The sequence below is a fragment of the Ylistrum balloti genome, unplaced genomic scaffold (genome assembly GCF_031769215.1).
Source record: "Ylistrum balloti isolate Yb309-2 unplaced genomic scaffold, AGI_CSIRO_Ybal_v1 Utg369966, whole genome shotgun sequence".
NCBI classification, from domain to species: domain Eukaryota; kingdom Metazoa; phylum Mollusca; class Bivalvia; order Pectinida; family Pectinidae; genus Ylistrum; species Ylistrum balloti.
The window spans coordinates 37,867-176,140 of NW_026782061.1; the positions used below are offsets into that span (position 1 = coordinate 37,867).

The window sequence follows — 138,274 nt, forward strand, 5'->3', positions numbered from 1 at the left end:
AAACATATGACGAAAGGTATAATGCTTTTTTCATAACAATAGTATATATTTCATTGACATGACCCACCCCTACCCATCCTACACCTCTTTTAACAGTGCGATTAAAGATTACTCCTAATGTTTATGATAATTTGGAATATTTCCATCAAGTTCTAATTCTAAAGTTTCTTCGAAGTAAACTTCTGTCGATCTGGATTACACCTAACTAACCATGTTTTAGCCCATGTATTTAATAGGTCGAAACCACTGCTTAAGATTTCATGGAACTCAAGACAAGAAGTCGATGCTTAAAAACGAAGTATCTTCAGACAAAAAAGGAAAAAAGAAAAAAGGAAAAAAATTCAGCTAGGGGAACTCAAAAGCAGACTGCTATATGTAAATATTACGATATTTTGAAATATTCCTTGGTCGATCATTTTAACTTCATTGGTTAGGTTGAAGTCAAAAGGGATAAGCAAATAAAGCATTGTACAAAAGACTCTAAAGTGAATACGTCATTTAATAGAAAAGAATTAGATAAAGTAGAGCCAAATAATGAATTGAACTGTATCATAAAGTTGTTCTGTATGTTGAATCAGTCAACAGTCCACTCAGTATTGTGACATTTCACATTTCTTTTTTTAGATCTGTGTGTACTGCAAGAAATGCTATAACGATACTCATGCTTAATTCTGTCAATATTCTTCAATGAGAGACACTAACGATATCTATAATGTATGATTGTATGTATGTATCATATAACACATAAAACATAGCAATAAAACCGTGTGAAATTATATGTAATTGGGAGTATATGTATTGTTAAACATTGTATTGTAAGTATTATCAAACATTGTATTGTAAATATGGTTAAACATTGTATAGAAATATTATTAAACACTGTATTGTAAGTATTATTAAACATTGTATTTCAACTATTATTAAACATTGTTTTAAAGGTGTTGTGAAACATTGTATATGAAGTATTGTTAAACATTGTATTTTATGTATTATTAAACATTATATTAAAAATATTGTTAAACATGGTATTTTAAGTATTATTAAACATTGTATTTCTACTATTATCAAACATTGTTTCAAAAGTGTTGTGAAACATTGTATATGAAGTATTGATAAACATTGTATTTTAAACATTATTAAACACTGTATTTTAAGTATTATTTAAATTGTATTTCAAGTATTATCAAACATTGTTTTAAAAGTATTGCTATTGTATTTAAATATTGTTAAACATAATGTTTTAAGTTTTCTATTTGATTTGATATAGATATTCCTTTGTATATTTCATTATTGGATGTATTCCTACCACTACGAAGATTACAATCATCAAATTCATATTTTGCTCTAGTTTAATTGAATTTGTGTTTGTATAATGATTTCGGTACCATGTCGTTACTTTCTGTTTAGGGTTTGACGGTGTGTTCTGTTTTAATCTATGTGGAATATGTCATACGAATGCTAAAAGAAACCACTTCCGTGAAAATATTAGGTTAGCATGATACATGTAATTAACATATCCCTTTTGATTTAAAGTTATTAACATATCCCTTTTGATTTAAAGTTGTTGTTACAATTGCTATTTACTTACAGGAAATGTTTAATAATACAGGCAATATGAATCGTGTGAATGTCATCTGATTCCTAAACTTTTAAACATATGAGAAAGTCCATGGATTGTTGTTATTCAATATATGTAGCTATTACCAAATATACGTTAATTAATTATACTAAAACAGATATTTCTACTGTACAATTATTTTTATTTCATAAGTTTATTCATAAACATTATCATTACAGGCTTTCCTCCCCGTCTAGCTTTTCACTTTTCTTTCGGTCACTTTGTATTTTCCACAGTCGCCTCCTACACTTCAAAGTTTAGGCCTTTGACTAGAAGGACAAATCAGTTGTATAATGCAGGTTAATTCATTGTTTGGCTTTACTGTATCTAACTCTAAATTTGCATCACCAAAAGGTGCTATTCACTTGTGTGTCTTATCTGTAATTGATCTTACATCATGATCTGGATGAAACAAATTCCTTGCACGAGACAAAATAAACAAACCGAGGAATAATCCTAGATAATCTTATTTTTACTTCTGGGATTCGCTAACACGTAATCTTATCAACGTAGAGGGTAAGCCTCTACGTCCGTCTCGAGCGGACTCGTACTCAATGTTACAATTTTTTTAATGAGGTATCTGTGAGGAAACTCTGAAATCTGTCTTCTTCCAATCATGTGTATTGAACATAAGTGCAAAAGACACCGCATAGATACCGAGCAAACTTTGTCGGCTATAACATAAAACTATCAGGCAAACTATGGTAAAAAAATGCCTCTGATAATTGGATAACATTTATTCGAGACGGAAACTATTTTACATGGTTAGCAAAATATAAATTTATGTAGATTTAATTGATATTTAAGGTTTTCCTAAAACAAACGTGGAAATATGATATAAACAACTGAGCACAGGAAATGAGCATAAAAACAAACTGCGAATGCTTTATGATCGATTAATACAATGCTGGGATGTTGATGACATTATTGGGAAATTTTATTTCTTATTTTTGTCATTCCTGTTAATACTCCGATGACGTAAGCAGAAATAAGAGGACAAAAAATAGAATAAAATTTGCTAATTCCTTTCAGAACTTGTTTTAGTCCAGTTCTCAAGACAATGTCAATTTGTACTGACTATAGACTTTCACGCAATGGAAATAATGCCTGTAGTAGCATTGGTCTTAACTATTTTCTAGTTTGTAACACATCTCAGCATATAGAATTGGTATGGACCTTGTCTTTCTCTCTGGTTGTCTGGCAGTTACTAATATTCAATTTTATGGCCTTTATTTCGATAATGTTTTCTTTGTCCTCAGTCGTCCCTATGGTCCCAAAATTAACATCAATGCTGAACCCTGGAAGCACGAAACAAACGTATGCTCGGTTTATTAATTTTTTTTTTATCTCTATAGTGTCCAATTCTAATTTTTAAAATTTAAATATGATATTGACTTGTATTTCTTTTAAACATGTAAAATAATGTAACTTTGATGGTCAATTATTTTAGGATTAGAAATAAGGATACATAGTAGTACAATATTTTTTATCAAAATTCAAAATGGTTGCTAGGTTGAATATAATCCAACCCAGTTGTTGCTAATGCGATGTCTTGTTCGATTTTCCATCACATAACTTCATATACATGTATAATTTCCTCTGACTGGTTAGTTAAGAACTAAATTATTTTCCTCTGACTGGTTGGTTAACGATTGAGTTGTTTTCCTCTGACTGGTTGGTTAACGATTGAGTTGTTTTCCTCTGACTGGTTGGTTAACGATTGAGTTGTTTTCCTCTGACTGGTTGGTTAACGATTGAGTTATTTTCCTCTGACTGGTTGGTTAACGATTGAGTTATTTTCCTCTGACTGGTTGGTTAAGAACTGAATAATTTTCCTCTGACTGGTTAGTTAACGATTGAATTGTTTTCCTCTGACTGGTTAGTTAACTATTGAGTTGTTTTCCTCTGACTGGTTGGTTAACGATTGAGTTATTTTCCTCTGACTGGTTGGTTAACGAGTGAATTGTTTTCCTCTGACTGGTTGGTTAACGATTGAATTATTTTCCTCTGACTGGTTGGTTAACGATTGAGTTGTTTTCCTCTGACTGGTTGGTTAACGATTGAATTATTTTCCTCTGACTGGTTGGTTAACGATTATGTTGTTTTCCTCTGACTGGTTGGTTAACGATTGAGTTGTTTTCCTCTGACTGGTTGGTTAACGAGTGAATTGTTTTCCTCTGACTGGTTGGTTAACGATTGAATTATTTTCCTCTGACTGGTTGGTCAACGATTGAGTTGTTTTCCTCTGACTGGTTGGTTAACGATTGAATTATTTTCCTCTGACTGGTTGGTTAACGATTGAGTTGTTTTCCTCTGACTGGTTGGTTAACGAGTGAATTGTTTTCCTCTGACTGGTTGGTTAACGATTGAATTATTTTCCTCTGACTGGTTGGTCAACGATTGAGTTGTTTTCCTCTGACTGGTTGGTTAAGAACTGAATAATTTTCCTCTGACTGGTTAGTTAACGATTGAATTGTTTTCCTCTGACTGGTTAGTTAACGATTGAGTTGTTTTCCTCTGACTGGTTGGTTAACGATTGAGTTATTTTCCTCTGACTGGTTGGTTAAGAACTGAATAATTTTCCTCTGACTGGTTAGTTAACGATTGAATTGTTTTCCTCTGACTGGTTGGTCAACGGTTGAGTTGTTTTCCTCTGACTGGTTGGTTAACGATTGAGTTGTTTTCCTCTGACTGGTTGGTTAACGGTTGAGTTGTTTTCCTCTGACTGGTTGGTTAACGATTGAGTTGTTTTCCTCTGACTGGTTGGTTAAGAACTGAATAATTTTCCTCTGACTGGTTAGTTAACGATTGAATTGTTTTCCTCTGACTGGTTAGTTAACGATTGAATTGTTTTCCTCTGACTGGTTAGTTAACGATTGAGTTGTTTTCCTCTGACTGGTTGGTTAACGATTGAGTTATTTTCCTCTGACTGGTTGGTTAAGAACTGAATAATTTTCCTCTGACTGGTTAGTTAACGATTGAATTGTTTTCCTCTGACTGGTTGGTCAACGGTTGAGTTGTTTTCCTCTGACTGGTTGGTTAACGATTGAGTTGTTTTCCTCTGACTGGTTGGTTAACGGTTGAGTTGTTTTCCTCTGACTGGTTGGTTAACGATTGAGTTGTTTTCCTCTGACTGGTTGGTCAACGGTTGAGTTGTTTTCCTCTGACTGGTTGGTTAACGATTGAGTTGTTTTCCTCTGACTGGTTGGTCAACGATTGAGTTGTTTTCCTCTGACTGGTTAGTTAACGATTGAGTTGTTTTCCTCTGACTGGTTGGTTAACGATTGAATTATTTTCCTCTGACTGGTTGGTCAACGATTGAGTTGTTTTCCTCTGACTGGTTGGTTAAGAACTGAATAATTTTCCTCTGACTGGTTAGTTAACGATTGAATTGTTTTCCTCTGACTGGTTAGTTAACGATTGAGTTGTTTTCCTCTGACTGGTTGGTTAACGATTGAGTTATTTTCCTCTGACTGGTTGGTTAAGAACTGAATAATTTTCCTCTGACTGGTTAGTTAACGATTGAATTGTTTTCCTCTGACTGGTTGGTCAACGGTTGAGTTGTTTTCCTCTGACTGGTTGGTTAACGATTGAGTTGTTTTCCTCTGACTGGTTGGTTAACGGTTGAGTTGTTTTCCTCTGACTGGTTGGTTAACGATTGAGTTGTTTTCCTCTGACTGGTTGGTTAAGAACTGAATAATTTTCCTCTGACTGGTTAGTTAACGATTGAATTGTTTTCCTCTGACTGGTTAGTTAACGATTGAATTGTTTTCCTCTGACTGGTTAGTTAACGATTGAGTTGTTTTCCTCTGACTGGTTGGTTAACGATTGAGTTATTTTCCTCTGACTGGTTGGTTAAGAACTGAATAATTTTCCTCTGACTGGTTAGTTAACGATTGAATTGTTTTCCTCTGACTGGTTGGTCAACGGTTGAGTTGTTTTCCTCTGACTGGTTGGTTAACGATTGAGTTGTTTTCCTCTGACTGGTTGGTTAACGGTTGAGTTGTTTTCCTCTGACTGGTTGGTTAACGATTGAGTTGTTTTCCTCTGACTGGTTGGTCAACGGTTGAGTTGTTTTCCTCTGACTGGTTGGTTAACGATTGAGTTGTTTTCCTCTGACTGGTTGGTCAACGATTGAGTTGTTTTCCTCTGACTGGTTAGTTAACGATTGAGTTGTTTTCCTCTGACTGGTTGGTTAAGAACTGAATTATTTTCCTCTGACTGGTTAGTTAACGATTGAATTGTTTTCCTCTGACTGGTTGGTTAACGATTGAGTTGTTTTCCTCTGACTGGTTGGTTAAGAACTGAATTATTTTCCTCTGACTGGTTGGTTAAGAACTGAATTATTTTCCTCTGACTGGTTAGTTAACGATTGAATTGTTTTCCTCTGACTGGTTGGTTAACGATTGAGTTGTTTTCCTCTGACTGGTTGGTTAAGAACTGAATTATTTTCCTCTGACTGGTTGGTTAAGAATTGAATTATTTTCCTCTGACTGGTTGGTTAACGATTGAGTTGTTTTCCTCTGACTGGTTGGTTAACGATTGAGTTGTTTTCCTCTGACTGGTTGGTTAACGGTTGAGTTGTTTTCCTCTGACTGGTTGGTTAACGATTGAGTTGTTTTCCTCTGACTGGTTGGTTAAGAACTGAATTATTTTCCTCTGACTGGTTGGTTAACGAGTGAATTATTTTCCTCTGACTGGTTGGTTAAGAATTGAATTATTTTCCTCTGACTGGTTAGTTAACGATTGAGTTGTTTTCCTCTGACTGGTTAGTTAACGATTGAGTTATTTTCCTCTGACTGGTTGGTTAACGATTGAGTTGTTTTCCTCTGACTGGTTGGTTAACGAGTGAATTATTTTCCTCTGACTGGTTGGTTAAGAATTGAATTATTTTCCTCTGACTGGTTAGTTAACGATTGAGTTGTTTTCCTCTGACTGGTTAGTTAACGATTGAGTTATTTTCCTCTGACTGGTTGGTTAACGATTGAATTATTTTCCTCTGACTGGTTAGTTAACGATTGAGTTGTTTTTCTCTGACTGGTTAGTTAACGATTGAGTTATTTTCCTCTGACTGGTTGGTTAACGATTGAGTTGTTTTCCTCTGACTGGTTGGTCAACGATTGAGTTGTTTTCCTCTGACTGGTTAGTTAACGATTGAGTTGTTATCCTCTGACTGGTTAGTTAACGATTGAGTTGTTTTCCTCTGACTGGTTGGTTAAGAATTGAATTATTATCCTCTGACTGGTTGGTTAAGAATTGAATTATTATCCTCTGACTGGTTGGTTAAGAACTGAATTATTTTCCTCGGACTGGTTAGTTAACGAGTGAATTATTTTCCTCTGACTGGTTGGTTAACGATTGAATTATTTTCCTCTGACTGGTTGGTTAACGATTGAGTTGTTTTCCTCTGACTGGTTGGTTAACGATTGAGTTGTTTTCCTCTGACTGGTTGGTTAACGATTGAATTGTTTTCCTCTGACTGGTTGGTTAACGAGTGAATTATTTTCCTCTGACTGGTTGGTTAACGATTGAGTTATTTTCCTCTGACTGGTTGGTTAACGAGTGAGTTATTTTCCTCTGACTGGTTGGTTAACGATTGAGGTATTTTCCTCTGTGGAAAGGTTAACGATCAAGTTATTTTCTTTTGACATGTTTATTTTCGTGATACTACTGATTGGCTGTGACAATTAAAACTTGCTAATTGCTTTGGAACTTTAAAAACATACCAACTGTAAACGTAATCATAATCCAAATTTAAATTCAATAAAACTAGGGGAAAATACGAACAAAAAAATTACACAGACTCCTGAAAAAGTACAAGGAGCATAAGACCAGGTGTTCCAAGGGTAGTAAGTATCTCTTGCTTCATCGACATCCACAATGCAAATCTTGATCAATCCAAATAAGTTATATATATGTTCTATACCATCTTATTCTTCATGTCAAAATAGGAATATTATTGTGGACTAAATGAAATGATAAAAAAACTGAAAGACAAGACCGCTTCAAATTAAAACATATCAAGCCTTGTAATATTAGTTTGATCGACCAATCATATAGATATCGACTATCATCAAGTTTATTTAACGACATGGTTATAAGACTACAATAGCACAAATGTTATACCTTTATTTCTTTAGAAGGCGAAAAACTTTGAATTAAAACTAAAATGCCAATAGTGTCAAATAGTTATATTTAATAAACAATATTGTTGACTAAAATGATAATATATATACCTGAATATAGCAATCAATGAATAAATCCGTTTGTACCTATCCCAGGGATATTGTATGGCAAGCCACCAATAACAGGATTGTCGTATACAAAGCGTGAAAATTATTATCATGAAATAGATATGTACTTCCTGGCCTTGTAACTAATCTATATTTCTTTTCAACTAACATATTCAAGAAGAAAACATAAAATAATAAAATCAATGATACCATTTTAATAAATGAATTCTCACTAATGTGATTTGTGTACGATTAGGAGGAAATTTAATACAAAGGATAACACGAGATGACACGTGGAGAAAGATCGATGAATAACGAATTGATCAGCGACCTTTGTAGTGCATTTCTCACGTGTATGGCTCCTTCAGCTTTCTCGTGTGAAAGACGGGAATCCGACTATTAAGCCGGCGCTCACATTTTGCCCACCTTTGGTAAAATTTGTGGTCACACGAACAGATTAATGGGTTACGACCACGTGCGCTCCTTTGTAACGTATTAGTCTCATTATAGCGTAATTAATCAGCAACTATTACGAATTATTCAATAACCTAAACTCTCTACCTCCTAGCTTTGATAGCTTCCCACAATGGGCTTTCTTTTTTTATTGAAACATGTCACATCGTTATAATTTGTTCCCTCGTAAATATTCACAGAAGAAGATAATGATAAGTAAATTTATATTATTTTGCAGATATTTTAAAACTTATTAATGATAATTTCATATGTTTTCAAAGCGGACGTGGTCATAGTAAGCTGTACTTGTAACACGCTTCAGCGGTGTTGTTGGCAATGATAGGAGAGTATTGAATATCCACACTATAAAAAGATACATCACATGGCTCTATTAAGTTTAACACAATGATAGTCAACCCACCAAAATACAATCTGCTTTGGCCTGTTACATCAAATATTATTATAACGGAATTCGCCAATCACTTAAACACGCAAATTTGCAGTTTTCCACCCTGAGAAAATGCTACGAAGCTACTTTCCCAAACATAAAAGCTGAATTAATCGATAATCTCACCAGTATGGCAAACCGTTCCCAGCGTTAGAAGGATGGATCGATGAAGGTCGAAGGGCTCCGGATTGACCTGTGTGTTTTATAGATTTGTAAATATCGCCCCCCTCGGAGGTATAGCTGACATGCGGGCGACAATGTGTGGAGAGGGCCCAAGGAGAGAGGGAGAGAGAGAGAATGGAAAGGGGGGGAGTGGTTCAGGGTAGCTAAGTATAATTAAGCAAATGACACTAAACTTAATTGGAATGGTTAAAAATGAGCTTTATATTATTGTTGCCTTTGTCCTTAATGCATTTTTATGTATATCATTATATGTACTTTTTTTATAATTGGATTCTGTGTTAGTTAACATTCAGAGATCGTTTTTACAAGTAGTCTGTTAACTACAGAGACGTGCGGAAATTTCCTTATCTTTTATCATCTCTTACATGTTGTATGTTTCTTACTAATTCTGACTAATTATTTCTTATCGTAAAAAGTAATAATCGCATCACATATTTTGGATTTATATGATTAAATTTTCCATTTGATATATATATATATATATATATATATATATATATATATATAAAACATTTCTATCATATAAATGATTAATTTGTATAGTAAAATATTGCATAGTTATTTCATTATTTTTATTACCATTGTATCCTGATTACATTTGTATTGCAAGTAATGAATATTACAGGGTACAAGAGTAATGAAAAGCGTACCAACATGTCAACCGAATCCTTATAAAAATTCAACAATATGAACAAAAGAAATATTTACACGGAGACTCCTGAAATAAGAACAAAGAAAATAAGACCAGGTGTTCCGGACGAGTAAGCGTCTTCTGCATCATCGGTGACACTTACCATGTAAACGTTGGTCAATCCAAGTAAGAAATGTCACATTCTCAAATGAAGGTTATGCAACCATGGAGGCATCAGGAAAAGTAACGAGCATCAAACACATCCAGCTTCATATAGCACAAAGAGGTAGAATTTCCTTATTATCACAGAATAGGACAGAACAGGACATTTTTACATTACAAGCTGATCAGATATTGAATAAAATGTGAAATATGGCACATGAAAGGAAAGGTTTTGAATGTGAATCCAAAACAAACTAAACATTACAAATTATTGTTTAGAACACAAATGACTTAATCATTTACTTTAAATGCGAAATAAAGACTATGAATAGAATATGATAAAAATACATTAACAATAGTGATAAAGTATCACATATATATTAAACAATATATAATATATATATATATTGTACAATACATAATATACTAACTATAATAATAAAACGGTAGAATTATGTTTTAACGAATGCAAATTTCGTGCCCTGGATATAAAAGAACATCTTATATACACGTGTCTCATTATATTTTGCGGTCACGTTAATGTACCACGAAATAGCGTGAATATCATTCACGCGGAAATAACCGACTATATGGTATGCCAATTGTATACCAATTGCTATCATCATCATTTTTGTCGGAAAGATAAAACCTCGCATCGCACATTTCCACAGTTTCCTTCAATCTGTGTTTATCAAAGACAATGGGAAGGTAAAAAGCACGGAACTGTCTACATAAGGTGTTTATGATTTTTATAACTGATACCATTTAGCAGGCAAACATACCCTATTGCGATATGGCAACAACAACATGCTTTAAACTAAAATTAACATGAATTATCGACAGCGTAAACAACCATTTCAGCGATGAGTCGGCGTAATTTCCATGCCAACAAAGATGCCGTTGTAATGGTCTCTCAATTAATGCTTATACAGTGACATTTATCATATGTTAAGTTAATGGACTATACATATTCGCATGTCTTTGAGTCTGAAGAAATGTACTGACCATTTTATGACATATACTTATAAATACAAGTTTACGTTAGCCTCGTATCTCGACCTTTGCCTACTACACAGCTGTGTAATGAACGTGATGATTGCGAATTTCTGGTAGTTACCTTCCTGCTTCCCCAGATTTCCGTAGAAGATGTCGAGAGCTGAGACAAATAAGCTTACAACACAGTGTTTCGACATTTAGCATAACTATGGAAAGATTATGGTTGTCGTTCCGGTTTCATTGTGAAATATTCCCTTTTGTTATATGTTGAAACAATAACGAAAATGCCGAAATGTTAACAGAACCTTAATCCAAACTCAAATTCAATGACAACAGGGGAAATATGAACAAAAGAAAAATCAACACTGAGACTTCCGAACAATAAAAGGAAAAAGGACCAGGTGTTCAGGAAGAGTATGCGTCCTCTGCTTTATCATTGCCATACTCCATGAATATCTTGGTCAATCAAAGTAAGTAATGTCGTTTACCCAAATTAAATGTGTTCAGTGCTAGTAAGTATGCCTGGAGGTTTCGTCTATGTGACTTACTTTGATTGATCGGGGTTTAAAAGGCGTTTGTAGTCGATAAATCATAAGTCGATCTCCCTTCCGGATTACTTGGTCTTATACTCCTTTCACCTTTTCAATGGATTGCAAGTAAACGTTTCTTCATACACGCGTGCTTGTTTGATTGAATTTGAATTAAGGTTTTGCTCACATGTTGGTATTTAAAACTATCACGCTAAAGTACATACATTGTTATATGATAATGCTATGATGTAAACTTATTGAAGTAAACATGAACAAAATTCTATGCTAATGTCAAGTTGCCTTTTTTATTGCCATTTCAATGATTTATTGGCCAAATATTTGTTTCGTCATAAAGGAATTATTACTATCGACCGTCAGTGCATAGCAAATTTTTTTTAGAAGTGTATGTTTTCAAGAGAAGATCAAGGGGCGCAGCCTCGGTGGGGATCTGGGTGCGAAGTAAAGTAAAAACGTAAGAATGAATAAGAAAAATATTGGAAATATAACTCATTATTTCACAACTATAAGTTTGTTGTGACAGGTCAGACTGATGTATACTTTAATTCTAATTTTGGATTCAACACATTTATACTAGCCATTGTTTAACTCTAACTAGCCTTTGAGTAGCAGGGGCCTTGTCGTTAGACGGCTGTAGAATAGTACTTATGACCTACCGTATGTACTTATACGTTTGTTCAGTTTGAGCCGAATTTTTTTAGCTTGGTTTTATTTGTTTTTATTGACTGTTTACCAGGAATAAGTCCATTTTTGATGCCGACCGGGATCAGTTCTAAGATAAAACTTTCCCATAAAGTGTTTCAGATTGTGCTCTGTCATTGGTACTGTATATATTGGTTCATGTCACAGAGACATCATCACGCTGTGAACAATAAAGGTTTATACATATATTTACATCAACATTGTTATCCTCTTCAGGAAAACCGACGAGGGAAGCAATATCGACTACAATGAAACTAATCCTCATCTTTCTATCTCTTTTAGAATAAACAATGCTAGGATCTACAGTAATAGGATAATAACAAAATGGGCCGAAACAAAATTTCGGATCAGAATTGTAATCGCGAAGTACAGTAGCTAGGAAGTGCTTGTCAATGTGTTTGTCCGAGCCTTGGATTTTTACAGCTTTGTCGTCACTAAAATAAATTATTCGATGACTTTTTATGTGCCTAGAACACCTAAAATAATCACGGAAACCGCTTAATCTAACAGCTTAATAAACAACATTTAAGTGTAATCAGATACCGGCAGTATCGGCCATGTTGATTATTCCATGCTTATTGTATTCATTGAACTGTGATATTTTTTGTTTGACGCAATAAATAGTATTATCATTTACACCTGTTAGATGACCTGTAATTATGGCTATTTGACACTGACCATTAGGAATCTACCAGCAGGACGTTTTACCGTCATTAAATGCCCGGGCGACGCTATCGACTGCAAACTGTGATAGTTGGTTGAATAAGTTATTTGTGTGGGAATGTCGGCGGGGATTACCTCTCAGAGCGAGCCAAGAGATTGAGATATAATGTAGGGACACGCGAACATTTAATGTACACGCTGACAGCATTGTATCTCGTTCAAAAACACCGTAACGTAGGTAGTGTAGATCTTGTCGTATTATTTAATGCTATATAAGTTGTTTAGGCAGTGTTTGATCACACAAACATACAACGTTACGTACGCAGATTAGAACATTTCTGATCACACAAACATACAACGTTACGTATGTAGAGTGTGTTTAATAATACAAACATTCAATGCGTGACGTGGAGAGCGTGTTTGATCACACAACATCAAACGTTACGTGTAAAGAGAGTATTATGTTAGAAACTGGATCCGCTTACATAGGTATTAGCCTCGTAAATAAGCTCACCACACACTGCAGACTTTACGTAAGTAGTGTAGCGTGCATCAGATCCCACACACTGCAGACTTTACGTAAATATTGTAGCGTGCATCAGATCCCACACACTGCAGACTTTACGTAAATATTGTAGCGTGAATCAGATCCCACACACTGCAGACTTTACGTAAATATTGTAGCGTGCATCAGATCCCACACACTGCAGACTTTACGTAAATATTGTAGCGTGCATCAGATCCCACACACTGCAGACTTTACGTAAGTAGTGTAGCGTGAATCAGATCACACACACTGCATGCTTTACGTAAGTAGTGTAGCGTGCATCAGATCACGCACACTGCAGACTTTACGTAAGTAGTGTATCGTGAATCACATCTCACACACTGCAGGCTTTACGTAAATATTGTAGCGTGAATCAGATACCATACACTGCAGACTTTACGTAAGTAGTGTAGAGTGCATCAGATCACACACACTGCAGGCTTTACGCAAGTAGTGTAGCGTGCATCAGATCACACACACTGCAGGCTTTACGTAAATATTGTAGCGTGAATCAGATCCCACACACTGCAGACTTTACGTAAATATTGTAGCGTGAATCAGATCACACACACTGCAGACTTTACGTAAATATTGTAGCGTGAATCAGATCCCACACACTGCAGACTTTACGTAAATATTGTAGCGTGAATCAGATCCCACACACTGCAGACTTTACGTAAATATTGTAGCGTGCATCAGATCCCACACACTGCAGACTTTACGCAAGTATTGTAGCGTGCATCAGATCCCACACACTGCAGACTTTACGCAAGTATTGTAGCGTGCATCAGATCCCACACACTGCAGACTTTACGCAAGTATTGTAGCGTGCATCAGATCCCACACACTGCAGACTTTACGTAAATATTGTAGCGTGCATCAGATCCCACACACTCCAGACTTTACGTAAATATTGTAGCGTGAATCAGATCCCACACACTGCAGACTTTACGTAAGTATTGTAGCGTGCATCAGATCCCACACACTGCAGACTTTACGTAAATATTGTAGCGTGCATCAGATCCCACACACACACTAGTGCAGACATCTTAGGCTTTAGTAAATATTGTAGCGTGAATCCCACACACTGCAGATCACACACACATGATCCCACACATGCTTTACGTAAGTAGTGTAGCGTGAATCACATCTCACACATCAGTAAATATCGTGAATCAGATCACACACACTGCAGACTTTACGTAAGTATTGTAGCGTTTGTCAGATCACACACACTGCAGACTTTACGTAAGTATTGTAGCGTGAATCAGATCACACACACTGCAGACTTTACGTAAATATTGTAGCGTTTGTCAGATCCCACACACTGCAGACTTTACGTAAGTATTGTAGCGTGAATCAGATCCCACACACTGCAGACTTTACCTTAGTAGTGTAGCGTGAATCAGATTCCACACACTGCAGACTGCAAGACTTGACTAAGGGAAATTACCAGCAAATAACTTAAAAATCACGGCCTCCAATCTTAAATGAGAGAAAGTACTGATCAAAACCCAAGTCATATCCTTCAAGTTTTAAATAAGCGAAAATACCATCCAACGGTCTAAATCATAGCCATCAAGTCTTAAATGAGAGAAAGTGACAACCAAAAGCTTATATGAAAGTCTTCAAGTTATAATTATGAGAAAATACAAATTAACGACCTCAATCAGGGAGATAAATTAATTGAGGCAAACCAGCCAGGGACCTTAATCATGGCCAGTATGTCTATAAGCACAAAAATACCAACTAACAGTCTACATATTGGACAATATGTTTTAAATCATGGAAAATACCAACCAGCGTTCTGAATCATAGCCTACAAGATGTTAAACATGGAAAACACCAATTAACGACATAAATCAAAACTAAAAGATTAATGTAAACAATACTATTATCCAAGGACCTAAGTTAATAGCCAGGAAGTTTTATTTCAAGAAAAACCCAACGGACATCCTATATCATAGCCAGTACGTCTTAGAAAATGGAAAATATAGCTAGCAGGTCTTATTTCAGGAAACTGTATCATAGCCACATAGTCTTGATTCACAGGAGATATATAACCCTTGGTTTGAAAAAGGAAGAATATATGAGATCTTTACGTCAAAGTATTTACTGGTCAATCTGGAAACCATTCCGTACTTGCTGGGTTGAGAATTGTTGTCCTGGTTTATCAATACAACTACTATTTTTTTGGATAATATACTGACACCTACGATCATAAAGATGTGAAGCAATCCTCTCATCAGGAGGAAATGTCAGCAATTTAAGATCTAGCAAGCAGTCAGATTAATACCGTATAGATTGTTATAATATCCCGGGGAATTTAATTTCAATATATCCGTGGTGAGGAAAGATAACGCGAAATTAATTGGCCAGCGATCATTCCTACAGAGAATCCAAATCTCAGCAAGTATTTTTTCCTGTATACATCGGCACAAATCGCTAGAGAAACGCGAAATTAAATACTCGTGAAGTTGCCTAAATCGGACAGCCTTGAAACATTAGCTCCGCGTAATTAAACAATTACACACACAGAACCAAAAATTGTAAGCAAACCATACCAGTCAGCTTACCAGCAATGATCGTAAATATAGCAAGCAAACCTTTCATCGCCTGAACACCACAGATCTGAAATAAACAATACAAGTTTTAAATCAGGTTTATAACAAGGATCTAAAACATAGCACATAAGTATTTGTTTCGGCTAAGGAAGCGTCACTTTATCACTTCCGCACTTGCGCACTCGATTATCAATGGCGGCACACTACATCTAGAAGGAATTTGACTTATTTTTTATTTCCAGCAAAGGAATCTACTAGATTTTTTTTTTCGTTTTCTCAAACATGTCTTAAGACATTATGTAGATGTACAAATCTAAGTTGGCTCAGCTTAAGTGAAAATTGTCCTTAAACCCCAAATGATGACTGTAGAAACAGACAACATATCTCCGAAAGGCTATATACTTTTTGTACCAGATATGTAAAAGATGCAAGCAATTCTAATGTCAGAAATGTGCAAATGTTCTTGAAGCTTTCTAACAGTGTAAAATCAAAAGTGAACTGACAAATAAGTCTTTAATAGCTGCACAAACACTTGAAATAAACGACACCATCCCCACAAAATCACATTTAACAAACCCAGCAGAACACAACTGATTGAAAATGAAATGGCGCACCTGCATATTAAGACATGAGTATTTATCGACTACATTGAAGCAGCCAAACTTTAAATCATACTACAACATTGAGTATAGTGAACAAGTAGATCGATACCCTAGAATGGGCGACAGAAAAAATTGAAACGTTCTTGTCTTATCTAAAGTTACTGAAAAAAACCCAAGACAAGAAGCAAAGCGGACAAAAGGACTGAGGAAATAGACATTAAAATATCAGACAACATCGGTGTGAAGAACATTGACAGCTCACAAGTTGCTGAAAGATACATACAGCTAAAGGAAGGATTGTCAAAAAACAAAACTTCTACAGGAGGTAACATATCAACATATAAAAATGTGTCATATTACAAAGTGAGCAATGTGGGGGGGGGGGGGGGGGGGGGGGGGGGGAGGAAATCCGTTTCCGTTTGGCGTAAATTTTGATAAAAAAAAAAAACAAAAAAAAATTGTTGTAGGATGTGTCTATATGAGCCGTAACAGCGAAACTCGCAACTGGAAATATGGCTTACCTCATTCAAGAAATAATGGAAAGGAAACCTTGGCACCTAATCGTCCGGGAATTCAAGATGTTAACTCGGATAATAAGTCAACTGATTTGGGGGTCTGAAACACGAATAGCAATGTTTTAGAAACTGTTTTTAATCCAATATGTGACAGAACCGATAAGATACTGTGAAGGAAATCAGCCAGCTGTCCGCTACCCTATGGCTTACATTCAACAATTCAAAATGCGTCTACGTCAAAAATACAAACAAAAATCACCGTTGTGTAACTGGACATCATAGTTGTTCATTGAACTGAAAATAGAAAAATGTGGACATCATTGACTTGGTAATTATGAACATCGTACCCAATATATTATCAATTCAACTCTAGTTATTGAAACAATGAAAGGACTTGTGTTTGTGATGACAATATTAATTTGACAAGTGTATAACAGCTATTTCGACAGAACATCTGATTATATGACTCGGGGAACTAAATCGTCACATATGTTATTACTTCGCATTTAAGCTAATGGCACAAATATTTGAATTTCAACTTAAGTAACAACTGTCTAGATTCATAGAAACATACCTGTTTAAGGCAATAAATGGCATAATTAAGTAGGTTGAATGGTATCTTGGACATCCAGAGTTTTCAGAAGTCAACAACCGGGAGTTTACAAGTGAAACTAACTACCCACTTAGAGAAAATCTCCGTCATTTTACACCTTTCTTAATCCACCCTAAATACATTGCAATGTGTTAAAGATAATTCTTGAAGCCAAATGAATGCAGATGTCTTCCATAAATTTAAACCCTGAGAGGACAAAAACCTCTTGCCAAATCTCAATTTAGGTAGGGACTGTAACAGGGCGAAAAAGAATCCCAGTCGCTCATTGGCTAATTTAATTTCGTGAGTCCTTATATCTAAATATAGCAATACGCACCTGAAAGACGTATATAGTACATATACAGTGTTAACTGTTATGAATTACTGTGTAAACGAAAAAACGCCTCTACAAGAATCAGTATAAGCTGAAATATTACGTAACCCTGGTAAAATACTGGCCGCAATATACCATTCGGCTAGAGAGCACTTCTCTTTCGCTCGATTGGTTGAGCGTCAGACTAGTAAGCCAGGGGTCCTGGGTTCGATTCCTAGCGGAGACATTGAAATAAATAATGACCTCCGTTACATATATGTTATCATACCAATGTACCATGTAGAGGTTTAACCATTACCTTTCAAGTTTCGTGATATAATGATAAAAGTACTACATATCCATTATCCTTCTAGAAGCAGTAAACAACACATTTACCATATAACATAACAATGTCTTCCGATATCATTAGAGTTTATGGATTTCTGTGTTTGCAACTGTTCACTTTTGAGGCAATGTCAAAAGGAGAGATAGGTGAGATGGTTAAGAAATTTAGTCATCTCATTTTAGTTCTTGGCATTCTTTCAATTTATTGCAGAACACAAATCCATAGCATGTAAAATATTAGTGTCAAATTAAATATAGGTTTGCATAGATTGAAAAAAATCTTGGACGAGAATAGAATTTCCATTTTTAAAAGCAAATATTATAGCGGAATTCGCTTGTTATTTGATGTTATATCCGACTTCGGTGGCTGTGTGGTGTTATATCCGACTTCGGTGGCTGTGTGATCTTATATACAACTTCGGTGACTGTGTGATGTTATATCCGACTTCGGTGGCTGTGTGGTGTTATATCCGACTTCGGTGGCTGTGTGATGTTATATCCGACTTCGGTGGCTGTGTGATGTTATATCCGACTTCGGTGGCTGTGTGATGTTATATCCGACTTCGGTGGCTGTGTGATGTTATATCCGACTTCGGTGGCTGTGTGATGTTATATCCGACTTCGGTGGCTGTGTGATGTTATATCCGACTTCGGTGGCTGTGTGGTGTTATATCCGACTTCGGTGGCTGTGTGATGTTATATCCGACTTCGGTGGCTGTGTGATGTTATATCCGACTTCGGTGGCTGTGTGATGTTATATCCGACTTCGGTGGCTGTGTGATGTTATATCCGACTTCGGTGGCTGTGTGATGTTATATCCGACTTCGGTGGCTGTGTGGTGTTATATCCGACTTCGGTGGCTGTGTGATCTTATATACAACTTCGGTGACAGACACTTTCTAGTCGATGACACAGCCTACATAAAACATATTGATTTTATCTATATGCGCGGTTCTATTTGTGTTTTAAGTCAGTAAGAATATATATTAAAGTGCAATTTATGTACTGAAAACTTTCAAACGAGTAAAATTAATGCATTACCATAGCTTTCTCTATCCAAGTTTAACTTAAAATGGCGTGTATATTTCCACGGGCCCCTGACGTTGAGTGTTCTCTAGGGACTATGCATGGGACAGCAATCATTATGATTTAGTGTGGGTAAAAATCACCTTCTTTTCTTATTAATTGTACGTCGCAGTAAATTGCTCGCCTCTATTTGCCCCTTATCCCACGTCGCTACAGGAAGTCTATCAACTAATCACATTATCGGGTACGGTTACCGGAATCAGGGAAAGTTTCCCACAAGTTGGAATACATGGCGGATTCCGGGCTAGCGAGACTTTGTGATTGAAAATCTTGCAAGCTTTAATACGTTTTCAGAGATTCTTCTGAAGATCCTTTTCAGAAATTGATTATTTTCTGTTTCAGATTTCAATTCTCGTCCAGATAACTTATCTTACATTTTTTGTGTATTTGACGTTGAGGAGAATTGGTTTTAAGACTATCAACCATCTACATCACGACATCTGGTTAAGTTTGCAATGCTTGAAGTTCGAGACTCTAAGCGACAGAGGTGAATGTAAACGAATCTGTATTGTACGATACACAGGCCGAACAGAGGTTTACAATCTACTGTAATTTGCTGGAATGTTGTGAGCACTAGACTCTCTATCACCTACGACTACTGGCGATTTATAGTATTTGTTTGTTTTATTGTAAATATATGTAACATACATCACCATATTGATTAATATCAATGTAATGCAGATAATACTTAAATAAATCGGTTGTTGGGTGCTGAAGATTTGAATTTAAAATAGAATAAACAAAACAAAAAAAATATATTGTTGAAACGTTATGATGATAGTGTTTTATGGTATGAGGAAATATTTGAATTAAAACAGAACCCAACGAAAACCAACTAAGAGCATATGTGACCAGCCTTGGACAGCTGGCTCGCTGGAATTTTCTGCGGAACGGGTTATGAACTCCCGACCTATCGATTGGTTAAAACAGAATCTTGAATAACCAATCATATCGAAATCATACTGAAGGATTCAATCACATTGACAATTTGAAAAAGTTGAAAAGATTGATTTCAGCCAATAAGGAACAAAATTATATATATATATATACATATGATCTGTTTTCCGGTTTAATGAGCGGAACATACTAAAATACGAAACAGAACAAATTGATGATAAATTACGGACCGAGAAAAGTGTTTTAATAGGCAGGCAATCCAGTCTATGTACGGAAAATATTATATGGTTTCTCGTTTAATATCATACATTCATGATTATGACAGAATATCTATATTTTTCATTGTCATACAAGTGAAATTTTTTTTTTTATAAAATTTTAAAGAAAAAAAATGCATAAAAAAGATAAACAAACTATCAGTGCGGGAAATGTTAGCGCATTCTATGACGTTTGATAGTTTGATGTTACCTTGACAACAACATGACTTCATTTTGAATATGCTACATTAAGTGGTATTCAACTATTATATACTGTTATCTGGTAAGAATCGCTTTCATATTCAAAATATGAAAAAAAAACAGTAATGTGAATGGTAATTATTTGATTGAAAACTTATTCAACCTTCGCTTCATTTGCATTCAAACAGGAAATCGTTGAATTTAAATGCAGTGAGTGGAAAGCATCGCTCTGGTTGGCCAAAACTATGAAACTTCAGTCGAAAAATTATATCATCAATACGTTTTTTATCAAAAAGGATCAATTCCTATATTTCACTAGCAAAATTTTAAGAAAAATAGCTACCATTATTAGCCCCTATGATCATTAAACGTTACATTTGTATTTCATATTATTAATTAACCATCGAATATATTACATGTGTATGTCGTTTCCGGTCCAGTTATATTACGCCCACCATCAACCAAGATTGATAAAACAACCACAACTCGGTCCGTTTCATATTGTGGCTTAATATTCCCGATATTGATCCACTCAATTTTCAACAAATCGAGGGTGCGCTTCATTCGGATTTTTCGTGATTGTTTTTGTTTCTGACGTTCCATCCCCTGTCAATACACACAACAACAAATGAAAGTGATGCCGGAGTCAGTGTTGAAGAAAACAGGTGATGTTTGTATATTCGTGAACCAGCATCTCTTGAAACCTGATTTCTGAAATGCAATCAGGAATGATAAAATTTTAATCACCGCAGGAAAAGCATCATATTGGGTAGTGCTCTCACGCGACATCGTTGTATAAGTTCAGCCTTTCATAGACTTTTTTTTTAAATTGACGGTTTTATGTCTTCATCTTACGCATGGTCGAGTGATGCCGGACAACTTCCGGAGTAATGTTGTAGTAAATACCCGAGGTGTTTCGAGGGTCTTCCTCCATAGCCCATGCTTTCGTCTCGCCTGCGAAAGAAAGTCGTGGAAGCGAGACTAACGTATTTAGCTTTTCCGGGCAGCATGCGACGGACCTCCCTAATGTTGTCCAGTAAGGTAGCCACCTGCCACTAAAAGGAGACCGCGCCTTATTAAAATGACCCTAGTTGTTAACGGTGAGATAAATCCAGCAAACAGACACACACCTAGTGGACACCTCAACACATCCATTATTTACAAAATAAGATTTTATGGTCCAACAACTCTGAAAATAAGAGACGCTGATACGTTTAAATTTTTGCGCTTGGCCCAGTTTCCCAGTTATTTCAAGTATCATTTCAGTTAAACCTGGAATTTTCTTACATTGTAATATGGAGATATGAACCCATCAAACAGACATATTTTTTATTATTTATTTTTGGGACGCATTTTTTTCTTTTTTTTTTCTTCTTTTTTTTTTTATAAATGACTTAAACGGGTTTTTTTCTTTTCTTTTTCTATTTAGTATACAGGAACTTGTATATGGAAATAGGTTTAGTAAAATATCAGACACCATATAACCTAAAATATGATATAAAGCACAATAATATCTATAAGGCATCCGATATTTCTTTATGTTTCATGTGTGATATATATGATTTGTCTGGGCAGTTCAGAACCATCTCGTTACTGAATTTTTGAGAGTAAAATCTTTCTGGCAGTCCTAGCATCGTATTTACAGACAAACTTGCTGAGGAACAAGAATATCGATATATCGGTCCTGAAAGGTGGCGTGCTAGGAGGATCTGGTTGTGGTGGGCATACATTCATGTTCACACAAGTCATTCGGGAAGACAAGAAGAGGAAGGGTGATCTTGCAGTTGTGTGACTTGATTTGGCAAATGGTGTACATTAAATTACAAGATCTGTGAGCTGGAATTAACTTTTCTTCAAATTGAAAATTTGAAGACATAATTCTAATATCAACTGAAAACAATTACATTCAAATGAAAATCCTTCTTTTCATTTTAAAGTAAAATATGTTGATTAATTGTAACTGTGCCCTTGGACACAAACCTATATCTAAGCCCCTGTTGTACCATAACAGAAAGCCTCCGAGAAAAGTCGTGTGCATTCTGCTAGTCTGTACGAGATATTCGTAATATTTCAATTGAACGTCTGTCAAACGAGATCTGCTGTACTTACGAATATGGGTAACCTTTTTTTTTTTCTTTTTTCGCAAACAATCGGGAAAAACACATTGTGAAATATGTTAACATAAAAAGGACATGTTGGCCATATCTATTTCGATAAATCAAGACTATCTTTTTAAAAAAAATTAGAAATAAATGTTACACATATTAATACTAGCTTCAGAGGTGGAGGCAGACAGCGTGTCGGTTTAGCTAGATTAAAATCAACATCACTGCTTAAAGAAAACCTCATCGATAAACGTTCGCATTTAACAGGCAACACACGCTAGGGAAATTTTCCGAACAGTTTGGTCAGATAGGACTATACAAAGCCTTACCTCCAACGGTACTTTCCATGATACACGCGCATATTTCATATCGGCATGGCGCGTGTCCGGCACGTGAGTACCACCTGCCCTTTATCAGCCTCGTTCTGAGTAAGTCCCTTTGTAAGTGTTCTGTCCCTAGGGAGCTGCAGTTTAGATAGTTTTCGCGAAATATGTAGGAATAATATCTACAGGCTATATAGTGAGAATCTTAAAAAGATTATATATTTGCTTTATATGACAAGATTTCATACGACCGAAGACAAAGGAATACGATTGGTTCCTTGTAACAAAGGTATTTCATTGCCTCGTCATCTATCCGGACTTACAAAGTCACATACACGTGTGTTAATTTTCAGTAAAACATTTGCATATTTGTGTTAATAACAACAAGAAAATATTAGAAGAACCTTGAACAACAATAAAATTCATCACGGCATTAGATGGTCAGACATGCTAGTTTAAAAATAATCACAGATTTAGAATTAAGAAGCTTCAATGAATAAAACAAGAACAAGGACAGACACCCAACCAGACAGACTGACAGTCTGACGGACAGACAGACCGACAGCTGGACTGTTTTATGTTATCGGTCATATCTTAATGGAAAAAGTACTGGAATCTACACTGTATGTAATGTATTACTACTAGACTCTATACTGTATTACTACTACACTGTATGTACTGTATTACTACTATACTCTATACTGTATGTACTGTATTACTACTAGACTCTATACTGTTTTACTACTAGACTCTATACTGTATGTACTGTATTACTACTAGACTCTATACTGTATGTAATGTATTACTACTAGACTCTATACTGTATTACTACTAGACTCTATACTGTATTACTACTAGACTCTATACTGTATTACTACTAGACTCTATACTGTATGTACAGTATTACTACTAGACTCTATACTGTATTACTACTAGACTCTATACTGTATTACTACTAGACTCTATACTGTATGTACTGTATTACTACTATACTCTATACTGTATGTACTGTATTACTACTAGACTCTATACTGTATTACTACTAGACTCTATACTGTATGTTCAGTATTACTACTAGACTCTATACTCTATACTGTATTACTACTAGACTCTATACTGTATGTTCAGTATTACTACTAGACTCTATACTGTATGTACTGTATTACTACTAGACTCTATACTATATGTACTGTATTACTACTAGACTCTATACTGTATGTACTGTATTACTACTAGACTCTATACTATATGTACTGTATTACTACTAGACTCTATACAATATGTACTGTATTACTACTAGACTCTATACTGTATTACTACTAGACTCTATACTGTATGCACAGTATTACTACTAGACTCTATACTGTATGTAATGTATTACTACTAGACTCTATACTGTATTACTACTAGACTCTAAACTGTATGTACAGTATTACTACTAGACTCTATACTGTATTACTACTAGACTCTATACTATATGTAATGTATTACTACTAGACTCTATACTGTATTACTACTAGACTCTATACTGTATTACTACTAGACTCTATACTGTATTACTACTAGACTCTATACTGTATTACTACTAGACTCTATACTGTATGTAATGTATGACTACTAGACTCTATACTGTATGTAATGTATGACTACTAGACTCTATACTGTATTACTACTAGACTCTATACTGTATGTAATGTATGACTACTAGACTCTATACTGTATTACTACTAGACTCTATACTGTATTACTACTAGACTCTATACTGTATGTAATGTATGACTACTAGACTCTATACTGTATTACTACTAGACTCTATACTGTATTACTACTAGACTCTATACTGTATGTACTGTATTACTACTAGACTCTATACTGTATTACTACTAGACTCTAAACTGTATTACTACTAGACACGTTACTGTATGTCAGTATTACTACTAAACTCTATACTGTATGTACTGTATTACTACTAGACTCTATACTATATGTAATGTATTACTACTAGACTCTATACTATATGTAATGTATTACTACTAGACTCTATACTGTATTACTACTAGACTCTATACTGTATTACTACTAGACACGTTACTGTATGTCAGTATTACTACTAGACTCTAAACTTTGTGTACAGTATTACTACTAGACTCTATACTGTATGTACAGTATTACTACTAGACTCTATACTGTATGTACTGTAAGTATGTGTTGTATTACTACTAGGCACGTTACAGTATATGTTGTATTACTATTAACACGTTACAGTATGTGTTGTATTACTACTAGACACGTTACAGTATGTGTTGTATTACTACTAGACACGTTACAGTATGTGTTGTATTACTACTAGACACGTTACAGTATGTGTTGTATTACTACTAGACACGTTACAGTATGTGTTGTATTACTACTAGACACGTTACAGTATGTGTTGTATTACTACTAGACACGTTACAGTATGTGTTGTATTAATACTAGACACGTTACAGCTTGAGTTGTATTACTACTAGGCACGTTTCAGTATGTGTTGTATTACTACTAGATACGTTACAGCTTGAGTTGTATTACTACTAGACACGTTACAGTATGTGTTGTATTACTACTAGACACGTTACAATATGTGTTGTGTTGTATTACTACTAGACACGTTACAGTATGTGTTGTATTACTACTAGACACGTTACAATATGTGTTGTATTACTACTAGACACGTTACAGTATGTGTTGTATTACTACTAGACACGTCACAGTATGTGCTGTATTACTACTAGACACGTTACAGTATGTGTTGTATTACTACTAGACACGTTACAATATGTGTTGTATTACTACTAGACACGTTACAGTATGTGTTGTATTACTACTAGACACGTCACAGCTTGTGCTGTATTACTACTAGACACGTTACAGTATGTGTTGTATTACTACTAGATTCGTTTCAATATGTGTTGTATTACTACTAGACACGTTACAGCATGTGTTGTATTACTACTAGACACGTTACAATATGTGTTGTATTACTACTAGACACGTTACAGTATGTGTTGTATTACTACTAGACACGTCACAGCTTGTGCTGTATTACTACTAGACACGTTACAGTATGTGTTGTATTACTACTAGACACGTTACAATATGTGTTGTATTACTACTAGACACGTTACAGTATGTGTCGTATTACCACTAGACACGTTACAATATGTGTTGTGTTGTATTACTACTAGACACGTTACAATATGTGTTGTATTACTACTAGACACGTTACAGTATGTGTTGTATTACTACTAGACACGTTACAGTATGTGTTGTGTTACTACTATATTATTTGACGTTTTGTAGCAGAAACATACGTAGTCACTGGCGTTTGCCCTTTGTGATGTAACTAAATTATGGCAATCATAACATCTGTGATTGCCATGACCCACGTGGTGATGTCATCGGTAATTCATCATTTCCAATGCATTAAATTCTGCTGATTTTTACTGATGCTTAGTGATGGGTACATTCATTAAAAAAATGAAATTTATTGAATTAATTAAACATTTGTTCATTTAATGATATATCTGCTTGTGGAATACTGTTTACAACACTTTTTTCATAGTAGAAAAATGATGGAATTCACGAAATTTTACCGATAATCATAGATTTGTTTGTTATCAATACATCCTCTCTTAAAATTTTAAACGTAACTAAAACATCATACTTCATTGTTCTGTAATCATTGTTCAAACAAATGTTTAATGATAAATTAATTGATTATTTAATTATTTCATTAATTAATAGTGAATTAATTAATACTTTATGTAAACAATGTACATTTTGAATTACTAAACGGTTATTTTTATAAAGAATTTCATTACATTCAGCAAGAAGAAATTGATAGTTACTCACATAAATATTTCTTTGATTAAAAAACAACAACAAAAAGTATTCGATTTTCCATCATTTTTTTCTGCAGCTACGTTTCTATGAAAATGACAACTTGTTTTATCTAATTGAAATAAACTGTATATTTGCTCTCAATTTACAAATAAAACAAAAAGGTGTAGTATGTAGGACCTTAGCACGATTTAAATTATTTCTCTTTGAAAATACAGGTTATTGGTTTGTTTTTGTTTGTTTTTAATTTTCATTCTTTAAAGAAAATTTGCCATGTAGAATTTTATTCCTATTTGCAAAGAGCTTCTGCTTTGAAAAAAAATATTTTCTTTCTAGATTATGAAAACGAATTCGGAGCTAGATTCCACACAATTGATAGTCTAAAATCCAATAGAGTTTGTGGTGAAAAGTTTGGGTTTTTCTCTTTGTGATCAAGCTCCCGTTTTGAACTGATTTGCGGTGTGACCGTCTGTAACAATCTGTAAATTCTCTCGTCGGTTTTTCAAAGTTGGTTAGATTCTCATCCCAAAACAAATAAATTCTGTTGTGTGGTAAAACAGTTACTGTCAAAAACTTAATTACTCTAAATAGCGTCTGTGCAACAAAAAAACTAAAATTGCTTAAAATTGTTTTTAAAACTGTGATAAAATATCATTGAAAGGATTTAACTTGTTGTTTTTATAGAAACAGTACACAGCAATTGACTTTTATTTAGAGTAGAGCTGAACAACACATATGTTAGTTTCTTATTTGGGGGGGGGAGGGGGGTAGGGGGGTAGGGGGGCGGGGGGGGGGGGGGGGGGGGGGGGGGGGGTGAATACAAAGCCGTTATGAATATAGCGAACACAAAATCGATCTTTGGTTATTTTAAAACATCTTCATATTTCAAAGCCATTTAACAGAGACAGTTGATATTTAAGAACAATACCTTTTCTGAAGAAATATTAATTCTTGATGAGTTAGATATTAGATGATTAGGATAATCAGTGTAATTGATTGACAGCAATTGTTTCGTTACCATTCCTGGTGGTCGTAGGTTATATTTTTTATGTCAAGTTACGCCATACTCTGAAGCTGAAATAACAAAATGGCTAACCTGTTCTATAGAAGCCTTTCACTTTAGAAATAGAACCGACGACAGTCAATAAAATACGGGTTTGTACGCAACCCAAAACGATCTGTCATTAAACGGGAAATATGCGGATACATACAAGTTTAACCATACGGATCGGTCATGTACATTTAAAGGATATCCCGGGTCATTACATATTCATCTTTGGGTTCTTTGTCTGGAGCTAAATTAATTTTCCATATGACCATGTTGGGTATTTGAATTAACAGATCTTTTCCTCCCAAACTGAGACAAGATAGAAAAAAATCAAGTTAACTATGTAATATCCAGGTGTCCCATAAAAAGCATTTGTTTGCGATAAATTTTGTGACACGAGTCCAGATTCATTCCCGATTCACAAGACGGGGAATATAATTGAGGAGTCGGAAAGCAATTCAAGTCCGGCATAACGCCGTACACGTGACCAACGTACGGAGAGAATTAGCCCGCTTCAGCGATTGTGATTTTCCTCTCCACAAGGGGAGTTTGATCTTTGTGATGTCAGAAAAAATCTAAATATAGAAAATACAGACAAAAGTTAATGGGAAGTGCATTTTATTTCTCCCTCTACCTGCCTGAAGACACACACGAATTATGATGACGCTAAGTCACGTGCACGTCTCGTCGAAACACGTGTCTCGCGCGATTTCATTCTCAGATCTGTCGAATGGGCATAGGGCGACTAATAACACACAAATATTAGTTAACATAATTGATATCTATCAATAGCTATCTAATTTCGAAAATTAAGACACGGCTTTGAAAGTGCGAGAACAAATTTCATTGTTGAGGAAATATTATATAGAAAAGCGGACGTACGCACGACCAATGGCCTTACATCTGCGCGAGCTCTACCAAGGGGGCATATCTAAGTCAGTTCGGCGTTTGAATTGATTATGCATTGTCAAGATCCTTAATGATTTGCAACGGGATTGAAGTGTCAGTGCATTATGACAAAAATGAACTCTTTGCCATTTTCTACAGCCATGCTTCCAATAGAACGGATGGAAATAATTTGTACAAACAGTGGCGTCACGAAGACATCTCATTATATACGAGGTTTTACGAGATTTGACATATGCATCTGAAACAATTATTAAACATGGACGGGTATATTTACATTTGTAATTTTTGTTAAAAAAAAAGAACAAAAAAGTACTAAATGCGTGTCAACAAGTCTCGTGTTTATAAAAAAAATACTTTGTGAACAATGACCATTAATGCACTGCCCATCGCGATGAAAACAGTCGTGTATAGAAAATGTTATCAAATGTAATCAAATCGACTGATAGTGTGTTTACGGTATTATTTTCCCGCAAACATTTGCTTTCCGAGGTGTGTTTACCAAATGTGCATTATCTTCAACTAACAGGTACATGCGAGACGAACTTAAACTAATGATGAGAAAAACTGGATATGTAAAGAACACCTCGAAGTCATTTCCATGTATAACTAGCGTATCAATACATGTTTGACTGCAGCACAAGTTAAGAGACCGGCTATATCAAGTAACCATTTCTTCTAAGTGACCACCTCCGTTAAACGACCACCTATCTTAAGTAACCATTTCTTTTAAGCGACCACCTCCGTTAAACGACCGCCTATATTAAGTAACCATTTCTTTTAAGTGACCACCTCCGTTAAACGACCGCCTATATTAAGTAACCATTTCTTTTAAGTGACCACCTCCGTTAAACGACCGCCTATATTAAGTAACCATTTCTTTTAAGTGACCACCTCTGTTATCGAGTTGACGTTAACCACCTTCGTAAAGTGACCACCGATATACGGTGACTATCTCTTTAAAGTGACCATTACCTAAAAATGACCTTCTCTTTCAGGTGTCCACCTCCGTCAAGTGACCACCAGTGTTAAGTCACCATCTCCACCTATATTAAGTAACTATCTCTTTAAAGTGACCACTTCATTTAATGCAATAATTGTTTACACGCCAGGTCTGTTACTACAATAACTGTACAAAGACAAATTTTGTTACTACAATACCTGTGTATACACCAACTTTGTTACTTACAATAGCTGTATCTACACCAACATTGTTACTACAATAGCTGTGTCCACACCAATATTGTTACTACCATAGCTGTGTCTACACCAACTTTGTTACTACAATAACTGTGTATACATCCAACATTGTTACTACAATAGCTGTGTATACACCAACTTTGTTACTACAATACCTGCGTATACACCAACATTGTTACTACAATACCTGTGTATACACCAACATTGTTACTACAATAGTTGTATCTACACCAACATTGTAACTACAATAACTGTGTCTACACAACATTGTTACTACAATATCTGTGTATACACCAACATTGTTACTACAATAACTGTGTCTACACCAACTTTGTTACTGCAACACCAACATTGTTACTACAATAACTGTGTCTACACCAACATTGTTACTACAATAACTGTGTCTACACCAACATTGTTACTACAATACCTGTGTATACACCAACTTTGTTACTACAATAGTTGTATCTACACCAACATTGTTATTACAATAGCTGTGTCTACACCAACTTTGTTACTACAATAACCTTGTATACACGAAATGCATTGTTACAATTACTGTAGACCACCCTTGTATAAGAGCCCACACAGTCACTCACCACTAATTTCCTCTATTAATTTCCATTAATATGATGGAACGAAAATATCGCTGACAAAGAGAACTATTTTATGTCCTTCATGTCTAATATATCAATTTATAATATACCTTATTGCCTCTCTTCCTGTATAATTTATATTTTCACCTTAAAGTCCTTAACTTGAGATTAAATTTTTATGGTGTGATATTTTCTGATCATGTCAAATGGTGTGCAGTAATAAAATTACAATAGACAATGAATCCTGGTATCTATACCAGCCGCTTATGTCCCGTGATTAATACATTACTCTACAAATTGTTTTAAGGTCGTAAAATGGAATCGTAGGTGGGTTTAACTGGTAAACCGCCTCCCCGGGGCCTGATGGGGCTAAGGGGGCGTGGTGAAATGACACACCGGATATCCGATACCGAGAAGGAAAGAGAAAATAGAAAATTGGAATGCGGGTAATTACAAACGAAACGAAACTAAATTGTCTCTCTCATTGAACCGAGTTCAAATGTACTATGCATTTCCAGTCCTTGATTGAGTACATTTCATTTTCAAAGAAATAATACTTTTCGATTTTTGAAACTTGAGATGTAATGAGGAGTAGTGAATTTCTTGAGCCTGTCATGGTTCATTGTTATTTTTTGCTTTTTTCTTTATGTTAATTGTGAAACCAAGATTTCAACCAAGATTCGTCGACTCATCAAATGAAGTTTCCCTCAAATAGAGAGGTATGTTGTGACGTAACAGGAAATCAATCTCTTCGACGCAGTGGACACATTATAAAGGTATAACCGTTCGATCCTGTATTGTATCATCATGGTCAGGGGGAAAATCGTGTTTATGCTTATGAGCCAAATAAAGCATTCACGCAGATTTCGTGAATTCTTTAAATGAATTATGTTAAATCTCAACCGTAGCCCGGTCAGTACTCTCAGAATACAGAATTCACCTACCGTGAACACGTGACAGGATACAGAATTCACCTACCGTGAACACGTGACAGGACACAGAATTCACCTACCGTGTGAACGCGACAGAATACAGAATTCACCTACCGTGTGAACGCGACAGAATACTGAATTCACCTACCGTGTGAACGTGACAGGATACAGAATTCACCTACCGTGTGAACGCGACAGGATACAGAATTCACCTACCGTGAACACGTGACAGGATACAGAATTCACCTACCGTAAACACGTGACAGGATACAGAATTCACCTACCGTGAACACGTGACAGGATACAGAATTCACCTACCGTGTGAACATGACAGGATACAGAATTCACCTACCGTGTGAACATGACAGGATACAGAATTCTCCTACCGTATGAACATGACAGGATACAGAATTCACCTACCGTGAACACGTGACATTATATAGAATTCACCTCTCGTGTGAACATGACAGGATACAGAATTCACCTACCGAACGAACATGACAGGATACAGAATTCACCTTACGTGCGAACATGACATTATACAGATTTCACCTACCGTGAACACGTGACTGAATGTAGAATTTAACTACCGTGAACACGTGACAGAATACAGAATTCACCTACCGTGAACACGTGACGAGATACAACACTCTCCTACCGTGCGAACGTGACAGGATACAGAATTCACATAGCGTGCGAACTTGACAGGATACAGAATTCACCTACCGTGCGAATGTGACAGGATACAGAATTCACAGAGCGTGCGAAGGCAATGATGCATTGGCTGTTAATCGAGCAACAAAAATAATGAAATGAGAGCTGCACTGTTTGTATGGCATTGGAGGGAAACCTATTGGTATGACATCTTTATTATCAAACTGCCACAGAGATATATGATACTTCCGGCCTCTCTTTATTCTTCTGAAACGTGAGGACAAATTACCTTCACGGGAAAAAAAGGAAAAATTGAATTTTCACAAAGATATTTTTATCAGTTATTTTATCATAATAATTGAGCTTTGGTCTATGAACAATATAAAGGAAAATACACACGTATATAAGTTTATAATTAATTATATCACGGGAGCTACACTTCATATATTTTCTAAATCAAGCTATCTTCAAATAAGAGTAACAGAAAAGAAGAACTGTCTTGATAAACATTGTACCTACACCAGATAGACCGGGAAATACAGATATCAGTTAGCTGTAATGATAAATATTGTACCTACACCAGATAAACCAGGAAATACGTCAACTGTTCTTGTACTTATTAACCAAAACTCGGTTAATATGAAGGGCATATGCGATCGATGTTTGTCAATATGTTTTAAATGTTTATTTCTGTCGTTTAGTAATGTCTTCTGTTGCTTTCGTTTTACAATGAAGTTTGTGTGTCCTTTTGCTTTCATTTTTTTTATAACTAGGATATGTGTTCTGTTGTTTACGTTATTTTCTCACGATGTGTGTTCTGTTGTTTTACGTTGTTTTCTCACGATGTGTGTTCTGTTGTTTTACGTTGTTTTCTCACGATGTGTGTTCTGTTGTTTTACGTTGTTTTCTCACGATGTGTGTTCTGTTGTTTTACGTTGTTTTCTGACGATGTGTGCTCTGTTGTTTTACGTTGTTTCAAGTAGGTTATAAAGGTTGTGCGTTCTTTTGAATTTTCGTAATTTTTTTAAAGTTGTTGTTTTTACGTTTTGTTTTAAGAACGTTTTGTGATTTGTTATTTTTATGTCATTTCAAGAAGGTTGTGTCTTCTGTCGTTCATGATATTCGAACGCTGGATTTTGACTTATACACACCGGAATTCCATGAAGAGAAATTTAATTGGTATTTTAAATGTCTTTGTATTGGTAGATTCTGCTGAATAATTAATTCAATAAACCATACTGTTTATTGAGTATTTAAAGTTTACATTTCGCGGGTAAACTGGGTTATATTTGATCACGTGGTCGACAGAACGTGTGCTTTAACTCGTTCACGTGTCGTGAGGTCACAGCATAGATTAGATAATGTCTGGAATTGGTACCGGACCGGGTTGTAAATTTTAGGCTGCTGATATCTCGCGGGGCCTAGCAGACAGTTAGCCGACCGATTGGGTTGGTAATTAATATAATTGGCTACCACATGCCTTGTTTCTATGAGGAAAAATTTTAACCCGCAATATCACTGTGATACAGGGCACAGCCGCGAACCATTTGTTGTTTTCACCAAATTTTTTTTTGTTTTTTGTTTTTTTTTCGTTTTTACAAGTTTCAATTTGCGTCATGCTATGTTTTAGTACGAATTTTTCACTATGAGTTTAAATTTTCATTATTACTTTTAGCGATAATGTAAGTAATGGTTTGCATTAATACCTATTTTTCGTGTAATTACGCGTTTTACTTCGTGTTATTATGAGTTTCCGTATGTATTTTCTAAGTACATTTACTAATGTGTTCCTTAATTTCAATTTTATTACAAGTATCTATATTTTTTCTCCCAGTGACACTAATTGGTATTCTTACATTTTGGTGTTTCTTGTTTTGTTTGTTTGTTTGTTTTTTGTAAGTTATGATAACGAAAGTGAAACTTAATGTCACTGAGGTTATTTATCTCTAATTTCATAACATTTTGTTCTTCTTTCTTTAAAGGGACATCATGGTAAAACATTAGTTTTGTTTTTGATTGTTAATGTTTCATACACTTCCAGTTACGTTTCTATGCTATCCCGATATTCACAGACGGACTAAGACCACAATTAATTCCACTGTATGTTTCATTGTAACATTAAAATTCATAACTAAGTCCCAAAGTTTCATCTGCAAATTTCCATTTCACCTGGCCAAGATCAACATCTGAGAAGCAAAATGTAAAAGTTTCAACCCATCATGTTGGGCATTTTCTGGAGATATACCTCCATGTGTGGCACCAACGTCAATTATATACATCCGGGTCAGGGGTAAAGGTGAAAACAGGACTTTTTACACCGGATCCTGCAGCACAAAATACATGTTCAATATGAATGATTTACACACAGACAGTTAGATTATCATCTCTATAACACATCTACATCAAATTTATAGGCAAAAATCCAATTCAAAGAGGCATATTATTTTTCCCTAATATACATACATATTTTAGGGACTTCATTCATGGGGCCTGAACCCGGAAGTTTTTAATTGTGGTCTTAGTCCAGACAATTTCCAACGTCCAGCTTGACCACTTCTTGGTTCGAGAAATCCCTCTCAAATTTAGCGGTGATAACGTCTCGAGATGTTTTTGACAACGAGGCAGTTCATTTTGGAAACACGTATACATTATGGCGGGAACAAATGACTGCGCCAGTAGTAACACAATCAGTCAAATACGATTTTTTAAGCACCGGCGTTTGTTTCAGTTGTGACATGTGTTAAGTTATATTCATAATTACGAAATCGGTTACATTAATCGCCATCCGGTGCAGGCGAGGAACCATTTTTGTTTACAGGCGGCGTTGATTTGTGCGCATGCGTTATCGTAGTATCACGCAAAAATTTACATATCCAGACTATTGATCAGTTTCCTTTTTGTAATTATTGATTTAACTCTTTAAGTGAAAACCAATTGTCATTGTTCATATGGTTGTACACTTGATAAATATTACAATGATAGAGATAATCAGCATGAAAAAATCGTTTTACCGTTATGTCACTTTAACGTGGACCTATGGCAAACAGGCGCCTTAAAAAGTCATGCTAAATTAGAGGTGCGAGATTTCGTTTGGTTTCCGTGTTCAAAAAGCGATGATTGGGAGAATTTGAATGACATATGTTTTCATATTTCATGTCAACTGCATCTTTTAGTGGGAGTTTTGGTAGTGTTGACTAAAGGTACCATACCGACTCTAGGTGACACACCGACTATAGGTGTCATACCTACTATAGGCACCTACTATAGGTACCATACCTACTATAGGTGTCATACCTGCTATAGGTACCATACCTACTATAGGTACCATACCTGCTATAGGTACCATACCGACTATAGGTACCATACCTACTATAGGTGTCATACCCACTATTGGTGCCATACCCACTATAGGTACCATACCGACTATAGGTAACATACCTTCTATAGGTAACATACCTACTATAGGTACCATACTCACTATAGGTACCATACCTACTATAGGTACCATACCGACTATAGTGTCATACCCAATATAGGTACCATACCTACTATAGGTACCATACCGACTATAGTGTCATACCCACTATAGGTGTCATACCTACTATAGGTACCATACCTACTATAGGTGTCATACCTACTATAGGTACCATACCTACTATAGGTGTCATACCTACTATAGGTACCATACCTACTATAGGTACCATACCTACTATAGGTACCATACCTACTATAGGTGTCATACCTACTATAGGTACCACACCTACTATAGGTACCATACCTACTATAGGTACCATACCCTATACTACTAGTACCATACCTACTATAGTTACCATACCTACTATAGGTACCATACCTACTATAGGTGTCATACCTACTATAGGTACCATACCTACTATAGGTAACATACCTACTATAGGTACCATACCTGCTATAGGTACTATCCCTACTATAGGTACCATACCTACTATAGGTGTCATACCCACTATAGGTACCATACCTACTATAGGTGTCATACCTACTATAGGTACCATACCTACTATAGGTACCTACTATAGGTACCATACCTACTATAGGTGTCATACCTACTATAGGTACCATACCTACTATAGGAGTCATACCCACTATAGGTGTCATACCTACTATAGGTACCATACCTACTATAGGTACCATACCTACTATAGGTACCATACCTACTATAGGTGTCGTACCTGTCATACCTACTATAGGTACCATACCTACTATAGGTGTCATACCTACTATAGGTACCATACCTACTATAGGTACCATACCTACTATAGGTACCATACCTACTATAGGTGTCATACCTACTATAGGTACCTGTTATAAGTACCATACCTACTATAGGTGTCATACTTACTATAGGTGTCATACCTACTATAGGTGTCAGACCTACTATAGGTACCATACCTACTATAGGTACCATACAGACTATAGGTACCATACCTACTTACTATAAGTACCATGCCTACTATAGGTACCCTACATACTATAGGTACCATACCTACTATAGGTACCATACCTACCTACTATATGTCATACCTATAGGTGTCATACTATAGGTACCATACCTACTATAGGTACCATACCTACTATAGGTGTCATACCTACTATAGGTACCATACCTACTATAGGTCATACCATATACATACCTACTATAGGTGTCATACCTATATAGGTCATACCATACCATACCTACTATAGGTGTCATACCTGCTATAGGTACCATACCTACTATAGGTGTCATACCTACTGTAGGTACCATACCTACTATAGGTAACTACTACAGGTACCATACCTACTATAGGTGTCGTACCTGTCATACCTACTATAGGTACCATACCTACTATAGGTACCATACCGACTATAGTGTCATACCCACTATAGGTGTCATCCCTACTATAGGTACCATACCTACTATAGGTGTCATACCTACTATAGGTACCACATCTACTATAGGTACCATACCTACTATAGGTACCTTCTATAGGTACCTGCTATAGGTACCATACCCACTATAGGTGTCATACCTACTATAGGTACCATACCTACTATAGGTGTCATACCTACTATAGGTGTCATACCCACTATAGGTACCATACCTAATATAGGTGTCATATCCACTATATGTACCATACCTACTATAGGTGTCATACCCACTATAGGTACCATACCTACTATAGGTACCATACCTACTATAGGTACCTACTATAGGTACCATACCTACTATAGGTGTCATACCCACTATAGGTACCATACCTACTATAGGTACCATACCTACTATAGGTACCATACTGACTATAGGTGTCATACCTACTATAGGTACCATACCTACTATAGGTGCCATACCTGTCATACCTGCTATAGGTACCATACCTACTATAGGTGTCATACCTGCTATAGGTACCATACCTACTATAGGTGTCATACCTACTATAGGTACCATACCTACTATAGGTGTCATACCCACTATAGGTACCATACCTACTATAGGTATCATATCTAATATAGGTGTCATACCTACTATAGGTACCATACCCACTATAGGTGCCATACTCACTATAGGTACCATACCTACTATAGGTACCATACCGACTATAGGTACCATACCTACTATAGGTGCCATACCCACTATAGCTGTCATACCGACAATAGACGTGCGAAAAGCTGTTTGTGATCAGTCTAATTTGAAAACAATAATAAAATCGTGCTTTAGAAAATACAACACAGTCCTGAATTAAAGGTCTTTTCACTGTTACTGTAAACTTGTTTCCCCCGTGAACGTGCAACTGGACACTTAGTCACAACACCTTATTGACGTTCTAAATATTGTGTAGAATTTTACAAAGAAAGCGAGAATACCACAATGATTTACTGACAAGGGATTTTAATACAGATATAACTATTGTACCGTATTGTACATTTCCAGCATGTGCATGAAATCCTGCGAATTATCATTTCAACACGTTATTTATCATATGGATCAGAATGAGTACAATTATGATAATACACAATATCATAACGAATTTTTATCACTAATGAAAAGTGATAATAAAAAGAATGGTGTTTAATTAAATATTGTGTACAGAAAAGCTACAAAACAATGTACTAGAAAATGTCTTCTTATAAATATTCTATTTTCTATGCAAATGAATTCGAGCTGTATTTATTTTTAAGTCTGTGGAGAAAACAGTCGAGTTCCCGCTAATGAAAAAATAAAAATGAATCGAGATGTTTAAAGAAGTAATATCTTTTTCATCAGGAAGAAGTGTAGTACATATCAGGCTTTGTTAGGTTATCAAAATGTGAAAAAAAGTTCAAGAAAATGATAAAAAAAGTATTAATTTTCAGAAATTCAAATTTTAAAAAAAATTCACGTGACCTTTGAGAAATATATTTCTTATAATTTTTATTCTGAATAATAAGAAAACTTTTAAAGTGTTTTCAAAGATAAAAGACTTTCAAATATTCGTTGTAAGTTGAGCATGCTTTAAAAACCAAGTTCTTCACTGAGCCTTTTTGTTTTGCTCTAAAAGACACTGTAATACACACTTCAAGCACTGTCAGATTAAGGTAAAAAAAAAACTGTTTTGTTTCGGTGTCAAAGGAATAAGTCAAATAAACTGTTGATATTATTGTTTATTTTGTAAAGTAAATAAGGAAGATAAATGAAACATAATATGTTTTACTAACCGTTATCAAACCAAGACAGTGTAAGTTAAAGTAAACACATCAAGCTGAACCGGGTTACAGTTCCATCTTGTTGAACTAACGGGTTTTGCCATGCACGTCTTGTCCCAAGAAGCGTCTCTTGGGTAAATAACAAGACAATGGTCACTATTTGACCTCTCTTGATCAAATATGTCAGATGTCAGCGATGACCATTTCATCAATTCTTGACACCTTTTGTTAGGTATCGATTTTGCTTGACCAATGATACTGACCAAACGAATCACCATTAAAAATCAAAGTGTCCTTTGAGTTAATAACGGGTTCATACTAGCCATGTCTAATCTGTTAACAATTAAATAAAAATGCATAGATTTACACTATGAAAAATTAGACCGAACTCGAAAATCACTAATTCTATATGACAATTATTATTATGGTGAGATTATGAGAAAATACTAAACCGACATGGTTTATTTTACCTTCCGATTCAATTTGACATCGATGTAAGGCCTTGTCTGCCGTATGGGAGGAATCAACGTGTTACTTAATGTTGACACGTGACTCCCTAACGCCCCTCATATTTATACGTGTATTAAACATGTAGGTACACGTCCTCTCATTTAAAAGATATGTTTTTGATCAGAAATAGTCCAAAATCTTGGATGAGATATTGGCGGAAACGTTCAATTCGAAACATATCTGCATGGATCTCCATCTTCTATCCCGGTGAATTTAGACTCGCTCGTTCTCCTTTTTCCACGCGACTCTCGAATACTCCTATTGACTGCAGAGATTTCGGAAACCCTCTTTTTTTCTTTTTTTTATCACAAACTACTACACTTCTATTTTCCTTGACAATAAAACTTTCTCAGATTTTTTTTATTTTGATATGTTGGAGGTCCAGATCAGGGGCGGAGTAAGGTAAAATCACTACTTTATGCCAATTTCATTATTTCTGCGGGTTCATTTGGTGCATGATCGTTTCATTTTGCTTTTGACGTCGATGAAAATTAATATGAAGAATTTTGTCGTATACAACATAGAGAAGTATCTCTTTGGTTATGTAATGAAACGTCAACTGAAACGAGAGAGAAAAAACTTAAAGACTTTTGGTTTGTAATGTATACGTTTTGGGAGTTTTCTTGTAAAATTTCCGTACTGATTTATCAATATACTAGAACAAAGCAATTAGAATAATTAAAAATTTTGAAAGGTTGAAAATAAACTTTTATAGTAAATACTACAATTACATATGTAAAACGTAACTTTTAAATATATAAAACGTTCAATCACAACTTTGATCTAATCATATATTAAATGTATATATCAAAATATCAGTAAACTAGCATTTGACGGTATTTAGATTCATTAGTAAGTTGTTGTCCTGTATTTTCAATAATTTTTTAAATGCCACCCACGTAATGTAAGTTACCAGCTTGTCAGTTTCATACTTCAACAGTTCACTGATGTACTTTAACAGGAATTTTGGTTTCAATGAACCATTCGCAATCTTTAGTTACATGTAAATATGCTATAGGCATCCCTCCATACTGACTAATTGTGTGTTGGATAATCCCGATACATTGCTAAGCACATTTTGTATTTAAAATGAAACAGAGTCTGTAAATTAGCAAAAAATAATAAGAAAAATAATAATTTGACCCATGACCTTTGATCTTTCACAATTTGCATAAGATCGTGAACTCCAAGTTTAAGTAGAACTCGTTGTAAAATGAATGTGTACAATAATTGTGTAAAGTTTAATGTCAATTAAATGTGAATCTATTTTAGACATTACAGTACGTGGTCTTTTTGATAAAAGTATAAGCCTTCATTTCTCTAAAACGACATTTTATTTCGTTATTTTGTCTTACTGTTTTAATTGATCTTTTTAAAATCTATTTTTACGAAGTTTTCATAAAAGGCTCTTTTTCAAAGTTTTATCATTGAATATAAGACAATATGTTGAGATGGACCAGATCCCGTTAATCTCCACACCAATCCCTTCATTCTCTCCCAAGTTAGAACATAGATCTGGTGTTACTTTTGACGCTGATCTGGTCCATACGGCGTTCGGACACGTACAGGTCAAGAATGACCACTACCAGAGATCAGAGTAGAGGTCGAAGTTTAATAAACGGCACCGTTATATTTCGGCCGGTATGGTCAACTTTAACATAACAAAGGTATATTGTACAATTGTATTGAAATGACACAACAATGAATTGAACATTTTTTTTAAATATTCCTCTAAGAAAAAAACATCCCCGAAGAAAATGACTGTTTTTATTGGATTTGAAGGATAAACGGACCGGTGCTTAACGTTAAGGGTAAGAAGTATCCTATTTCGAAAAACAAATACCCTGTGGACCTCCGGACATCGACCGATAGGTTCATCTTGTAAAGTTGACCAATCACAGAGACTTTACAAATGGTCAGAGCTGGACATTACCGTTGGATAGTTAAACATGTCTCCTGGATCAATTTTTCCATTTGTATAATTGTGTTAGAGATAGTGCCATCATTTTAACACTCGGAGCGATAATGGAAAGACGTGTCTGATTAACATGGCGGCCATATGTAAGCCCTCAGCATACGCGTTACGTCACAGACGTTATTTGACCCGCTAACCCGAAATTAAAATCTTATTTCGTGTGACATGACGTGGTAATTTATATACCGATATTGAATTAGTGTGTGCTATCACGGTGATAATTTGCAGGTACATCTGATGGCATTTTGAATCATATCTGTTAATATATAGATTTTATGTTAATTATTCATGAGTAAGGAGATATATTTATGTACCGGGTATACACGCCATATCGCTAATATTCCCAATGGTAATAGAGTTTGTGGAAAGTGAGGCACAGATGGTTTATAATATACAAACCATTCTACACCTTATCTCGAAATCGAAAGTTGGCTGCCGTCACTGCAGGAAATTGAGATATCACAGACAATAGCGCTTGTTATATAGACGTCAGAAACATCGTTTTATTATATTATTCCAGTGAAATATTGGAATTTATTTGTTTGATGAAAACTTGCATCTTACAAATTTCATGATTTTGACCACGGCGGGGCTCTCTAGTCATTGAAATTCGCACATTTTCCTGTGCGGATGCAATTGAAGTTGAAATAGATTTTTTGTCACACTGGTAAACATATATGATATTAAAGTGGAAACGGTAATTAAATATCCTCCATATATCGACGATATAATTAGCATCGATATGTCGACATCACAGAAACACTGTTTATGTCGATGTTACAGGTGTAGGTTGATACCGATATGATGAATAGAGCTATTGTTCCCAAATCTATTTCACGAGAAAGACATATTTCACGAGTGAGAATCATTAATGGTAAAATTTATTCCATCATAATCAATATATATCGTGGTTTTGAATCTAATATAATGTAACATCCATTGGTCAGAATTCAGCATTGTGTGACAATGGATTGAGACAAGGTGAAAATTTAGCACCAATTTTTTCCTCAGTAGCGAATGATACACATTGTAATTAACTGATTAGATAGAAATGTTACAAAGTTACCACTGACGTCATTTCTCTAGGTTTACAGGGAAAAGTCTAAAGGGATTCCGCAGTGACAGCCATTATAAAAATATGCTGGAAAGTTGTTGGGGAAAATTAAAGGAAAAACTTTACAACAGAAACATATTTAAATAAGAAACACGTATTTCACAATCGGCGATTTTTTAAAGTAAATTATATGAAACAGTGCCCGTACACGAGCCGCTGTAATTATATATTTCTGTATTAGGAGGAATAGTGACTACGGACCGAGACCATGTGAAATCGCGGATAGAAATTCTTACTATCACCCAGGAATCAACAGACAAGAAGGTCTTATAACACAACCAGTAGCAGATTTGAATATGACGTTCCGATGACTACACGGTCACCTTCGTCAGACAAATGATGTCTGGAGACATATCATCGTCTGATGGTGGTGGCCGTATAGTGACAGAAACGTCACACTCAAATCTTCTACCGGTTGTGCTGTAAAATCCATAATCTATTGACATTACCTGAAGAAAATGTTGTGGAACAAGTTTATCACAAAGAAATCCGCGACTTTATATGGATATTTAGCCATCGTCATCTCATCATCATCATCATCATCATCATCATTATCATCATCTCAACTCTGCTTACTGTCAGTTAATATTATCACATGTTTCTGTGTTATAATATTTATAACAAACCAGTATAACATCACCTGCCATGCTACAAATGAAACAACCCTCGTTTGATCGTACTTCGCCATTTTGTTTTTGTGACTACGCTGATAGAATCAGAACGAGAAATGACAAAAGGCTGCGTAAGAGCGGAGATGTTCTATACCCAGCCGATTTTTTTCAAAATCCTATTCCTGATATGTCACCGGAAACAACCAGCCGCTGCTATCAATGAAATTACGCTTTATAACGTGTCAAAGACAGCACGTGCCTGACGCGTGCGACTCGCGCGCAAACCGACGCGTCAATTCCATGAAAGGAAAATACTTAGTAAATGATTCATTTCCAATGTAAAGAATACAAGATTTTAAAAATATCATATCATGGAAAAGTATCAACCAAATATGTTGTTTTCTGTACACATAAAAAATTCAAAGGAAACAATCAAACATCGATCGAAAAGGTGTATTATTTCTCGGTATATAATGTATTTTCAAGCGACAGTTAAGATACGGACAATAAGAAAAATCAATATCGTCTTTCTGAAGTCACCATAATATTCATATGTTGATTATATTGAAAAATCTTATTAGGTACAGATGTTGATATTTCTTTTCTGATTTATCAACAATCCAATACTTGATAAATTCCCCACAATGATACACATTTAGAAGGTAAGATAATGAGATTTATCTCTGATTTATCAATTCTCCAATACTTGATAAATTCCCCACAATGATACACATTTAGAAGGTAAGATAATGAGATTTATCTCTGATTTATCAATTCTCTAATACTTGATAAATTCCCCACAATGATACACATTTAGAAGGTAAGATAATGAGATTTATCTCTGATTTATCAATTCTCCAATACTTGATAAATTCCCCACAATGATACACATTTAGAAGGTAAGATAATGAGATTTATCTCTGATTTATCAATTCTCTAATACTTGATAAATTCCCCACAATGATACACATTTAGAAGGTAAGATAATGAGATTTATCTCTGATTTATCAATTCTCTAATACTTAATAAATTCCCCACAATGATACACATTTAGAAGGCTAGATAATGATATTTATCTCTGATTTATCAATTCTCTAATACTTGATAAATTCCCCACAATGATACACATTTAGAAGGTAAGATAATGGGATTTATCTCTGATTTATCAATTCTCCAAGACTAGATAAATTCCCCACAATGATACACATTTAGAAGGTTAGATAATGATATTTATCTCTGATTTATCATCATTGCCTGACTTTATAAATTCCCCACAATGATAGACATCTAGAGGTACAGATGCTGATATCTGTTCTCTTGTTTACTCACAATGATACACGTCATCACTGACGTCATCACTTCCACTGTGATATTTGAAATCCCCTTATCAACACCTTGGTAGTGTTAGTACAATAAATCCCTGATGAGGAATTTAAGTCATTCATAGCGAGACGATGGATGGGCGTCTACTGTCTATCATCATCAAAAAGGTACTGATAATTACATATGAGCCACGAGATTGGTTGGTGTAGACTACGTCATGCTAGCATTTTATATACATGTACATATCATTATAGGTGTCCTGATTAACCATCATATAAACGTCGAAATAAACGATAGCATTTTAAATGTCAAATAAAGATCAATGTAGACTTCTATTGACTTTTTGAAAACATACATAGCAAATCTGTTAAATCGGTAATCAATCTTTTATGTCTGTTAAAAAGCGAGATTAAACTAAGGGTGTAGCAAAACACCCGCGCGCCTAACCATAAAGCCGATGACCAATTGAAGGGGAATAACTCTTGTTAAAATTTGACAACTCCGCTGGAGAGCATTCTCAGTCCGCAAAGCGCTGACAGAGAGACACAAAGAGCAGTAACTCTGGGAGATCAATGTGCCGGAGAATGACTCTTAATATGCGTGTGTGAGGGTGTGAGCATGTTGGCTTTAGCACAATTTTTTTTCAGCATTTCTCTAAAATAGTACAGATGCCTGTACTGACGGCAACACTAACAATCTAATTATTACGAAAGTTAATGGCGGTTTACAAAATTCGCCGGCGCAGGCTCACTAAAGCGACACTCTATTCTCCTTCTTCTTCTTCTTCTTCTTCTTCTTCTTCTTCAAAATAATGACACAAACTAAGTACATAGAGAGAATGATCTAGCATGGTACAGGAAAAATATGGTACAGAGAGGACAGCTTTGTAAGGTTCAGCTGTATACACTGCAGTGACTGATTGAGGGAAGAGACTCCATCTAATTAAATGCACGAGGATAGAAGGAAAACTTATAGGCGTCTTTGGATGTCGTCGCGTGTTTGAAAGCATGAATATTGTGGTGAGAAGATCTGGTTCCTTTATCTGTTGGAGTTAAGAGATCTTCTGAACATTACCTGTGAGAAATATACTCTGTGTGTCTGAAGGAAAGGCCAGTGTTATGTCTCGATCAGTTACAGAACTGGTGTTATATCTGTTCAAAACGAATCTTTCAGATCCTAGCACTGTAGCACTGTAGAACTAGGCCATGGCAAATTTGAGTAGAATGTACTTTTTGTTGCTGATAAGCTGAAAAACTCAAGGCTACTACAGAACTTGAACTTGAAGATGTGTAATGTTGGTGCATTTATTTCCGGACAACATTTTTGTTGGAATTATAAATAACTAGCTTTAGCATTGATTTAAACAAAAAAATATTTTATTGCATGAATTGTTAATTAGAGGATTTTTTAAAAATGTCACAACGACGACGACAGTGATGACGATGATAGCGGTGAAGAAGAAGAAGAAGAAGAAGAAGAAGAAGAAGAAGAAGAAGAAGAAGAAGAAGAAGAAGATGATGATGATGATGATGATGATGATGATGATGATGATGATGATGAAGAAGAAGAAGAGGAAGAAGAAGAAAAACAATGTAGATGTAGTTCATCGCTATGTTCACAGGCTATTTTGGAAAGAAAAATCACTGTAATGCCAGGTTGATTTAGAAAAAGAATGCACTCTTGATCTGTATCGCCACGGCGTCCACTGGAGATTATCTGCCGTTGCATAAATATATACTGAATAGCCAATTACATGACGCCATGATGGGAATGACAGAAGCCACTTATGACGTCACATTCTAGTTGCTAAGCTGCTTAGCAATCGGCGAAGGCGGAGGTGATGAGTCTCTCCCCTGAATTTCGCTTTATATTGGAAGATCTTGACTGACCATAATGGATATCTGGTCATTCCTGCCTATTTCGGTAATGCTGAGCGCAATACAAGAGGTTCCCGATGTATACTGGGGCCTTGTATGGTAAGTTTTCTTGGTGAAATCTACCATGGCTGTTTTGAAGGAATTTGCTATATTCGAAGTAAAAGCCCATACTATTGTGATGCTTAGAAAAATATTGCTACGCTTTCTTAAAGAAATCTTTCATTATCAAATTTCACTTTTCTTCTTCAGTGTTGAGCCCGCGCCGGGATATGTCCAAAGATTTTACCACTATTTCGCCGCATCGGAATTTGGAAAAGTCTGTCCAACACCTGCCGATATCGCTGTGGTAATAATCATATAGTATTTCATTCTAAATCGTCCTCCATTACTGACTTTTTCAGTCAATATGTAATCGGTATCATCTGTTTTGCTCATTCGAAATTGTTTTCTTGGTCAGAATGTAATTATTTTTTTCGTTTATTTCAGCGATTTGGAAATGAGATATGGTGTACCTTCTGCTGTACCCTTGCAAGCCTACTATTAACCTCAGGATGCCTCAGGATATTACACCGAAGACAGGTTTAGAAGACCTCTCTATTCGGCTCTTTCTTTTTTATTGTTCCGGGTGGAGCAGCTCTGTTGTCATAAATAAATCCTTCCCCCGCCTAAACTTGTCGAGTCTAGACTCAAATATTTTGAGATTTGGAGCATTAACAACATTTTCAGACAAACTATTCCAAGTGTTGATTATTCGAGATGCGAAAGAATATTTGCCAATGTCTTTCTTAGCTCTATGAACTGCTAGTTTATATTCGTGCCCTCTAGTAGTAGTAATGTTCCGCCGTAGAGTGATTGTAACATCCTGGTCGTAAATGTTAAATATTTTATATGTCTCAATCATATCTCCCCTTAGACGTTTATAAACTAGTGTTGGAAGTTGGAGTTTTCTCAGCCTGTCCTTGAAACACAATTCTCTCAATCCAGGAACTAGTTTTGTTGCACGACGCTGAACATTTTCCAATGATGTGATTTTGTCAATTCTGTGTGGGCTCCATACCACATTAGCATATTCCAAGTGGTGTCTAACAAAGACTTTGTATAGAAGAATAAATTTGTCAGTATCCAGATATGTGAATGTTCTTTCAACGAGTCCCATAACACTGTTAGCTTTATTAATTTTCTCCTGTATGTGATGTTCAAACGATAAGTTGGAGTGAACGGTTACTCCTAAGTCTGTTTCTCTATCAACTTGGCGTAGATAATGCGTCTCATCACCAGAACTCATGAAATACACAGGTGTATCATTAATTGTGTCTTTACCAACCGTTAACACAACACATTTATCTAGGTGGACTCGCAATAGCCATTTGTCCGACCAGTCTTGAAGTGATGTCAAGTCATGTTGTAGCTGGACTGTATCATGATTACAAGATATCTTCTTGAAAATTTTTGTGTCATCAGCAAATAAGTATGGTGTGGAGTTAGAAGTCACATCTGGGAGATCATTTATGTATACCACAAATAATATGGGTCCTTAAACACTGCCTTGAGGTAAACCGCTTACAACTTCTCCCCATTTAGAGCTGTTACCGTTGATACACACACGTTGTTACTACCGCTAAGGAAGGATAAAATCCAGCCTAACACATCCTTGCTTACACCGTAGCTGCGTAATTTGCCTTACAATCGCTGATGAGGAACTGTGTCGAAGGCTTTCATGAAGTCCATATAAATACAATCAATGGTCCCTCCGTCGTCCAGAACCTTCGACCAAGTCTCAATTACATGTAAGTGTTGCAGGGAAGTCGAACGACCTGAGATAAAGCCCAACTGCCGGGTACTGAAGAAACTATTCTCTCTGAAATAGTCTATTACATGCATACGTATTCAGGCTTCAAGAGTCTTGCACACTAGGCTAGTCAAACTAATAGGCCTATAATTGTTTGGTAATTTTCTTTTACCCTTTTTAAAAATAGGTGTAATGTAAGCCACTTTCCAGTCATGTGGTAATACACTAGTCCGTACTGAAGTGTTAGATATTGTTGCAATTGGGGACGTTATGGTGTGGGCATGCTCCTTTAGACTATATGGGTGAAATCCGTCCGGACCTGCAGATTTATTCACATCGATTTGTAAAAGTTTCTCCAATACTTGCTTCTCTGTAATCTGTATATCTGTAAGTGGACTGGTTTAGTATGTAGGGTGGGTATTTCTCCCTACGGTTCGTGTGTGAATACACTACCAAAGACGTCCAATAAGGCTTCCGCTTTCTCCTTGTCTGTAGATGTCAGCGTCTCTGTGGTATTACTGTCCACTAAAGGTTTAACTGGGCTACACTACAATGCGTTTTTGTTTTGGACTTAGCATATTTCCAGAACAGCTTGGGGTTTGATTTAGCTTCCTTAACGATGATTTTCTCGTATTCTCTATGTTGTTTTCTTGTTAATTTACAAACTTTGTTTCTTTGCCTGTTGTACTCTTTTTCAGCAGACTCAGATTGAGTAGTATAGGTACACTCCCACGCATGATGTTTTCGACGAATCTCTTCTCTGATTTTCGGGTCAAGCGGTATATGCCCTTTATCATTTGATGACGAGCAACCACTCACATACTTGTGTTCTACAAACTTTTCTTGGGCTTGCAGTAGAGTGGATTTGAATACTGACCACTGTTGAATAACATCGTCGGGTTCAAAAAGTTTGTCCCAGTCAAGATCCAGTGCCTTATTCATAGCAATATAGTCCCCCTTGCTAAAGTAGTACTTGCGGATTACTATCTTTCTTGATATAGTACATGTAATCAAAAATCAGAACCAAGTGGTCACTTCGACCCAAGGGACCACAGTATTTGATATCACTTGTCATATTTTCTTCATTGGTTATGATAAGGTCTATGGTGCTTGGCTGGGCGTCAGCTCTGTATCGCGTGGGTTTGCTGATATAGAAATAGATCCCTCATGCATTCAATAAATTTATACTCGTTGATGGTTTCCGATTTAGAGGTTGTCTAGTAGTCCCAGGAAATATGGTTATAGTTGAAGTCCCCCATCACCAAGTAATGGGTGTACGATAAAAAAAATGCAGTTCGGAGGACACTCGGGAGTTTATCATTACTTTCCTGTGAACCACTATCACTCCTATTGACACAGCCCAGTATCAAACAGTCACCCTTGGCTAGTTTCAAATCAACCCAGCATGCTTTTTCATAATCTTGTAGAATGTCCATATCATTCACTTTAAGCGAGTTATGAATATATATTATAATACCTCTGCCGACTCTTTTTGTTATGTTCACTGAGAGGATTTCGTATCCTTCTATAATAATGTCTGCTATTGTTATACCTCTATAGTTCTTTAACATGACTTCTGTGACAGCTATGATATGTGGTTTCTCAATGCTAACTAATATTTCCAGTTCAGACATTTTGTTGGATAAGGAGTCAGCATTAGTGTATACACATTTAAGTTAATCAATAAATAATTTATTAACTTTTGTATTTACACGCCTAGGTACATCACTTCCATCTTCACTTACTACTCTCGCTTTTTTATCTGTTTCATCACTCTTTTCCACGGAGGTCCTCTTACTCTGTAGATGAAAGGGGAATCATCTTTCTCTTTATCCTTCTCTTTAGCTTCTGCTGCCAACTTCTTGTACTCTTCCCTCTGTAGTTTTGTCTGATCTATATTTCTTCTTTTGTGCTCCTCTTTTGTTGACCCCGCTAGTTTGCTCAAATTTCTAAATAGGTTTTTCTTTGGCTCTGATGATTTGAATTTTATTCTCACTGGTCTGTTTTTTCCATCTTCATTCTGCTTCACGCCCAGCCTGTCAGCAGTTTCAATGTCCTCCAGCTTGATATTAGCTTTACAGACCGGGTTTGCTATATCGAGAAAAAAACTCAATATCCACCCTCTTCCTCTCAGTAATTATGATGGTATCCTGCTCTGGCATGTTGAAGACTATAATATTGTTTATACGTCTTTCCTGTTCACGAATTTCTTCACTATGCTCCTGGACTACCTGACCTGCTTGACTTGGCTTGTAATAGTTGCGGGAGTTGTCCCTGATGCTCCGGTACTGGCGTTACAAATATCGGCCAATTTGTCGCCAATCATAGCATCTACTTCCTGGTAGCTTGGTTTAGATTTTAGTGCCGCCTCGAACTTGACTGACATGTTATCAACACGAGTATTGATGGATGATATTTCTACACGCATTTTATCATGTTCATCTTTAACAGTTTTGATGAATATTAGGGTGCCCTCACTCTTGGGCTGCACGCTTGGCAAAACCAATGTGTTTGTTCTCCTGAGCCAGTAATTGCATTGTATTTCTCTTCATCGACGGATCGTAAAGAATCATGAAACGAAAAGTTTCACAAAACCGGCCATTGTCATTGTTTTCCACGGCTATTTTGCAGGTTCCGCACTTCCTGGACGTTTTTGGTCCACCTGATGCTAATGGCGTCGACATATTTATGTCCGTTGTCAAGGTGACGTAAGCAATGACAATGGCGTTTCAGCCGCCTATGCTAGTCCGACGTAAAAGTCATTTAGGAATGCGTGCGACTTAAAAGATCATAGACAAAGTCAGAGTTCCTTCTTATACCTCAATCATAGTAGATTACATGCTAACTACTGGAAAATATTATAAAAAAAAAACAAGAAAAATCATAGTTGCAATCGTCGACACGTCTCGCTCCATCGGAAGCCTCGTTCTCATCAAGGAACATTCCAGCCATCGGGAGGTTTGCCGGAAAGGAATGCTTAACCATGATGTCGATGATTCATGAATGGAGGACTCGTAAGTAATATTGTCTCACGAGTTGCATCATTCATTGTTAAACTTTAATAGTATTAAAGTACACAGTATCTACTGGACAGTGTTCAGCTCTTTCCCGATATCGTTACATACTCGTGTATGTACTTATGCAAGTCATTCACGCTGTCCTAATTATTCCGTGCCAAGTCAAAAGAAGATCCCTATGGAAGCCAACAGGATCTCGGAAGATGGAGAATGCCAACTTCGCCCAGCGGGCAAAAGCAATGGAATTGTTCAACTATGGACTCGAGTTATCCGTTTTGTTGACAAAGGAACTGACCCGGGATGACCTCTACTGGCGGAGGAAATTTTGCCACCAGTTTGAAGAGAAGCACATGGTGCTGATTCCACTTTGTATCCAGCGCCAGATCAACTATTGGTACCCAGTTCCTCGCTAGGTAGGTACACTGTGTTCACGCTTCTTTCCTCTTCATATAACCTTTTTATTTTGTTACTATATTGTATACTGATTCTGAATCGTCAGTGTCAACGTCCTACATGGAACAGTCAATAAATATGCCATGAATTGCGTTCATGTCCCTATAACTACAATTAATTCTGATAGTGTTCATATACTGGAAGAATCTTGCAGCGAAAACTTACCCACAAATATAAACACATTAAGTTCTAAATAAGTGAAAGTTGTCACTATACGGTCACCCCCCCCCCCTTTTCGCGTAATTACAATTTAACTGAGAATGACAAAATCATATAGCTCACAATGACTTAAGTATGTTGATGATTAATAGAAATGAGCTAGCACTAATGACACTGCAGAAAATACCTTCAGTAATTAAATGAAGTTTTGTTATATACTACAGGTCCATTTCCTGTCCTCTGAGAAGTTTGTTGAGGATAGTTGAACGATGGAAAAGGACGACGCTCGGTTGACGTCATCAGTATACCTGATGCTCCGTTCGGTGTGCCTTGGATGTTTTCCTTTGGTTTTTATTTTGTTGCGGTTAGATACACCCGGAATAATAATTGATATCACTTGTTTATTATGATATAAATCAGTTTAATGTTTGCGGTGTTTGGTGTACTCGGTTTGTACACATTGAATTTTCAGTCTGTCTCACGGCATGGTGGACTTTTAGAGATTTCACATCGATCCAGCTTGTTAAGTTCTTAATCGCCAAAAGATAGTTTACAATTATTTATACAATTAAAGTTTGTTTTAGTGGTCAGTTCGGACCTTTCAGGGGTCATCACTGCCTGAGGTTGCCACAGAATGGACCATGATTTTACATGTTTATCTCCATTTCATTGGCCGTTCCTGTTGATAAGATATAACTAAAAGTGATTTGTATAGACCGTATTTGGTCAATGTTTGGTTTGGATTTCTAAGGCATCATGCTTTCGACCAAGTTAATCCTATTTCAGTCCCAAAGTTTTCGTAAAAACTCTTTTATTACTCCACGATATAGAATAACACGGAGAAAAAAATCTATTTGAACATATCTTTTAGATAGTTGTATAAATCAAAGATCAGCCATGTACAAGGAAGAATAAAACCCCTCTGATATCACTGGTTTTTCTTACTGATATGTTTTGTCTTGTTTTGGCTGACATTGAAACTGATTGTTAATCACGTTATAACGACAGGTAGTAAAAACGTTGAGACTGATTGTGAATCACGTTATAACGACAGGTAGTTTAAACGTTGAGACTGATTGTGAATCACGTTATAACGACAGGTAGTTTAAACGTTGAGATTGATTGTGAATCACGTTATAACGACAGGTAGTATAAACGTTGAGACTGATCGTGAATCACGTTATACCGACAGGTAGTATAAACGTTGAGACTGATTGTGAATCACGTTATAACGACAGGTAGTATAAACCGTTGAGACTGATTGTGAATCACGTTATAACGACAGGTAGTATAAACGTTGAGACTGATTGTGAATCACGTTATAACGACAGGTAGTATAAACGTTGAGACTGATTGTGAATCACGTTATACCGACAGGTAGTAAAAACCATTGAAACTGATTGTGAATCACGTTATAACGACAGGTAGTATAAACGTTGAGACTGATTGTGAATCACGTTATAACGACAGGTAGTATAAACGTTGAGACTGATTGTAAATCACGTTATAACGACAGGTAGTATAAACGTTGATGTGAATCACGTTATAACGACAGGTAATATAAACCATTGAGACTGATTGTGAATCACGTTATAACGACAGGTAGTAAAAACCATTGAGACTGATTGTGAATCACGTTATAACGACAGGTAGTATAAACGTTGAGACCATTGAGACTGATTGTGATTGTGAATCATTGTGAATCACGTTATAACGTAAAAACATTGTAGTATAAACGTTATTGTGAATCACGTTATAACGACAGGTAGTAAAAACTTTGATACTGATTGTGAATCACGTTATAACGACAGGTAGTATAAACGTTGAGACTGATTGTGAATCACGTTATACCGACAGGTAGTATAAACCGTTGAGACTGATTGTAAATCACGTTATAACGACAGGTAGTATAAACGTTGATGTGAATCACGTTATAACGACAGGTAGTATAAACGTTGAGACTGATTGTGAATCACGTTATAACGACAGGTAGTATAAACGTTGAGACTGGTTGTGAATCACGTTATACCAACAGGTAGTATAAACGTTGAGACTGATTGTGAATCACGTTATAACGACAGGTAGTATGAACCGTTGAGACTGATTGTGAATCACGTTATAACGACAGGTAGTATGAACCGTTGAGACTGATTGTGAATCACGTTACACCGACAGGTTGTATAAACCATTGAGACTGATTGTGAATCAGGTTATAACGACAGGTAGTATAAACCGTTGAGATTGATTGTGAATCGCGTTATAACGACAGGTAGTATAAACGTTGAGACTGATTGTGAATCAGGTTATACCGACAGGTAGTATAAACCGTTGAGACTGATTGTGAATCGCGTTATAACGACAGGTTGTATAAACGTTGAGACTGATTGTGAATCAGGTTATAACGACAGGTAGTATAAACCGTTGAGATTGATTGTGAATCGCGTTATAACGACAGGTTGTATAAACGTTGAGACTGATTGTGAATCAGGTTATAACGACAGGTTGTATAAACGTTGAGATTGATTGTGAATCACGTTATAACGACAGGTAGTATAAACGTTGAGATTGATTGTGAATCACGTTATAACGACAGGTAGTATAAACGTTGAGACTGATTGTGAATCAGGTTATAACGACAGGTAGTATAAACGTTGAGACTGATTGTGAATCACGTTATAACGACAGGTAGTATAAACGTTGAGACTGATTGTGAAAAAGGCGTAATAAACATGCACTCAAACCAGAAATCAGAAAGTGGCGTTGGGCCAAAGATTGTGTCTGATTATTGTATTCAGTCTTCAATAAAAGTAAAAATATTACGTCAATACCAACAGGAACCACATATATTGTTGAATAAAATGATACTTAAAGGTTCAACGGTGATGTGTAAAATTCGTAGTGCGATCGGGGGAAGTTTAATTCGTTTCGTCTACATTTGTTCAATAGACAAATGCATGACGTCATGATGGGAAATAATGGGGCAATTGTGACGTCACATTCTAGTTGCTAAGCTGCTTAGCAATCGGCGAAGGCGGAGATGATGAGTCTCTCCCCTGAATTTTACTTTTTATTGTAAGATCTTGGCTGACCACAATGAATATCAGGTCATTCCTGCTATTTGTGGTGATGCTGAGCGCAATACAACAGGGTCCCGCTGTATACCGGGGCCTTGTATGGTAAGTTGTCTTGGTGAAGTTTACCATGGCTGTTTAGAAGGATTTTTGATATGCTAAGTAAAAGCTTACACTATTGACAGCTTGCAAAAATATGTTTACGTTTATTGAAAGACACATTTCATCCCTTAATTTCACTTTCCTTCTACAGTGTTGAGCCCGCGCCGGGATATGTCCAAAGATTTTACCACTATTTCGCCGCATCGGAATTCGAGAAAATTTGTCCAACATCTGCCGATATCGCACTGGTAATATTATTTATTTTTGAAGTATCCAGTCAGCTTAATCATATCAAATTTTCTTACGTCAGTTGTTTTCTTCATTTGAAGCTTTTTTCTCTGTTAAAATGCAATGCATTTTCTTCCATTTCAGCAAATTGGAAATGAGATCTTGTGTACTCTCCTCTGTACCCTTGTAAGCCTACTATTAAGGAACATTCCAGCCATTGGGAGGTTTACCAGAAAGGGATGCTCAACCATGATGTCGATGATCCATGAATGGAGGACTCGTAAGTATTACTGTCTGATGAGTTACGTCACTCTGTTTGTTTCATCGTAAACTTTAGTATTAAAGTACACAGTATCTACTGACAGTGTTCAACCCCGATATCGTAACATACTCGTACATGTACTTATACAGGTCCTTCACGCTGTCCTCACTGCGGAACTGTTCCATGTCAAGTCAAAAGAAGATCCCTGTGGAAGCCATCAGGATCTCGGAAGATTGACAAAGCCAACTTCACCCAGCGGGCAAAAGCAATGGAACTGTTCAACTATGGACTCGAGTTATCCGTTGTGGTTACAAAGGAAATTCCCCGGGATGATTTCTACTGGCAGAGGAAATTCTGTCATCAGTTTGAAGAGAAGCACATGGTGCTGTTTCCACTTTGTATTCAGCGCCAGATCAACTACTGGTACCCAGTTCCTCGTTAGGTAGGTGCTGTATTGCTTCAGTAGTTTTTAAATACCTCTAACAGTTAGTAGATATTTATCAAAGGGTAATTATTCTCCTTATGTTTATGAAGTATTACATTTCTGTCAATGTTTGTTTTACTTGAGTTTGATGAGTAAATAAGATGTTTCGCAGGTTTTCATTTAAACTAAAATTGAAAAAAAAAATTACTTAAACAGTTGTCGACAGACCGTTGAAAATAAGCTGATAAACAACAGGGAAAGTAATGTTTTAAAAAATGTTGTTTATGTTTCAGATTCGGTTTTTGAGAAGGATGTGGAGAATAGTCGAATGATGGAATGGGAATGTGTTGATTAGACTGACGTCATCAGTTTATGTGTGGTGTTCCTTTCGGTGTGTTTCTGTTTATGATAGTGTTGCTGTCGGATGCAGCCTGGACAATCCTGGATACTGATATATATAAAAATATATAGCATTTGGTTATAAATAAATTATTTATTATTCCAGTCGAAGGTAACTTGAAATTATCTTTTACACCTAAAATGAAGTTTGTTGTAGTGGCCAGTTTGGACCATTTAGTGCGACAGAATAGGTCTTTGCTTTTATTTTATTTTTTTTTAGATTTCGCTTAATAAGATAAATATTTACATCGGTCAATATTCGGTTTTGAAGATATTTCTATACTGCTTTTGTTAAATCGATTTTTTGTATTTGTTAATCATGTATCGGCATAATATGGCGCGCTTTAATTGTATGAAATACGTGTAAGGTCAGTCTGGCAAAAACAGCAATATTTGTACTTTTTTTTAAACCAAATAGCCAGTCATATAAGTAACAAGTACTAACTGTTATGAAGACCGTTACACATGTTCCCCAAACATCCCGGAGTCGTAATCGATGTGTTTGGATAAGAAAAAAAAAAGAAGTAAACAATGTTTGAAATTCACCACATTAGTCCTCTGTGTTGGGCAATCATTTTGTCGCATAGATAAAAAAAATCATCGTTGTGTTTGTCATGTCAGACAACACTTATGTTGTCACCTGTTTCGCTTACATGAAGAAGGAGCAGATGCATGATCTACATATATACAAAGTATTCTAGACACACAAAGTTCGTGTTATACACCTCTCTCTCTCTCTCTCTCTCTCTCTCCTCTTTCTCTCCCTCCCTCCCTCCCCCTCTCTCTCCCCCTCTTTCTCCCTCTCCCCTTTCTCTCCCCCTCTCTCTCCCCCCTCTCTCCCGCTCTCCGACCTCTCTCTCTAAACTTATTTTAAAGTGTTCCCTATTATATCATAATTCCACCTTGTAAACGTGTGTGTATTAATATGATAAAATGACTAAAGGCAAAACCGAAAGTGCAAGAAGTAGCAAGAAATCGGCTTCTCAACTGGGATCCAACTTGGAAGAGTCCTTCAACGACGCATTGATGGAGGAATAGTATAACTGCAAGATATGCTCGAAGGAAGCAAAGAAGTACATGAAGTGTGATGGATGCCAGGACCTTTTCTGCATCAGATATCTGGATTTTGATTCAAAGAAATATGACATCCTATCAAAATCAGATACAATGTGGTTTTGTCCACCATGCAGAATGACAGGCGAAAAGAATATTCTTACGGACAGAAAAATAGAAGAGAGGTGTAGGCAAATCACGCAAGAATTTGAAGATAGATTGCTGAACTTGAAAGAGAGGTAAAAGGGTTAATCGCTAAACTGGAAATGAACTTGAAATCTGAGAAATCTGCACCAAGCAAAGACGAAATAGTTGCTGAAATTAAAGAGCGAGCAGAGAGGAAAACAACATAATTCTATTTGGAGTTCCGGAACAATCCCATCACGACGGAAAGAAACGTATGGAAGAAGATGCTAAAGTTGTAGGAAATTTATTAGAAGTCTGTGGAGTGTCAAACAAAGATAGGCCTAGAAAAATCATACGATTGGGAAAGAGACCAGAGTCCAGTGACATAACCAATAACAGCCGGTCTATTCTAGTTTGTTTTGAGTCGCAACAACCAAAGAACGGAATCTTTAAAAATATCAGAAAAATAAGAAATCATAGCCAACTTTCCTCAATAGGAATAAGAAACGACATAACACATTGTGAAAGAGAAGCAGAGAAGGCATTATACGAGGAAGCGAAGCAGAAAGAAAACAATGAAACGGAGCATTCTGTATACCGTGTCCGTGGGCTGCCTTGGAGTAGAAAAATTGTGCGCCTTCCCAGACACAATATATAAAGAGGAAACTGTTAATGTCATTTCAACTTGAAAATAGTTAAATGTTTTTGCTATTTAGCATTTAATTGTCTATATATATGTAATAACTGAGAATATTAGACTTTTTATAGGAAACATCCCCTGATCATCATATAATTTTAGATATGGATACAGAGGCATTAGTTTTGCCTGCGTCCATTATTTACTTGTTACTAATTATGTTGGCCTACAGATCTTCAAAAAATCAACAGTATGTAAAATTTCAATAAATCAGAGAATCAGGAATTAGATGATCTAAGCACACTGGGACGTTGTGAAAGATTGACTTGCCGAATTATATGCTGAACTTCAATATATTGAATATTATAAATTATTGATGATGAATTAAATTTGACAAAATTTTTGTTAGTGTTTATTATTCTCCCTTAACATTCGAACATGCCAGTAAGTTCCTGTGGGAAAAACAGGATGTATCTTTTTACAATGGAAAACCTTAAATAGCTACCATATACATTTTTCATGTTTTCGGATGAGCGTCGGAGTTTCACCCCTAGAGTTGATAGTAACAACACGGATTTAGATAATCCGGTGTCCGCAGTAACTTTGAATAAGACAAAAATCAACGACTCTCTGACTAGTACAAGTGAAAAGAAACAAATATTATCGGTGCTATTCTTGAGATAGTCACCAGCCCCGCCCCACCCAAACAATTCCATTTACCAATTAGAGTTAACCCCCTTGCATGACAGAGGTGGCGTTCATGTGCTAGTTATTTTGCGCATGGATCTTGGAAGAAAACATTCAGAGACTGATTCGGGAAAAGGGAAATAGATATATATTGTCAGGGCCACATTGCAGCTCAAACATACATCCAAAATGGCCAGTGTTTCGTACCACATCGCAAATCTTCTGGAGAAGGTACGTGAGAGTCATTGTGTGATGGTGTGATTTCGTGCCGGTCAGCCGCCATCAAACTTTGTGGAAAGGGGGGGGGGTGTTGCTAATAATACATGTTGTTTATAAAGATGCTGTACCGGAAATCTCTAATACATTTTCTCGTGACCTTGTGGAGAGAATATAAATTCTGCTCCGATGTGGAGATATCATGATAAGTGGCTGAAGCATAGTGTCAGATATTTTGTTGTGAATAGTTTTAATACAAGGAACTCGGTTGCAATAAATGACCAGTCACCAGAGCAAGACAAGCTTTGTTGATTACTCATAATCTTCCAACAACAGTCACTGTGCTGAAGTTTATTTGTTTGCAACCAGTCAGTGACTGTGCATTGAACCTGCATGTTCTGGTTATTATGTTATAGTAAGGAGTCACACCTTGCCACAATGAGATTTTAACTAGGGACCGTTGGGTCCCTAGGCAGACACTGTCTCTTGACTAAAGGGGAAATCCCACTAGCTGAGGTTATTAAGGAGACATGTGCTCTCAACTTCTACACTACTTCCTTCACAAATTCTTCAATGATGAAGACATCAAGAAGTGATCATGAACAACCCAGATTCATCTCTTAGGAAACATCTCAATCTCATAACTTCCATCCTTGCAGTAGTCAGTGACACCAAAACTAGGGAGGAGTAAATATAATGAAAAAAAAATGCCCCTACTGGAGTGACCGTTTCCTCCCTAGCAACCCCTGCTCTCAACTTCTGTGTTGTACATCTGGGTAGCAAAAGCAATTACCAGATTTTTCTTACCATCAAAATATTAACACCCCATGAATAAACAAGATCTGCATACTAATATCACATATTTCAGATGTTTTGTCCACATATTCACTACAAATGCCATTAGCTCAGTTAGTAGCAATATCAGAGAATAATGCAATCTTGGGTTATTATAGATCCAAATTTTGGGGATCCCTTCTCAGGATGGTTTGTGTTTCTTAGGAAGTTGAGATAATAAACTACCCTGTGCTGTCTTGTCCGATTCCTCTCAGTTCCAAATCTCAAACTGATTTTGTGTCAGAAATTATTGAAATATAGTGAAATAGTGAAAATCACTTTTGAAAACTGGTCTTACCTGAATGATCAAGACCTGAGTTCAGACCAGGCCAGCAGACCCTAGAATCAATCCCTGTGGTAACAGTTTTAGTCTTTGCCTCCAGTATGTGCACCTGTCATGGGCAGGCTTTGTACACCATATCTAGGAGGATTGTAATAAACATATTGTATAGTTACCTTCTATGACAAATCAAAACCATATTGGAATGTCCATTTTTTCACTCTGGCTTGAAACGGATACAGGTAAAGTGAAAATAAGTACTGATAGCCACAGTTTCACATCTAAATCATGGATTGTTGAATAATTTTATTTTAAAACAGGCAGAATGGAAGTATTAAAATTGGAAAAAGAGAATGAATTTTTTATACTGATCAACAAAAACACATATACATCAAACATATTGGTTGGTAACACTTTGCACAAGCCAACAATCTGACCGGGGATAAGTTGGGCCACATGTAATGTTTGTTCCAAAATTACCGTGCATTGCACAGATTTCATTTTAACTAAAGCAACATACAGTATACAAGTATCACTTTTTTCTGTATTCAGTTGGACATGTGCAGTGTAAAGCTGAAAGTGAACAGAATGGTTAATGTAGTGTACAGAATGTACAGTTCAATTATACCCGAGTCAGACTGGTCAACTTGCTTCACTTTTACAACCGAACCCTCCCTAAATCAGCCAAATATTCATGTCCAATGAATGATCAGTTTGGAGAAGTTCCACTAAAAGTAACAATTTTGATACATGTATTGACTCTGGAAGTAGAGAGTTGGTTATTGGTATTGGGGGGCTGTGGTGGTCGAGCGGTTAAGTGTCAGACCGTCTTTATCACTAGCCCTCTATTTCTGGGAGACAGATTTGAGACCTATGTGGGGCAGTCACTATGTACTGGCCGTAATTCAGTGGTTTTTCTCCTGAAACTCTAGCTTTCCTCCACCCCACAAACCTGGCAAGTCCTTTAAATTACCCTGGCTGTTAATAGTACATAAAGCAATAATAAACTAAACTATTGGTATTAGTCTCCCAAGCCTGTGATGTTCAGTGAGGTTTGACATTGAAATCTGCAATGTAACATTTTATGAGTATAGGACTTTGTACTCGCATATAGATTGAACACTGCTACTGCACATATATGATGATCACCTACCCAGCAATCAAACAAAAATTGACTGAGATTATTATAGAACTTCTACTTATGATAATTCTATATTTGTGTTAAATTCTCAAGGTTTGTGTATCAGTGTATGTCTCTCATATCCCAAATAAAAGGGAAGTAATTTACTTTTGTAGGTACAATTAATCCCATCAGACAATTTGATGGATCAGAATATTCAGTGTGCAACACTTTATGAATGTATACAGTAAATATAATGTACATGATAAAAACATCGAATAGAATGGAGATAACAAATACTATGTCATTGTCCTGTGTATATGTTTGGGTTATTGCATGATAATATCAATATAACAAAGTAACTTTTAATTTCCCTATATGAAGATTGTCTATGTAAATATTTCTGTCCTTTTTTTTCCAACAGATGACCTCCAATGACAAAGATTTCCGATTCATGGCCACAAATGATTTGATGACAGAGCTGCAGAAAGATTCTATCAAATTAGATGATGACAGCGAGAGAAAAGTAAGTCAATATAAGCGCTCAATTGGGTCATGGATTTAATCTAAGAATAAGTCACAAAGATTCTAAAGACAAAACCTCTTGTATTTGAGTATGGTGTGGAAAGTTAATTCAACTTTATATTTGCAGGTTGTAAGAATGCTGTTGAAACTGTTGGAAGATAAAAATGGAGAAGTACAGAACTTGGCTGTAAAGTGGTAAAAATTTGATTGTGTGCAAATTCAAGGACATGACAGTAATTTTTGCAGGAATTTTATAGGAGAGTCCAGAATAGCAATTCCAAAATTTTCCCAGTCCCACAGGAAAATCATGAGACCAGGACTTAAATATATCTCAAATCAAACCTTAAGTAAAACATGATATGATAACTTTACAGAAAAAAATATAAACTTTAGAGAAAATATAACTTATATGAATAATTGACAGAAAAAGAATTTAACTCTAAAAAAAACATAACTAATCGAACACTTGCGAGAAAATAGCAATATTTATTGTGTTGTAGTATTTAAAGCAATTCCAATGTTTGTTCTGTAGCCTGGGCCCACTGGTGAACAAAGTGAAGGAGTTCCAGGTGGAGACTATCGTTGATACTCTGTGTAATAACATGATATCAACAAAGGAACAACTCCGTGACATCTCTAGTATAGGTAAGTCCATGTTACCATGTCAACAAAGGAACAACTCTGACATCTCTAGTATAGGTAAGTCCATGTTACCATGTCAACAAAGGAACAACTCCATGGCATCTCTAATATAGGTAAGTCCATGTTACCATGTCAACAAAGGAACAACTCTGACATCTCTAGTATAGGTAAGTCCATGTTACCATGTCAACAAAGGAACAACTCCATGGCATCTCTAATATAGGTAAGTCCATGTTACCATGTCAACAAAGGAACAACTATGACATCTCTAGTATAGTTAAGTCCATGTTACCATGTCAACAAAGGAACAACTCCATGGCATCTCTAATATAGGTAAGTCCATGTTACCATGTCGACAAAGGAACAACTCCATGAAATTTCTAGTATAGGTAAGTCCATGCACAATGTCAGTTTGAATTTGGCCTGATGTCACAGTGGTAACACATTTCACTTACCCTTGAAGGATTTGGAATATTTAGGAAAAACACATTGAGTCATGTGCTTGACCATATAAATTTCCAGCAGGTACTTAGATTTCTATCCATATGAAGATCTATTTTGCAATTCAGTCTTGTTTAGTTTAAACTGATTCAACTTTTTTTTTTCACTGTTTTTGAAATGAAGTTTATAGTTTTATTTAAGGTATGAAGCTATATGTTGGATTTAAGAGTCAGAAGACTCTACAAATTTGACGGGTTATGTTAGGTTTCTGCAGATCAGAAAGGATTGATGTGATTGTTTTTGATGTTTCAAGGTTTGAAGACAGTTATCAGTGAACTGCCTCCTTCGTCCACTGCCCTGGCTGCCAGTATATGTAAAAAGATTACTGGACGATTGACCAGTGCTATTGCTAAGGTGAGATTTCAAATTTAGGTCTGAGGGACTTGATGATTAGTGACAGTATGATGACTGTAAATTCCACACCAGGGATAAGTCAATTATAGTTGTATCAGATGAGGATTTTGGTGGACCAGTTTCCTATTTGTGGCTTTTTCTTGAGATTTTTTTTGGCTGTTTATAAGCCATACTCTCACATGAAATGTAACTTTTAATATTTGCATTCAAAACTTGGATTGTTTATAGCAGAAATGCATCAATTACTTTTTATAAAAATGAATGTTAGCTTTTTCTCATTGCAGCAAGAAGATATGTCTGTTCAGTTAGAAGCTTTAGATATACTGGGAGATTTGCTGAGCCGATTTGGAGGTAAGTACATTTAGAAGCTTTAGATATACTTGGAAACTTGCTGAGCTGGTTTGGAGATAAGTACAGTTAAAAGGTTCAGATATACTGGGAGATTTGCTGAGCTGGTTTGGAGTAAATACTTGTCTGTTTGGTAGTATTGTGTATACTGCTCTATAAATGTTATTGTACAGTGGTAATACTTTCCATGTGTAATATCATGTTACTGTTAATTTGTTCTTACAGGTCTCCTTATCAGTTTCCATCCCAGTATAATGCAGTCACTACTACCCCAGCTGTCTAGCCAACGTCTGGCTGTGAGGAAACGTGCGATCATTGCTATTGGTAGGTGATCAAAATCATTCTGATGCATCCTAATCATTGACCTTCTTTGAATGACTATTAGGTTTGAAGTTCAGAAGTCAAGAGATGATTTCAGGGTTAATGTAGCCTTGAGCACATGTAATTGTTCGATCAGTTCATATTTATAATGCATAACCAAATCAGGTATTTTACAGAATGGTTTTTCATATTGAAAACATGACTCACCTGAAGTATAAAGCATTATCGTATATGTCAAATTAAAAATGAATCAAAATGATGGTGAACGTTTTGAAAACTTGACTCACCAGAAATAAAATTATACTTTATATTTTAAAAAAATCGTTCAGATAATGATGGAATATATACTAAGACCATTAGCAGCTTAATGGAAAAAAAGTCAGAATATTGGTGAAATGTGTATTGTACCCAGTTAATTATGATGTTTATTAACAGGCTACCTGGTGATGAGCTGTAATAACCCTCTGTTCATGGAGCTGATTGAGTTCTTACTAACGGAACTCAACAAAAATGCCACCACGTCCACCACCAGGACTTACATACAGTGTATTGGTACCATCAGGTAACGTTGTGTGTAACAATACATCAGATACAGCTCACTGCATATATCACAGACTTTGTGTGTTTAATTCCATCTCTCACTGTATCTATTAAGAAATATTCTCTTTCCTTGTGCCATATGAAGTAGATATGTTTTTTGCTAATATGGTCACTTTCACAATAGTGATTGGAATGATTCAATTGGCAGAACCTGTAAGAGTAACAGCAGATACAGATTAGGACTGAGGCTGGACTGTGGTATATTTGGTACATGCAGTTTAAGAGGTCCAGCCCGTACCTGTTCAAAGCTAGCTCGCTGAATGTCATTAGTTTCAGACTTTTGACATAAAGCAGGTTCGGTGCATACACATTTCCATAAATATTATGCTAAAAAGTACGAGTTAAAGTTAAAATGGACGATGTTTTATGATTGGTTCATTGTTTTATGTTTGACGGGAAATTAGAACATCCACCAGGAATTATTCCATGATACACAAATGCACCTGTATCGTTTCAACTTCATTATGCAAAAGCATCCTTAGTATGCCTTGTGATCATTTGGAGATGCAATTTGAGTATTGACCAAGATTTACATGGCAGCTGGTGCCGATAAGGCAGAACACAATGGCTCTTCTGGAACACCCGATCTTGTTCTCCTTTTATTTTTTCAGGAGTCTCTGTATAAATCTTTCTTTTATTCAAATATTGCCCTAGTTTTATTGAATTTGAATTAAGATTCTGTTGACATATCCTTATTTCATTGTTCACATTTTCACTTGACAATAGAGAAAACGCTCTATTTGAAATACTTAATATAACATTAAATTCATATTAACTTAGATGGTTAGCCAGTCAGATCAATGCATATTAGAAGCAAGTTTTGCTATGAAGTCCTTGTTGATAATTTGAATTTTCACCAAACACAGGTTAATTCTAATCAAGCTTTGAGAGAAGTGACTGTATACAAACCATCATATTCATATACTGTACTTTACCAAATAGATACACTTATAAGAGCTGTTTAGACTGGAAACATTATAACAACACGCAATATTTAAATAAGGAAAATAGGGTCATTTTAGCCATATTACTTTTTAGCTTGATGTAAGTGAGACGGAGAGATGAAAGGGTAAATATTGTATTGGTAGGTCATTGAAGTAAAGGAACCTTCAGACTGTTTTTGGCGCTCCTATTCTCTATTCCAGAAAAGTGATAAAATGTGCTTATAAGAGTGTCTTCACTTTTATGGTCAAATATAGGATAGACAGTCCTGACCACAACCTTTGTTTTGTTTGTGTAAAGGCTGGTATGTTTTGTGTTAGCTCACAGACATGATGCAGATTTGTTTTAAGAAATATTGTCCTGGGTGATGGGCAGGACACAGATTTGTGTGTAGATGGTATGTTAAAGTCGACAGACAGGACACAGATTTGTGTATTGACGGTATGTTATAGTCGACAGACAGGACACAGATTTGTGTGTTGACAGGTATGTTTTAGTGGACAGACAGGACACAGATTTGTGTGTTGACAGGTATGCTTTAGTGGACAGACAGGACACAAATTTGTGTATTGACGGTATGTTAAAGTCGACAGACAGGACACAGATTTGTGTAATGACGGTATGTTATAGTCGACAGACAGGACACAGATTTGTGTGTTGACGGTATGTTATAGTCGACAGACAGGACACAGATTTGTGTGTTGACGGTATGTTATAGTCGACAGACAGGACACAGATTTGTGTGTTGACAGTATGTTATAGTCGACAGACAGGACACAGATTTGTGTATTGACAGTATGTTATAGTCGACAGACAGGACACAGATTTGTGTGTTGACAGGTATGTTTTGTTATAGTCGACAGGCAGGACACAGATTTGTGTGTTGACGGTATGTTATAGTCGACAGGCAGGACATAGCTTTGTGTATTGATGGTATGTTTTGTTATAGTCGACAGGCAGGACATAGATTCGGAGAACACCTTCAGAAGATGGTACCACCCATTGTCAGGTTCTGTAAGGAAGAAGATGATGAACTGCGAGAGTACTGTCTTCAGGCCTTTGAGTCATTTGTGAGGCGATGTCCGAAGGAGATCTCGCCATTTGTCACAGAGGTAGGTCACTGATACAAGTGATATTCCCGGTGATGAGGTATAGACAAGATGAATCAAATATCGGGAGATCATTGATAAGGTGATAATAGATGCAATTTCATTCCAACCTTGCAATAAGAAAAAATTTCATGAAAGCTTAACTTCAACTTTGATGATTACTTATTGTTGATTCATTCAGTAAGTAAAAGATAAACCTATGTAATTGTAGGTTATAAAGATCTGCCTACGGTACATTTGCCATGACCCTAATTATAACTATGACGATGATGAAGATGGTGACGCTATGGAAATGGAGGAGGAAGAGGAAGAAGAGTAAGTTGGAAAGATTTTACATTTCTGGTCTGGATTAATGGCTTCATCATCCAGGGAACACACATGCATTGAATGTTGGTTTTATCTAATTTAAGAGAAAAACATAAATACTGTAAAGATATTTGATTTGGCGCTATGTAATTTTAACAATATTTGTTTTGGCAGACTATTGTAATGATGAATTTATACATTACAATAATTGTTATGTAAACAACATTTGGAAACTGCAGTTAGTGCAATCTGATTTAAGTGCAATAATTCCATGGTGACAAGTGCTGAAATTGAATAGTCACTAAGAAATGTATGTTTACAGTATGTAATATATTACCGTGCAACAACAAATGTTTTCTTTGTGGATTGAATCTCTTTAAATTGTTTCTTGGGATACCTCATTAAATGTGATGAAGTTCTGTATGTCAGCAGCAATTCCATGCCTAGTAACAATCCCATGCCTGGTAATAAGCCCACCCATATCTGTCACAGTTTGCTCAGAAAAGTTTTATCGACTGTTGGCCAGTAATAAACTGTTCTCTTTCTGTTATATCCTCTGCTATTTGTTGACCCTCTGGGTTAATGTAGGATGATACGCAGTGTATACAATGAGTCTTTCTCATCGTTCAATGAACTTTGAAAACCAGGAATGTTTATACAGGATATCTGTTTTACAATGTTTATAAATATTTGTAAAACAAGAGTTTAAATGATATTTACACTGAAGGGTAATTTAGAAAATTTCAGGCTTTAATGACCTCAATTTAATGCTTCACGGTACATTTACAGTGATGATGAAGAGGAGTACAGCGATGATGATGACATGAGCTGGAAAGTGCGACGAGCTGCAGCCAAATGTCTTGATGCTATTATTGGTACACGACACGAGATGTTAGTTGAATTCTACAGAACAGTTTCACCAGCTCTCATAGCAAGATTCAAAGGTAAAGCCACGTCATTTACTATTATAACATTTAAACAGATATATATATCTCTACCAAAGATTATAACATTTAAACAGATATAGACATCTCCCCCTACCAAAGATATATGATTACATAAGGAATTTATTGCACCAAGGACCCATTTAAATATATATATAATACGTCCCATCACATTTCCTGGCATCCATGTAAAAATGGCCAAGACATTCGTCCAGTCGGACTACATCGTAATCTTCAAAATCTGGGTTTTGCTGCTTTTCCACCAAATAATCTTTGAACACTTTAGCGGCCAACTTATTAGCTTTTAACGTCTTATCAGCGTTAAGTGCCAGGCGTTTTTTTTCCTTGTCTGCAGCTGTCGTCTGCCCGAACCGCCCAGCCATTTTTGATCCGAGTCAAATAGGTGCTTCGTGTAGGGGAAACAACTCGTACTAGATAATAGCAACTTCTAGGATTCACTCTAGCCAATATTCCGACACGGAACAGAATGTGAATATCGCCAATCTGTGATTTGAAATTACGAAGTGACGCCTTTCAGAGATAATGGATGGCGGCCATTGCCCCCTATATATTCAGCTGCCCCCTATAGATTTATAGGGGGCAAGCAACGTCCAATCAGATCAATGCATTCTAGTCCGAGGTGCAATAAATATGATTTAAGGAACCTATTTGACTAATAAGTCTGAAGTAGAAAAAGTGCCGACTTTATAGATGAAAAAGAAGACATGGGTGTGTCAGTCACCAAAATTAATGTATACTGTAATTTATTTTCAAATGTTCTGTGAAGATTCTATGATCAGATGTCTATATAAGGATTGTTATTTATATTCTGTATGTGCTGTGCACCTATCAAATTAAGTAGTTACTTAAATATAGATATACTTTGATGTATGTAATGAAAATGAATCCTTAAATAATGACCAAATATCTATAAATATTCATCTCAGTGCTGTCGGTGCCAGGCCTAATTTGGAGTCAAACCCCGCTCCCGCCCCTCAAAAAATGACTTTTCAGGGGACTGCCCTACTGTACTGTGTAAGATAGGTAAATAGATATACACCATTGTACTGATGACCTACTTGTTGAATGTGGATTGTTCAGTTCTTAATGTAACAGTATTGTTTTTTGCAGAGAGAGAAGAAAATGTGAAGGCCGACATATTCCATGCCTATATCACACTGTTAAGACAGACGAGACCAAACATCACATCAGATCCAGACGCGATGGACCAGGACGGCGGGTATATCTTTTGTATTGTGTGCAAATGTTAATTTAAAATTGTTTCCTAAAAAAGAAAAGAAAGTTGGATTAGTATTCAATGTTTTCATTGATAAAAGTATATCTTACAAGGTATTCTAAATCACATGAATGTTTATTTTTTTGTGTTTGATCTTACAGTCCTTTGAGTCAGCTGCAGGGTCAGATTCCAGACATCGTCAAAGCCATACACAAACAGCTAAAAGAGAAGAGTGTAAAGACTAGGCAAGGCTGCTTCAGTCTGCTAACGGAATTAGTTCTTGTACTTCCTGGCGCTCTGACAGACCATCTCCAGGCCCTTGTACCAGGCATCCAGTACTCTCTTGGGTATGTAGGGTCTAAGTTGTTCAGACACAGAGTCAATGAAGTTGTTCAGACACAGAGTCAATGCACAGCACCCTGAAAAATGATTTCATTTTATTGGTCAAGGTAGATCCATAATATGATTTATAATTATTGGAATTGTTATAAAGTTTTTATGAGAACATCTGATAGGTATGTACACTGATTTGTTATGTTGATTGTTAATTAGTGGTGTAATGATAGGTTGTCTTATCAATGTATTGCGATAGCTTGGCTCTCGATAGCAATAGACTAGTAGCATATTTTCAAGTCAATAACTGTTGTTACCCCTGTTATTAATTGCAGAGAATGATTATTGTTTACAGTGACAAGAACTCCAGCTCTAACATGAAGATTGATACCCTGTCTTTCCTGAACTGTATTCTGTCACACCACAATCCTGTGGTCTTCCATGCCCATATCAAAGTCCTTGTGCCGGTAAGTTTGAAATGGTTAAAACCTTTCCTAAATTTCCTAAATGATAAATAACACAAAATAAATAGCTATATCTTGATTGATGGGAATTAAGATTCTGTTTGTTAAGGATATAAAATTGGAGAAGTTGGCTGAAGACAGAGCTTTGACTTACAAACCCCTGTGACTAACAAAGCTCTGTGTTATACTGTTTTCTTTTACAGCCGGTAGTCCATTCTGTGGCTGATCCCTTCTACAAAATTACCTCTGAAGCACTACTGGTCACACAGCAACTTGTCAAGGTTATTCGACCTTTAGGTAGGTCATACTCAAGTTCTCTCACCAATTAATCAGCAAATGTTGTTTCATCTTCAATTGAGACTATATATTGACCCTAGTGAAGCACTAAAGTGATCCATCATATTCTTATCAAGCACATTATTGACCCAGCATATTATTATCAAGCATCTTAATGACCCAACATAATTTACATGTATTAAAGCACCTAAGTGACTCAGCATACTGTACATTTAATGAAGCACCCAAATGACCCAGCATACTTGATGTTGTAGAAGTGCCAGTGAAATTTGAGTACAAGCCGTATGTAAAGGACCTCTACTCCTGTACTCTGGCAAGGTTAAAGGCAGCTGACATAGACCAGGAAGTGAAGGAGAGAGCTATATCATGCATGTATGTACTGTCAATAAGCTTCAATCATAATAGAGTTTGTAAATAATCCCTCTTTGAGAATTGGCTTGAAGGCTGGTGGGTTTGAAACGGGGCATTAGTGTCTTAGAAAGTGAATCTGGAAAACTGTTGTGAAAAGAATTAATTATAGCTGTTAGATGTTCTGGTCAATATATCTTTAAGAACATACCACAAATGTACTTTTTATATGGTTGGTTGGATGAAGTGTCAATGCCCAATATTTGAATATCTAAATGTCATTCATGGTTAGAATATATCTGCATTTTTGTTCTGCAAGTCAACTCAAAATAACTGATTGCTCTCGTTGATATCATTATTTTTTGTAGAGGAATAAATCGGGCTGTGAAGGGAAACCTATGATGAATTGATCCAGTTGTTGAGATAACATTCCCTGTATTCTATTTCAGGGGCCAGATAATCCGTAACCTCGGTGATAGTCTGTCTGCAGAATTGAAAGAGTGTTTACCTATTTTCTTGGAAAGATTAAAAAATGAAATCACCAGATTAACAGCAGTGAAGGCTCTCACTATGATTGCTGGGTAAGTTTTCCAAGGGTGGAAGATACTCGAAAGTATTGAATGAAGTTGCTTAATTGGTAAGGGATGTGTTTTAGATATGTAAAAGAATTTCTCGGAATTATTTTACAGTGAAAATGTAAGCTGGTTACAGTGATGTAATGTGATATCTGTGGTTTATTTCAGGTCTCCACTAAATATTGATCTACGCCCTATACTGGTAAGACCTCTTATTAGTTTTATTGCATTGTCCATCACGCATAACGTGATGTGTATTTTACACCACATTTCTTTATGGGCTCGCCTTTCTATTTTTCTTACAACAAATATAAGGTTGTTGCAAAAATTAGGGACCAGTTTTGATGTTACTGATGACCTGAACCACTAAATGGAGTTTAAATGCATTTACACTAAAACAAATTATGGTATCTGCATTCTATATAAAGGCTTTATTGTGTTTTGAATAAGTATAATGATTGGTCTGATTTTTTAGGATGAAGGCATACCAATTTTGGCTTCCTTTTTGAGAAAGAACCAGAGAGCTTTGAAATTGAGCACACTGACATGTTTGGATGTATTGGGGAAAAACTATGGTAGGTCTTGTTATATTGTTATGTAGGTTTTTATCTGATGTTACAGCGAATCATGGCCAAAAATAAAAGTTTTGTACCCACCATTTTACATAATGCTCTTTCTTGGTGTTAATCTATCTTTCATGGTGCAAGGATTAAAGTGTAGATGAATTCTGGCTGAATATTACAAAATATTCACAAAAGCATCAATTTTTCTTCCACATTTAGATAATTCATGTTAAGAATCAATGTAAAAAGAGAATATGATTGTTTTAGGCACTGCCTTAACAACAGGAATGATCTACGAAATGATGAAGGAAATGCCACCTTTAATCAGTGAAAATGATCTCCATGTGTCACAGGTAAATATTGATTTCCATGTGTCACAGGTAAACATTGATTTCCATGTGTCACAGGTAAACATTGATTTCCATGTGTCACAGGTAAATATTGATTTCCATGTGTCACAGGTAAACATTGATTTCCATGTGTCACAGGTAAATATTGATTTCCATGTGTCATGTAAATATTGATCACCATGTGTCACAGGTAAATATTGATCTCAATATGTCACAGGTAAATATTGATCTCAATGTGTCAGAGATAAACATTGATCTCAATGTGTCACAGGTAAATATTGATCTCAATGTGTCACAGGTAAATATTGATCTCAATGTGTCACAGGTAAATATTGATCTCAATGTGTCAGAGGTAAACATTGATCTCAATTTGTCACAGGTAATTATTGATCTCAATGTGTCACAGGTAAATATTGATCTCAATGTGTCAGAGGTAAACATTGATCTCAGTGTGTCACAGGTAAATATTGATCTCAATCAATATGTCACAGGTAAATATTGATCTCAATGTGTCACAGGTAAAGAGAAAATTGACAACCTTCCATTCTTGATGGTCTGTATGGTTTCTACTATCTGTCTGTTTGATGTTAGGTATACATCTATGTCTTTTGCAATGTAAACTTTTGTGTGGATATGAAATCACATGTTTACTTGTGTTGATGTCATTTATGCATTGAAGATATTTTATATGTTAACCTTTATTTTTTCTCCAGCTGACATTGCACCTGTTGACGTCGATATCTAAGATCCACAAGTCATGTATGGCGACCATTCCTAATGAAATTCTACCCCAGATACTTCTGTTGATTCAATCACCACTACTTCAGGGCGGGGCACTGGGCTCACTCCTTGAATTTTTCCAGGCTTTAGTGGCCACAGGACTCCCGAAACTTGGCTTTAGAGACTTGCTGCAGGTAGTTTTCTACTAAATGATTTAATCTTCAATATTTGTTTTATTTGAAAACTTATTTACTAACCTTATATGTTAAAAAATTAATAGTCGTTCATGGAGAATCGTCTAACCTAGTTCTTCTGTACTCACCTGCTAAATATGTGCCATTCTATCGTTTGGTTTTTCCATTTGAACATTATTCAGTCTTTCTACTTTGACCTATAATACAAATTTATAAAAAATATTCCAATGAAACAGTCATAAAGAAGTGCAGTTATATAGCTTTGGCAGCATTGATCCTGAAGTTATCAGCTGTCCTGTCAGACACTTTATGGACACATGAGAGTGATCAAATCTGGTACTCCTGAAGTTGGAAGCGCATGTGTGACACAGGAAAATTACAGGGAACATCTGTTAGAAGGAAAACATATTATAAACATGAATAGACAGGGATAAAAATAAGCTTGCAGAATGCAGGATATTCAAGGAATAATGGAGAAATTGGAAGTGAGATCACAAGGAATATATAGGGACACTGATAGGATTAAGTGCTCTGTTCAATGAACAGGTGGTTTCAGAGTATTAAAATGGAAATTCGTGAAATTGTGATTTTAATGTATATGTTTTCCTTTCTTTGCAGATGCTGATTCGCCCAGTATACAACCCTCCCTCTAGTGTTCAATCCTCCAGCAATGCATTCGCTGTCCACAAACAGGTACAGTGTTGTATATCCTGTCTACAAACAGGTACAGTGTTGTATATCCTGTCTACAAACAGGTACTGTGTTGTATATCCTGTCTACACACAGGTACTGTGTTGTATATCCTGTCTACAAACAGGTACTGTGTTGTATATCCTGTCTACAAACAGGTACCGTGTTGTATATCCTGTCTACACACAGGTACTGTGTTGTATATCATGTCTACAAACAGGTACTGTGTTGTATATCCTGTCTACAAACAGGTACTGTGTTGTATATCCTGTCTACAAACAGGTACTGTGTTGTATATCCTGTCTACAAACAGGTACTGTGTTGTATATCCTGTCTACAAACAGGTACTGTGTTGTATATCCTGTCTACAGTTGTATATCCTGTCTGTAAACTGGTACTGTGTTGTATATTCTGTCTACAAACAGGAACTGTGTTGTATATCCTGTCTACAAACAGGTACTGTGTTGTATATCCTGTCTACAAACAGGTACCGTGTTGTATATCCTGTCTACAGTTGTATATCCTGTCTACACTCAGGTACTGTGTTGTATATCCTGTCTACAAACAGGTACTGTGTTGTATATTCTGTCTACAAACAGGTACCGTGTTGTATATCCTGTCTACAAACAGGTACCGTGTTGTATATCCTGTCTACAGTTGTATATCCTGTCTACAAACAGGTACTGTGTTGTATATCCTGTCTACAGTTGTATATCCTGTCTACAAACAGGTACTGTGTTGTATATCCTGTCTACAAACAGGTACTGTGTTGTATATCCTGTCTATCCTGTCTACAAACAGGTACTGTGTTGTACTGTGTTGTATATCCTGTCTACAAACAGGTACTGTGTTGTATATCCTGTACTGTGTTGTGTTGTATATCCTGTCTACAAACAGGTACTGTGTTGTATATCCTGTCTACAAACAGGTATCCTGTCTACAAACAGGTACTGTGTTGTATATCCTGTCTACAAACAGGTACTGTGTTGTATATTCTGTCTACAATATCCTGTCTACAACAGGTACAGTGTTGTATATCCTGTCTACAAACAGGTCTACACACAGGTACTGTGTTGTATATCCTGTCTACAAACAGGTACTGTGTTGTATATACACACAGGTACTGTGTTGTATGTACCGTGTTGTATATCTACAAACAGGTACTGTGTTGTATATCTGTCTACAGTTGTATATCCTGTACAAACAGGTAACACTGTGTTGTATATCCTGTCTACAAACAGGTACTGTGTTGTATATCCTGTCTACAAACAGGTACAGTGTTGTATATCCTGTCTACAAACAGGTACCGTGTTGTATATCCTGTCTACAAACAGGTACAGTGTTGTATATCCTGTCTACAAACTGGTACTGTGTTGTATATCCTGTCCAAACACAGGTTATAACTTTGATTTATATAAATGGAAGGTACATGTTACTATCCTTTAGCCAGACTACCAATGTCGTTCATTGACATGCATGATTAATTCAGTTACTCTATAACTGTATTTCTGATTGGCCAATTCACTATATAGTAGTCTTTTTAGTCATAGTGATCAGTCCCGTGTACATTTATAAATGTTGATATTTTCACCTCTGCTGTTTCTGTGCGACAACTAAATGTTAATGGATTTCTATAAGATTTGGTTTGCAGTTGTATCTTGCTGTTCTTTAGCTTGAATTTAACTACCAACATCATTGTTTTACATTTCTGTATAATTATTTAAGTACTTTTTAATTTCTGATTGGTCTAATTAGTTTCTGTTGATAATTTCGAGGAACTAAATGCTAATAAATTTGAAGGGATTTCAGTTAACAGATGCATCATTCCATCCTTCAGTCTGACTTCTGTCGCTGTACGATTAAACCATTGAAAGCGAGATGTAAACTCTGTGTGATTGCTTACTTTTGTTCCAGTTCCAAGTGAACTAACCAACAGTGGGGAAAATTAGGTATTTACAATGGGAAAATTTTATATTTACAATGGGAATATTTGATATTTACAATGGGAATATTTGTGATTCCAGGCATTCCATTCCATAGCCAAATGTATGGCAGCCCTGACAGTGAAGAGTCCATCTCAGGCCAACAATGTTGTAAACCAATTTGTTAGTGATGTGTGTGTAAGTATCTCTTTTAAGCCCGTTGATTGACCATTATTTTATTTTATATTTTTATTTTATTTTATGTGACTGACTTACATTTATTGGCCTACTTGTTTCCTACCTACATTTTGTCATTGACCTACATTTTACTGATCTCCTTTTATTTGACCTACATTTTTACTGATCATTTTGTCATTGACCTACATTTTACTGTTCTTCCTTCATTTGACCTACATTTTTACTGATCATTTTGTCATTGACCTACATTTACTGATCTTCCTTTATTTGACCTACATTTTTACTGATCAATTTGTCATTGACCTACATTTACTGATCTTTCTTTATTTGACCTACATTTTACTTCCCTGCATTTTAACTGACCTATATTTGACTTTTGACTGACCACCTTTGTATTTACGATCTTGTTGAGTTTGTAATCAGAATTGGCAGAATTTAGTTCCTTTCTGTATTGTTTCGTTTAAAAACATCCATCTTTTTTCTCTCTTTTACAGAATGCGAAATCATCTGATTCTATCAAGTTATTTGCTTTATTAGCTTTAGGAGAAATAGGAAAACACATGTAAGTACATTCTATCACTGATACCAGGTTCTTTACCCCTCAGTGTTTTAATCTAGTTGATTATCAGAACTGAAGGGACTATATTTTCTCTTCAACACATCTTGTCATGATATTGTTGGTAATCCATTGTTTTGTGTTATTGTTATGTTTTTGTTAAGCAAGTCTTTTGAATCGTTACAATTCATACCTGACTATTAGATAATTGGACAGATGTTACATAATACCTTTGTGATTTCTGCTGTGACCTCAATTTCCACAGTGATGTCAGTAACCATGGTGAGCTCCAACTTGTTATATTAGAACTCTCCACAATTTATCCTGATAATTTATTGAATTTGATATATATTACATCACACTTATGTAATTTCTCTCTGTTTCCTCAGTGATGTCAGTAACCATGGAGAGATCCAACTTGTTATATTAGAACTCTCCACAATTTATCCTGATAATTTATTGAATGTGATATATGTTACTTCACACTTATGTAATTTCTCTCTATTTCCTCAGTGATGTCAGTAACCATGGAGAGATCCAACTTGTTATATTAGAACTCTCCACAATTTATCCTGATAATTTATTGAATTTGATATATGTTACTTCACACTTATGTAATTTCTCTCTGTTTCCTCAGTGATGTCAGTAACCATGGAGAGATCCAACTCGTTATATTAGAGTCATTCTCCTCATTAAACGAAGAAGTCAAAGCTGCAGCATCCTATGCCCTTGGTAAGTACTGTATCCATCAGTAAGCCTAGCAAATCATTGTCCTGGTATTAAATCCAGCTCATACCTTTAGATCAGATGTAGTGTTTTGGCACTCTGGGATTATTGCCTATAAAATACATGGAATATGTCATTTACTCTTCTTGAGGTAAAAATTCACAAAATTTTGCTCAGTATCATTAAAAAGCAACATGGAAGGTGTTAACTCCAGTGGGTAAGGTATGTTTGATGTGAAACAGAAGTTTCGAAAAGAGCTTTGCTAAGGTGAAAGGTTTATGAGAAGTTTCAAAGATCTCTAATTAAATGAAAAGGAATTTTATATTTTCTATCACTTGATGGAAACTTTGAAACCAAGGTCTGACAGGACTGATTTCCTAACCCTATCAAACAGGGTCGTTAGATTTTAAATGATTGCATAAATAAAGAAAAGTTTGGAATTCTTTTGGAAATTAGCATTGCTTCTCTACAGAATCAGGTTCACAGAATCATCTATAAAATGTATTTTATTTGTTTCTACAGGTAATGTCAGTGTTGGCAACTTGAACAAGTTCTTGCCATTTGTTCTTAAAGAGATAGAAAATCAGCCAAAGCGACAGTATCTCCTTCTACACTCTCTGAAAGAGGTAAAACCTTCACATAGCTCTTATAGGAGAATATGATACTTTGGGAGAACCAACACTCTTTAAGTCTTAGATTGTGGCAACGTTGTTGAACAGATACCATGTGCTATTTACTAGAGATCCTTCCTATGCAGTAAACTTGTAGATATGACAAAGGATTCTCAACAATGTAGAGCTGTCCAAACATGTCAACGATAGAGTCGTGGTAATAAACAAGAAAATCGCTCTCTGATGTCGAGAGTCCTTAATATATATAGTTGTTAAAGTGTAGAAATTCTGAAGTTATCAGAAATATTGATAACTCAGATATTGAATTCCTTAAATGAATTTATACTACAACAGATAAAGGCATGCATTCCAAAATATATTGACATGTTGTCTGTTGTCACAGGATATTTTTGGAATCACAGAATCATATTGACATGTTGTCTGTTGTCACAGGATAAACTGGGGAATCACAGAATCATATTGATGTGTTGTCAATTGTCACAGGATAAACTGGGGAATCACAGAATCATATTTACGTGTTGTGTGTTGTCACAGGATATTTTTGGAATCACAGAATCATATTGAATTGTTGTCAGTTGTCACAGGATAAACTGGGGAATCGCAGAATCATATTGACGTGTTGTGTGTTGTCGCAGGATATTTTTGGAATCACAGAATCATATTGAAGTGTTGTCTGTTGTCACAGGATAAACTGGTGAATCACAGAATCATATTGACGTGTTGTGTGTTGTCACAGGATATCTTTTGAATCACAGAATCATATTGACATGTGTATTTTTGACCATTTCAGATTATAAGCTGTGAGTCAGGATCCTCAACAGGAGTGGATAACCTCAAGCCCTATGTTCAAACTATCTGGTATGTACGTTTCTTTGTACTAACCCTAAGGTATAAATGCCTTTATGTACAAATCATAATGCTGAAAGTCTTCTCAATACTGTAATATTGGCTCACTGAAGTGTTAGGAGATTTCTGTATAATGTTTAACTTGGCTTTTAGGACAATGTTATTCCATCACTGTGAATGTCCTGAGGAAGGTACAAGGAATGTTGTGTCTGAATGCCTCGGCAAACTCACACTGATCGACCCAACAGCTCTCCTCTCCAGTCTCAAACAACACCTCAACAACCAATCAGCTCTCACCAGGAGTACTGTTGTCACGGCAATAAAATTTACTATTTCTGATCAAGTAAGTTGATGCTTTAACAGGAAATTTAGTTGTGAAGAACATTTTTAGCTCACTTTTCTTTTCTTTTTTATTTGAAAGACATTAAAAATTAAAATCTAACATTAAGTCAAAAGTTTTCATTTGAGCTCAAATTTGATCGTTCAAGGTGGGAAGGAATTAAGTACTATTTGTCCAAGGATAAATAGTACTTGTGAAACCCATTAATACTAAAACACCACGTTGTATCTTTAATAGTTGATTGAGTGTTTTATGTACAACTTTCCTGAATTAAAAATATCTATGAAATCATGACAGAAATAACAACCCCCCCCATAAATTAATGGTTTTTATTATATGAAGATCTACATGACTTTTCTGTAACTTTTGGCTCTGACAATACATTGCCAATTTCATAGATAGTAATTTATATGGTATCTTTCATCAAATGAAATTTGATTTATTTCATCTTGTTTTAGCCTCAAGGTATAGACCCATTACTTCGTAATTGTATTGGTGACTTCCTAAAGACTCTACAGGACCCTGACCTGAATGTGAGGCGAGTGGCCTTGGTCACGTTTAACTCTGCAGCTCACAACAAACCTTCCCTGATCCGGGACCTGTTGGACAATGTACTGCCCCATTTGTATAACGAAACCAAAGTTAGGGTGAGTAACAGTGGACAGTTGTCATATACTGAAGTGTCCCTTGCTTACTCATTTTCTTAGGTGTTTGCTATTTCATTGATTTTTTTTACGTTAGTGTTACTGTTGACTTTTGGTATGTTCCCCAAGTTTTCTCAATCTTTGTGTCGGCTTTTCCCAATTGTAATTTAATAGGGCTTTTACTCTTATGATCAAATGTTTGAAAAAGAAATCAAAATATCAGGCTGTCTGTACCTACTGTGTAATGTAAGTGTGTTTGTGTTAACTACCATCATGATCATGGGAACGTTTGAAATGTTATCACATCTTGTCAGCTTCTCTTTACCAGTACTTTCTATGGAAGTCGAGGTCACAGAGAAGCTTAGAATTTGGTGGTCAGTGGTCATTAGTTGAGGTCAAAGGTCACCCTTGGCCACTTTGATCCAGGGTAGGAGGATATGTCTATAAGAGCCCGAGCTCCCTTTGTTTTGATTACATCTCCTGATGTCCTTTTTATTATTCTTACAGAAAGAACTGATTAGAGAAGTAGAAATGGGTCCATTTAAACACACGCTGGATGATGGATTAGACATACGAAAGGTGAGTACTGATTAGGAACATTTTGGTATGATACTCTCTGTAAAATGGTTTCATTTTTAACGGTCCTTTGATATAAGTCAGATTGTTACAGGCATATAGAAGATTTTCTTGTTTCTTGATGAAAAACAGTTATATTTAATCGAGTGGGGTGGAAAATCACAAGTGCAAAAGTGAAAACAAATGCTTACACCACGTGAGATTAAATTAAAATGTTGCCATGAAACAATTTATTACTTTGGTGAATACATAGTTTTATATTTAAGTAACAAGTCTTCTAAAGATTCAACACAAAATAAGTAAATTCAGATAGATCAGTATCAATCATATATGTCAGAGTTGTCCTTCCTGAAGTAGCAATACAGTTCTAAAATTAACATTTTTCACTGCAAATACAGTGCTCTGATTGGCAAAAAGTGAGTGAAAATATCAAAACCTATTATGTCACTCAGTGAAAAATGTTACTTATATTCTCACTGTTAAACCTTACATTTCACTGTAAAAAAATTAATAACGTTTTCTCTTTGCTTTCTGCAAGGGTATATAAAAAAAGAATAATGAAAGTATTTACTTCCTTTGGGGGTGACGAGAAATATCACCCTGACAGAGAAGGGATGGCAGAACTATGTTGTTGGCAAAAACATGCAAAACAAGACCTTAGCATGTAGTTGTAAACTGAAGAGTCTGTTAAACCCAAGGGGGAATAATTTCCTGACAGTTATGATGTTAATCCCCTTATTGACGTCATGCTTCTGTTACAGCAATAAATCTATTCCTTACTTAGTACAAGGGATATGTATTTACATACTTTCTGTGGGTCGTTGTGTAGCATTTGCATCAGATGTTCGTCATACAAATCTTGTGTTTGCATTCTTTTGAATCTCCTCAGCAGATATTTACTTACACCTTAGTGTTTAGTCATTCTCAGTTGAGAAAAGTATAGATACATAGTCCAAAGAAAAATTTTATCAGTCCAGCATAAATATTGATGTTTTATTCTATACATTTTTCTTAAGTAAACCTTTCTATGGGATGGGTAAATGCTTCTGTGTATAATTGACAAAAGTTGAGCACATGTACATTTGTTTCAGGCTGCATTTGAGTGTATGTATACCCTCCTGGACTCCTGTCTGGATCGACTAGATATATTTGAATTCCTGAACCATGTTGAGGATGGACTCAAGGATCACTATGACATTAAAATGTTGACATACCTCATGTTGGTGCGACTTGCCCATCTCTGTCCCAGTGCGGTCTTACAACGTGAGTTGCAGTCTAAATTTGTATTTATCTGGTAACTAACTCTCTGAGCCCTGACTTGGAGTCAGAGGTAATATGTTAGTCCTCTGAGGTCCTGTAATAAGCCCAACTCCTGACTCGGACGAAGCAGAGCAACTTGTCTAAACCTATTTATGCTATAAATTGCAGGTTTGGATCGACTTGTAGAGCCTCTGAGAGCAACATGCACAACTAAGGTCAAGGCCCACTCTGTCAAACAAGAATTTGAAAAGCAGGATGAACTTAAGCGGTCAGCCATGAGGGCAGTAGCCTCCCTGTTAGCTATACCTGATGCAGGTAAGTCGGTCATCGGTTTACCTAGACTTAACCACTGTATAATCATATCCTTGGCTTCAGATTTCAGTGTTTTTCAGAGACTATTGATATTGTGGATAAATATAGCTTGATAAATCAAATTATACATATTTGTGCTTTAAGTGAACTCATGAAATCAATGGAAATAATTCCCCCTTGGAAATTTATGATGTATTCAGTATCTCTGAAACTGTCGATATCCCAGATTCTCTCTCCTGTAAAGGTTTTCCTGGTATATCATTTAATGTGTACATGCATAGTTCATATTATTAATCATATTATCTTATTATAATGCTTTTTGCAAGTATTTGGTGTAAAATATTACACTTATTGCAGTTTCTGTACATTATTTGTATTGTAATTGTTATGGATACAAAAACGCATCATTGCACTAATTTGTCAAAAAAATGATGTTGCACTGAAATTTGATTGTGTCTAATTAAGTGTATTTAAGGAGACTACTGGTGAAATGTAGGATAAGGCATGTATATTTTTCTTTGCTTCCTGAAGATAAGTTAAAATAGATTTTACTACTGTAACGGGTGATTTATGTTGTTTTGGTTACCTGGGGTTTTAATACCTCACCAAATTTGTAGAGCCCTTACTCCATGTTTCACACAATCATTATACCCAAAAAATGAAGTTGGGGAAGGAGGTGTTAAACTGAAATCACCCTGTTTGTCAGTAGTCTATGAATATTGGCTGGAGACTCCTAAACCAGTAAACATATTCCAATGAATGTTCATATCAATACTAATACTATATGTAGAATATGTGGATTAGCTTGCAATTTGTTTTGATAACGGAGAAGTCTTTGCATCTGTGGGAGGTATTGGTTATCCTCAGGGAGACATTTTAGTTTTACTCGGTGAAACAAGATCAAAAACATTGTATGTCAACCTTGTTTAACATTGATGTTTCCAGATAAAAGCGCTCAGATGAATGAGTTCCTGTCCCAGATCAAGTCTACAACAGAACTATGTAGTATGTTTGAAAGCATACAGAAAGATGCCCAATCCACATCATCTACTGACATTATCGTCATGGATACTAGCTGAAGACATATCAACAGACTGTGCTCAATGTTGTATTTTGCTAATAGGTGATAATGTGGAGAGATAATCCTATAACTTTCAGGTTGCCTTTCACTGCGGAGACTGGATAAAGCTGCACATCGCATGGCACTATAGCCCAAAAATACAGAACCAGGTCTTTTCCTGAGCAAGGATTGGACAGCATAGTCCCATTTGAAAGTCTCAAACTTAAGTCATTAATTTTTTTAAAGAAATATTTCAAATCTTGGACCCCATATAGTGTGAATTTAACCTTCACTGACTTATTTTCATACTAAATATTGAAATAAAGAATTCATTTAAACATTGTGGGCTATTTAAAGCTTGCTGGCTTACCAGACTTCTGAAAGTCACAGTTATGACAAAAGAGTTACTTTCAGGGTAATTATGGTCATACTTGGTGCATATAATTTATGTCAGAGCTACTTTATGTTATCAGTTTGCTTAAATACTTTGAAAGTGTTTTCTGGAAGAATTTTTCAGAACATGCCTGTACAGTTGTACTCAACATGTGATGTTGTACAACTTTGATAGAAATTCTCTTTGTTTTAACGTTCAATGGGAAGTTATTGTTTGATAAAATTCTGCAATCAAATATATAAATGAAGTGGATGATAGTATATGACAGTATTACATAATTTATATGTAAGTGTGGCTTGAATGATACATTATTATAATGTGATAAATAAAGTGCTATTTCTACAGTGTATAATACGCAGTTCGAACTAATGATATAATTTTTTTGTAGATAGAGATAATCGTCTCGTATTAGATTTCAAGAAAGCTTTCCAGAATGTGCTGTGGCAAGGCACATGTCAAAAATATGTATTACCGTAATTATCTGTCAATAAGCCCATGCCTGGTAATAATCCCTCATATATTTGCTGTTAAATAAAATTACCAACAAGTGCTATGTCAGTGTTTTGTAATATGCCCAGCCCTTGAGTGTAATATGTCTGCTCTTGGGGCTTAATGTAGGATGAATATGGTATAATCTTGTTGATCTTCAAAGAGCTATATGTATTCATTTTCCCAAACCAAATTTCTTAAATTTCAACTTTACACTGCTGAAAATGCCGTTTAGAGGGTAATACTGTGATGTAGTTGAGGAAATTTTGAGTTCGAAAGGTGGCAAGAGATTTACTAGTGAGAACTATTTAGATGAGAGATAACCCCACTATTAGCAGATTTGTGTCTTTCTGTTTCTGATTGTTTGTTCATTTGTGCAAGCAGATGTGTCAGTTTAAAATTACATGTACTCTTGTGTGATAACCCTAGAACTGACCTTATCGAAAGGTTGCCATAGAATCTTGTTTCATAGCAAATCTGTACCACAGGAAAGGCTAGTCAAATCAAGATGGTGTTTCAGTTTACTCTGTGCTGTTCTTGTACACCAGTTGGATCAGGGTTGACTGTTTATAAAATAAGGATACACATGTTTATCTGATTTGCTTGCTGTCTTGACAATGCCCATCAAGACCTGTATTGATATCTGAAGGTCCATTATGATGTACGCCTGCAAGATGACATTTAAAATGTGGACAAATCTGTCTGTCTACATAAACAAAAGTAGCTGTCATTATGGTAGGGTAACTGATTAATCCCCAGCTTTAATGCATGTGGTAATTATGGTCAGTCATTGTCCATGTGGGAATGAAACACATTTTAGATAATAGAAACGGATTGAATCATTAATGGTTTATTAACCTTGGGAAAACAGCTGAGCAAAATGTCCGCATTGGAGTTTCTTTCAATGTATTGTAATTAAACTTGTAAGGATCATGATATTTTTAGGAAAAAACATTTCTGTAAGGTGTTGTACCCTTACAAAGATATTAGGCAACATAGCTGTAGGCAATGCTATGCCACGGGAAATCTTCGTCAATATCAGAGGTAACATCCAGCACTCTGAGAAAACTTCAAGCAGGTTTTTGTTATGGCTGAGTTTGAGGCGATTTGTTACAAATCATGAGCCCTGGCATAGTGCTAACTTGGTTTTAAGTGACGGGTTCCAGCAAATTAGTGCTAACTTGTAATAGTGCTGCCTCTCTTTTAATACTTAGTTCTACTCCAACACAAGTGAAAGTTTATGTAGTATGCCATACAGATATACTACAGCTTGGTCCTTGGTAGATAGACTTCACTATGGGCCCTAGTATAACTTAGTTCAGCCCCACTGTTAGTGCTGAAATTGTTGCATTTTAGTTGATAATTGATAATTAGCCAAACCTTGAATTTAAAATAAATATAAGATAAGATTAAAGTCTACTTTCCATTCACACACATTACAACTTCATGATTATACACTGCCGTGGTGACTGTTTTATCTACTCACAAAAAGATGAAATCTTGCAATGTGATATCATCAGAATAAATTAAAAAAGTGTTTTAAAACCTTCCTGGATTACATGTATATCAGTATATAAATTTGCTGTAGTTTTCTTACCCACCTTGGGGATTAAATGTTTTGATTTAAAATCACAAAAGTGTTTCTTGTCATTGTGTGCATTATTGTGATAATTTGACACATGAAAAAAGGGGTGTGGTTTAAATATATAAAACATTATACTAAGGTTTTCATAGCCCCTGAAAAGTACCAAAATTGAGGTCAATACTGAAAAATGATTATGGAGTCCAAGTAGATCCACTGTGAAAAGAGTTAAGTATACTTTATTGGACCTGTGCACTGTATCCAGAAATAAGCCTCCTTTTATCGATCAATACTCTGCAGAAAACAACAAATACTACTTGTGTGTTTATAGGTTCAGGTGTGGCTTTTAGTCAGTAATGTGTTTGTTCCTCAGGTTTATTCTACCATAAATCATATGATCAATGTTTGGTTGTACAGGGTGTTGAATCTGTTGGATTTATTGTCCTGTCAACAGCTAGGGTGATTTTTGAGGCAGTGTCTACTTGCAGTAGCTGATGGCTACCACACTGAACAACATATGGGAGGTGTGTTATATGCCATCCAGAGCAATTAGGGGAAAGTATTTACTCGAGAACACAACTACATAACAGTAAAAGTTGTGATCTCTACTTCCTGAGGAACACCAACAGGTGGAGAGGAAACCATACATCTCGGAGCTTTGCCAACAATTGTAATGTATAATTTTCTGCTGGCTTTACTAGTAAAAATTATTTAACGTAGATAGAGAAGTTAGACTTCTGTCTAAACCAGGCAACGTGAGCCCCATTCACCACTGCCAACAGGCTCGATGTTAATATTTGCAATAGCTGGTGTAACATCAAATGTTTGGAGTAATAGGCAACTTTACTCTTCCCAACCAGTGAAACATCCTCTGTTGATGGGATGGCACAAACAAGTAAGACTGCAATGGGCATGTGATCATTGGAATATAAAGTCTTTACAAAAACATTCCACTGGTCTGATGAAAGCCACTTTTTACTTAAGTCTGACCATCAAATATGACGTACCATACCATCAGAATTACAGTCTCGGAGACAACAACTTGGTGGCGTTACTGTTAGGGGATGCTTTTCTCTGACTTGTAAGCTTTGGTCCGTGATGGAATTTTAATGGGCAGATGTACAGATGCCTATCCATGGGCAGATTGGCTTATTCTAGTGGACGATGACACACCACACAGAGCCCAACTATTACAAGACTGTCTTCAACGAGAAGTGATAGTGACATTTCACAGACATGAACCTTATCAAGCATAGGAGGGGCTATCTTTCACAAAAAGTTAATGCGCAACATCCAAAATGCCAAACAAATGAAAAATTTTGGGCTGAATTGATTCAGGAGTGGCAGAGGTTCACCCAGAACAAACTTGTGGTTTGGTCAGTAGAATTAGACCAATACCACAAGAAGCATGGCAGCTAGATCTAATATTGACATTTTCTCACCCTACAGAACTCACCGATTAGTTATCGTCTCGATCAAGATACGTGTTTACATATCTGTAAATAAGACACGATTACAGTTGAACTTTTATCGTAACTTTGGGAATGCCTGTTTGAGCATATCTTTTTAAAGTGATGCACCAGTTTTTCCTATTGAGTTTTTATACAAAATTTATTTTTGTTAGATGCCTAAAATTACATTGCTATATATCCTGTTGAGTTTTAAATGTCTCTTGAATACAGCAAACAAAATTAAGCCCAGTCTAAGATATGAGTGGTCACTTAATGGGCTTATTGTACATTTATTAAAATCAATTAAACAGCTCTGTTAAGAACTATCATTACTACATCAATGTTATTTGTAAAATTGTAATTCAAAGAATTATAAGACAAGAATTTAAGTTAATTCAAAATATTTATTACAGAAAACATTTTAAAATTATTTGATCACAATTCAACATGATAAACTTATGTATATATAAACCAGTGCTAAATTGATTTCTATCACTGCTGTAAAGTAACTGATGCTGAAAACTTGGACACTTCTCCATTTTTAAGAATCTGTCCAGGACAATATTAAAGTGTATGTTGATTACGTCACATGACCATTGGTCAGTGGGGTCGTAGTCGAGTCACATGCTCTGTGGAAGTAATCAGGGCGAAGGCGAGGGACTCCACTGAAACCAGACAAAATGTCACACAGAATTATTCACTTATAGATAAACATATACAGTGGTGATACAGAAACAACGATGTAGGAGGCATGGTATAACCACTTAAACCTTTGAAATTCCACCATACTGAATTGTTCAAAGCATTAAAAGACTCTGATCTCTACCAAGATCTTAACATGGAGGGATTCTCAAACCACAAGGCAATAGTGTACTATTGCAACCCAGAGAAACACTGGCTGAAATATACCACTCAGCTAGAGAGAATTTCTCTACAGCTCGATCAACTGAGTTTTGCACTAGTAAGTCAGAGGTCCTTCATTAAAATCCTAGCAAAAGTATTGAAATAAATAATGACCTCTTTTAAATAACGAAAACAGAGAGTGGAAATTCCATTGTCCATTATATAAGTTCTGAGAGTTTGGTTTTCTAAAGCAATGATACCAAGATGAGATAATGTGCTCTGTCATTGGATTAATTAAATAAACTAATTTGTAGACAACCTAAACTCAAACGACTTTCAAAAGTGACCTCATCATACCTAAATTATGCATGATTAATCACCTTGCTCTCATAACACTGTGGTGTACTGTGGTGTACTGTGGTGAACTGTGGTGTACTGTGTGTACTGGGGTGTACTGTGGTGTACTGTGATATACTATGGTGTACTGTGTGTACTGGGGTGAACTGTAGTGTACTGTGGTGTACTGTGATATACTATGGTGTACTGTGTGTACTGTGGTGAACTGTGATGTACTGCGTGTACTGTGGTATACTGTGTGTGCTGTGTGTACTGTGGTGTACTGTGTGTACTGTGGTGTACTGTGTGTACTGTGGTGAACTGTGGTGTACTGTGTGTACTGTGGTATACTGTGTGTACTTTGGTGTACTGTGTGTACAGTGGTGTACTGTGTGTACATTGGTGTACTGTGTGTACTGTGGTATACTGTGTGTACTGTGGTGAACTGTGGTGTACTGTGTGTACTGTGGTATACTGTGTGTACTTTGGTGTACTGTGTGTACTATGGCGAACTGTGGTGTACTGTGGTATACTGTGTGTACTTTGGTGTACTGTGTGTACAGTGGTATACTGTGTGTACTGTGGTGTACTGTGTGTACTGTGGTATACTGTGTGTACTTTGGTGTACTGTGTGTACAGTGGTGTACTGTGTGTACTGTGGTATACTGTGTGTACTGTGGTGTACTGTGTGTACTGTGTGTACTGTGGTGAACTGTGGTGTACTGTGTGTACTGTGGTATACTGTGTGTACTTTGATGTACTGTGTGTACAGTGGTGTACTGTGGTATACTGTGTGTACTGTGGTGTACTGTGTGTACTATGGCGAACTGTGGTGTACTGTGGTATACTGTGTGTACTTTGGTGTACTGTGTGTACAGTGGTGTACTGTGTGTACTGTGTGTACAGTGGTGTACTGTGTGTACTGTGGTGTACTGTGGTGTACTGTGGTACACTGTGGTACTTACAGTGAGGAAATGAGCCTCTTTTGATGACGTTGTTAAGGAAGGAGGCCAGAAACTGGATACAGCGAGAAAATTCTACCTCAATCTCTTGTACAGTCTTTATACTGAAATACAATGTTATAGATATAGACTGTAAGTCAATAGTTATATTCTATTTAAATACAATGTTATATTTCTACCGAAATACAATGTTACATTTCTACCGAAATACAATGTTACATTTCTACCGAAATACAATGTTACATTTCTACCGAAATACAATGTTATATTTCTACTGAAATACAATGTTACATTTCTACTGAAATACATTTGGAAGTCAATAGTTATATTCTATTTAAATGGACTTTCTTCCTACTGAAATACAAATGTTACAGTTGTATTGCTATTCAAATACAACATTCAATTCCTACTGAATTATGCTGTTACCGTTATATTTCTTCTCAAATAAAATGCAATAGGAAGTCTAAAGTGAAACTTTCAATTATTAAAACTGAATGTCATTACACCAACAATTCTATGACAATCCATAGTGTAATGTTATGAATAAGGAGAGAGCTTGAACCCTGTGTTTTTCAACAACAAGGAAGTGAAAGACTATACTAATCCATAATCTAAGCTTCAACTCTTTTTCTGTATGCCACTGTACAGGTTGACAAAGCTTAGTCTGTATGCCACTGTACAGGTTGACAAAGCTTAGTCTGTAGGCCACTGTATAGGTTAATAACTAAGGCTGCAGGCTACTGTATAGGTTGATAGCTTAGGCTGCATGCTACTGTATAGGTTGATAGCTAAGGCTGCAGACTACTGTATAGGTTGATAGCTAAGGCTGCATGCTACTGTATAGGTTGATAGCTAAGGCTGCAGGCTACTGTATAGGTTGATAGCTTAGGCTGCAGGCCACTGTATAGGTTGATAACTAAGGCTGCAACCTACTGTATAGGTTGATAACTAAGGCTGCAGCCTACAATATAGGTTGATAACTAAGGCTGCAGGCCACTGTATAGGTTGATGGCTTAGGCTGCAGTCTTATGTATAGGTTGATAGTTTGGGCTGTTGATAACTAAGCTGCAGCCTACTATATTTTTTGCATTGATAGTTTGGGCTGTTGGGTTTTTTACATCAAGCTCTTGATAAAATCATGAAAAATTGCACCATATGAAAACAACATCTTTACATGTTTTGATGTTACGATCCTGAGTTGATACCTGATGTGATGAATGCCTTTGTCCCAAAGATTGTGGAAAGTCAAAATGAGGTTGAGGACCTTCATCACAGCTTCTTTGAGGAACTTGACTTTCTTGTGGAGAAGACATCTCTCGTGAATCTTGTGGATGTAGTCGTTGTGAATTTTGATGATTTGGTCAAGGTCCCTCGCTTTCTCAATCTCTGTCTGAAACTCCAGCCCTGTGCTGTGTAATATCTTATTAAAGACAAAAACATTATAAAAGTATAGATAAAAAACATTACCAGATGCCAAAAACAGATCAACAATTGAAAACAAGAGTCCCAATGGGCCTGCAGTGCTCACCTGATAACTTATATACCAACCAAATATCATGCACCTATGTTCATGAGAAGAAGTTATTTTAACAAATTTGACCCCTGAATGTAAGTCAAGGTCATTTCTTTTTACAAACCTTTTTGGGCTTTATCCTTGGAACATACCAGCTAAATATGAAAAAATTAGTCATTTGGTTATTGAGAAGAAGTTGTTTTAAGGAAAAAGTTGACGCTGGACACCATGCTATGACATAAGCTCACCTGACCTAACAATAATCATGCCCAATTGTTACAGACCACATCATTTAGACCTTTCCACATCTCCTAAAGACCATGAAGGGTTTTGGCCATGATTCTGGTTTACATTAATTCTGTTATATTATAATCTAAGTAGCACTGTTGCTGATATGACATCATTAAAATACTGTCCTGATAACTGTTTCTAGGCAGTCGGAAGTACTCGTTACGTATAAATGAGAAATTTAATGAGATGACCTGTCATGTATTACATATGATGGCAAAGTGTTTCTTTCACTGACTGTGACTAATACTGTAGATCAATTATATTTCGCATGGGATTTGTTTTCGCGTTCAAACACAAGGAGAGTCAAATGGAATTCATATCTTTCGTGATTAATGATATGACAATAACTCTTGATAACATCCATGCTGATTTCGTTACTGGTATCAAAGTCCATATATCTAATAACCCCTCGTATGCATGAATGTGAAGTCATTTCTAGATCACCATTCATGAAATCATGTATTCGTGAATATGTCTGAAGAGGTTAGGTTGTGAAATAAAGCATTCGCTAAATCCAATTGATTTACAGTATGTAAAAAGATGATCTTGTTTTTTTTTAATTTTATTTGCGATACGCTTAAATGAAAGGAAAATATTCTACCACAACTTAACACTATATATTGTTTTTCAAAAACTTCAGCAAATAACACTGTTCAAATGAAACCATATTTGTAGAAATCCACATAGAAGGATTGTGAGTCAAAGATATTCAATTACACCAGTACATCACAAAATCTCCAAATACAATGTGGTAAGAACAACTGTTACTGCCATGAAACAACTTTTTTGATATATAACATGGTATATGATTATACAAGTGTTCAAGATTTATCATGATCTCGGCTACTTGGTTGCGAAGGTAGAGACAGGTATTTACACACATACACATACAATGTTAACTCAGTTCCATTCATGTGTATATGTGTCAAAAATCTAAAATCAAAACATATATGAAATTTAAATAGATTACTTACCCTCGTCATGATATAATTATGTAGACTGTTCACAAAAAATAATAGCCTCATTCGGAGAACGTGAACCCTGTGGACACGAGCTGAAGCAGGGAGTTCCTCATTAAGGGCAAGTAACTCTTCTTGTGAGTTATTATACACAAGATCTTCTTTTTCCAGATCTAGAAATTAACAGAAAACATAATGATAGAACACTGTATGATATCTTTAGTTTGTAAATTTTACTTATGAAAAGTAATTTTTACACGATTTATAAATTTGTAAATTGTAACTATAAATTTACTTAAAATGGACAAAGTCTGCGAATAAAAGAATTTTATGATAATATATTGTACCTACCAAAGAATCGTAGCTCATCCAGACAGTACTTTGCTCGTTTGATCTGCAGTAGGAAACTAAACACCTGGTTATAGATTTTCTGGCACTTCGTATTAATTACAACATCTACAGGCCACGGGACCTACAATGTATGTCATTCATGCTAGATGTTACACAGCATTTGATTGGTCAATCAAAAAAATAAACATGCAGTGGTATAACCATGACAGAGTGTCTGCAAATTTTTGGTTTGCATTTGAAGTCTGGATGATGGTTATAGTTTGTGATCCTGACTATCATAACATCATGAATATTAATGAAATTCTGCCTCACTTTGAATGTTACCTGCATCACATTTTGATAGAGTAACATCCATCTCCAAAAACAGAACAGAGAAAAATAAGAAAAAAAAAAAAATATGTGATTGTATTTTTAGTTGTTAGAGATAATGTGAACTAGAACAAGGATAATCCTACATGCCAGTAATCTTCAATTTGAGATAATGTTATAATGAGGTGCCCTTGTAAAGTTCAAAACAGAGAAAGAATACAGTGGGTGGTCGGGTGGTGCAGTGGTAATGCACTCGCCTTTCACCTAGCCGACCGGGGTTTGATTCCCGGAACAGACGTGAAAAGGTAAGGGGTCACCTGCCTGACCATGTGGGTTTTCCCCGGGTACTCCGGTTTCCTCCCACAGTAAGACCCCTCGCGCGCTTACATCCGGGCCAACAAGAGTGATTAGTATAAGTTGACATAACTTGTTTCGTAATTGTTGTAAAATAAATAAAGTTTATATATTATATAGTAAGAATACAGTTCAACCTCATTATCTCGAAGTCAGCAAGACGATGGGAAAACTTTGGGTTATCAGAGTATTCAATATAAGTAAAGTTTAAATGCTAAGTCTAAATTGTGATTGGGACAGACAAAATACTTCAAATTATACCTGAGCACATAATTATGAAACCGTTCTCACGCTCAAGCATGAATTTTGTGCTTAAGCCTTATGTCTTGTATAAGTTAAAGGTTAATAAATAAGGCTGATTTTGCAGAAGATTTTAACAAAAAATGTGAAAGGACTTCAAGGTTTAAATTTGACATTTGTATTATTTTATATGATGAATTATAAAAAAAATTGCTTGAGCACAAAATCTATGCTTGAGCATGAGAATGATTTCATGAATATGGGCACTGGTCTTTGAGTTATAAAAGTTTGAGATATTGAGATTCAACTGTATCTACCTATTACACATTATAAACATACCGCCAGTATTTCTATGCTACATGATAGACCTTTATCATGGTCAGTTCTATACAGTCATGTTTGTAGAATATTTTACCTTATATGGGACATGATGGGATCAGTAATGGAATATTTTACCTTATATGGGATATGATGGGATCAGTAATGGAATATTTTACCTTATATGGGATATGATGGGATCAGTAATGGAATATTTTACCTTATATGGGATATGACGGGATCAGTAATGTAATATTTTACCTTATATGGGATATGATAGGATCAGTAATGGAATATTTTACCTTATATGGGACATGATGGGATCAGTAATGTAATATTTTACCTTATATGGGATATGTTGGGATCAGTTATGGAATATTTTACCTTATATGGGATATGATGGGATCAGTAATGTAATATTTTACCTTATATGGGATATGATGGGATCAGTAATGGAATATTTTACCTTATATTGAAGTGTCATACAATCAGTGACATTAATCGGGTTTGGCTCTGAGGAGGAAGGCAAGGGGCTGATCTCTATCGTCAGTCTGAAACACATCACAAAATCCATTATCTGCATGTAAGTATGTACGTACAAACTGAATCACATCACAAAATCCATTATCTGTATGCATGTATGTACATGCAAACTAAATCACATTACAAAATCCATTATCTGTATGTATGTATGTACGTACAAACTGAATCAAATTACAAAATTCATAATATGTATGTATGTATGTACGCACAAACTGAAAACTTTCTGTCCTCAAATCTTGAAGACAAGCTGTAACCTTTCTCTCCACGATATTTAATCCGCCTGACCACTGGTTTTCTAAAGACAACTTTAGTTAAAATTTACGTAACATTTCTTCAGGAGTTTTTTTTTAAACCTTGTTTATACCATATCAATGTAAATGTTGCCATTAGTCCCAGAAACAATCACAAATCAATACACCAGTACTTAGATTAACAACACCAGCCCTTATTATCTAATGCTAAAGGGACCAACACATCTACAAGAGGGAGATGAGCTTATAACTGATATAGCCTTTGCTGGGTACCAAACATGGAACTGTTGTTGTAAAAATATGGCAACAGTTTACATCAACAAAGGTCATTCATTTTAGTTTTGTTCGTAACAGTGTACCTGTTGACTTCATCTGGAAAGTAAGTCTGTAATGCCTCCTGTAGTGTTAGGTTGATGGAGGAAGCATCTCTCCAATGTTCATGAAGGCGGATCTGTAATAAAAAGCAACTGTATGAACTACAATGTCACTGTCTCTTCATCAAAATCACACACTAAATAACTCAGATAAATTTCAAAGGTGTGGTGTTACAGTGGAAATGGCGTGCAGGGTGAATATATAAAATTGTGTGTTACAGTGGAAATAGCCAGTAGGGTGAATATGTAAGGTGTGTGTTACAGTGGAAATGGCCAGTAGGGTGAATATATAAAGTTGTGTGTTACAGTGGAAATGACCAGTAGGGTGAATATATAAGGTTGTGTGTTACAGTGGAAATGACCAGTAGGGTGAATATATAAGGTTGTGTGATACTATAAGGTTGTGTGTTACAGTGGAAATAGCCTGTAGGGTGAATATATAAGGTGTGTGTGTTATAGTGGAAATGACCAGTAGGGTGAATATATGTGGTGTGTGTTACAGTGGAAATGACCAGTAGGATGAATATATAAGGTGTGGTGTTGGAAAGGCAACATCTGTATGTATTTAAAGGTAAATTTAACAACAAACAAAAATAAACAGTATTATACAAGGGTAAAAATAATGGGGAATTTTTCCAATGTACAGCATTAAACCTAATACAATTACCTTGTCAAATATGGGAGCATAGAATTCAAACATGGTGTCTCCTGCTTCCATCAAAAAGAAACGCTGAAAAAAAATTGTTTGATCAATTATCGATGTGATTCTATAATACAACAATGGAGTATGTTACAGCCATCCTACAAAACAATATCAGAGCTAGTTCATTCTTTACTCTATCACAAAACTGGATTATCTCAGCTGCTATACATGAATTCATGTGTCAATGTCTTCAAGACAAATCTGCAGTAGAAAAAGAGTGTATGCTGAATAAAAAATTAAACATCAAACAACGGATCTGTCCTTCTCGGACTTGTAAGTGATGCTTGGTGCTTTAATTGTGGAAATCTTGAGGGTGAGTTAAAAAATCAAAATGGGCTGAGGCTATGTTTAAATATAGTCAGGGAAGATATTGTTTGGTTGATGAAGCAGAAGATGTTAATTCTTCTGGAACACCTGGTCTAATTCCCCTAGTACTATTTTAAGTGTCTTCAATATACAAATATATATTGTGTTAACTCATCATTATATACTATTTGTTTTAAGTTTTTCTCAGAGGTCAGGACCTCAACGAGTAAAACTCACCCTCATAGAAGCTAGGTACTCCATAAGGTGGTACTCATTTTTGAGCATAACCACAAGGTGAGTACAGATTTTGGAATATTGTTGTTGGATGTGGGGATAAAGACATTCCTGTAGCATAACTGACAATGGCTGGAGACCATTCCTTGTTAGCTGGACAGCACTACAACAGACAATCACATAATTAATATATGACCATTTTTAAGGCAGATAGTACAATAATACAAAAGACAGAAAACCAAAGAGAGTTCAGGCTCACATAGATGTAATCCTTACCTCCTGATATTTTTATTTTCAAAATTTGACCTTTAACCTTGACACATGGCCAACAAAATCTCACCAAGTATATACATGATGAGATGATGTGAATATGAACTACAAGTAATTCTGTTGACAGATATACTATCTTGTACACAAACTAAAAGTGGTAGAGTATGAACTTTAACCCTTGAACTTTAACCAATGACCAATAATAAAGCTAATTAGGTGTAAAAAATCTTACTATACTATATTATATTTATGAACTAAATCTATAGAAGGATTTTTGAAATATCTTGTATACAAGCTTTTTATATGCATGCATAGCTAGTACTCCTAATACCACTACTTGCTGGTACTATAAAATACAGCTATGTATGACATTTAGCTTAATGGCAATTAAAAAACAGATTTATAGTTACTAATATGTTTGGTAGCACAAACACACACCTGTCACAAAGATTCTCAGAGGTAACACTGTCAGGAGAGAACTTATCCAAACAAGCTGTGAAGACTGTGTCAAAATTGATCCTCAACAGTCGGTCATATGTCCCCCGTATGTTCATCTGATCCTCAATCTGCTGGGTGAAGATAGACTTGTCGAGGGCAGGCATCTCGGCCTGGCTGTCATCTTCCTCGGAACTTTCTGAAGTCAGGAGATTTTCTAGAGATTCAAGAAAGGTATCGTACAAAGGTGTGGCCTTGTAAACTGAAATAAAACAATATACAATGTTATCAGAAGTTTACCAGCATTTTTGTGGTATTTGTTTTGTATCTGTTGCTAAAGTAATTCAAGATTATATTACACATCTTATGATGAGATTTTTCCATATTAATAATAAGCACAGGTATCGTGATCAGCCCACTGATGTTAATCAACTTTTCAGTAGAATTAAGAACAAACAGTATATACCTATATTGAAATAAGTCCATTGCTTGAGCTGGAGTCAGGGGATATAAATAGGACTTATTGCAAGATAAATACAACACTGATAATCATTAACAAAACTGGAGTCCGGGGATATAAATAGGACTTATTGCAAGATAAATACAACACTGATAATCATTAACAAAACAACGTATTTCAGAATGCCTAAATTTCAAACTCCCCCATCCATTACACTCTAACAGATCAGCACATCAATATTAACAGGTACATTCATGATATCTGCTGAAAAATCACTGCATAGAAGCTGTAACATGATCAATCACTAATTTAGCAATTTTAATTAAAAGCAAAAAGTGTAAAAGAAGATTTCTACTAAAAATTAATACATTTCAACTATAACCATAAATCATCTATTCCAAAATGAGTTTTCTTTCAAGAAATAATGCCATGCATTCTGAGTATGTAGATTTAGTGATTTGTTCAAATATACAAACCAATTTTAAAGGACCATCTTCTGACGACTTTCACTTTAATAGTCACTCCCACTCACTCTCGATTGTTTCAGAGAAATGTATAAAGGATTCAAATCATCAGGATTTTAACATATTTTATGTTCACTCTGAAAGATATGAAATGGACAACCAATTAAGATCATACTTTGCTAAGCATTTAACACTAAAATAAAAGTATTATTATGAATACTCACAAATATCATCTTGTTTGCCAACGACATCCCTTAAGCGCCCAAGCCCTTGGAACATTTCCATTGACTTCCCAGCTAGCACAATCTCAAGGAGGATAGGTTGTAGAAACTTGGGTGCCCAATGTGAGATCATACCTGTCCAAAAAAAAAAAAAAAAAAACTCAAGCTAAGTTCTTAAACAAAAGAATACCACTGAAACTGATGAATGCTCACTTGAAAGCAACTTTATTGGACACAAAATTTTAACAAAGTGCCATAATTCTGAATTTGGTATAGTGCACATTCTCTTAACATGACCAATCTATACACCAAGTTTCATGATCCTAATTTTAATGCAAGCTATACTCATGACAAAATTTTAACAAACAGAAATAAGTCTATACTGAGAGTTCATGGGTCTGGACTTTGCACCACTGCATCTTCTTTAGTATGGCAGATGTAGACATCATGTTTCAATATCCATGCAAAGTAATGCTCTGGACACAAAATTTAAGCGAAGGGCAATAACTCTGTCATTGAGAGATCAAGTGCCCTGAATTTGGTGTACTGCACATTGTTTTAGTATGATCAATGTATACACTAACTTTCATGATCCTTGCTTAACTGTGAGCACAGCTTTGGACAGGAGATTTTTAACAAAGGACAATAACTCTGTAAATAAGGGGTTGTGGGTCCTAACAATGGTACAATGCACATTGTCTTCGTATAATCAATGTACACACCAAGTTTCATTATTCTAGTATCAATGCAAGCAAAGTAATACCTGAAACACAAAATTTTAACAAAGGGCAGTAATTCTGTAATTGAAGGATCGAGGGCCCTGAATTTGGTAAACTGCACATCCCCTTAGTATAACCAATGTGTACAACAAGTTTCATGATCCTTGCTTTACTGTGAGTGTAGTTATGCTCCGGACACAAAAGGGGATGGAGGGATGGACAAAGTGGCGTCCATCTGTTCCCATGAAAATATTTGCGGGGCATAAAAAAATACTGTGTAGACAGTATTCCAAATGATAAAACAAAATATAGAATTCACAGCTTTTACTTTTTACAGAACTGGGAGAGCCAAAATTAAACTGTACACCAACTGATAAAAAATTCTGTCCACAAATCTGTCTGTTAAGGACATGTTAGTGAAAGCCCTTTGGATCCGGAAATTAATGTTGACAATACCAATACTGATGCTTCTTACAAAATAGAGTAACTATCTGACCTTTGCCCTGAGTGGTATCCAGTGACCTTGACCCTGCTTGTCGTGACTCCTCCATCAGACTTTGATCCGATGGGATATGGATGGTGAAAGCTGTCTCCCAAAAACTTTCATCCAAGGAGCGGACATTTTCATTCCTATAGGAAAGTATCATATCATTACCAACATTTACCCTGCACTAAGCCTTAGATGGCAAAAAAATTACATCCAACTCAAAGTCTAGGGGTGGGCTTATTACCGGACAATGAAGCGGTTTGATGAGATAAAGATAAACTAGGCATATATACCTAATACAGACACTTTTTTCAGCATATCATGAAATTTGAGCAGATTTAGCACAATGATGAATCAGTGCACCTTCAATACCTACAATATAACAAAATTATAACTGGCATTATCTGAATTAGCACGAAGTGCTAGAATATGCTTAATAAGGTTCTACAGACTGAACTCTGACACCATAAATGTGACGACTGACCTTTTGACGATAAACTCCTCCATTGGATCAGGCAGGTTGCCCTTAGTTACCCAGGCATCTATGATGTCTAGGTATGGTCTGCAGGTCTGGATCCACATGGGTAGTAACATATTCATCTTAAACAGAAAGAAAACAGGATCTTTACCCAAAATGAAACCCTGTTAATCATCTCGTGATATCACATAACCTGTATTATGTAACACTGAACCATGAATTCATCTGTGGTACTGTCATAATTGACCTTTGCATACAAATCCTGTATAAAATGATGTTACTACAGTGATGTTTCCCAGTTGGTGACCGATTTGCTGATTATAATCCATTAAGATGCTATAGCCATGAGCTTGATTTAGGACTGGCAGCTATATGCCAAAAATAGAGATAATGAGAATGAGATTAACTCTACATATACTGCCTCCGCCCTATAAAATAGTAGTCGTATAACAAACATTTAACCCGTCAATAATACACATATAACTACAGAGAGCAGGGAACTCACCATTTCAGAAGTGAAGTTCCCCATGGCATCATGCTCCAGCACAGTGTCATACAAAATGCTGAGTAAATGGGAGGCTTTCTGATAGTTTCCTGGCATCCATTCTGCTTCTTTCACTCCTTTTTCATAAACTGAATGAATGACCTTCACCTTTGGTAACCATGGTTTCAGATTGGTGTGCAGCATGGCCAAGGTGAAGGTTTCCTCTACAGCAAATTAAAAGATAGCAATTTATTTCCTCATTTATCCACAGGTGAACAAATTATCTCTGACTCAAAGTCAGCAGTGGGCTTTTTACATATCAGGAAAATAAACACCATTAGCTAGTAGTTTTATGGTTAGACGTCGGGGTGCTTATCAGTAACCATGGACTAGCTGTTGGATATATGGAGTATATGTGGTCAGTGTCTTAAAATATAAGCTGTATTTTGGCAAGGGTGAAGAAAGACAAAAGTGTCTTTCTGTCCCTCAAAACTTCATCAATTGTGTTGCCCTATCTTTGTTTATCTGATGTTGACATTACACTGAATTTTGCCTGATGACGTATACATGTACATCAAAATAATTGTTCCACGCAGAAATATAATTCCAATCATCAATTTTATGAATTTTCGTAATTAAACTTGGTCATTTCAACATATAAAATAGCTTATTTCGACATATAGTTAAATGGAATTTTTAAGTAAATTCAGAAAGTAATTTTGTCAAAATCAACACATGTGATAAAATACAGCTGTTTTCTGCCATCGCTGAATACAGCCAAAATATGTGTCAGGTGTATTCCGACAATGGCAGTGCCAGCTGCTGGATAAAGAAGGTATATACTACAGTCTTCAGACACATTTATCAATATTATGTTCCAAGTTAATGGGAAAAACACTCACCTTGTTTGATTATAATTTTCTCTATCTTGGTAAGTTCTTGTCGCAAACTCTTTATACAGTGAGCTACAACTTGTGAGAAGGCTTGAAGGGTCTGACAGATGCCACGCCCACTTGTCGTCCCACTGCTGTCACCGTAGCAACAGCTCTGGTTGATAACCTCTTGTTGGAACTTGAGCAGATTGTGGATGTATGCAGCATGTTCTATGAATTCCTCCAGGAATGCCTCTAAGGAATTCTGTCATTCACAAGAACACAGTGTATAATGACACAATTATAGCCTATTGATAAAGTCAACTCATGGTTTTACTAACCTAAGAAAAGGTATTAAGCGAGCCAGAAATCAGAAGTTATTTTTCCTTAATGCAGTAACTCTATTTATCAGCTTATAAAAAATAAAAAATGACTCCCTCCCCTCCTCCCCCTCGGCAACCCACATTTCATGGAATATACAAATGAACTGGTGCTTTATATGTGTCATGTATAGCATTGTTACTAAATCAACTAGATATGTTGACTTCCTACCCACCATAAGTAAATAAAGAAACTTACATCTGTCAGGTGAGATAGAACGACATCCTCCCGTACCAGAAACCGATGGCCATTGTAGATAAAAATAAAAAGGTCCGTCACTCCACCAAGCATCCTGTAAGTCAAAAATAATGCCAGTCGATCATTTTCCTAATTCAATGATTTAGATATCATGTTCATATGCAACAACAGATAAAAAATTTTGAAAGAGAAACAAGTAACTACAACACAATAACCAGTTACCCTAAAGTCCAATACCATACCTCATATTTGTTCTTTATCCACTTTTATACGTACAGAGAACAAGATATACGCTATGGGACTATCAGACCATGTGTTCACATAGCCATGATTGTCATGGCATCAATCTCACAGTTTCAACACTGAATTTCATGCTCTAGAAATTTACAATTTGATGTTAGGAAAGTAAAGTTAACTAATTTTACAAGAGATCCCAGAAGCATCTCGTCACAAACCATTGTTTGCTCTTTACACATTTTCAGAAGTTGCATTTTTTTCGCATCTTTTGCATTCTTTTCCTCTGTTTTGGCTCTTGATTGAATTTTAAAATTCCTCTTAAGAAACAGCAATAATAATCTTTCACTGCTAAATCCGAGAAGGCTGACAGTCAGTGCTGTTATTTTTCTGGTCAGTCTCAAAATCAAACGAGAACAGCTTTGGACTGAGGGGTCCCTACATATGAAATTTGAGAAATCCAACTTGTACATATCAAGAAATAGTGATAACTGAGAGAACTCTCGTCAAACGGACAACCATGAAAATATGACATAAGTAAAGAACGTTTTAGTAACTTGTAGTTTAATGTAAGTAAAAAGATTTGGTCAATCACCAATTAAAAGATATTAATATGTATTCAAGTAGATACCACAGAATTTCCCTGATTAGATTTGTTTCTGTGATAACAGTCTGTTCCCTTTTGGTGTACAGTGGACGGGACCTCTGTTTGTAAGACTCCCTGTAGACAGAGAAAGTAAGCAGATTACTACATGTATTAACCATAACATAAAGAAATGAAAAATGTCCTATGGTAAATTATAAGATCTGTTTATATGTATGGTTTTAGACAAAATCAGTGATATTGGTTGATGATTAGAAACATTTAAATATCCCTGTAATTCAACTTGCATACATATAAACAGCATTAAGCATTCATTTTTTATATCTTGAATGATTGAAATTGTTATTAAAGAAAATCAACATATTGCATTCATTTTTTTTTTAATCTTTAATGATTGAAATTGTTATTAAAGAAAATCAACATATTGCATTCATTTTTTTTTTTAATCTTTAATGATTGAAATTGTTATTAAAGAAATCGACATATTGCATTCTTTTTTTGTTTCTTTAATGATTGAAATTTTCATGAATGAAATCAACATATTGCGTATTCTGTAACAAAAATTCAAGAAAAATTTGCAATTGTATGTCTATATTCCCAGCAAATTAAAAAATTAAAAAATTCATAGATGTCTGTTGATGATAAAAATTTACAAACAGTATAACAAATAAAATCTTTAAAAGTTTCCTATTACTAGTAACATACATGCTTATTCTAAGCTTGTATTTATACTTTGTGAAAGTAATGAATTACAGGAACACAAACCTGCCCAAAGATGGGTAGACAGGGTGAAAATAATACATTTTAGAATCATAAAATACAAATATTTTGAAATTCAAATTCCAAAGACTTGTTTCAGAAACTAACCAATCACGATTCAGATTAGAAAATTGACGGTCTGTATCATCGGCACTCTGTCCGCACCAATACTGAACCATGATGTTCCTCGTCAGCCAATCAAATCCTGTCTCTACAGTAGGTAAGCTGTCTACAGCAACCAATGTACTTTCATCAGGTTGTATGGTTGATAAACTAACTTCAGGAAATGGAGGTGGGGCAGAACCATCAGACGTATCCTGATCATCTCCCCTTGGAGAATTCTCCTTGTCCTCCTCATCTTCATCAATCCAGTCATCTTCAGACTAGAATGTTAATAATAATAAAAAATTCACATTTAGTCACCAACACGAGCCTCTGACTCAAAGTCATGGAATACTTATCTTTATTTGTTTACTTTTCTATTTATAGATAAGGACTTATCTGTCCATACCTATTGTACAACCTTACCTTGTAGAATACATCATAGTAAAAACTGAACCTGAAAAAGGTACTTCAGGGGCACAAACTGGTTACACTTGATCATGAGGTTATAGCAATTGAACCTCCCTATCTATATCTAAATATTTTGTTGATCACCCTGCATACCTGGGTTGTTAAAGCTCAAGTACAGAACAACCAAATCATCTTGGTACTCATATTGGCTCTATTTCTCAGTTTATGCTTTGTTGGTGATAAAGAAACACATCAGATGGCATTATTACCAAATATTATTGTCCTATGAATGTAGTTAGCAAATCCATTCTGTAAATGAGAATGGCAGACACCATTCTGTACAGACCCATCGTCTGTACATTTCTGAATCTCCCGTACGTAGGAAGCTACCAGTTGGGTATGAGTGATATTTATTGCTTAAATCTGGGAAAGTTGCTAATAGCAACATTTTCAAATTTCCCCCTATTGTCCAATCCCTCAGCGCCTTGAGGGGGTCAACCCCATTATCTGAACAATTTTGAATCCCCACTACCTAGGGATACGATCAATCTAACAGGAGTGATATCCCAAAAATAATAACACGTGGTAAGGACCATCTCGGGATCATTTCAGACAAGTTGGAGCTCAATCCCACTAGTGAAACTTTAGAAGAAGTTTGAAATAGGAAAACCATGATTGCGCTATCATGTTACAAAATGACCTGGCTGCTGTATCCAAGTTTGACAAGGTAAAAAAATAACACATTGTTGGCTATCTTTTCTTAACATTCCCACCAATTTTTAGCTCAATGGCACCAGTAGAACTGGAGAAGTTTAAAATATATTTTTCAAGGTGGCGGCTATGACAGCCATCTTGGATTTCAGACATACCCAAAAAAGTTTCAAATGTCAAAAGTTTCCGCATGGCAGACGGTGCACAATGACTATAGGTCATCATGACTTTTTGGGTCAGATGACCTAAAAATCATGTATCAGGTGATTGTGCTTTTAGAGCAAATCTACTTCTGGGCAAAGACAAATATTTTTATGGGAGGGCTCAAATGGCCCTGGAAGAATGTTTCCTGAATACAGTGCTTTATAAATCAGAAACATTATATATTCCTTGTGGCCTCTTGATCTAGTATTGTATCTTACCTCTATATCTGATAGGTATTGCTGGGACTGCTCTCGTTCGCCCTCCAATAGGTAGGCTGCCCAATCGAACGTGTCTTTTGGTGCTGTCAAACAAGAAAATTAAAAATAATATGCCATTCAAGTCATTTGCAAAATAGCTTATTGCTACTTCATAAATTTTTGACCCTAGCAAAGCACACAAGGGATCTTATTGAGGGAGCAAACTGGAATACCTGTGGCAAACCACTCTTTTTCATTTAGGTTTGTGTATTATTGACTTAGCATTATACTGTCCTATTTAACAATTAACATTCTTCTTTAAGAGCCATATCTTAAAGCCCATACAATGATAGGTTGATATGAGGTTTCTGCAATGGTGGATTAAGGGTTTCTGGAAGGGTGGGTTCAGGGTTTTGGGAATGGTAGATTTTGGGTTCTGCAATGGTGGATTAAGGGTTTCTGGAAGGGTGGGTTCAGGGTTTTGGCAATGGTGGGTTTTGGTTTCTTGAATGGTGGATTTAGGGTTTCGGGCATGATGGATTTCAGACTTCTGGGATTGTGGTTTTGGATGTCTGTAATGATGGATTATAAGTATAAAGTAGGGTAAATTAATGGTTTCTGGGAGAGTGGATTCGGAATTCCTTGGACAGTGGGTTAAGGGTTTCTGGGATTGTGGATTTTGGATTTCTGGGGTGTGGTTAGATTTTGTCTGGTATGTTGGAGATATTTTATGTACACTATACCTTCTTCCTTCGGGACTCTTGGTTGTTCCACATATTCTGTGAGGGTTGGAGAGTTCGACAGGTGCAATAACAGGGATAGAAGTGCGTAATGGGTATCAGTCTGAAAACAAAGTTTATTTAACTCAGAAAATATCGCCTAGGAATGAAAAAGTCAAAGAGACATTAATATTGACTGTTTTAACTGGTACACCATTTACAGCTTCAACAATCTGAAAACTAGAGTACTGATACATGACAGGATGGGTCTAGCATTGTGTCAGACTCTTAATCTGAATGTTACATTAATATAGAATATATCTTTACTACTTTATAAACAAAATAATATGTCTGTGAAATATCATTATATTTTCTAATTTAACCTTCACCTTAGACCTGGTGACCTGGCCATGAGTTGGGCAAATTCTCATTTGATTTCAACACATCGTGCTTCATGATGTCATTACAAAACATTCACCAGTAAAACAGTTCAAATTTGACCTCAACCTTGACCTTAAGTATCTGTCTATGAAAATTTTCAAATTTAACCAGGATCTTTCACCTGATGGCTTGACCTATTGTTGGTCAACAACTCTTTTCACTTCAGTCAATAACGCTTCATTGTGACATCAGTAAATATTTACCATTAACATTAAGATATAATATACTTTTGCTGTGAATACCGTTTCCGTTGATTGTAATGGTGACCTTGACATTCGACCTCTGAACACGAAAAGGAATTGAGAGCTAGTACTTTGTGTGAAGAGGCAATAGCGAACGCTTCAGTGTTATCATCCTAACACAACTGAAGACAAAGTTTGAGATTTTCAGCAACAACAACAACAACAAAAAACTCTGACAGAAAGATTGACAACCTGATTATTATAGGGCACTTCAATTTTCCTTGCTGGGCACTGATAATACAACCACATGTTGAAATAATATTGATTTGTTATTCTTGAGGACCAAAAAGAAATGTCTACATACTTTATAAAATGAAAAGCTTAGTAGAAATTAAACCAAAACCAAAGAAAAAAAATTGAGAGAAAACATTTCTATCACAGACAAACCTTTTTTAAGTTTTACCTTTTTCTAGCAATTAGTGATGAATTCAAATGTAAGTACCTTTCCTGTATCACGACCCTCATAGACAGGAGCCTCTAAGAACTCGTCACTTAATTTCTGTAAGGCATCTGCCTTCTGTTGTTGGGAATGAATCAAAAATTTGTTGATTGTGCTGGAAATAGATAATCAGATCATAAGAGCACATCTTGTTTAAAACAACTGTTTGGACAATTCAATGTTTCATGCATGAACACATTTAGCTTCCATTAAATAACCATAAGAGGCAACTAAACTTTATATATTTATTTTTTTCCTTTTCTTAATAGCCTTTTTTTTGGTCTCTCCTCACACTTTAGGTCATCCTCGATATTCCTGGGGTTACTATCACTTTCGCTCTCTGCACCCCTGGAACATTGTCAAAATTGAAGGCACAAGCAAATTAATTCGATTAGTTCAAGGAGAAAAAAACTGACCAATCACAGGCTGATAACCTTCTTTTGAAGATTACAAAAAAGCAACACCCAACTTCAGAGCTATTACAAAGTATGCAACCCTGAGATTCTTTTGATGTATATCAAAGAGTAAACTAGTTCTTTGTATTTAGCATCTGTCCACATGAGGGAAGTTAATGGTCCTATCTCAAAAATACGAAAATTATTTAAATAATACTTTAAAACAGTATACACATCACAGACGAATTAGTAAAGTGTAATGTATCAAGGTTTTATTTAAACCGATAATCTATACAGGATTTTTACTGATTTTCCATCACCACTATGGATGCTGGCCTGAATTATTGCAACATCAAGCAAATATTTAGGTCATATATAGATCCATGGCATCTTATTTTAAAGGGTCTTCTTACTGTATTTATCTTACAATAAACCTCAGGGGCAAATACCTGATCTCTGTGTCAAAGTCCGGTAGTGGGTTATAACAGGATAATGAAATAGCATTTGATGGTCAGCTTATCTCCAACAGATATGGGTGATTTTATTACATGACATGGGCTTATATCCGTATATATTAAGATATGTATTATAGTTCCATTTCACTGAAACGTGATTGTCAATGAAAAAACATTCAAAGTATTTTGGAATGTTCCAATACACCAGATAAGCACTCTGATTTTGATTCCTGAAGCTTGCCTGTTGAAAGTCTATAATTCAAAGCAGATGTAAATTCTGTTGGTCCACAAATAACCAGGAAAGTTTTTCAAATACATATATACAAACCCATTTAAAACATCAGTGACTTTGTGACTGTCAACATCTAGAAATCTATGGTACTTCACATTGGATGTGGCAAACTGGAGACACAGATTGAAATTTTCTTCTTTCTCCTGAAACAAAAATATAAAAGAAGATAAAAATTCGAAGTTTATTTACGTTTATAAAAAAAAATTGTTGAATTCTTTGTTTTCTGGTTTTAATTGTGCTCACATTAACCATGGAATCAAATGTAAGAATTAACATATATATTATCTGCCCAGTTTTTTAATTTTTGTTTTAAGTCAAGCCTAGTTTGTGCCAATAAATCTCTGACAAGTAAAGTTTTCAGTAAATTATGCCATTTTAAGTATATAGAACATGCACATTTTGAAACAAAGTACCTTTTCGCACATTCTAGGTCAGTCATAAATAGTTTTTTTTAATGTTCTCCCATTGTTGATAAAGGAATTAACTATATATTTGGGAAATTTGGCCGTATTAGGAAATAAATTCATTTTGGAATGGGGTCAATATGGCCCTACAGACAGAGCCCTTCTACCATACATATTGTACAGTCATAAGGAATCAATATTTACTTCTCTTTTAAGTCTCTGCACACATTGTATAATGTATATGTTAGTTCTTACATTTGATTCCATGGTTAATATGAGTCTAATCTAGGTGTTTTTTTTATAGTCTTTTTATATTTAGAGATATTTAACGTGTTCATCTGATAAACAGATTAAAATAGAACAAACATTCAATTTAGAAATGCAATGCAGCATTTGAGTGTTGCTGTCAACTATATAAAACGACACAATTCCAAAGATTGTTCTCAAAATGCTTATGTTTTACCACAGACTTCGTTAACTAAGTCCGTAGTTTCATATAAGCATCATACAAAGCAAAACTAGGACCACATTTTCCTGTCCTAACTATGGATTTTTCGTTTTAGTTAGCTCGATCACTTTGTATCTGGAATGTGAACAAGTAGTTACTTTTCGGTCATGAATATCTTAAACTTGACATTGTTGTTGATAATTGTATATATTACACATCACGAAGCAAAATAAAACAAACTTTACCCTAAATCCTGTTAAATTATGGATAAGTTCTCTTAAGTCATGTTCAAAGTTGTTCTTCCATCGCGCCATTGAAATGCAATAGAGATGCTCTTATAGTAAAATTCTGAGGTAACTCGAAAATATTTTGCTCATAGTCACTGCAGCGTTTGTTTATACCATGGATGAGAGCTGAACATTCAAACATTCATTTGATCCTATGAATATCCTAACGGGAGAAAAATAAACAGCGAAACTTTGGCGCCTGCTAACATAGTAATATTCTTGAAAATGTTGCTTTGATTTAGCTCCTGTTGTTTAGAAGGCTGCTAAAGTGACAATTACAGGTAAAAGGAATTTCGTGTTTCTAAATAAGATTGATATACTGAGTTAAAGATAATGTGTTCATGGCAGAATGAAGTGTTCGTGATGTCATTGAATGTTGACATTCTCTCGTCAAAATTAAACCTACGTCGACCTCGTCCCCAACCCCATCGTCTCAATACCAGCTGATCCCCAACACCAAGCGAAGACAGGCTGAATAATATGTTAAGGATATATTCATAGCTGTTGAGCCATGTTAAATGATAACGCCCTTTTTGTTGCAAATGTTTAAAAGAACCGTAAAATGATCATGAATTTGAGAAATCAATTGCAACCAATTTCTTTTCCGACGAATGACATTGTCAAACTTCCGATATATATGAGTCCCAAGGAGTGATCACAAAAGGTATTAAGCAGTAACAATTTCTCAAATGGAGAACTGTTACCATAATGGTGGATAGTGCCCCACATGTTTATAGCTAAACGAACAAGAATGGCTTCTGAGGGATAGAATTATTTTAAAAGACGCATGATTAATTGTATGACTTTTACCAGTAATGTACATAATATGTTAGCAGGGACAGGATTTTATCCCTGGATTTTGAGATAATGCATTGTAATTCCAGTACATCCTCTGTGATCGGGCACAGCAATTAGTTTACCCAAATCTACACAAACCTTACCTAAATGTTACCAATATCTACCAAAATTTAACCCCTATCTTAGATATGTTGTCCAAACTTGACACCTAATACATTCTAAAACTATATTTCATTGGTTATTATTTAAGATACAATTCAGTAATCATTGACATTCTCTTTATGATTGTCTCCCTTCCAACACTTGGATACCAATTTATTACCAAGCCTGCATTGAGTTTAACTTGTAACTAAAAACTTAAATTTTTGGAAGAAAACAACAATGGTAAGTAAATTCAGTTATCAAGTACGTAAATATATGGTACAATTCAACGGATAGTGGTGTGGCTGTGTTTACGAATTAATTTTGAATTTATGAATTTGGATAGATGGAAGGGTGACCACTGCAAATTAAAATGATAATGTTCCAAGCTGGTCATGACCGCAAGTGAAAATATTTTGGTATGATTGATCTTGGTGAGTATGGAAAGGATTTGGAGAGACTTAGGTAGATTTTGATGAAATTTGGGTAATTCATTTTGCTGTTCTAATCCAAGAATGTCATAAATTTTTGTATGTGATCATAGTAACTTTCAACATTTACAGTATACAGTCATTGGATGTGATATAAGATTCTCTTGACATCAATTCAAATTTATGATACAACACAGATACAAATGGAGCCATTGTCTGTTAAATTAAAAAACATTTGAAGTTTCAAAATGACATTTATAAATTAGTATATCTTGTGTGTGAAACATTATCAAATAAATGCACAACTGCTGAAATAAAGAAAGCTTGCTTACCTGTCATGTATACTGTATATCACGCCTCTGTATTGTCTTTATATGCTGCATGCCTGTCCTTAGCAAATAGTAAATTCTTTTCTTTCAGATTTACATAGATTTAAATATGCAGTGTGATAATCTCCCTTTGATGACCTATTGACCTGTCAGCTTCATATATTATATTAAGTCTATGTGTAAATATTGAAACACCAGTTGTTTTGTGGGACAGTGAGTGAGTGATAACATATGAAATTGTTCTGTTATTGTCTTATTTTCTTTTTTCTTTACAATTATCCTATACTGAACTACTTTGGGAAACACTGATATAGACATGTCTTATCCATTTATCAATGCACATACAGCACCTATAATTGTATTTTTATGTACAAGTAAACATATTGTATTAACTGTAAGATATATTAAATTGAATGCATGTTGTTATAGGTTACAATGTAACAAGTCTGAGCTATTGAATTAGATGATTGTGAAGTTGTGTACAATGGATGAAGATGTTTATTGCTTTGTTATACTTATAACATTAAAATTGATTAACATTTCAGGATGACCTGTCGAAGCGGGTGCTACTTTTGTGTGAAGCCTCCTGAGAGGGGTATGGATTTAGATTCGGCCCTAAATGAACTTGGCATGCTTAGTTCTGTCACAAATAGCCGCAAGGAATTCAGGAAAGAGAGAAAGAGATCAACAAGTGAGTCAGCAGCTTCACTGTCTTTCAATGAACCAGTGCCAAGACCCTTTAATGAACCTGTCCCATTTACTGAACCATCCCCTAGCTTCCATGGAAAGGGGTTTCACATTCTTCAAGTTGATCCCAACTATGTGACTGGATTTTCTGCTGATTTCCCGGTGGTAATGAATGTGCCAAAATCAGACTTTGATTTATCCGTGAATCCTCCAAAGATTCCATCTACATCTGAAACAAGTCCAATATTAGATCCTCGATCGAGGGATTGTTTTTGTCCTTCAGGTACTTGTCAACAATCTGAGGTCACACCTAAACAGATGGTACCCAAACGATCTATGTTGAGGAAAGGCAGATACAAGAGATACCTTAAACCATATGAAGTTCCTTGGAGACTTCATAATTCGCTACCAGAAGCTGAAATACATTGTCAGGAACATTCCAAATCCAATGATTCCTCACCTGTTAAAGCTTTGAGTGGTGGTCCATTAACTAGGTCAAGGTCACTGAATAACCTTGAATCTGCTAGGGCAAGGTTAGCAGACATTTTTGAGGAGTCCCATGCTCCTCATGCAGCTGATAGACAAGAAATTGACAAAGTCTCTCAGCAAATTGAAAATTTACATTTTGTTGAAAAGACATAACACTAATGTGTTTTCTAGTTCAGTTTAGCGAATTATTGATGATGAAGAATGAAAATGAATTACTGCTTGTTTAGAAACATGGTATTCCCTTTAATATGATTTTCTTGTTAACTTTTGCTTACAGCAATATAGCTTACACATTTCTTCTCTTGTAAAATACTATTTGTATTTATTTAATCGTTATCTGTAGTCATCTGTTTTGTTACAAGGGAAGGTATGATATACATCTCTGGTTTAGCTCCCCCATGTAGTACATTTGCTTATGTGCATACAATATACTGTAATAATATATATACAAAAAGTGTTTGTTTTGAGCTCCATTGGACATACAAAGTTTGTAGTTACTGGTAAAATCTGTTTATAATGATCATATCATAAGTGCCAGTGGGTCAATTCAAGTATCAGAAACGTGCCCAGTTCTAAAATCTCCATGAACTCAGTGGAATCTCTATGGAAATTATGGAGATTCTGTGTAATTTTTCTACACTTGACTTGTCTCCTTCAAAGAACTTTTCTATATTTTCATTAATGGACCTGTTTAATATCAGGATCAGGAGCACCCTATCAGTTAACAGGTTTCAGAACTTTTTTCCTGAAGATCAATGCCAAACACACACAAAAATCTTGTCGTTATTGAGAAAATCTGTATCAGAGGTAGAGAACGACAACATAATCTGGAGACCTGCAAAATCTGTATTGCTGATTTTGCTATTTGTCTTATAAAATACAAAATTAGCAGAAAATGTTTCAGAAGTATAAAGCCGGCCCGAAATAATGAGGCATGACTGAAACCTATAAACTGCTGCTAATAATGCCGATAACATTCACTACTGTTGATTCTTGAAGAAGTATGAAGAAGATGCAGTTATCAGTAAAGTGGTTGTGGAGGTTAATGAAGATGTCCTCTTTTTACTCCTGCGGTTTGTCTATTTATTTACCTGACTGGTTTAGTAATTAGTATTTATTGATATGCTCATCTATATAATTTTATTTATTTAACTGTTCAAAGGTTGTAAGTTATATTTATTTACCTGTCCAATGGTTTTGTAGTAAATATTTTTTTGTCAGTTCAACTGTTTTTTGTACTGATTCATATTTATTTACTTGCCAAAATGTTTATGGATTTTGTCTTACCTGGTACACATATTAAATGTTAGAAATAATAATTCTGATTAGGTATTCATTAAATGCTTTTACTGGCTGATAAAAAAATTCAAAAATAATTAAAACACTTGATAATTAGAGCAATTGTGCTAATATGATCCAGGTAGCAAATAATAATGCATTTTACCATACATATCATTTCAGTTATATAACCAGATTTATGTACTTCTTTTTAAATAAATCTATCTTTACATGTCATTTGGATTAACAGCAAATATAGATAATGTAATGGTTCTTTTTTCTGCTACATATGGTTCTTGGTTTACCTGGTCTAAAGGACAGGTCAGCTTATGCTCATACAGCAGAGACCATCAACTTTTTTCCTGAGAATTGCTACTTGTCATAGATGACTCAGTGGATTTTGACCAAATCTAGTCCGAAGTATCCTCGGGGAAAGTGGAACAAATTTTGTATAAATTGTGGATTGCAGCCTTCATGGGCCTGAGGGATGGGACCAAACTTGGAAAATTTTGAATTAACAATTGATTCAAATTGTCCAAATTTGGTCCGACACTTTCTTGGGTAAAAGGGAATTAATTTTGTATGAAAGAGGGGTTTCAGATCCCTGGGGCAGGACCCAATTGGAGAATTGTTTTAAGACACTACTTCTCCTTAAGGAATGATTTGATTAATATTTTACCCAAATTTTGTCTGAAGCATTCTTTGGTAAAAGGAAATCAATTTTGTATGAATAGTGGGTCTCAGCACCCTTGAATGGCCATGGAGGGACCAGGAAGTGGTAAAATTCTTCTTTTGAAATATCTCATTTTTGTCAAAATTTGATCTGAAACATCCTTGGGTGAAGAAAACTTATTTTTGTATAAAAAAAGTGTATCGAATACTCTTGGGGGGGGGGAAAGGGGAGGGCCTTATAGGAGAGATAGATAGAGAGATAGATGAATTTCAGCACACTTAACTATGTGCTTCTTGTTATACCCACCCACCCATCCACCCACCATTTCATGCAGCAAAGTTCAAGAAGGGCTATTGGAATCACCCTGTCTGATCGTCAGACTGTCTGCCTGTCTTGAATATTTTGTCAAGTGCATATTAAAAAGTGCTGAAGCAATATTTCTCAAACTAGGCATACTACATCCCTACGGTAAATGAAATTACTGAAGCAATATTTCTCAAACTTGGCATGCTACATCCCTAAGATATATTTATATATAGTTGTGTCCTATCACATTTAATTTAAACTTGATCAGATATAGCTTATGATTCGACATATTACAATTCCCAAACCATTACTATGGAAACACTTTGGAAGCATCTGATTGGTCGATATTAAGATATCATCTGATTAAGTTGGAAATTGGTATAAAAAGTTGTAGGGGGATGACAAATACAATGATACCATTTTTGAAAAAAAAGTGTTACCATTTGGTTGCCATGGTCACCAAATGAAGACCTCATGGAGAATCTTGTGTGGACAACCCCTCTAAAATTTTTGTTGATTTGGGAAGGGGGATGTGTGTATTAGTCAGCCATCCTGGCAACAGTTCATGTTTACCGATATGTTACCTTTTCCTGTGTAGTAAACTGATTCATATATAATTGGTGGACTCTTCTGAATTGACCAAGGAAGTAAAGGTATTGAACATCTTGAATACATTCTTGGATATTAGTATGTTACAGAAGAATTCAAACATGTGAAATTAATGATAAGTTACAAAAATTTTTTATCCGTAATCAGATTATCTTAATTCAAATAATTTATGAATGGATTATATTTGTCATCTCATCAAAATACTTATGGCATTAATAAGAAGTTTTACATTTTAATATTGACGAAACAGTATATGTTAAGAAATTTCAGTAAGATATAGTCAGACCACATTGAACTGTTGTAGGCTAATCACTCTCGAAGAATTATGACCAATTCAAGTTACGTACTACAGGTAAAATAAGAAGCTGGTGGCTAACCTGCTAAGAATCTGTATTTGAAACGTGAAGTTAAATGCAACAGGTCATTGTGTTGGGATCATACACAAAATGTATGTACTTAGGTACATGTGCTTCGTGAAAAAAAACGTAATTTATTGGTGTGTTGTTATTTTGTAGTGATATTTACCTCCCTTGTTCACCCTCGAAATCTTACCTCTGTGTGTACACATACTTGGACCAATCAGAACACTTGATATTTTGTTTAGAAAATAAAAGATTTTTTGCAAATTCTGAGAATGTTTTTGTTCAATATGTGCTGCGAGTTACTCATTTTAATTTTCATGTCACCATTTTAACTGAAATTACTGTCTTGTATTCAAGGCAAGAAAAAAGAAAATCTGTTATCATCATTTCATGCCACATAGAAGTTCAAATTTTAGTATCAATCATGTAAGCGACATAGAAATTTTAGGGAAGTTTAAATCATTTGTTGTTCTTGTCAAAAGGAAAGAAACTTCAGTTGTCACTTTTGCTTTCTGCACCCCTGGAACATGTCATGGCAAAATCAAAGGTTCCATGTGTGACACCTTGTGGACAAGACAGAAAGACTAGTTTGATCCTTTGATGTACATCAAACGAATCTCAAGGCCATATAATGGTGTATTGCAATGGCTTTGAAGTTAGGTGTCGCTCCTTGTTATCTTCGAAACGAGGGTAGTAGTCTATGATTGGTTAGTTTTTTTCTCCGGGAACCATTCAAATTACTTTGGTTGTGCTTTCAATTTTGCCATGACATGTGGCAGCGGTTCAGAGAGCGAAAGTGATCGTAATCCCTGGAGTATCGAGGATGATATTGTATTTATTTTGCAGTAAGCTCAGAACGTCACGCTTACTGGAGGACAATAGGTTAAGTATTTGTTGGTAAATTGATTGAACAGCAATGATTACAGATCATTACCAGGCATGGTCTTATTGTGGAGTACAATCTTTGTGTTTTATGATAAAACTATTGATACACCATGCCAGGCATATTACATCTGGTTAAATAATTTACTAAGATCTTTAAGAGTGATTAATGGACTGGATTTAATAGATCCAGATAATAATTTTAATATCATGAAGTATTGAAACATATTCAAGACAGATAAATCTGGCAGAAAAAGATAAATCATATAATGTACTTTGTTTACTAGATCCAGGTATTGTTTTAATATGATGAAATTAAGAGATGGATTCAAGGCAGATAAATCAGGCAGAAAATGACTAATGTTTCTAATGTTATGAAATATAGAGACATACTCAAGGAGTTTTACTGGCTTCTCAGTGGATGTTGGTATGTCCACTCTGTTGTAATCTCTAATCTTTCATCTTGCCCACCTTAAGGAGACTCTGGAACTTGGCTGGACATGCATGGCTTTGTGACCATCTACATCACAAAGGGCCCGTCTCCCTCCATGTCTTTCATAAAATCTGCGGCTGGTGGTTGTCCAATGCAAGCTGTTATGTAAGGACTTCTGTTCATCTTCTCTACAGCTTTCACCTTCAGGTTCATTGCTGCTTTGAAAATTATCAGATATAGTGACTATCACAGCTTCAAATCTCTTCCAACCTGTCGTATAAACACCAACCAAGTACATCAGAAAACTGTCAAAATAGTGCTTTAACAGCCTTCTGAACTTCTCTAGTACATTATACTTCTCCATGGTCAGCTCTACCAGTGTGTATGCTATGGAACCGATGCATTGGCTAGGTCCATCCAGTGCACTGCAACATCATCTTTCTTCTCCTTTAACTCTGGTAGGTTCCAAACAACCAGATACTGTAGGAATCCCCCATTCTATATATTATGAGATACTTGTTTTCTCCTTTGTCATTCACCTTGATCAATATCAAGCATGACCTTCCCTTCCATGTTTAACACAGATATGGCCCTGAATTAGCTGGTGTTCTTAGAGTTCTTTTTCTTTGGTATGAAGCATCCCTTGGTACAGCTGTCTGCCAATTTCAATCTCTTCCAAACCGCCCTCATTAGCTTCAACAACTTCCTTGGTAATATTAGAAAGTTTTTGTAAACATGGCACGCCATTGGGTCCTGGTGCTGACTTTGTCCTTGCCTTCTTGATTACGCCCTGGACCTCAAGGTGTTTTGGTTCACTTTCATCAAAAGCCACAATAGGATTCCAGATCCCGAATTCTCGCATTCTCTTCCTCTCTCCTTGGATCACTGTGTGTCTTCTTCAGATATTCTTCTTTTGAGCAATCAAACACTATCCTGAACTGTTGCTACTAAAAAGCTTCTTGAAATGGAACTGGTATGAAACAAAACCTGCCTGCTTTCTTCTCCTTTCCTTCCAGTTCCATTGCCTGCTTTCTGCTCTTTTAAATTTTTTCGGTTTATCCCCCAGACATTCCCTAACTCACTGATGGCTGTTTTTGCTCTGTGGTTGATTTCCTATATTGTTTCCTTACTTGCCTCAGCCCTCTCCTGATGTTGGCTATTTCCTGCTTCTTCCTATTTCATTCAACCTTTCCTCTGCTTGTTTCCTTTTTCTCTTTCTTTCCAAACCTCTCCAACCCAATGTTGTAGATGCATGTGGACAGGTTCTTCACCATCATATCTATTTTCCCAATGACCCCTGCCTTCAGAATGTTATTTACATCTTCATCAAATTGAATACACAACTCATCATTTTTTACTAAAGCTGATATGCATGGTCCTTATATACTGTCATATGTTGATAGGTAAACTGTGATATATATATACACACACATACATACGTGTTTTTCTGGTACCTTCCCTTTTACTTCCTATGTTGTTAGCTTATTGAAAAATTATCTGCTGGTAATAAAGGCAGAGCTTTAGGTAGAAATTCAAAGGTTCTAGATTTGATTCTGATTGAAGACTTATGGTATTAATTACTTCAATTGTCAATCGACCATAGCACAGGATAAAATACCAAAATACAAAAAGGTGTTTAAGACATCTGTTATATTTTTATAGGTCTCTAGCAACAAAATCCCAGTAAAACATAGAGCTAGTACATCAGAATTGGCAGAAAACACTAAAATAACTTGAAAATTATTATGATAATAAAAAAATGCAAGCAACAGGTTCACGACTAACAATGATTGGAAACAAATGTGCATCTTTTGTACCAGCATTTGTTGAAAGACCTACGTAATGCATTTAAGAAGGAAGCCAGAATTTTTACTGCATTTTAGTGTAAAGTTAATTCCACCTTTTCTGCCTCAGACAAGAAAATATTAAATGGGAAGTTATTTTTAAAGTTGTGGAGGAGAAGAATGACATTTTTGGTTCAGAATATTTTCGAGGACAAAAGAGAAAGTTTAAAATTGTATAAACTTCACAAGGTATGATAGATGCTTCGGAGTTGAATTCATTTAGAAACATTGACTATGCTAAAGTTTGAAGTGCACAGGTAACATAAAACCTTACCCTGTTTTCTCAAGAGGCATTCTGAATTACATCGCAACAGCACATTTCAACTTAACAATTTATAATTATATTAATAGAAGCCTAAACAACCAGTTTTGTTCTAGCGATAATGTACAAGGAGAGCGTACTTAATGTAGGCGATTACTTTCACTTTCGATTTAGTTGCGTCAACATCTAAGACAATAATATTGTCCAATTACATCATATAGTTTATCATAACTACATTTTCTTTGAATTTTCCGATTTCTTCCTAAGAAATTTTATATAGCGTATTCACTTTATACTGTTGTCATGTAGGTATATACATACACCGCCGCGTAACTCCCCTTACTGTTCCCGTCACACGAAAATTGATGACGTAGTGCACAAATGGGATATCCTCCTCACGTCAATTCGGCATTTCCGTTTCTCCCTCCCGTTACAGGTGGGTGGTTCCCACAGGCTATCGGAGTGTCCTTAGTGTCCGCCATGTAAAACAAGGACACTGCCACGTCGGTGAGTATTCTATTTTCATTTTGTTTATGATTTATATCCGTACAAATGTATTTATTCGTTGGGGGAATGAAGCGGAGGGATTGAAGCGCAGTAGTGTGTACAATCTAAGCAGAAACAAATATGTCGGGAGGGGATTATCTCCGGCCATGGTTTCCGATTAGTCTCGGTCGGCTTGAGCTAAACCGCGGTCACTCTTCTCCTCATTTAGCATATTTATACTCACACAGTAGATTTTCTGGTTTATTTAGACAGTTTATATAGTAGTTTCACACGTGTGGAGTGTTTACACTCTGACAACAGGTGAGAGACAGTCTCGGTGGACTTTTGACCGGGGAGGGTTCTGTGGACTTTTGATATGGAGGGATAGTCCTAGCGATTGGAAATGTCTTTAGGTCGATACAGAAAACCAATGTCTCGTCAGTTCTTCATAATTTATAGGGATACTCAATAGCGATCAATAGCATAATACCTAACTAACAGTTATCATTTATCACAAGACATTAACAGGAGTGTTTCAACCGCTTCTGTTTTGTAATAAATATGAAATATCATTTTAAACTTTGGAAAACTGAAATTTGATATATGATGTTTCAAAATTGTATCATCTATGTTATGTTTGATGTCACATACATGTACAAATAAGACTCATTTATTTAAGGTCTCACTATTTTCAAGGTATTAATTATAATAGCTTCGGACTTGGCCTTCTGTTAAAATATATTTTATTCAAATTTTCAGACAGATAAATGAGGTTTTATTTTCAGTATATAAGAATGGGCTTCAAAATAATATTGACCGTTGTTGTTCATTTTTCACTGAAAAAAAACATAGGTTGTATATAATACGTTATAAAGCATCTGGTTGGTTGTTAGCAAATCAATGATATGGAAATTTCATCAGTTACGTTAGACTTCATAAGATATAAATGATTTTGTAAAGATGTAAAACTTTACTTCTAGCATTTATCCCTAGTATAAGCTGAATTCTTATTTAACCATATCTGTCCCGGAAATGTGTGCATATAGGATAGTCTTCGCAAGTAAATATTCACTTTGTATCAGTTAAACGGAAATAATTTGATATGATCCAAGATATAATCCAAGACTAAAAGAGTCTGGCAAATTGTTTCTTGTCAACTTTGTTTGTTTGCATTTTTATCAAACATATGAAAATAGATATTGATATCACTGACAATGATGTGGACAAGCAATCATTTCAGCAATGTTGACATAGATGAAAACATCTGCATTGTAATAAAACCAAATTTAATTGTGCACAGTATCATATTAAGTAGCCATGAGGCACATACACATAGTTGAAGTACACTTCAAGGTTCATAAATGACAATGTGCAATGCCTAGGGCCCAAGGCCTATCATTTAAACAGTTGATCTATTATCAGACCAATACCATCTTTATGATCAGATCACATGGAAGTTGTTGCATGATTCATGGATTTACATACAAAATATTTCTAAATGTAATTGCCAAAAAGTATTTTCCTAATACATTTCTCATTGTTTAAAAATATCCCCAATCTTGGATGCGTTCATCTATGCAAGATAATTTTAGTTGTGATTGTCATTCTTCTGCAGCTAAAACATGCTGTTTCTTGTAGCTAAAATATCTAATTTTGTCTTGTTTTCCTAATAGGCAGTTAAAAATTAGATTCATATCATAGTTAAAATAACAGATGTCTATGTATAGCAAATACAGACTGCTGTAAAGTTCTGGTTAAAACTAGTTGGAGGTCTAGAGCTAGGGAAGACGAGATGGGATAGATGTATATGAGACAATAATTAGACAGGTGATGGTGTCCATTGCATGAAATTGATTTCCAAGTGTAAATTTTAACATATTTCAAACTGCTTTTTGTTTTGGACATGTTGGTTCTTATTGAACAACTTGAAATATTTATGAATAGTAGATTTGATTATGTCTATATATGGAGCCAAAATTGAGTCCTCCCTACTAGAGAGAATGGGTAAGAACATGGTGGTAGGCGAGGTTTTAACTCAATGTACGTAATTACCAGAAAACCGACAACAATTTTAAAGACATGATTTTCCCTATTTTCACATCCAGTCATCCATATACATGTACTATATAACCAGAGCATGTAGTTTTGCTTCACATGTCTACAGGTGGTTGTATATACTGGAGGAACACCTTACAAACAGAACAGCTGTTACACATCTTGCATATCTAACTTTATGTAACAACATATCTATTAAACTTCCTGTGTAAAATCAAAACTGTAATCCTGGTTAGATACCATTTAAACAAGATTTTCAATAACATTAGTTCCTTTCAAAAAGTAAAAGACAAAATGTATTCATTAGATAGTTATTACAGAAATAAAATGATTTATTTTGATTATCATGCTGACAATGCTTTGTTGTTGTGGACAGTGGTGTACATATACAAGGTCTATAGACTTGCCACCTTCTGTGCCCGAGGGCCTGTGTATTGATTACCCTCGCTGGTCTACCTGTGTACAGGTGTATACAGGTGTGGCAGCCCCAGGACACTCTCACACATAAACAGCTTGCTATTCCCTCATTTATCTAGGAAGATAGCTTGGAAAATGACAGTTTGGACCTTGGCTATACATAACGCCCTCAGTGCTTTGTATGTGGAAGTCCTGTATATGTAAACAGGAATGTGATTCTGAAAGTGAAGTAATGATGTACACAGATATTACTGCATCATCAGTCAATCAATATATAGATACTTAGTGTTTGTTTACATTTTAATAAATCTACCATATTACAAATACACAGAAATTAAATAGTATCAGAACTGATTTCACAAAGGTGTGGAACATTAATTAAATTCTAGTTATTTCAATCTGGTTAAAAGACCAGGTGTAGTTTTATATGTTTATTTCTCAGTTCACTGTAGTAAATAAGACTTGACCTCTCATTAATACAGGAATTCAAGGTAAACTGACCTCATTATTTTCAAAAGACCTCTTACAATAACTGAAATGCTGACCTCATATGATTGTAGCAATGCTTACATTATGTAATTACAGGAATCCTGACCTCATATAATTAAAGGAATCCCGACCTCATATAATTACAGGAATCCCGACCTCATATAACTACAGGAATCCTGACCTCATATAACTACAGGAATCCCGACCTCATATAATTACAGTAATCCCGACCTCATATAACTACAGGAATCCTGGCCTCATATAGCTACAGGAATCCTGACCTCATATAATTACAGGAATCCCGACCTCATATAACTACAGGAATCCTGACCTCATATAATTACAGGAATCCCGCCCTTATGTAATTACAGGAATCCTGGCCTCATATAATTACAGGAATCCCGACCTCATATAGCTACAGGAATCCCGACCTCATATAGCTACAGGAATCCCGACCTCATATAGCTACAGGGATTCTGGCCTCATATAATTACAGGGATCCTGACCTCATATAGCTACAGGAATCCCGACCTCATATAATTACAGGGATTCTGGCCTCATATAACTACAGGAATCCCGACCTCATATAACTACAGGAATCCCGACCTCATATAGCTACAGGAATCCCGACCTCATATAATTACAGGAATCCTGACCTCATATAGCTACAGGAATCCCAACCTCATATAATTTACAGGAATCCTGACCTCATATAGCTACAGGAATCCTGACCTCATATAATTACAGGAATCCTGACCTCATATAATTACAGGAATCCTGACCTCATATAGCTACAGGAATCCCGACCTCATATAATTACAGGGATTGTGGCCTCATATAACTACAGGAATCCCGACCTCATATAACTACAGGAATCCTAACCATATATATTTCAGTCCATCCTACCTTTGACTGTAGTAATAATAGTCATATTGTTTATATAGATGATATGATAGCTGTAAGGTCCAAAAACTGGAGATTTCTATAAAGGATGCATTCATTTTCAAGCAATTTAGACATGTAGTCAGCATATACAGATTGTTAGATTCAATCATCATAGATTTTGACCAACTAGTTGATGTCTCGACCAATAGGTTTAACAAAGTCTCATGGTGACCTATTGAGATCACCTTCATCCAGCGCGTGCATCCGTAAACAATTTAACATTTTCGACTTCTTCTTGCAGAAACCTTCCCTGGCATAAGATGAAGCAAAATAGTGAATTATATTGTCCCCACTTCATGGGGGCCTGATGGGCAGTGCCAAAAGTGTAAAGTTACTCAAATTTAAAAAATCGTCTTCTCAACACCCAGATATGGTAGAATCAAATGCTCTTTGTGAATGAAAAAGTCTCAAGGTGGTTTTCAAAAAATGTGAATTTTATGGCCCCAGGGTCTCACATTTACCCATGGGAAGGGGGTAAAGTTTACTGTAGTCTATATAAATATTTTAGTATAATTTGTTAATCTCCATTTGAAATATTTCAAACTTTGTTAGAATTATGAGTGAATAATAATGGCTTGATGGTATGTCCATATTGATCTTAGTGTCCTGGAGGGGCTGATGGGCGTGGTCAAAATGGGGTCTCGATGACTCATATTTCTAAAATCTTCTTCTCAGCATCCAGATATGGTAGTATCTCAGGTTACCAAAAGTTTGAATTTCATGACCCCAGGGATTCACATTCTGTGTGAGGAGGGGGTAAAGTTTACTATAGGTTTTATAGGATTTTTGAGTATAATTTGTTTAATTTCTTAAGGTGTTTTTATTATCAAAATGGCTCTCTCATTTCTTCCTGGGGAGGAAGTTTACTTAATTTCTATAGAAAAAATGCATTTTTGTAGTATAACATTGTTTATTTCCTAGGCAAAATAACTTTGTAAGATTCATTAGTGTAGGACAACAGTTCAGATGGTATGTAGGTATTGACACTGGCTTACTCTCATCAATGCCACAGTTTCTTTTCCATGACACTTGAAAGCTACTTTCTCTTTAACCTTTATACTCAATATTGCTTATCTCAGGTGACAGTCCAGGCTGCTAGGCCTCTTGTTCTGTTGTCCATTTATAAGGTCAGTGTCCTGAATTTCTGCACTTCTTAATAAAGATGACAGCCGTAATCAATTTGTGCAAATATGATTCTGACATTTCATCTATTTTTCGTTAGAATCATAATCTTGGTATACCAACACCTTCAGGACGGGAAAGCTCAGTCAGCAGAGTGCTTCACAAACTTAAGAGATCTCAGTTGCGTGGTTCGATTTTCCCTAGTGTAATAGTTTGTGTTTTTCAGAAAGCTGAAAAACTGAATGGTCTTTGCTCTCAAGGTTGAGTCCTTGAGCAAGTCACTTTACCCCAATTATTCCAAGTAATGTGACTGGCCTCCCACATGTTGTTCAGTGAGGTAGCCATCAGCTACTTCAAGGAAATCCTTAGATTACCCTGGTTGTTCACAGATTGATAAACCAAGCAAGTGGACAAACAAACAGCATCATTACATAAAGGTTTTTTATTAGACCAAATGTGGTACATGATGAAACTCGGATACAAGTTCCTTTTTATTGTATTTATCTGGCAACAGACCCATGCATGGTAAAAACCTACCTATCTCTTTTGCTATTCAGTAGAGGTTCCAGCAAATACCACTTATTTTTCCTGCAAAAAGCCCCTGACTTTGAGACCGATGTTAACTGGCAACCTCTGTGGTCTTATTATAGAATATATGGTATTATAAGTCTGCCTACACCCCCTCTGTGACTATGTTGAATGGCGTTAAGTACTGGAGGGTCAGTAGGATAAGGCTTATCTTTGGGGGATGGTTAGTACAAAGAACACAATGCTCTATATATAGTAGTAGGACCGTACTGCCTAAGGTATATGTAGAGGAATTTTAACAAGAGCTTATACACAATAGGGTAGGTTTTCTGTATGCTACAATATAGTAGGAGGCCAACTATTGTGTTGTGGATTTGTGGTTGACTGTATTAGCCATTTTAACCATTTGAAACAGTACATTTGTAAGAGTGAATGTAAATGGCCATTCTGGTAACACATTCAAACATAGGCCCTTGACTTAAGAAATTTCTAAATGTAAAGGAATTATAGGTAGACATAAAAAAAATTCTGTACTTGAAAGGTTTGGAAATATTTGCGTTTGATCATCATGCAAAATCACCTGCATTCCACAATAACAGAAAAGTTTGTTTATTTCACTTTTGTAGCATATGTAGGGACTGATATATCTCACTTTTACACTGGATGGCTTGTTTTTCACCTTTATACAATAGCCTTTTTAATTCATATTAGCAGGGGCATATGAAATGTATTTCACATTCATACAGGAACTTTGTGTTTCACATTCGCTGTGAAATATAAAATATTTTTCATCTCCACACAGGAAGTTTCATATTTCACATTAGCAGGGACATATAAAATGTATCTTCATACAGGAGAATTTTTTTTCACATTAGCTTGGGCCTATACATATCTCACATTCATACAGATGCCTATATCTGTTTTTCACCTTTGCACAGTAACCCATGTATTTCACCTTTACACAGTAACCAATGTATTTCACCTTTATACAGTCACCAATGTTTTTCACCTTTAAACAGTAACCAATGTATTTCACCTTTATACAGTCACCAATGTTTTTCACCTTTAAACAGTAACCAATGTATTTCACCTTTATACAGTCACCAATGTTTTTCACCTTTACACAGTAACCAATGTATTTCACCTTTATACAGTAACCAATGTATTTCACCTTTATACAGTAACCAATGTATTTCACCTTTACACAGTAACCAATGTATTTCACTTTTAAAACTGGGGCCTATACATATCTCACATACATATGCCTATATCTGTTTTTCACCTTTACACAGTAACCCATGTATTTCACCTTTACACAGTAACCAATGTTTTTCACCTTTACACAGTAACCAATGTATTTCACCTTTATACAGTCACCAATGTATTTCACCTTTACACAGTAACCAATGTATTTCACCTTTACACAGTAACCAATGTATTTCGCTTTTAAAACTGGGGCCTATACATATCTCACATACATACAGATGCCTATATCTGTTTTTCACCTTTACACAGTAACCCATGTATTTCACCTTTACACAGTAACCAATGTTTTTCACCTTTACACAGTAACCAATGTATTTCACCTTTATACAGTCACCAATGTTTTTCACCTTTACACAGTAACCAATGTATTTCACCTTTACACAGTAACCAATGTATTTCACCTTTACACAGTAACCAATGTATTTCACCTTTACACAGTAACCAATGTATTTCACCTTTACACAGTAACCAATGTATTTCACCTTTACACAGTAACCAATGTATTTCACCTTTACACAGTAACCAATGTATTTCACCTTTACACAGTAACCTTTACACAGTAACCAATGTATTTCACCTTTACACAGTAACCAATGTATTTCACCTTTACACAGTAACCAATGTATTTCACCTTTATACAGTAACCAATGTATTTCACCTTTACACAGTAACCAATGTATTTCACCTTTACACAGTAACCAATGTATTTCACCTTTACACAGTAACCAATGTATTTCACCTTTACACAGTAACCAATGTATTTCACCTTTACACAGTAACCAATGTATTTCACCTTTACACAGTAACCAATGTATTTCACCTTTACACAGTAACCAATGTATTTCACCTTTACACAGTAACCAATGTACTTCACCTTTACACAGTAACCAATGTATTTCACCTTTATACAGTCACCAATGTATTTCACCTTTACACAGTAACCAATGTATTTCACCTTTACACAGTAACCAATGTATTTCACCTTTACACAGTAACCAATGTATTTCACCTTTATACAGTAACCAATGTATTTCACCTTTACACAGTAACCAATGTATTTCACCTTTACACAGTAACCAATGTATTTCACCTTTATACAGTCACCAATGTTTTTCACCTTTATACAGTCACCAATGTATTTCACCTTTATTTCACCTTTATACAGTCACCACTATATTTCACCTTTAAAGCTGAGACTTACACATATCTCACTTTCATACAGATGTCTATATCTTTGTATTTCATTATTATAGCTAGGGTTTATGTTACTTTAATGCAGGGCCTATATATTAAACTTTTATAGCTGGGGCTTTTGTATTTTACCTTTATAAATAAAACCCTGTGTAAAGTGACTATCATTACCCTCTTTAAACAACAAACTGTGCATGGTTGGATGGCTCAGTGGTAACAAGCTCGTCTTTCACCTAAGTGTCCAGGGTTTGATTCCTGGAACATACTTGTAAGTGTATCGGGGTCACCTGCCTGACCATGTGGGTTTTCCTTGGTCATCTGGTTTCATTCCAAAGAAACACTTCTAGCACACTTTCAGGCGGATCAACAGGAGTGATTAATATAAACTTAAAGTTTGTTTCGCTGTTGTTTTAAAATAAAGTTTGAATTATATTAAACAGTCAACTGACCATCTTCTGTTACTGTAGTTGTATAAGTGTGGGAAAAATTCAAAATGTCCTTTTTCTGAGAAAAATATGACTTCTAAGAAATTTGGAAGGCATGTATATTTCCTGTGTGGTAATATAGGGCACTAAAGGAAACAATAGCATAACACTATAGTTTATAATTTTGTAACCCATCAATGTCTTAATAGGCCAGTAAATTACATTTATATAGTATATTCAAATATTAATAGGTTGGTAAATTACATGTTTATAATAAATTCAAAATAATTTCAAGTACTTGGTAGGAACAGGTGAAAAATCCTACAGAATTTTCATTTTCCAGTAAAAGTTCAATTACAACTTTTGTACACAGGCAGTGTCATAACTTGTATCCCTTAAATTCAGTCTTGTATCACTGTTAAAAGTTGGACTCCTAAGGTTTGTACATGTTTTAGTGAGTTTCTGAAGTCATACACACTGCTGGACATGGTTTTAAAATTCAAGTTTTGTCTATCAGCTTCTTCGTGTGACAGTTTATCTACTTCTTATTCTCTTATTAGTAAAATAAACAATTGTTTGCAGTTACCTCATAGAATGATATAGTTATGTATATGTGGAATTCTAGTCCGGTGACTACTTCCTATACAGAGTTATTGCCCTTCCTTCAAATTTTATCAAGAGCATATATCTCTCACATAGTCTGGTATACCTATATTTGGGACTGCAGTGTCTGGGTAGTTGAGGTGTCCAACTGTCTTCATCATTAACCTTTTATGGTGTCATGGGTTTAAGGCCTACATAGGCCAGTTCCGAGGTACTGACCACAGGTCAGTAGTTTTTTTCTATAGGAGCTCTTACTTTTGTCCAGCACCTTAACTTGGTACATCCTTAAATGACCCTGGTTGTTAATTGGACATACGGAAATTTTAACCAAATAAACCTATAATTGTCAAGCAACTTTGTCTTTTTTTTTGTATTTGAGTAACTCAGTCTGGTGTTTGTGATTGGTTTCTCATGGAAGTTGATAAGCTGTGCATATTACATTGTATTGTATACAAATTCATGGCCAATTTTTCACTGTAGGTAACTTTTCAAGTAGGATTTTATTTCACTATGTTTGCAATCACTGAAGATAATTCAGAATTAAAATGACCCAGAAAACATTTTTAAGTAAATTTAATCTCAGGAACTGTATAATGCCTGTGCACATTGACACTAATGATAAACAAATGAGAAATCAAATATCCATGAAGAAGCCCAAACAGGACAGCTGTGAAATATATTCCATGTGAAATTAATATCAACTACAAAGTATTTTAAATTGTTGTAAAACGTTGTATGTGTTATGAGTACACAAACCTTTTCTGTGTCAGATGGGATGATAGCAGTGTCATATTTTGTGCACCATTCTCATAAGCTGTTATGCCCCCTTACTCCAAGTAAACAATTTTTTTCAGAGCTTTTTTATGATAGCAAAATTTGATATGTGAAACCTGTTGTGATCTGAGATTGATTCTTTCACAATAATGCTTTTATTTAGCTTTTTTCACTTATCACCTTTTTTCACTTTTCACCTTTCTTCAGTCTAGATCTGTGTCAAGAAGGGGTCGTGGTATTACTTCCGAGATAAAGACTACACTCAATGTGGAAGGAGTCTAAATAATGGAGATGATTTCCTATCATATGATGAGGATATCCTGATTCTTCTTATTCACTTTGTTGATTTCTGGTATTTTTCCATATATGTTCTCTCTGTAACGAGAAAATAAAAATTGATTATGACCATATATGGCAATGATCTTTACTCTGTAGACTAAAAGTCCCCACCACTTGACCTCTTAACTCTAGTGTTTTTCATACCATAGCGATTGAAATAATATTATGTATACATCTGTCATTATTTCAGGAAGATTTGATAATCTCTGCATTTAGCCCATAATAAATTTCTGTGCTAAGACTGTTTACAGTGTACAATTCTAACATTATCTTTTCTGTCTTGGATAGAAATTTCAACATTTAAAATTTTTATAGACATCAAAGTGTTGTTAGTTATCTACTTGAACCTCACATATTCTACATTTCAAAAAGACGTTGGATGAATTATTTACAATTCAATCATAATATAAATTGTAAATTACTATTTCTAACAAATTAAACCTATATATAACTTTTTCTCATTTCTAAACAAACAAATACTGGTAAAATTAGGAATTTATGTGACAGAACCAAATACTGGTAACTAATCTTAATATAATTTTGTGACAAAATAAAATGTGTAGAAAAGTCATTTTTGAATGTTTAGGAAAAAAGAACATACTCACAAAATTTTATTTCACTTTGATCCTCTTAATTGTTTGCTGGCATTTGAAGGTGTCTGTGAGCGCTGTCTGATTCTCTCAAATCCTGGTATTTGTAGTTTTGTTGGGGTGTTGATATCAGAGTCTTTCAAATCCTGGTATTTGTAGCTGATTTAGGGTGCTGATGTTTGAGACTATCAACAAACTTCTTCAAATCATGAAATGTTATTGTCTACTTTCCCCTGTAAATTTCTTTTTGAAGGACATGATTCAATAGTCACATATAAAATGAATTATTTGTAAAACTCTGGTAATTATACATAAATGTCAATAGCATTATTTTAGAATGTGTTAAACTTGTAAATGTTGGTTTCTGAATCAAAGACTGTGTTAGTGTAAAAATATGAAAACAAGAAAAGTTATCAGTCTTTACAACTGACATCTGTCATGCTTTGAGGAAAATGTTTTGGTGAGTGTGATAAAATCCCAGAGGCCGATTTGTAACTACCCCAAGCTGTAGAACGTTGAGTACCTTATTTGTTACCTGGAGGGTAAAATTTACCTGAAGGCCTCGTGCTGGGGGTAGATCATACCTGTAAAAACTTACCTTGATAGGGTAGGAAGGAGGTGGCGTAATTAGTGATCACCTTTAAATTGACAGGTATTTGTTTTAATAAGCCATCTCAGGTAAAAGTTGACAGGTGTTGGGGTATGTCCGATGTCGGGGGACTTGGAGGAGGAAGAGTGTTCGTCGGAGTTGAGTATCTCACTGTTGTAGTATAACTGTTGGGACTTTGGTAGGGAAGTCATTTCTCAAGGATTTCTACAGCCGATCATAACACACAGAATATTATATTATTTTTCACAGCTGACAAGACTATATTTATATGTGTACTGGAACTTATCAGGTAATTATTTGTACACATATTATTTTCTTTCAATTATGCTGATGTATATCATTCAGAGTTAAAACTCTTCAGCCAATCGGCTGATTCTAGCCTTTTAGACAGTAGGTAATTCCTTATATAATCTCTACTTTAAAAAATATTTAAAATTCAACCTTTGTTGAGAATTTCCATGCTCTAGTCTGATTATTGATATTAAAAATAATTGTGCTAATGATTTACATCTAAACAAGATTAATCTACAGGTAATTGTGTATACACGGAAAAATATTTTGAAGAATTGTAAGCATTAGTTATTATCTTAGAAGGTTGGTAGTGATGAAGACATAACTTTATTAAAATCATAATTAAAACTAAGGTTTAAGCATGAAAAAGTATGAAAATAAAACCAAGGGTTATTTATTTTGTAAGTATAATAATGGAAAAACTTTAAAAGAATTTTTGTCTATAATTATAACTAATTTGTTTAACGTGTTAAAATGACTTTAAGTGTCAAGTTGAAGACAATTTTTGAAATTTTGATAACAGCTTTTATCCAAACAAACATATTGTGAGAGTTTTAGTCACATACTTCCTGTAGACAACAGCGAACCAGGAATACAAACTTTTGTGTGAAATCAGTGTCTAGTTTCCGGTATCGTTATATCATCAATTTCCTTGTCACAGAATTGTTATTTTTCTAAGAAAAGATAACTAGTTTGTTTACGCAACGATATGTATATTATTTGTATTTGCTTATGTAAAACTGCAGCCATGACTTTAAAAAAATTTGATTAGCAAAAACTATATTTTTTGAGTAGTTTGAATATAAAATTTCTCTTGAAAAAACAAGTTGAATATAAAATTTCTCATGAAAAAACAAGTTGAATATAAAATTTCTCTGGTAAAAACAAGTATTTGTTTGTATGGAGCTAAATATTATTGAATAGATAAAGAAAGATTTATTAAATGATCTTCCAGCTTGTATGAAAATCTGCCATATTTCAATTAAATAGTTGTTAATATTTTAAGTTTAAGGTAAAATGGTCCTTCTTTGTTTTTATTGATTGTTTTTTCTCTCTTGTTCTTCTCTGATTTAGTGACAACCTACATAAGATTCTGAAGGAAAATCTAGAATATTTTATATCCATATATATGTGTTGATATTTTGAAGTTTGGTGTCTAAACTGCCACTTTTGCAGTTATAGTGGTACTATGTGTTGGGATATTCAGTGTGAATAAAGTCAGAAGTGTTTGTGCATACATAACAAGCAGGAAACATATGTTTGGACAAAGTATAAATTATGGTGTCATGGCTATGTGTATATTTGCATGGGACACTGCTACACTTGTCTGAAAGCATTGTTTGAAATATTTATTTTTAACGAAACAAGGTACAGTGGTGTGAAATCAACACCAGGCAATACAGAAATATGCTTATTTCTGATAATTAGCACACCTGTTACAACATCTCATATTTGTCCTCGATTAAGCTCAGCAAACTTTATTCAAATCAGGGGATGGTCATATTTCATAACAAGAAATTAAAAAATGCTAGTAATGAAAAGTAATATATAAAGATAAGCCTATTACCTGATGTGGGCTGATTGAGGGATAGATATGGTGTAAGTAAGAATGTTTCTGATAACAAACCTATATATGATTAGTAACAATTGTACCTAACAGTGTACTGGTACATCTTCATACTTATATTACAATATTGTCTTGTTGGCATTGACCCACCTACCAAACAAATATAACCCAAACCAAAATAACTGATTCCAAAATTTATCTTGTTTGTATTATCATAATTGCAGAAATTGTTTCTAGAATTTTAGGTCCCTTCTCCCCACTCCACACTCTACAAATATTGCATATTAATGTTTTTTTTCTAATTCAAATATCATGTATATATATAAATGCTTATTACCTATACTCATCCCACCTCAAGACAAATGGTTATGGTTTCAGACCTGGGTCAAACAATAACACACACACATTGTCACATACATATTTTTTTTGCTTGAGAATGAAATATTTTCCCTACCTTACGACTCAAGTTCTCGAAAGATAAGTCACTTCATGCCAAACACAATATCTTAAGGATAGCCTTTGTAACGTTTTTTACTCTACCTTGCACCTATTCATTTTAGTAACAATTGTACCTGACTAACCTGTATATTATAGGAATGCGGATATGCCACAATGACAGATGAAAATATATTTTGCATGTTCATTCTGACATTTTAATTAAAATCGTACTCATTTATCAACCTTTGTGTAATGAAGCCTAAATTAATATTGTCAGCGTAATTGCCATTTTAAAGTTATTTACATATTGTCAGGTCATCCTGTTTTTAATTTCAGATTGACATACTGGTATGTTTACCTTGGATTATTACTAGGGAGGAAAAAATCAGTGAGGCGTGACAACAACGGAAACGTCACCATGGACAACACACTACACTACACGTCCGTCAACCACGCCTATCATTTGATTGGTTCCATCAACCAACTTAGGAAGAAAAGCGAACTGTGTGACATCATATTGAATTGTAGCAACACGAAGATCCCTGCTCACAAACTTATCCTATCAGTCAGCTCACCCTATTTTAACAGTTTGATGAACTTGCAACCCCAAATTTCTAATAATGTGTCAGAAATTCATCTTAACGGCATAGATAGCCGCGGAGTCCAGCAAATCATCGAATTCTTTTATACATCAGCTATTTCAGTGAATGAGGAAAACGTCTGGTCTTTGCTGCCGGCCGCCTCGTTACTACAAGCAGAAGAAATCCAGATTTTATGTTGTGATTTTTTGTCAGCCCAGCTTCAAGTGGAAACATGTCTTAGGATACACAAAATTGCCACCAGGTGTCTCTGTTCAGGACTACTTTCGGAGACCACCAAGTTCATCAAGGAGAATTTCGATAAGGTAACACAATGAGAGACTGATAACAAATATCTGTCCTGTTGGATATCTTTCTGATGTGTTCCTATATATAACATCCAATAGAATCCTTTATTTACGTTTTAACATATAAAGCATCCAAAAGGATTCTTTTCTGAAATTTTATGGAATGAATTATCCAGTAGGATTCTTTTCTGAAATTTTATGGAATAAAGCATCCAATAGGATTCTTTTCTGAAATTTTATGGAATAAAGCATCCAAAAGGATTCTTTTCTCAAATTTTATGGAATAAAGCATCCAATTAAAAAAATCTTTTTTTTTTTGTTCCGTTTACAGGTAATTGAGGAGGAGGCATTTCTTGACCTCGGTGTGGATGAGTTGTTGTCACATATGAAAAGGATGAATGAGGTCGTACTCACAGATGAACGCATGCTGCATGCATTCAAATGTTGGATCATACACAGCATCGATGATCGCCAGGTGTATGGACTCAAGGTAAAGATGGTTACCTATAACATAAGTATATCTATTATCAATCTATGAAAGATACACTATTTTGTGATTGAGTCAGTGTCCTGTCAATTCTATGTACATACCAGTAGACTATGGAATTAGGAAATCTTTAAAATGTTTTGCCCTAGTTTGTGTCCTTAGTAGTATCTGTCTTATCAGCATACCAATGGCTGTAACAGCTGGAACTCTGTGAAAAAAAGCAAGTTTAGCATTGATTTTAGAATTTCGTGGAGGAGATTAATCAGAAAATGTAATGGATGTTTCATCTTTCAGAGATCTTATGTAACTTGAACTCATTCATTTTACAGATTATCAAACAGTTTCCAAAACTCGAAGAAAAACTTCTCAATTTCATTCCAATGGAACTATTGATGGATGGTAAGATAGTTTATTTTATTTTTACTTGATGTGGCATCATTAGAAAAATATTTTTCATTTTCAATTCATTTGATATAATTTTCTTAAAAACAGTCTTTAATAGTTGGAGCAATAAATCTATCTTCAATATTTTCTCCTTTAGTTCATACTGTAGTTAGCAAAAATAACCTCCCTATCCATAGGTCCAGACTTGTGATAATAGATTATCTCCCTTGGTCCACAGTAAATTAATTGCATATTGTATCCCTTAGTCCTGACTGTAGCAATTACAAAGTATCTCCTGATGTCCAGATTGTAGTAAACACCAATTATTTCCCTTTGTCCAGTCTGTAGTAATCACTAATCTTGATGAATTATCTCCCTTGGACATGGCTGTCATAGTCATAAATTAAATCACTTATCACATAATATTTCTCCATGTCAATAGTTTAGTGCAGTGTGATCACAAATCATTTCCCATGGTCAAGACTTTCTTAGTCATAATCTTTTGAATTATGTATGCTGCATAATTTTACTGTTACTCTGTATCAAATCTATAGAGATATTTATTAAGAGTAAAACACCTTATGAATTATAGAAGTGGAAGAAGAAGACTCCTTGAATTCTTCAAATCAAGTAAATCCAAGTGCCCAGATTCATCACCATGGCAATGACCTTAGGACCAATAGCCCCTTGGAAGGGTCACCAGCAAAAGACACCGATCAGTCTCGAGTTACAGAGAAAATGGAAGAGGATGGCCATATGTGTTTTGAATGTGCTGAGGTCTTTGACACAAAAAATGAACTGGACAATCATGTTAAAACTCATAAGTTTGGTTATCAGTCAACAGGACTGAATGAAAGTGACGGCCAGAATAATCATACAATCAAGCCCAGTACCAGTCCCAAGCCCGTCAGCAACTCTGCGAGTTTTTCTGAGGATATGCAAAACACAGACTTTGCCAAGTCACTAAATTCCTTATATTTTGATTCCGGGTCTACAACAGCTTCAAGTTCACTGTTTGATGATTATATGCGATCCCGTGGGTTGGACGGACCAGAGTTTGGTGTGACGGCACACAGCACTCCGAAAAATAATTTTACTAGCTTGCTCAAACCACAACAATTGACCATCACTGCAACTAACTCAAATGAAGAAGGATCCCAACTGAACTTTATCTGTCCAGTTTGTGGGAAAACTTACGATGACAAAGACACGCTAGGCAAGCACTTGGAGACTCACACCGGGTTTGAATGCAAGGTTTGCGGGAAATCCTACACCACAAAATCCAACTTGCAGACTCACATGAGGAAACATAATGGGGACAAGCCGTACAATTGCACTTACTGTGATAAGTGTTTCACCAGCCTCTGTGTACTGAAGGTACACTTGCGTACTCACACTGGTGAGAAACCCTTTGTCTGCCCCACTTGCGGCGTGTCCTTCGCCAAAAACATTCACCTAAAGCGCCATTTGTCAATACACACAGGAATCAAACCGCACGAATGCAAAATATGCAATAAGCGCTTCAGTCGTTCAGACCACTTGAAACGACATGTGCAGAGCATTCACACACAAGATCGCCCGCACATTTGTTCCCTCTGTGGGAAGGACTTTGTCCGCAAGTATGAGCTCAATAAACATATGAAGCAGCTTCACTGGGGGTTCACCGTGGGAGACGAGGCCAACGACAGCCTTGACAACAGTTTAAATGACTCTTTGCTCAACCCTTCAGGGGCCTCTATGAACAGTTCAGATGCTATTAATAGCAGCTTGCCTACAACTATCAAGACCGAAATGATGGATTCTATAAATAGTCCTGATGCAATCAACAGAAGCTTGCCTCTCACCATTAAGACTGAGATCCTAGGCTAGTCAGTGATATTGGGGAAAGAGTCTTTGACTAGTCACATGGTCCAAGAGGAGACATTTCATGAAATTGTAAGAGATTTTCTGTACAATGCAAACAGAAGACTTAGCTATGTAAGGGATAGTTGTTACTTTGATGTTACACAGGGAGATATTGTTATTTGGATATTGTTTTTTATTATTATTTTGTATCTTTAACTCGTATTTGTGGTAACACTGTTATGGAAATATTGTATTTTAGTAAGTTATTGGATTACTAACTTAGTGACTTGTTGCTACCGATGTTGAGGACTGGTCAGAAGTTGCCTTGCCAGATTCTACGGTTACATTTAATTTTCATGTATCTGTAAACAAGAATGTTATTTATTTGTTTAATTTGAAAGATAAACAGACATTTGGTTGATGGTATTTCAATACTCCGGAACATCTCAGATGTGAAATGAATATCTAAACAGGAATTTTTTAATTGTTATTGAAAAAAAATAATAAAGAATTTTCCCATTTTAATTTCAAAAGATAAATTTGAGAAGTGTATGACATAATCACACATCACAGAAATTCTCTAAATATATAAATACTCAAGATTAGTGTAGATATGTACACCACAGTGTTGTCATGACAACACATTTTTACTTTGGAAAAAGAATAGTTCTATTGTTATTTAAACACGTTAAAAGTTGCATGTGGATGCAAGTGTGTGAATTTGAGTAAATAACTATATTTATGTGTATAACCCATGAACCTTCCTGTATGATTGTTAGCACTTTTTGTAACTAGGCAGATTCATCATCAAATGTTAATATATGGTGAAAGATAAATCCTAGTGTATGTTTATACTGATCAATTTTAGAGATAAGAAAATTATTGAACTTCTCCACTTATCAAATAGGACATGGTACATCTTTTTTGGATCCATATTTTTTTGTACATGTTTTGAACCAATATTGGCAATCTCTATGGGACATTGAATTTGACATTACAAACTTGTAAGTCTTTAAAAATTATTTCATCATATTTGTAAATAATGATAACACAGTATTGTTTTTTCTTAACAAGATCATATTAAAAGTAGTGGCATAATTTATAATTGCTTACTAATATTAAAACTGCCAAGGGAAAATATTGTGTTAAATAATGATATAGTTTGAAGGTACTGGGTACTGACACAATGTACATGTGGATCTAGTGAGAATGCAAGACCTTTGTAGGATATATATATATATGATCAAGAAATTTGTCTGATAAATATATCAGGATTATAAAGAAACCATTTTGTTGTCGTGGTGACCGTTCTTCATTTCATTCCGTAGTAGAATAAATTTATTGTTAAGGAGTTTTTGATTACTGAGATTGTTTTTGTTTATATAGTCCGGTATTTCGTTTTGCATTCCATTATTTATATTTTATAAATCATTTATTTCTAGGAGTAAAACATTTCTTCTTGAGAAATTAAAGTTGGTAATTTATTAATGTCATTGAATTATTTTATGTTTTAATTTATTTTTTTGTCAAATGAAAATTTTTCTTTTGATTCATGTTTCATTTTATGGATACATTTCAACGAAACAGTTGACGATAATCAAATGTTGTTTTGCTAAGGACCACGTGGTTGCTATGGAATCATGTATGTGTTGATATGGTGATACATTGTTACATTAGTAAGGAATGTTACTATAAATAGATTGTTTGTGAAAGAGTGTACTAAACATGGATCATAAATGAGGTTTGTTTTATTTTTCTTAACAATAAAAAAAATTCTTTCTTTTTCTTTTCACACACAAATTATATGAAATAACAGAGAAATGAAAGCAAAAAAAGCAAAATCTATTTCATATATATATATTTGTTTTTTTTTACAAATATTAAGAAAAGTAGTAATTATTATGTTTTATTTGCATGAAATAATGCTAAAATTGAAGTCTTTTTAAATTTTTAAAAATTTTTAATATTTCTTCATGAATATCTTGAATGAATTAGGAAAGAAAAAAAATTACTTTTACAAGTTTGATGAATATTTTTTATTGTGATTTGGAATAATTTCAATGCTGTATGAAAAGTGATTCATTTTTGTACTAATACACTCCAATACTTACACCCAGACTGTTGATTGTTAAAAGGTGGTGGATTTAAACCGAGAAGAATTCAGTTGTATAGATTCAATTCTGCATTCCATTTTAAAACCAGTTTTGATGTGTTCATAAGTTTCTACTAGAGAAATATTTTTCTCAAACTGTGAAAACTTTTAATGAAGAGCAGGAAAGAAAACCTAATTTCACCCTTGCCAAAAAGCCAAAAAAGGGGGCCACTGAGCCTGTTTCCCACAAATGGAAAATTGGAATTGCAGCACACCAGAAGGAGTCCCATTTTAGCGTCATATGCAAGGAGAGGAGTTAAGCATTTTATTAAGTTTCTAATGTTAAAAAGGAGTTGAGAAAGTGGTGGCCATAGAGCTCTGTGTAACCAATTTGTTTTTATGTAATGCAGAATTGATGGACCTGAGTAATGGAATATTGTGGAGATATGATGTTGTTTGGACTTGACTGGTCATGTGAACTGTTGTTATTGAGATTGGATGGCAAAATATACTGCAAAGAGATATATTCAGACACATGGAAATGTCCTATTATGTTTCACCAGATTACTATACTGTTACCTGTGATGGATTTATTAATGAATAACTGTTATAATTAATCTGCTGTGATGAAGTATGAATTATTTTGTTAAATGATGAAATGGTTAAATCTTGATGGAATAGTTTTAATGTGGCAGAGGGACTTT

The 138,274-nt window shown here is 35.4% G+C and overlaps 5 protein-coding genes across 5 annotated transcripts; 4 read left to right on the top strand and 1 right to left on the bottom strand.

Moving 5' to 3' along the window:
- The first annotated feature begins 54,819 nt into the window (after positions 1–54,819).
- On the top strand, positions 54,820–55,831 carry LOC132547641 (uncharacterized). The gene is made up of 4 exons (XM_060211424.1): positions 54,820–54,902; positions 55,051–55,147; positions 55,272–55,407; positions 55,539–55,831. The coding sequence occupies exons 1-4, from the start codon at positions 54,820–54,822 to the stop codon at positions 55,829–55,831; spliced, it is 609 nt and encodes a 202-aa protein (XP_060067407.1).
- A 2,958-nt stretch (positions 55,832–58,789) lies between these two features.
- LOC132547642 (cullin-associated NEDD8-dissociated protein 1-like) lies at positions 58,790–85,120 on the top strand. The gene is made up of 33 exons (XM_060211425.1): positions 58,790–58,946; positions 61,590–61,691; positions 61,818–61,885; positions 62,223–62,335; positions 63,087–63,187; positions 63,472–63,538; positions 63,761–63,859; positions 64,292–64,418; positions 66,348–66,510; positions 66,719–66,822; positions 67,603–67,757; positions 68,889–68,997; positions 69,156–69,341; positions 69,683–69,794; positions 69,995–70,088; positions 70,343–70,460; positions 70,886–71,017; positions 71,180–71,213; positions 71,487–71,586; positions 71,842–71,927; positions 72,638–72,838; positions 73,457–73,531; positions 75,553–75,648; positions 76,143–76,210; positions 76,842–76,936; positions 77,453–77,556; positions 78,353–78,420; positions 78,562–78,751; positions 79,207–79,395; positions 79,900–79,971; positions 81,060–81,231; positions 81,397–81,543; positions 82,486–85,120. Exons 1-33 carry the CDS (start codon positions 58,905–58,907, stop codon positions 82,617–82,619), a joined length of 3,723 nt encoding a protein of 1,240 aa, XP_060067408.1. The 5' UTR covers positions 58,790–58,904; the 3' UTR covers positions 82,620–85,120.
- A 1,857-nt stretch (positions 85,121–86,977) lies between these two features.
- On the bottom strand, positions 86,978–108,243 carry LOC132547635 (gamma-tubulin complex component 5-like). Its single transcript, XM_060211419.1, has 23 exons — positions 108,175–108,243; positions 107,114–107,220; positions 105,939–106,050; positions 104,838–104,937; positions 104,116–104,198; positions 102,578–102,852; positions 101,738–101,827; positions 100,873–100,966; positions 100,324–100,558; positions 99,443–99,645; positions 98,944–99,059; positions 98,469–98,602; positions 97,257–97,388; positions 96,112–96,370; positions 95,407–95,566; positions 94,828–94,890; positions 94,146–94,237; positions 93,459–93,543; positions 91,772–91,892; positions 91,436–91,593; positions 89,863–90,077; positions 88,661–88,761; positions 86,978–87,181 (listed from the first exon to the last, which is right to left on the bottom strand). Exons 1-23 carry the CDS (start codon positions 108,241–108,243, stop codon positions 87,117–87,119), a joined length of 3,069 nt encoding a protein of 1,022 aa, XP_060067402.1. The 3' UTR covers positions 86,978–87,116.
- A 171-nt stretch (positions 108,244–108,414) lies between these two features.
- On the top strand, positions 108,415–112,374 carry LOC132547634 (uncharacterized). The gene is made up of 2 exons (XM_060211418.1): positions 108,415–108,497; positions 110,461–112,374. Exon 2 carries the CDS (start codon positions 110,462–110,464, stop codon positions 111,242–111,244), a length of 783 nt encoding a protein of 260 aa, XP_060067401.1. The 5' UTR covers positions 108,415–108,497; position 110,461; the 3' UTR covers positions 111,245–112,374.
- A 19,091-nt stretch (positions 112,375–131,465) lies between these two features.
- On the top strand, positions 131,466–135,502 carry LOC132547627 (zinc finger and BTB domain-containing protein 49-like). The gene is made up of 5 exons (XM_060211410.1): positions 131,466–131,470; positions 132,213–132,780; positions 133,094–133,252; positions 133,579–133,648; positions 134,226–135,502. The coding sequence occupies exons 1-5, from the start codon at positions 131,466–131,468 to the stop codon at positions 135,500–135,502; spliced, it is 2,079 nt and encodes a 692-aa protein (XP_060067393.1).
- Positions 135,503–138,274: the final 2,772 nt, after the last annotated feature.

Excerpts from the sequence above, each read along its gene's own strand:
- LOC132547634 (XM_060211418.1), top strand. The coding sequence starts at position 110,462 with ATGACCTGTCGAAGCGGGTGCTACTTTTGTGTGAAGCCTCCTGAGAGG.
- LOC132547642 (XM_060211425.1), top strand. The coding sequence starts at position 58,905 with ATGGCCAGTGTTTCGTACCACATCGCAAATCTTCTGGAGAAG. Across the intron at positions 58,947-61,589 it reads TCGCAAATCTTCTGGAGAAG|ATGACCTCCAATGACAAAGA; the intron begins GTACGTGAGAGT and ends TTTTTCCAACAG. Across the intron at positions 63,188-63,471 it reads TGACCAGTGCTATTGCTAAG|CAAGAAGATATGTCTGTTCA; the intron begins GTGAGATTTCAA and ends TTCTCATTGCAG.
- LOC132547641 (XM_060211424.1), top strand. The coding sequence starts at position 54,820 with ATGAATATCAGGTCATTCCTGCTATTTGTGGTGATGCTGAGCGCAATA. Across the intron at positions 54,903-55,050 it reads GTATACCGGGGCCTTGTATG|TGTTGAGCCCGCGCCGGGAT; the intron begins GTAAGTTGTCTT and ends TTCCTTCTACAG. Across the intron at positions 55,148-55,271 it reads CATCTGCCGATATCGCACTG|CAAATTGGAAATGAGATCTT; the intron begins GTAATATTATTT and ends CTTCCATTTCAG.
- LOC132547627 (XM_060211410.1), top strand. Across the intron at positions 132,781-133,093 it reads TCAAGGAGAATTTCGATAAG|GTAATTGAGGAGGAGGCATT; the intron begins GTAACACAATGA and ends TTCCGTTTACAG. Across the intron at positions 133,253-133,578 it reads GCCAGGTGTATGGACTCAAG|ATTATCAAACAGTTTCCAAA; the intron begins GTAAAGATGGTT and ends TTCATTTTACAG.
- LOC132547635 (XM_060211419.1), bottom strand. The coding sequence starts at position 108,243 with ATGGCGCGATGGAAGAACAACTTTGAACATGACTTAAGAGAACTTATC. Across the intron at positions 107,221-108,174 it reads ATAATTTAACAGGATTTAGG|GAGAAAGAAGAAAATTTCAA; the intron begins GTAAAGTTTGTT and ends TTTTTGTTTCAG. Across the intron at positions 99,646-100,323 it reads GAAAATTATAATCAAACAAG|AGGAAACCTTCACCTTGGCC; the intron begins GTGAGTGTTTTT and ends AATTTGCTGTAG.